Genomic DNA, 125,497 nt, shown 5'->3' with positions numbered 1-125,497 from the left:
ACTAGTATCAACCCCGTGCGTTGCACGGCCTATTGAATTTTCTTTATACAAAAGTGAAAATGTAAATTAAATAAATTGTGAGAAAAAGTAAAAATTATATAGTTTTTAAATAAAAACCAATGACATCAATTACGAAGCAATCTTGATTATGTTACTAATAATTTTTGGTAATGTTGATAAATTAAAATAGTTTTCCATATTGTCTTATGGATATTTTTACTAATGTTGAAATTTTAATCTTATACTTATGTTTGAATTAATTATATTGTTCATCAATCCATTTAACTACTAATTATATAACATTCAATAATTTCATTAATAAAAAACAATATCAGAATGCAACCAAGAAATTGAAGAAATCAATAAAAAATATAGTAGAATCCAGAATCATTTATGCTCATGCAGCTTTGGCCCGCCGCCCATCGGCCTCCATCTATCTCCAACAACCATCATCTTCTCCGCTCATCGTCTCCAACACTTTCATCGTCCTGCGTCTACACCATTTTCTCCATCAAACCAGTTTGCTCTCATATGTAGATAAGAACTTCAAACAAAAGTCAACTATAGACCCTTATTGCAATTTCGAGAAATATTTTCATTCGTGAACAATGCGAACACAACTTTGTGTTCTATAAAATTTCATAAAATACTTACCAATTTCAAAACCAAACTTGGCAAGGAGAATGCTTCCATAATTTCAACATTTGATTGATAAAGTTATGATAGTTTGTAGATAACTAAAAAAGATTAATTCAATTTTTATGGTTTCAACAAATATTAGTAACATAATAATCATACAAAAAGAATCCATAAAGTGGTTATTATAAAAAGATAATATTGATAAAAAGCAAGAACCATACTGAAAATAAATCTTTTTTGCAGAAAATCCAGTAATGCAATAGATTATAGGTGAAGGTAATGAGAAAGTGAGTAATAAGCCAGCGAATGACATCTACATATATATAGACAAAAAAAAATATAGAGAAATTATAGTGCGTTAAAATTTGCATTAAATTTTCCTTGATACAATTACTAATAATGTGTAATAAATTTGGCGGTTACAAAGTTATAAATTTCTAATTGGTATAGTCCCAATTACATAATTGATGGATATGTAGTGCTTATTATTGAGATTAAATCACAATTATTAAAAAATTGTAACTGCTAATATTTTATAAACCTTTATGAATGAAAACTTTCATGCCACATTTATCGCTCTAATTAGTGTAATCGCCTACTCTATGGATGAAATAGAATTAGTGTACGATTAAGATGAATTGATTCAAATGATAATAATAATTGGTGACTAAATTGTAACAGCCATATTAAATAATTGAATTAATATTTTATAGGTCAATCAAAATAGTATCTAATTTTACAAAATAATCCAAAACTTATAAATATTTATAAGTAAGGCCAAAACTCGCTTTTTATATATGTATAGATTTATAGATGTGCTTATTTTATTTATAATTTTGACTATTTTCTAATATTAATGTTATAGATATATAAGAAGCTAATAGGTGCAACTTTTGAAGAAAAGTCACCGCTGGATATTTATTTGGAGGAAGACCTAATGGTTGAAAATGTTGAGCTAGATTTACTCAAGTATTAGAGAGAAAATGCATCCCGCTTTGGAGAACTTTCTAGAATGGCTTGTAATGTGCTTAGCATACCTTTAACAACAGTAGCATTAGAATCTTCATTTAGTATTGGAGCGCATGTTTTGAATAAATACAGAAATAGGCTCCTTCCTGAAACAATGCAAGCTCTTATTTGTCTACGTAATTGGTTGCATGGATATTCTAACGGTAAGTTTTTCTTTCTGTTTTAAATCTTAAATTATCAAAAACTATATTAATGTATTTTTTTTGAATAGATGATGAAGACTATGAGCTCGATGCCGATGATCTGGTTGATGCTTCAAATGTTATTGATGTGGAAGAACGTCATTCAAATGCTTAGATTTTATTTCAACTGTACTTCTTTGTTTATCTGAATTTTTAAACATGTAATGACTTAAATCATGGTGGTATTTTTGACTATTTGTAGTACTTTAATATCTTGCTTTTAAGTTTGAACAGAGATTGGCATGAAAGTAATGCATATGAGGCTCACTTAGTAATTTTGACTATGCAAGTTTTTTGAAAGCATTTTGCCTGAATAACCCGATGGGTTAGCCCGAAACCCGAAGGGTTAAGGTTAGGGTTGAATTTTCTCAACCCGAAAAAATCATAACCCGAATGGCCTGACAACCCGAACGAATTGGCCCGATTGACATCCCTACTGACAATTGAATTTCTAAAACATGCTTTAAAGTTCTTGATTCTTTATCTATTAAAAGAATTAGTAAAGACTTTTGAGGTTAATGAGGGGATAATATCAATTGGAGAATCCAGTCAAAGATAGGACAAACATCAATTGGTGGATTTCAACCTCTACATCAAATGAAGAAAGCATGGATGGAGGTTTGTGCTTTTATCTCCACTTTATAGTATAAATGTTGTGGTTGAATTAATTTAAATTTAGAATAAGATTTCGTTATCGAAATTATTAAAGCATTGGGATATGGCTAACAGTTTCTTCATTATGTTTTACACAACTTTTCTTAAAATCGTGCCGAAAAGGAACGCCTCTATTACAGAGGAACGGAGAGAGTACAAATTTCCATTATTTGAAACAAAACCTTGTACAAATGAAGTAAATATGTAAAACCTGATGTAGCATTTTAGATATTTCAATGACGTTGCCATTGATTAAATTTGCCACTGATGATGAGATTTGCAATTAAACAAATCAAAGCATAAAGGACTCTCACCACGAGTTTGAGGCGGAATTATTCGAGGCTCACCTTTTCTGACGCTATCATTTCCACCACGTAATGACGTTGAAGCGCCAACCTTCATCATCTCTGTAAATTGTAATGCACAACACAACAATGATGGGAATAAAAAATTTCACACATCAACGTTGCTTGTGGATCAGTTTTAAGCACTGGTTCGAAAAAAAATTTGAATTAAAACCTTCAAAAGCATAACTGATTAGATTTTAAGTTGAACTTACCGGTTGTAGATGAGAGGCAATTGCGGTCGAACTTACCGGTGCTAGATGATGTGTTCGACCGCAATTGCCTCTCATCTACAACCATAAACATTGAATAAGTACTCCTATAAAGTTTTGCTCTCGAAAAATGACTACAAGAGTGGAAATAAACAAATACTTCATATACTCATTTTTTTATTTGTTAAGAGTGGAAATAAACAAATACCCCACGAGAAAAATGACTACAAGAGAAAGTCTCTCATATCATGTGCATGAGCCATGCCTTTGAAATTAAGATAGTTGCCTGATTTTTTTAGCATATATCCTGATTTTTAGCATATATACTGAATTTTTTTTCTTTGGCTTTTAAATCAAATTAATTCGTTTTAAATATATCAAACTAAAAAAGATGACTTTTAGAAGTATGACATTTCCAGACAAATGTATAGTTGTAAAAAAATATGCACCAAGTCAACTGGTGGTCACTTGTCTGATTGTTAGAAAAGTTTACTCATTGATTAAAATTGCCAAAAATATTTGCTCCCGAGTTTCTTATATAGCAAAAATGTAGAAGCATGTTAGTAAAGAGATAGGAAGTCAACTTTATTACAAATTCAGCCGTTAATTAACTAATAACTCCATTAAACTATAGCAAAAAATATACTCCTATTTCATTATCCATGGCTTTTTATTTTGAGAGGGCATGTTCATGGCTAAATTATTTACTTTACCTTGAAAATAAAATTAAACAATTACTGTATAATTATTGAAATGGCTGTGGAGATTCAATTTTCTATTTTAACCTCCAGCTCTATACAGCAGAATCCAGATTCAAGATTTTGTTCTAATTAGCGCCTAATCTAATTGAAACGGTATGCAAAAATACACTTTTGGCAGCACTAGTCCCCACCCTCCAGAATCACGTACAAACCATAAAGCATATCGTACTAACCGAAAGAAGCGCAGCCTCTCCTGGCGTTAGAGTTTTGTAACGGCCAATAATTATTTAATCATCACCCAAAATTGAATTCCCAACACTGGAGTGTAGAGAGAGACTGCCGATTCACTGTTAGCAATAGCTGATTCAAAGGAAGCTTCTCTCTCTCTCTCTCTCACACACACATACACACTCAAATCTCAGTTTGAATTAGATTCAGGACGGATTCGATTGCTTTTTGTTTGCGAAAATGGGCAGCAAAAGGGAAGAAGAGAGAAACGAGAAGATTATTAGGGGTCTCATGAAGCTGCCTCCTAATCGCCGATGCATTAACTGCAACAGCTTGGTATACTTTTTCTATTAATTTCTCGAGCTTCTGCTAATTCAATCATTAACGCTGTTAATTAATTGTGCGAATTAGATTGTTGTAATGTTTTAACTTCTATCATTGTGGGGCGCAGGGTCCTCAATATGTATGCACAAATTTTTGGACGTTTATCTGTACTACATGTAGTGGAATACAGTAAGTGATTTTCTTCTTTTTTTCATGCTTGGAAATTCTCCAGAATTTGTTTATTAGTAGTACTCATTTGTTATGATGCTTTTCATTTCATTTTATGGTCAATGATTATAAAGGGCAGCATATGGAAAGGGGCTGAGGGACACATTAATTTGATAATCATAAGATATGTTTAAGTAAAATTAAAGGCAACTAGATCATTGTGAAGTAGTAGGATATTTGATGCTAAGCTGTGCTTTTCTGATTTGCTTCTAGTTCTTCCACTGATAGGGTAGATTGAATTTTGGTGTTGGAACTATTATTCCTGCATATGCTTGACTATGGTTTCTGTTGCAGTCGTGAGTTCACGCACCGTGTTAAGTCAGTTTCAATGGCAAAGTTTACATTTCAAGAAGTGGATGCTCTTCAGAAAGGCGGTAATCAGGTAAAAGAACGTTCTTGAAGCTTCGTCTTGCTTCACGTAGATGATGGATTTTGTTGATCATAGATGAAACGTTGGTCTTGCAGCGTGCGAGGGATTTATTTTTGAAGGCCTGGGATCCTGAGACTGAGAGGAACAAACTTGTGGATAATAGGTTACAATTTTATCATCTTGTTAAATGAAAGAACTGCTTGTTTGAAGATTGGAATTTAACTTGTGCCTTTCTCTCTTTTAGCAATATTGATAAACTTCGCGGCTTTATAAAGGACGTATACATTGATAAAAAGTATTCCATGGACAAGTCTTCTGATAGGCCTCCAAGAGATCCACAGGTTGTATTTCTGGACCAAAAAGCTATATGATTTTTGACAACCATGTTTTCTGTTATTTTCTATTCTTTGTTAACTTTTCCTTTTAATTTTTGAAGACTTTTCCATGAATGTTGGCATGACGTTGATCTTACATTTAATAGAATTTAAGAAGCCAAGAAGATGAAATGAGGCGAGCAAGCTCATATCATTCGTACTCTCAAAGTCCGCCATATGATTTTCAATATGAAGAAAGGCGATACGGGAAACATGCACCTTCACTTACTAGAAAGCCTGGTTCAGATCGAGGACTTTATGAGGGAAAGCTTGCTGGATTTTTGAGTCCCAATCGTTTAAGTGACTATGCAAAGAATGACAGGTTTTCGAATGAGGGTTCTAATTCCAGAATGTCAGATTATACTGGTAATGGTGGAGTTGATCTTTTCAAATCTGATGTTTTATCTCCTAGTTCCCAGAATGAAACTTGGAGCCCATTTAGTGAATCAAATTCAAGAGAAGCTCCCTCGTTACATAAATCAGATGTAATCAACAGTAGATTTCATCCTCAGCCTCAGGTATTAGCAGTCTTTATCGCATCTGCATTTTGAACAAGTTGGTGCGCCAAAAATAATATCTTGACTGTTTTTTCTTTGAAAAGAAAGTTATTTGTTGAAATAGTATTATCGTATACTATACTTATGCAGGTCTGATTTAATTTTTTGTCTTTTTCAAAATACTTATTGTCAGGGAATATACCTTTCATATGGATTAAACAACAACATTTTATACCATATATGGTCTGATTTAATCGCAACAAAACATCTCTATAATGACTTTGGGTCAAGTAGTTCATATGCTTGTAATTTACTCCAGTGCATTCTCCTGTGCAGAGAACTGTATCCTTAGGAAGCTTTGGTTACTTTGATAGCAGTTCCACATCTTTCAAGTCAGTTGATTCTACGAGCTTTCCTGAAGTTGTGTCTGATCTTGGACATTCTGCTGAGGTTTCCCATGACAAATCTACACCTGGATCTTCAGTGTCCGGGGCCTTTGCTGGCTTGGACCTTTTTAAAACACCTTTTGCACAACAAAATGCCTCTTCAACACCTCCAACTGGTATTAATTCTCAATTGCCAGAGTCATTGTTGGCACAATCTTTTAACGACATCCAAGAGTCTTCCACTTCTGCAGTTCCATCATTCTCCGAGCAACAACCATCAGAAATTCTACAACCTTCACCACTAGACTTGTTCACCTCTCCATTCCAGCAACAATCTGTTGTGTCTAACAAGGAAGAGGCCTCTAATGTTGTGATGTCAAATGATGGAGGGTGGGCAACTTTTGATACGGCTCAGAACATTGAGCCTATTGGCACTGAAAATTCAGCTCCGGCTGCAGTGCCTTATTCTGATGGAAGTATTCTAGGAAACTTTAACCCATTTTCCACCGATGAAAGTTCCTCATTTCAAGCTTCAGCTGGCCACGAACCTTCTGCATCTACATTTACTTTTGAAACCACTGATGTTAGTATTATCTTACTACAATTGGCATTTAGTTATCCATTTTTTGCTTGAGAAATTTTAGAATTTGAAGACATCATTGGAGTTATTTATGGAAACTGCTTCAAATTAGTTTATCACAATAAAAAACATCTGAAGATATAATTTAGCTAAAATGTATCTTGCAGAATCCGTTTGATGCTGCGGCTGTTGCTGAAGGACATCCTACCCAAAATGTTATAGAAATTAACAAACAAACTGCTCTTCACTCTGCTTCTGATGCGGAGAAATTGCTTGGTGATGGTGGATATGAGGTTGCTACATGCCTTTTAAATCCTTGAAGAATTGTTTCTTCTCTTCAATATGTTTACTGACTTCCTTTTGTTTTAGTCTTTGAGTGATTATGGCAGGGTGACAACTTCGAGTGAGAGTGAACCACCATTATCCAGCTTATCATCAAATTTCGATATAACACTAAATGACTTCCCAATCGGTCCATCAGAGGTACTTTTGTTTCTTTCTTTGAGCTTAATAATCTTGTCTGGACACGTTGTGACTCGTTCGTGATATCTTCAATATATGATGGTCTGTATCTTACTGGTATAGGCTGGCGTGGGTTCACTTGCAACTGATCATAAATCCAGCAATCCATTTGATCTGCCTTATGATTCCGACGTAGAATCTACAAATATGGTATGTCTTGCTTAATTATGACACATATTCCTGGTATGAATGCACACAGTTAAAATTGTGAATCCACTAACTTTTGTGATACACTTTGTGCATGCTGTATGGCTTATTAGAGGCAGTTCATAAATTCTGAAATCGCCATTCTGTTCATGTATCTTGATCTATCCAATTTTCCTCAAATATATAGCTCTTAGTTTGTGTATTACAATGATGTGATGCTTTGTATCTAGTCTCAGTTGTGGAACATGAGCTCTTTGCAAGTAGCTCTGCCAAATCTCCAGATGGCAGCCACTTATGATGATGGAGTAAATCAATTATGGTTTCCCCAAAATCCAGTTCCCTCCTTCGTCCCTGGGGGAGTTTCGTTCGACTCATCCAGTGGTAATATTCACTCACCCCTGCTAAAAAAAATCCTAAAATGGAACTTTTTCCAGTCCTATTATATCCATCACTCCTTACTATTGTTTTTCTTGTGCAGGCTCTATGGGATATATAGCAGGGCAAGCACCAAACACCTCAATAACGTAAGCCCTCTTTATTCTTCATGCGGATTCCTGCTCACTTATTCCGTGTCAGCTACATTATGTAATTATATAGGAATCGGGTACATTTCACTTATGTTTTCCTTTGGTGTAGTATATCAAGAAAGATCCACAAACTTTAATTGATTGTCACTATTATTTTGTTTCTTAGAAATCCGGTCTCATTAGATGGCTCTTGTCTTGCAGGAGTATCCATACTCATGGTCCCGTTGCCTCCGTTGGTGGAAACCCTTTCGCCTAGACACAGAATCTCTTCATAGAAATGATAATATTGGCAAAACAAGAGATCACCTAGCTAGTTGTTTGCGCAGATTATCAATAGTTGTCTTTCCTATCAAGTTAATCTGCAGTAGAACTACAAAGAGGCGTGTGCTCTGTAATTGTAATTGCTTGCTTTGCTAACATGATTGTGATTCTTTTTTAATCTATTTTCCCACTTGTTGAGTGTAAGAATATTATAGACTTTCTCATTTAAGATGGCCGTATATTTGAATTAGAAAGATGAATATTTTTTTGTAAATATGAAAAGTAGATATCGTGATTACCATAAATTGAAAATGAAAGATTATTTTAATAAGAATAAAGAAAATAAGCAAATGGTAAATTTCCCAATAAAGTAGCTGTGTATACTAGTCTTCTTTCCAACACCTAGAGTGACAAAAAGCTCCAAAACCTCTGCATTTTTAATTCAATCCCTTCAAATCCGCCCCCAACTCGGCTCGCCCTCACCGATCCCGCCGACGCTCTCTCCGTCGCCGATCTCCGACACCGGAAATGGAGAGCGGAAGCGTTCTGGAAACTATCGGTCAAGAGATCATCGGCGTGATGGCGCCGGTCTCCGTATGCATGCTCCTCGTCGTCCTCCTCGTCTATACGGTCTACAATCCCTCCTCCGCCGCCGCCTCCGCCACCACCATCCGCACCGCCGCCAATTTGGTCTACATGGAGTCCCCCACCGATTCCACCGTGCAGAAGCTCGAGGGGGCAATCCTCAACGCCGTCGTCTTCGTCGTCATCATAACCCTAGTTACCTTCCTCCTAGTCCTCCTCTACTACTACCGCTTTAACAATTTCCTCATCTACTACACCCGCTTCTCCGTCTTCATGATCTTCTCCGCTATGGGCAGCTCCATCCTCATCTCCATCGTCCAGAGATTCAACATCCCCATCGATGCCGCTACATTCTACATTCTGTTGTTCAATTTCACCATATTGGGCACGATTTCCGTCTTCTCCGATGGGATTCCTATCATTGTGAAGCAAAGCACTATGGTGGTGTTGGGGATTATTGTGGCGGCGTGGTTTTCGCGGCTGCCTGAGTGGACGACGTGGATTGTGCTGGTGGCGCTGGCATTGTACGATTTGGCCGCCGTCTTGGCTCCAGGCGGGCCGCTGAAGCTATTGGTAGAGCTTGCATCTACCCGGGATGAGGAATTGCCGGCTTTGGTATACGAGTGTAGGCCAAATGTAGGGAGGAATTCTGGAGCTAGAGTTTCGAATTCGGGGTTTTTCGTAGCAGCAGGGGTTGGTATGAGTAGTGATAGCCATAATGGCTCAGTAGAGTTACAAGATTTATTGAGGAATGGGGATAGGGGCACTGCAATGGAGATTCTACAAGGAGAGGATTTGGTCATTCCCATTGATGAAGATGATAGGACTAGTGGGGGTGAGATTGAGGAAGTGAGAGAAGAAGCAGGGGAGATGGTACCGTTGATGGGAGATGGCGATTCAATTGAAAGGGGTAGTGGTAATTCTGGTCGAGTGGACAACAGTAGGTTGTCGCGAAGAAGTGAGAGAGAAGGGATTGAAATGGAGGACTTCAATCCGAGGGGGATAAAGCTTGGCATGGGGGATTTCATCTTCTACAGCGTGCTTGTGGGAAGGGCTGCAATGTATGATCTGATGACGGTGTATGCTTGTTATCTCGCAATCATATCAGGACTTGGATGCACGCTCATATTGCTGGCTGTCTGTCGTCAAGCATTGCCAGCACTTCCTATTTCGATTACTTTGGGTGTCATCTTTTACTTCTTGACCAGACTTTTCATGGAGCCATTTGTTGTTGGGGCTTCTACTAATTTGATGATGTTCTGATACTGTGAGCTACAACACTTTGCTGATTCTAGGGGCATGAGTAGCTTTTATGAATTCAATGCCTTTCACAGGGTGCTTCTGCCCCAATAGTTCTTGCAATTACAGGTCTGATCCATTCATTGATTCTGAAAATCTTTGTTGATAGCTTAATGATGTATGTCTTGAAAATGTAATCAGATACTAGATCAGTGAATATAGGTCATTGCTTACCAGCATAATTTTGTCTCTGTTATTTACTTAAATGTTGGTGATCTTATGGTGAATTCAAAGATTGAAATTGGACTCTAGGACTTGGGAACTGTAATTTGAGAATGCACAATACTTGTATGGAAAGTAGAGTAACACAAATTACTAACTAAAGATTTTGAGGCTTAAACTTATGCTATTACGCTGAGAAGGGCAACTCTAGGTTCACATCGAGTTCGAGCCCTTACACTTCTAAATTCTAATACACGATGTTTTAGTGAAGGATGTTTTCCTAGTTTAACATTTTAGATGCATTGCTTGCAAGTCACCTATGTTCACAACAAGTGATTCCTTTTTCTGTACTTTTAGCTGGTAACTGTATGTATCTGTAGAAAGAGCAACGAACATTAACATTCTGCTTCAAGAAACTGTAAAATCTTGATGGATGCATCATAAGGAACATAAGTGAAACCATTTATGCAAATAGAGAAATAGTGAGACCAAACTCCAAACAATATTTTATTGCCATAAAAAGCATATTACAAACAGCATAGTATCCTCTTACATTTTTGAATCAGTAAAATCCAAACCTCGATCTAAACAGAATATCCAAGACATTTTCAACGGAGATATACACTAGTGTAGAAACTATGCAGTTAGCCAAAAAAGGTGAGAAGTATGTGGTCACCAATGTCTCTTACTGCTGCGTTTCATTTCCTTGTGATTTATTTTCTTGCGATTTATCTTCATCGAGCTTGCTTGCATCACCAGCATGTTCAGTTTGTTTGGACTCGGATGAGGCATCCGAGGAAAATAATTGACCAACCTTAACATATTTCTCCATGAACTTGTATTCCCAGTCTTGGAGAACCTCCAGCTCTGAATCACTCAGGCCTTGAATATTCCCAGTAAGGTCTTTGGGGTCGAACGACATGAGAGCCAAGGCTCTGCTTGCATCCCTACCAGCAAACAGTGCATATGGGCCACCGGGTCCATAGAACATCCTGCATTTGAGAACAAAATAAAATTATTACCCTCAAATTCAGATTGTGTGGTATATTTGAGAACAACATAGCAAAATCCCTAAATTACCAAATTGGATCAGATTATGATATGACATAGCAATAGCATCAAGAATCCAGCATATAGACTTAATGAGTGATGCCTGTTAGTTTCTCTATATTCCTATCAAATTTCTATATTTTGATAACAAAAATCTTTTATGTGGAAGATGTAGCTAATTACCACATACAAGGCTTAATTAGAGAGCAATTCATAAGATTTCTCCACAATTCCAATCCACAAACCCCTATCTAAACAGTGGAATTCAACTTTAGAAAATCAAAATAGTACAGCTCAAGTGCAAGTCGGAAGAAAACTTTGGCAACCCCCAAATTTTCAAAAAAAAAAAAAGATTGAAAAAGATTGACCTAGAACGAGAGACGTCGTAGATCTGTCCTTTGATAGCCATGAGTAAGGGCTTGTTGGGATCGGAGCCATCGTATGCTCTCAAATCCTCCTCGGTGACATCGCCCATCTGCACCGGTTCGCGGAGGGCAATTTCGTTCGCCCTTTTGACGGCGGCGTAGTCATCCGCCGCCACAAACATGCCTGAAACCACTTTGTAAGTGACGTACATGAGTGCCAGTATAGTGAAGAACGCCGTCGGCGACAGCCCCGTGTAGCTGTTGATCGCCTCCGTTACCGTCTGCCACACTGCCGCCATGGTTGTGGTTGGTCAATTGTAGGTGCTTGGTTGGTGAAGTAACATTACTGACTTTTTTATACATAATCTCAAGGATATTAATTATTCTATTCAATTTCAAATGAATAACCGTAATTCTTGAAGTTAGGGTGTATCAGGTGGCGCCCCTCCCACTCGCCCTTCTCATGCCACGTCAGCACTAGCCCCTTTCATTCCACTGCTACATCATTAGCCCTTCCTACTGTACTAGCCATTCCCACTTGCCCTTCCCACAATTAAATTAATTCACAATTAAAATTCACGGAATTATAATTCGACACAAATAAGAACGGAAAATACGAATATTTCAATAAAAAAAAACATACATCATTCGAAAAAAAAAATTACATAGTAGATAGAAAAAAAAACAACCACATCAGTGTCCACCCCTCCGCGTCCAAACCTCTTCCATGATATCCTCCTGAAGTCGAATATGGACATTTTTTTGCCGCATGTCGGCAAATGCGCGCAACCGCTCAACCTCTCCATGAGGTACCCCATGTTCACATTCGCGGTGGCCACGCCGTGGCTTGGACCGACACCCGTGTCATCTTCGCTGGTCCACTGAGTCAGTTCGTCCCCTTCACTCTCGACAATCATGTTGTGCAAAATGATACACGCGTACATGATGTCGCCGATGTTGGGAATATACCACCTGTCGTGCCGGACCCCTCACCATCGCCCATCGACTCTGGAGCGCACCAAATGCGCGCTCAACATCCTTGCGCGCTGCCTCCTGCCGGGTCGCAAAGTAGGACTTCTTCGGCCCGACCGCATGCTTGATCGTCTTCACAAAGACGGGCCGGTTTGGGTATATCCCATCCGCCAAATAGTACCCCATGTTGTGCAATGGTTGCCGTTGGCGACGAAACTGATGGCGGGACCAACGCCATTGCACTGATCGTTGAACAGGGGCGACGACTGGAGGACGTTGATGTCGTTGTTCGACCCGGCCACTCCAAAATAAGCATGTCATATCCATAGCCGGTAGTCAGCTACAGCTTCAAGGATCAACGTGGGATGCTTGGCTTTGAAGCCGGAAGTGTGTATCCCCTTCCAGGCGGCGGGGCAGTTCCTCCACTCCCAATGCATACAATCGATGCTTGCCCAACATCCCAGTAGGAACCCGTGCATATTAATCAGCCGCTGGCAGTCTTCGGGGCTCGGACGCCGAAGATACTGATCCTCGAATATCGCTCTAACGCCCGCGCAAAACTCCAACGGACACTGGACGGCTGAAGACTCCCCAATGTGGAGGTACTCGTCGAACATGTCGATCGGGCCTCCGTACGCCAGTTACGATTGCGGCCGTACACTTCTGTATTGGTGTGTGTCCGGGTTTGCCAGCCGCATCCTCCCTGATCCTGAAAAACTCATACCTTCTCTCTAACGCACCAACGATATGCATAAACAGAGGACGGTGCATCCTAAAACGTCGGCGGAATAAGGCATCCCCAAAACGCGGCTCGGAGCAAAGTAGTCCTCATACAACCGCTGATGTGCAGCAATGTGGTCCCGGGGTACATGCCGTCGGCGATGGATTGGCCGAGGCACGGCCGCCGCCGCCTGCTGCCTCTGCCGGATCCGTCGATCAATCGCCGCTTGCACAGCGAGATCCAATTCATCATCGCTAAAGCCATCACTATCACTAGCGCCTCCGCCACTACCACCCGCACGACTACTCGCCATTAGAGAGAGAAACTTATCAACACAAGTGGTGTGAATGAAATGACGTTGGAGGAGCCCTATTTATAGAGTTTAAAAAAAAAAAATTAAAATGTTGGACGTCCGAGTGGGACGGGCGACCTTCGCCACAGTGGCGCCCGTCCCACTCGCCCGTCGACGGGAGGGGCGAGGCCATCGCAGGGGCACTCGGGACGGGCGTGGGCGCCCTTCCCGCCCACTATGGCGCCCGTCAGGTCGCCCGTCCCCGACGGGCGAACAGGAAGGGCGCCGTAGGAGACACCCTTATGTCATATGCGTAACATATAATTTATATTTTAATATAATTCATTATGCTGATTAATGTTCCATTTTTTTCCCCTTAAGTGCAAGGTAGACTTTCGCTAGACTAGTTATGAAAAATATTTATATCTGAATAATTATCTAAATATTATATTAGTTCTTACCAGCATGGTTCATATTGTTGGTATAGCTGGATTTTGTAACCATATCAAAATAAATTGGGTAGCTAGATTCATTTTTTCAACTTCAACAACTCTATATTAACTCTTTTACCTATCTCCATTGATCTCCGTGATATTCTTCGTTTACTACTTATGTTATGTCCATCTCGGTGTGTATAGTAATATTCTTGGTTTCAGTGCATATCCATAATTTTGATTTTGTGGGTATGATAAATAATTTATGGAGTACTAGTGTTGATATCATTTTCAGTAGTAGTAGTATATTGTTGATAAGTGGGAGTAATTTTGACCGCTGGAATTTAAATTTTTTATAAAAGAATCAGAAAAGTTCCAAAAAAATATCCCATAAATAAACTTTTTTCCACTTCTCCAAACATTTCCGTTTAGTATCATTTTTTCCATTTTTATTTTTTTAAATTATTTTATTCTCCAAATCATCCCAAAATCATTTTATAAATATCACATTCATCCAAAAAAAATATTTTACATCAAACTATCTCTAATTTTTCTCTGTATATTTTCATAACCAATTGTTTTGCATTTTTAGGATTTAAATTACATGAGTTTTAATTTTTAGGTCACGAGCAGAATCTTAGCTTGAGCCTACCTTCGCACACCTCCGTTACTCTTTAGGAGGCATCCGCCCCAGATAAACTACCCACCTCGCAGTGTCCAAAGAGCCAACTCACTAGCCTATCCAAGGAATTCTTCCATAAAAAATGAGTCATTTTGTCATTTTGGTACGTTCCATATTAATAGAGTCATTTCATTTTTTAGTAAAAGTCAATACATTTTTTCACACCTACTTTACTATCTCTTACTTTTTTCTCTTTTCATCTCTCTACCTTTTTCATTTTTCACTTTATTCTCTCTTTACTTAACTTACCTAACACAATTTTTCTTAATCTCCGTGTAAAAAAAAACGCCTCCATTACTATGGTAATGGAGGGAGTAAATTTTGTGTTTTAATGAAGTTTTATTATTAATAAAATATTTTATTAATTTTATTTTTAAATTAAAGAATAGTGTAGTGAGACCTATGAATTATTAAGGGATGAGATGGATTCTTGCAGGTGCGGTCTCTTATTCGAGAGATGGAATCAAAAAAATGGTTAAAACTAAAAAGTGGCCTGTGTCACATGAATAATTGGTTAAGGATGAACAAATTCCATGTCACTCGACCACATCATTAAAATAAGTTTTTATTTGTGAAGAAATAAAGAGGATTGAATAAGTCAACAATGATGGATTACTTTTTTAATTCGCTATTAAGGATCACATTTCCTTTTTGTACGAGTTTTAAGAAATGTTAAAAAAAATAGATGAAAAAAAGTTAGTAGAATATGAGTCTCAGTTGTATAGATTAGTTTTAAATGAATTATGAATGAAATAAGTTAATGGAACCATTTATAGTAAAGTGAATCGGGACTTCAGACGAACCGAAATAGAAAAATAGAACACCGCGAATTGAAGGAGTATTAGTTATTACTCTACTCTAGTTATGATGAAGTCTGACCGCGGCAATATTCGCACAACTTGTCAGCAGTATATTTGTATTACAACTCTGCATCTTTCTCGAATTCATTATAAATTAATCTATACTAGTACTATAAATTAATATATTCGACACAAATTGAAACTACCTATATTTTGCAATCGAATTAATGTTATTTGAAGGGTAAATTTGTATTAGTACATATAAATAAGGGAAAATTTGCATTTGTACATAACATATGTACATTTTGGTCTATTCTTGATCAGTTACTTCTAATGATTATCAGAAAATAATTAGGGAGGAACTGTAATTAAAGTATCAACAGGCCTCATGAACTGAGCCTCAATTTAATTCAAAAAAAAAATATCAACAGGTCTTATAATTATGGCCATACATACCCATGCCTTTAGCCTTATTATATATTCTATTCTTGATAGGCTAATAATTATTTGCCGTGTAAGGTCGTGTAAAGAATAAATATATTTGCAAATTAAATGCTGAATTGATCTGTAAAGTGGTTGTGGTCCTATGTTGTGGAAAACTGCCAGAATAAAACCCTTAATCCAAGAAAAAGTAATGATCATAATCATTCCTGATCCGCAATTAAAAAATAATTAATCCGTGAACTCAGCCTCACAGCACTTATGCTGAGCCCTCAAACTACAGCTGTCTAATTCTATTCATTCCATAATAATCACTTCAATCCATTGCATCAGATCAGATTTAGCTGCATAAATTTGACTTCATCTTTCAGAAATATGATCCACAAAATTGACTCTTTCACTGATTGATTTTTACTACAACACGAGATTTGAAGTTAGAATTCCACTTCCTCAAGTTACAGGTCATGTGAAATGATTTGAGGTTTTTCTTCTTTTTCATTGATGTTACTTTTTGAAAAACAGATTACAGACATATACATTCACTAGGAAGCCATTTGAATAAGTGAAAAGGGAAAATAGACAGCAAACAATTCTATTCAAGATTTCTGTTTTCCAAGTTGGTATTGATTAACAACTTCATAATCAGTCTCAGATTTCTGCGAGCCTTCTGGGATATCTTGTTTTGGATTTTCAGGTACTGTCTGATTTTTTAAATTCTCATATATAGTTCTTCAATATAAGTTCTTGACCGATGTGATTCTGATCTGATGATGGTGTTTTTGGCAGATTCAGCTTGATATATACTTTCCTTTTCTTTTCATTGGGTGGAAATAGAAGGAAAAAATGGGTGTTGAATTGTTGGAGATTGGAGTTAAAGTGAGGAAAGGTGCGATTTTTACAATCAGAGGATGCTTTAAAACAGTTTGCAGTCATCCATTTCTTGTGGGCATGCTGTGTTTCTTGATATATTTGTACAGATCATCTCCTTTGATTTTTCAATTATTGCTGTCTGCATCTCCTATCCTTGTGTGCACTGCTGTTTTGCTTGGAACCCTTTTAAGTTTCGGGCAACCAAATATACCCGAAATCGAAGTAGAGGAGAAGACAACTGTAGAGGCTCTGTCTATTAAGAGTCATGTTTTGGGTGATGCTACTGTCGTTGAGGAAAATGAGAGCCACTTTGTTGAGAGATTTGTTGAGAATGTTAGGGAGGATTTGAATGATACTGCCCCGTTGATTGAGGAAAGATCGCGGGGAAGTGAGGCGAGTGATGGTGAGGAGAGGGGAAGGAAGAGAGAGTTGGGTGAGTTGAGGTATAAGGAGAAAGGTGAGTGGATTGAAGAGAGGCTTATCAATGGGGATGCAAAGGTAAATGGTGCAGTTATTGAATCAGATGATGAGAAATCAGAAGCAGATTCTTTTGATTCCGAGAAGGTGAATGTGGATTCTCTGGATTCACCCCCTCTCTCTCCTTGGGCACGAGTCGAGGAGCGGGAGGAGGAAAAAGAGGAAGAATCAGTGAAGGAGCAAGATGAGGATGAGGAGGAGGGCTCGGATTCTGGATCTGATTGCGCTGAGAGCTCCTCTCCGGATGCCTCAATGGCTGACATAATCCCAATGCTTGATGAGCTCCATCCGTTGCTCGATGAGGAGGACGGCCCTCAAAATGCTCGTCTCTCCCGTGGTAGCTCAGATGTAGCATCGGAAAAGTCACTAAAATCGAGTCATCAGTCGGATGATGAGTCTGAAAATCATGAGCACTTGGAAGCTGCTGATGATGAAAATGAAGATGGTGAAGATGAAGAAGATGCACAAGGAGACAAGGACGAGGAGACGAAATCCGCCATTACATGGACAGAGCAGGACCAGAAGAATCTCATGGATCTTGGAAGCTCCGAGATAGAGAGAAACCAACGTTTGGAGAATCTGATTTTGAGGAGGAGAGCAAGGAAAAACACAAGCTCGAGCTTGTTTGCAGAGAGGAACTTGATAGACTTGGAGAGTACCGATCTCCCTTTTAACATTGCTCCCATTTCGACGAGACGACAGAATCCGTTTGATCTCCCTCAAGATTCTTATGACGATTCAGGACTGCCTCCCATTCCTGGTTCAGCTCCCTCTGTTATGTTACAAAGGCGGAACCCTTTCGACATTCCTTATGACTCAAGCGAGGAGAAGCCTGACCTTAAGGGAGATGTGTTTCAAGAGGAGTTCACATCCCAACCCAGAGAGCCATTTTTCCGCAGACACGAGAGCTTTAATGTCAGATCTTCGATGTTTGCACCTAAGAGGCAAGAATCCAGGATGAGGCCTTACTTTGTTCCCGAGCGAACAATCTCCGAAGAATCGAACAGTTCTCTGTTTCAGAGACAGTTGAGTGGACTTAGTGACTCGAAGGGGAGCTCCATACCTGAAACTGAATCAATCACTTCAGTTGAGGATATTGAGGACAAGAAGCTTCCAGAAACAGATTGTCTGCCAGAAAGAGAGGTTGAGGATATTGAGGACAAGAAGCTTCCAGAAACAGATTATCTGCCAGAAAGAGAGGTTGTGGAACAAGCAAGAGATGCCGATGAGGAGGAGGGCCCTTCTCGTGATCCAGAGCTGATTAGCCTACAGGAGGTAGACACTGAAGAGATGATCTCCAAGATGGAGAGTGTTGCCGAACATATCGGGCATGGAAGTCAATCTTCGGAAGACGGAGATAGTCTAGAGTTAGACCATGTCGAGAATAGAGAAGTGCAAGTTGGAGAATCTCAATTGGAGGTGGAGGATAAAACCTATTGCTACGAGCAAGGAAGTGCATCCCAATGCATGGAAGCTCAGGGTTTTGTACATGGTTCAACCATGGAAGCTGTTGAGTCAAGATACAATAGAGATTCAAGCTCCTCATCACTTTCAGAAGTGAGTGAGAGGGTCTTCATTGACACAGAAGGTGAAGGGCTATCAATGGTGGAGGGAAACAGAGATGTTGAAGAACCAAGCGTCTCGAACGAAACTTCTTTAGGAAGTACTGATCTGAATATCACAAGTGCATTGGCTATCGACATAACACAACGGGCACCTGTTTATGATTCTAGCCCCCGAGGACTCGGTCAGAATACATCATCTTCCTCCGTTTCTTGTGATGTGCTTCCCGTATCTGAAGGGAGTCGTAGGGAAATCGAGACAGACATCGAGATGTTGCCTGATTCGTCAATTTCCCAATTAGTAGCAGGTGAATCTATGCCAGTTGATTTCGTTGATATAAGAGATCATGAAAATGCAAACACTGATTTAAGGCGAAGTTCTTCATCCACGTCTTCTGCTTCGATGGAGGAACATCTCATGGAGAATCAAATATTGGATGAAGTTTCAGTGTCCACTGATGATAAAACTATTCATGGCCTAGTTGGAGTAACTGAGACACAACTTGAAGATCTGCCGAGAACAGAAAGTTCAATCTCCGTTGATTCCTCGGATGATATTCAACATGACACTGATGAAAATTTAATCTCTATGATTCCATCTGAAGGAAACACATCTCTCTTTTATGAGAGTGCTATCCAAGAGCCAGATTTCAACTATCTCAATGAAGTGCAAGTAAGTTATACTCTTATTTTTTTCATGAAAATTAGTTTCTTATGTGTATAGTTTTCTGGTTGAACTGAGATATGGAGAATTATAACATGCATATGTTGTCCAAAGAGTATCTTCCCTTCGAGGCATCATGTTTAAGGTGTTGATCATTGTTTAATTTGGTTCGTTCAATTTGGCTGGGCTTCACATTCTTTTTATTCCGTTTTTCCAATATTAATTTAACTATGCTCAGATTTAGAAATAAACCAACACTCTCTTGGATAAGAAAATGCAGGCATTGAACACCCAAGTTGAGTCATTTTCGGATGATCAAATTACACAAAATGATTTGAACATGCCTGAGGCCCAAGAGCTTGATCACTACATCAACTCTCCATCAAGTCCTAAATTTGTTTCTGTTCTGCCAAGTGCCATAGGGACAGATAGTTCTCGTTTTGATGAGCAGACAGTGGTGGAAGAAGCAGATGAGATTGTGGAAATTGATAAAGGGCTTTTGTGTGAGTTGGATAATGTTGGGGACTTTAGTATCAGACATTTGGGATCTGGAACGAGCGACTTTGAAAAGCGTGTAGATTCTGTTGGAGAAGAAACTTTGTCTTCAACACATCATGAGGTTCACACAGTTGAAGTGAACAAAATGGAAGGCATTCTTCTTTCAGAGGATTCAAGGGATGTTCATGAACTGGACGCAGAATGTAATTCAGAGATACTAACAAGTAGAGCTGAAACTATTGAGGTCTCAAAGGTCGTTGAAAATGACCATGGTTCTCTTCATCGGGAAACATCAGATGATGAGGAAACACTGTCCACAGAACATAAAATCATGCCTGCTAATTCGTCTGTGAATCACAGTCACAAAGATGCTTTTTCCGGGATACCTGAAATGGAAGTGCAATCTGTAGAAAATGTCAGTGTTGTTTCCACAAAGCCGGAGTTAGCATCTGTAGAAACTGAAGTCATGGTGGAAGTTGCTGAGATGTCCTGTCAAGGTCAACTTGATGCAGATACCAGTTCTGCGATGCCTGAAATCGAAGCTAGTTCCATTGAAGATATTGATCTAGCCTTCAAGCAAACCAGATCTAAAGAGCACGTTGTTTTGGATCCACCTCAAGCTGAGCTTCAGAATCATGAAGATACTGCTTCTGCAATATCTGAATCTAAATCATTATCCGCAGATGACACTGATGCTGCTCCTACTAAAACTGAATCCACATCTGTGGAAACTGAAACCATAGTAGGAGTTTCTCGGACATCCAGCTCTGAGATGACTGAAGTTGAAGCTAGTACAGTCAAAGATATTGAATTGTCATTCACGCAAATGAGTTCTGAGGAGCCTCGAGTTTTTGAGCCCATTGGTGCAGATACCCCTTCTCTGATTCCTGAACTTGAAGCTAGAAAAGTCAAAGAGGTTGATCTTGCCTCCAAGAAAATCAGTTCTGTGGAAATCGAGAAGCATGTTGTTCTAAAAGCTGAAGTTCACGATCGTAAAGATACACCGGAACAGGAAGTCCTATTGGCAGAAGATGTTCCCAAGCATACTGAATTGGCTTCTGTGGAAACTGAAGTCGTCATGGCAAGTGCTGATGTATCCACTCAAAATCGAGTCCATACAGCAGACACTCTTGAACTTACTGAAATTGAAGCTAGTAAAGTTGAAGAAATGGATCTGGAATTTGAGCAGATCATTTCCAAGGAAATTGAGAAACCGGTTGATTTAGAGTCAGTGGATATGAATTCTACTTCTGGGATGCCTGAAATCGAAGCTGGTTCAGTCGAAGCTATTCATCAGGCATTCCAGCATATCAGTTCCAACAAGATCAATGAACGTGATGTTGGGGAAACCATAACCGAGCATACAGCACCACCCAGGGATGCGAGTGAGCCAGTATCCACTAATGAGGCATCACAAATGGCTGATAGAAAAACAGCTTTAGCTGATTGCGCTCTGCCACTTGTTGAATCTAGAGAAACGCAAGAAGCCTCTTCTGAACTGCATGTTGCTGAAGTTTTTCCTTTGGAGGGTATGGCTCTGCCTTCAACTCAAGCGTCGGATGGTGAAACGAGAGAACAGCTAAAGCTAAAGTCGAATGATGAATCATTTGAAGTCAAGGTTGATGATAAGGTAGGACCCTCTGAGAACAAGTCTATCCTTAGCAGTGTCATTGAGGAGAAAGAGCCAAACCACGGCGATGAAGCAGTTAAAGACTTGCATTCTCCACCTTCTGGTAAAGGAAAAAGTAAACTCTCTAGAAGCTCAAGTTCCAGTTCCAGCTCCAGCTCAAGCTCCGACTCAAGCTCGGGAGATACCGACAGAGTATAGGAGGCCAGGTGGGGGAAAGGGAAGTGTTTCATCCGTGCTTGATATATGCAATTTTCGCTGCGCGATAAGATGGGGTTCTTTTGTCCTGCAGCATGACGGTTTCTTCAAGAATGAGTTATTTATTTGATTTCTTGAAGTTTTTGAGGTTTGGCGAGGTTTTTCCCTTTTGGTCTTTTCTTCTAAGTGTTTGTTGTGGGGGGACCGTTTTGAGTTGAAAATTTGTCTTGAACTATCTTAATCATGTAGTGTGTACTGTAAAATATGTCCAGACTTTAAAGATTGTTGATTATCTGAGGGGAAAGGGTTCGTTTCGTGACTAATTATGCAAATTGATTGTCTGCCTATTGTTGCTGCTAGCATCGATTTTTGGGCTTTATACCTTACTACTATATGGACTGAAAGAGATTCAAATACCATAATAAATTCCAATTACAGATATTCACCTACAATGGAAAATATAAACAAGCTTACAAGACTAGGCATCTTACAAAACACACTCCAACTAAAACATTTAAGAAGGAAAAGGCACCACTTAGGACAACGATATGTTATTGCAAACTTCTGTATCTCGTACCAGTTGATTAAGAGCAGTTTGTGTCGTAACTTGCAAGTCCCTGCAGCTCTGGACCTTCAAGTCGAGGATTGTTCTCAAAGCTGCAAACACAAAAGAGAAGTCACCAAATCTAAATGATGAAGAAAGTGAGAACGATCACAATTGCAACACCAAATTTTCCTCTTTTGATCTCCTAGACTGACATTTTACTAAGCCAATAAGATAAATATCAAATCTCAGTGCTTAACGTTACTGATTTGTTCAATCAGCAGAAGATCCTAAGTGTAGAGAATATTGAAGCCATTTGTCCATAATTCCAGACTCTCATTAGATGCAATATTATGGGAGTTTATAAACAGTTGAAGCTGCGATGATAATTAAGAAAGAGTAGGTGTACTGATATCATGTAAGTCAGGAAAGGGGGATGACACCAGATCATGTTATATTCAGCAATGAAGTTCAAAAGAATTAATACAATTAAACAGGCATAGATAAAACAAATAAAAAGCGTTGAAATTGATGTCCAAGACTCAAAGAACTTACTTGTTTAAAGGGATGTGCTCAAATGGACCATTGGAAGGTATTGTGCCACACAAATTGTTATTGGAGACATCTCTACAAAATCAAATGAAAATATCAGTAATGCTGTTGCACAATACAGCTAGAAACATACTAGAAGAACTAAGTATTAGTCAGATCAGCAACACTTACACAACTTTCAAGGTATGTATACCAGCAAGTGTCCTTGGGATTGGGCCATGTAGTTGATTATCATTAAGACGTCTGTGAGAGAGATGAAAAGGTTACATTTGTAATGAAATATTTGTAATGAAGTGTTAACTCTGAAAATTTACGATTGCATCACGTTGAGGGAAGAGAAGTAGTAGTAGTACTAAAATAAAGGGAAAATGTTAGCTTCGATTGAAATATTATTTGCACAAATACATGAACCACAGAACCAGTAAATGAAGTAAACATTGAATGAGCAGTGAGCACCACGAGTGTTTTGATTAAAAAGGTTAACAAAATCATCAAAAATGAAAAATATATATATCAATGTTAAGATAGTGAAGACTCACAGAAAGACAAGGGATTTCAGATTTCCCAGGGATGGAGGGATATTCCCTGAGATATTATTGTTATATAGATCCAAACTTATTAAACTCTTCAAATTACCCAGCTCGTCAGGAATAGCCCCTTGGATGTTATTTCTGTACAGTTCCCTATACGAAAAGGTCAGTAGTCATTAGGCTACAATAACAGAGACGGTAGGCTGCAAAGCAAATCTAATGATATTTTCATAGACATGGTTGTGAAGAAAGAAGGAAATACAACATAACCATGGATTATGGGCATGCAACTTTATGCAGAATTAAGAATAAAAGAAAAGGTGCATCTGTCAATTGGAAATAAAAGTGCTAATGTTACATGATACTCACAGATATTGGAGATATTCAAGTTTCCCGAGCTCAGGCACAAGATGACCAGACAAATTCGAGTTGCCAAGATCCCTATCCAGGTGATAACCAAGTGGAAATTTTAGGTCCACAATCATCAGAATGCATACAAAGAGAGTTCCAAATGTGATGGTGAGAGAGAGGAAAGTCAAATTACAAACAAAAAGAGAACAATATGTCACTGTCAGAGTGTCAGTCAACTTCAGTACCATGTAACTGGAATGAATGAATTAGCTCAAGTTGAGACTCTAATTCATCTCAATAACTCCAAAACACTTTATGAATAGTTTAGTGTCCTATGTTAAATTTTGTCAATCATTAGGATTCATCCAAGTATTGAAATATTTGAGATCCTTAACTCCAAATCCGCTGTGAAATCTTAACATGTACGACAAGAACAGAATTCGTTAGTAGTAGGAGTATTAGTTAGAACTATGTCAATAATCATATGATCACCTAAGCTTCCAGAGTAACCCTTTCTTCAACACACCAGTGACCCAACCACATCCCACTCAGAAGAGGTACACAGCATAGCCCCTAAATCTACGACAAAAATTATCTGCTCAACATGTGCTCTACCTTCACACCAAATACTACGTAAAACATGAGTGTTTTGTTTGCTCATCATTAGAAACATACAATCAAATAAAACATCACTGAATTCAATCAACAGAACTAGTATTCCTTGAGAAACAATTAGACAAGTTTAGAAAATCTTGTCACCATAAATCACACAAATTTTCTCATTCCCTCAAACAAGATAAACTTCATCATGCAAAACAAACAGGGGAAATACTAAGTAGGAGACGACCATATTGAAACCCCCAAAAAAAACAAACAAGCGGCGGAATTCACTTTCAAGCTAGGGCTCTTCAATAACAAACCCCAAAATTAAAAATTGAGTAAGTAAAGCATGAATTAAGTAAAACCGCAACAGCTTCCTCCAGTATTCAGTAAATGAAGAGGCAATCAACACAGAGCTACTAATCCAGTAAACACGTAGCAGAAAAAGGCGAAAATAAAGAAGAAAGTGATAGAGACATTTGATTTGATGAAATGAAAGAGAGAGATGGATAGATAGATACAGGCGAGTGACGCGGTTGTCCTGGTTGCAGGTGATGTGGAACCAGGTGCAGGGATTGACAAGGTTGGGATCCCAGCTCTGCAGCACGTTGTCCGGGTCGGTCAAGCTCCGGCGAAGTGAGTGTAGAGCGTCACCCTCCGAATTGCAATGAGCTTTCGGCAAAAGGAGCGAGGAAGACACAGCAGCTAAGGCCAGAAATACCAGTAAATCTCCTCTTCCGGCCATAGCTGTCGCCCTCGGTGTTCTGTTTCTTTCAATCTTCTTTGATGGATGCAAAATTGTAGTGGAGAATCCATTTTTTAAATTATTCGATCACTCATGCTCCACTGAGATTACAGATTTGACTTAGTCATGGGATATCAGCAAAATGATTTTAAAAAAATTAATCTAGCATTAAAATAGTCACCAAACTATGTCTTACAAGGAATTACAATTTCACAAAATTCATATAACAATTACAAGAATTGGTAATTTTTCAAATTCACACCAAACTTATGAGTTATGAATGAAACTAGTATTATCACCCGGGATATAAGATTTTCAAATAATGAAAATAAATTCATTTAAAAAGGAATAAAAAGAATATAATACTAATATTTATAGTTAAGAATATGTGTTGATTAAAATAAGTATCTATACTATTATAAAAAATTGAAAATACAATAAAAAATAACATAAAGGAAATTGTGTCTCTCTCAATCCACTCTAAATAAAACATTTCATATTTGATAAACGATTTTATACAATTTTAATTTCTAATATGAATGGAGTAAAATAAAATAATAAAATGATAAAGAGGAAATAAGCAACTAAGGATTAAAGAGTATGTGTTTCAATTTGACTATGATTTACAAATAAAGGATGCGTCTAAGGATAAAAAAAAAAGCATATAATTTAAATAAATAAATATTTCAATACATAACATAAGTATTCATACATAAAAATAAAAATTTTAAAAAGTAACCACGAACCATTAGTAATTAAATATAATTATAAATTATATAACTTGAATATTAAATATAAATAAATTTTATATAAATTAATAAACTGCTAAATAATTTTATATACTACTAAATAGTAATAAAAAATACTCCATCCGTCCCCGATTAAGAGTCACACTTTTCTATTTCGGTTTGTCCCCAATTAAGAGTCACACTTCATTTTTACCATAAATGGTAAGTAGATTCCACAATCCACTAACTCACTTCACTCACATTTTATTATAAAACTAATATAAAACAGTGGGTCTCATATTCCACTAACTTTTTCAATCAACTTTTCTTTAGATTTCTTAAAACCCGTACCCGGTCAAAGTGTGACTCTTATTCGGGGACGGGAAGGAATATTATTTATACATATAAATTTAAATACTTAAATTAAAATAAACTTAATATAAAAAATAACTATTACACAAAATCCAAAACTATCTTACCAAAAACAATAACTTAATAAGTTTCATGGTAGATAGAATGAAGAAGTTTATCAACATGTAGAATACAGTAATAATAAGGGAATACATATATCATAATTGTAATCCCTTTCGTCCCACCGAAATGTTTCATTTTTCTTTTTCGTTTATCTCAACCAAGATGGCCTACTACTAAAAATAGAAACACCTTTATCTATATTTTAATTCATCTTTCTCACTTTATTTTCTTCACTTAACACATTTATCTCTAATTAAGGTAGGACGTAGTAGTATTTATTTAATTAGTGACTAATTAAAATAATATACAATAAATTTGAGACTAAATAAAATACTACTTTCTCCTTCTACGAAAAATAGAATATATTTGTCATTTTTTTAGTTGTCCTCGAAAAATAGACCCAGTTTGAAAAAGGACCCCACATTTGCTACCTAACACAATTAAATACTACTAATAATATGGACCCAACATTCTACTAACACTATGTCTCTTACTTTTTTTCCTTCACTCTTACTCTATCAATTCCATATTAAAACCTATGTCACTCACAATGTGGTTTATTTTTTTTTGGACGAATGGAGTACATAGAAGACTAATAAAAATGTATTTTAAATATTTTAGCTAAGTAAATATAGGATGAAAATTGAAAAGATTTTATATTTGTGTTGTCATTTAGCTTATGAATTAATTTTTAAAGAAAAAGTATACAATAGTGAATAAAACTTCAATTTTGACCCAAGTAAAGGGAAATTATACTCTTTAGCTCAATTCCAATTTTAACTCAAATTAAAGACAAAAAACAGTATATAAATTTAATTACAAAGAAGAATTTAAAGTAAAAATATACAGGCCAAATAATATCAAATCTAATTTTTAAAACATAAATATAATGATACAGAAGTTCATAACACCCAAATCGGCGCCTGCACTCTCCCTCTCGCTCTTTCTCTCTCAATCACGTCGGCATGCCCACCAGCCTGCATCGCCGCCATGCCTTCCGCTCTGCCTCACCGCTCCTCCATCGCTCTTCCTCTGCCGGTCTCCTTGTCCATGCTCAGGCACTCCGACAATGAAGGAATGGAGGGAGCTTTGCTTCAAGGTGTAGATTGTAGAACTGCAGCAGATTATCCCGACACCAACTCGATCGCATTGTCTCCACATTCTCAAAAAGGAAGTAAAGAAATTGACGTCCGAATTCTTAAAATAAATTGTAATATGATTATAAAATCTCGGGAAATACTTTCATCTTTTTCATCTCTGTTGTCTCTTTCATATGCCTTGTTTTTTGGCATAATCTGTCAATTTTATATACTTTTTTGTCTTACCATTTTGCTTATACGCTTAAATATGTTGAATAAATTTCATCTTTCAGCTGGATTCTTCAGAAAGAGGCATGTAGTTTACTGAAGTAGAGAAATAGATTCATCTTCCCATCTGCTAAGAGAGTGACTGTTAGTGTTCAGATTTAATATAACATATGGTAACAAAACTAAAAAAAGATAAACAAATTGGAGAAAGATAACAAACTGTAGAAAAATGAATTAACATAACTAAGAAAGAAAGCATGAGAGAAAAGATCCAGAGAAAGAAAGCATGAAATCAATACATACAAAATAGATTATAATTCGCAATTGCTTGAACATCAATTATGGGAAAGGGTATTTATAGAGACAAGGCTTCGATTTTTGGCTCTAAGTTTTGAAAGTCGAATTAAAGTTGGACCAGTTCATCCACTTTTTCTACATGATTGATTCAAAATATGATTCTCCAGTATAAAGAATAAATGCATTATTACACAGTGGTCAAACAATAAAATTTTTACATTATTATACACCAATTTATTGAAGTATTCAATGGTTTTCGAGATATCTCAACAATGCACGATAATTTAGGAGCTGACAATTGTGAAAATTGCCTAAAAACTGAGAAAAAAATATATAATTTGTATTAACCAAATGTTTATTTGAGTTTATTGAAAGTCTTGTGTCATTTGGGGTTTATTGTCAGCCATGGTTACTTTACAACAGTTCATATGATTTGACCTATTAGCTAAAAAGTACTCTAGTTTTTAAGAATGGTTTTGCGCATTTTACACGTCTTTCAAACATCTTTTATTAACTTGAAATTGCTTTACATGTGCCAAAACAATGAGAGCATGTAATATATTTATATAAAATATGAGTCAAAAAGTTACTCCCTCCGTCCCAAGGTATTAGACCAACTTTCCTTTTTGGGATGTCCCAACACATTAGACTCATTTCCTTTTTTAGCAAAAAGCATCTATCTTATTTTATTCTCCACCTATTTTTTTCTCTCTTCTCTCCCCTACTTTTTCCCTCTCTCACACTTTACTCTCTCCACTTTAACTATTTAAATATCACTTCCTTAAATCATGTGCCCAAAAGAAGTGAGTCTAATACTCCGGGACGGAGGGAGTATGATATATGATAAATCCAAATTTTATTAAAGTTGGAGGGAAAAGTGAGCCAGTCAAAACTGTGGCTTTATATATGTATAGATATGATTCGTTTTTATTGATAATAAATAGGTCTATTTTAGTATTTTTAGGTTAGCTTTATAGTTAATCGATAAGTTAACATGTTGGGCTGCGTTTTATAATCGGGCAAATCCATGGCCCTGAAAATAATGTCATTTTTTCATATACAGAATCACATCAATTTGGTGTAAAGGGACATAATCAAATGCAAACTCTTAATACTATACAAACTTCAAATTATAATCTGGATTATTAGAAAATGTCAACAGACGACAAAATAGTGATAAAAGAAAATATCAACAATGGTTGATGTTGTATTGACACTGTGTTGACATTTTTTATTGCTACTATTTTGTCATCTGTATGTCTTACCCCGAGACATATACACATTCCCAGACCAATCATTTATCCTCTTTCTCACACACTCTCTAACCTAAGGTCATATTTGGTTGTCAGGATTCTATCTGGAAAAATAATCTAATATCTTAAATTTGAAATTCTTGTGTTTGTTTCAGTTTTTAATCAAACTGAGAAAGTAATCAAAATTCCAAGAACAATGAAAGTTAGTACCCTCTCTGTCCCATAATAGATGTCACACTTTTCTTTTTAGTTTGTCCCACAGAAGATGTCACATTTTCTTTTTTGGAATAAGCTCACTCTCACAATAATATAAATATACTATTTTCTCTCTCCACCTAACACACAAAACAACATCACCTAAAATTCCGTATCGATCTCCAAGTGTGTCTGTCATCTATTATGAGACGAGGGAGTACAACTTTTAAGGATTATGAATCTTAACTTTTCTTAGGTATTAGTTTTTTTTTAAAATAATTTAAAATTATAAATCAAACTTAATTTTAGTCTAATAAATAAATGTAACTAAAATTATCATAATATTTTATAATATTTCATAATAATAATTAATAATTTATTAAACAATTTAAATATAATTATAATATATAAATCATATAATAATAAATGATTATTATTTTATAAATTAATAATTAATCAATAAAGTTGTAGTGAAATTTTAATATACAAAATTTATTCAATTATAATTTCTATAAATATTATAATAATAACATTTATTATAATCATTACTATATGTAACTATAATTACAATTATATTATTATATTATCATTTATAATTAATAATTTATTAAAAAAATTATATTATTATTCCTTTCTTATAAATAAAAAATAATAAGTATATTTTTAGTTTGGTGTTTCAATCAAATATAAAATTTAAAATCTTGATATTTTTCGAACACAGGAAAGTAAGTTATTAGGAATCATATTCCCGGGATTCATTTTCCCATCCTTGCCAACTTTATTTTCCTGGTTGCTAGGATTCTGTTTGGGAAAGTAATCTGATTCCTTACATTTCAAATTCATGTGTTTGTTTCGGTTTTTAATTAAACTGGGAAAGTAATCAGAATCCCAGAACAAGGAAAGTTAGTACAACTTTCCAGGATTTAGAATCCTAGCTTTTCTTAGGTATTGTATTCTCTTTCCCAGTTTTAGGATTCTTACATATTTAATGCAATATATAATAATAATAATAATAATAATAATAATATAAATCATACTTAATTTCAGTATAATAAATAACTATAATTAAATTTTATCATAATTATAATTACATTATTATAATATTTATATATAATTGTTATTATCATAGTAGTAATTAATAAATTATTAAATAATTAAAATATAATTATAATATAAATGATATAATAATAATAATAATAATAATAATAATAATAATAAATAATAATTATTACTACTCCCTCCGTCCACAAAAAATAGCGCACATTTACCATTTTTGGTCGTTCAAAAAAAATAGAGTTCATTCATTTATAGAAAGTTTTCAACAAATAATAATCCTACACATCATTCCACTAACACTACTTTTCACTTACTTTTTCTCCTTCTCTCTTACTTTTTCACTTTACAAATTCTACAGTAAAACCCGTACCATAAACCAATTGCCCTATTTTTTTGGACGGAGAGAGTATTATTTTCTAAATTAATAATTAATCAATAAAATTATATTAAATTATAAAATTTATTTAGTTATAATATCCGTAAATATTATAATCATAATATTAATAATCATATTTATTATTATAACCATTTATGATTACAATACTTCATGTACCTATTATGATAATAATATTATTATATATTATGATAAATGATCCATATTTAAACTATCCATCGTAATAATAAATAATAATATAATTGTTATCATTTGTAATTAATAATTTATTTAAAATTTATAATATTTTTTATAAATAAATAATAATAAGTACTAGTATATTTTTAGTTTGGTATTTAAATGAAATATAAGATACAAAATCATGATATTTTTCAAACAATGGAAAGTAAAGTTATTAGGAATCATATTAACGGGATTCATTTTCCCATGAATCATTTTCTTTTCCAACTTTACTTTCCAATCAATCAAACATAAAAAATTTTGAAACCTTGAGATTAAATTGGTTTGTTTTTAGTTTTTGGAATTAAATTTGTATCACTTTCAGAATATGGGATCGGGACAGTGAACTTTTGATTGAAGAGGATTTATACCCTTTTCTCTAATTTGTTATTCTTTTATTATTGTTTTTCCTCACAAGATACATCAACTTAACCAACGAGAGATTACATATATGGACAAAAAAGAATAAGAAACAAATAAATGAACAGAAAAAGAAAAAAGAAGAAGAATAAAAATCTGAAATCTCTCATTAGAAAGTTTGGTTCTGATCCTATATGCTGAAAGATGTTCGAATTTCATCCCTAAAACAAAAAGGCCTACCAATTTAATCCAAAATCTGAAATCTCTTTCTCTAATTGTCCCCTTTCCCCACCCTCTCTCTTTCCATCACCACTCGTCTCTTCAGTCTCACTTTCCTTCTCACCCTCCCCTTCTCTTCCTTCACCACTTCACCTTTCTCAAGACTTTTACTGGACAAAGTCGAAAAGTACAGCATTAGTGGTAAGTTTCATGCCCGCTGTCTATACACTAGACAATTTTTTGATGATCTCTTGGCTGATTCTGGGGGCTGACTTGTTGGGATTGGGCTGTGATGATAATAATGCGAGCTTCATCTAGGTTATGATTGCAATTTATGAGTTAGGGTTTGATTTAGGGATTTTGTTGATAGAACTCTCTTGGCATACGAGTTAGGATTTCGATTTTGGCCGGTAATGGTTGTATGCGGGCGGTAGTGGTGCTTTTCATTGGTCGTCGCCGCTACCGTTTTGTGCTATGTGTATGTGAGGCAATGATGAACAAATGATATGACCATATTTGATCTTTTTCTTTGATTTCTATTTTTCGTTGGCTGCGCTTTCGCAATGACTCTTTTCCAGCTTGATTCTGGTTAGGGATGTCAATCGGGTCAGCCCAGCAGGTTTTGGGCCAACTGACTCAACTTTATTTTATCCAAATAATACCTGCAAGTGTACATGATTATTGCAGCAAATAGCAAGCAAGAGTATATCGTATGCCACATAGACAATTAAGTGTAAACCTAAGTACCTTGATCCAATTTCGACTACTATCCAGACGATCAATTTTGGTTTTGAAACTAATAGCTACCGAAAGCATATAAATTCAGAGATTGAAATAAACAATTAAACAAGATAACAAAGAAGCAAGTTGTAGAAACTGATGAAGAAATATGCAGAATTCAAGGATCTGATGCACAACTCATAGCCTAACCCAATTGAAACCAATTTATCATTTAAAGTCTCCAGAATTGTTGAATCAATCACAATTGTAGATTAAACCCCCTCCCGAGGTGAGAAATCCGTAGATTATGTGTAATAATTGAAGTTCTCTTCTAATTCTTAGACCTAACTCCTAACACTTTGATTAGATTAATGATCCCACTCAGAATCTCAATTCTCCCGAGTTCTATTGAATTAATGTGTGAATTATCCCTCTTTCAAGATTAATTATTTCACCTCCCGATTACTCTAAGAAACTCTAACATTACCAATTGGCGATCAAGCAATTGACAGGAAAAAGCACAGGAATAAACCAAACAATTACAAGAGCTAGATAAAAACGAAGTCAATTGGATTAAAACTATGAATCAATGCATCTTCACCAAGAATTCTACATAAAAGATGTTTAGCTACTCATGTTCAGATAGAAAACAAATAGAAATAAGGAAAAACAGTGGAAATCATGATGCGAATTGCAATTGGCGGAGGAATTGAAGCTTGAATCTTCAATCTTCTTCCAAGAGTTCTTCACAAAGAGAGAGCGTGTGTTTTGTCGCTTGTAGAGAATGCCTAGAATTGACCTAATTCTTCCTTCTTATTTCCTCTTCAAAAAATTGCGTTTCAGCTCTAAAAAACGCCAAAATGACGGACCCGGCCGGGTGGAATTAATCCACTGGAAATTCACCCGGCCGGGTGGGACTTCTTCGGTACTCTCTGGAGTCTCGCGGGCTTAATAATTACGCCACCCGGCCGGGTGGAATTATAGGGTAATAATTCACCCGGCCGCGTGAGATTTTCTAGACAGCGCAGTGTTCGTATAACGGCCATAACTTCTTCTACCTAACTTCGATTGAGGCATGCGAGATACCCACGCGAAGCTCTTTCGAAGACGAAGAGATTGATATGCATTAGGGGCTGATTGGACTTCAAAATCTCCAGTAAATATTGTCTCAAACCAAGGCTGCTGCACATCCACATATTTTGTACCTTTTTCTACACATTCTTAACAAAATGGTCAACATACCAACATAATAGAGAAGTAGATGTAAACACGCCTAATAATAGACGAAATATGCTCAAATTCATACAAAACCACCCTCTAAAACCATGTAAAATCCAAGTATGTCACCAACCCTATTGGGTTGTGGGTCAATCGGGTTGTATTTTTTTCGGCTTATGAAATTTGACCCTAACCCTAAAAGCTCGGGTTTCGGGCTAGTCCATTGGATTAATCGAGTTGGGACCGATAAAATTAACATGCAATCAATCCAATAAATAATGATGAAAATTAGTTATATTTATGAAATGTAAAACATTTAATTATGAAATTTTTTGATAATTTGAGATATATGCTTGAACTCAAACATAAACATGATCAAATATTAATATTTGAGATTTGTGCAAAATGAAATATAAATATATTTCAAGAAAATTTAAAGCATTTATTAGAAATTTTAAATATTTTTTAGTGAATTTAAAGTTACTAATTTATTTATTGATTATTATATTAATGAAAATTTAATATATAATTTGTATGTTTAATATAAAGTTGAAAGTTATTTTTGTAGTTATCTATACTACAAAAATAATCAATGGAGTTACGAATTAGGAGTCATAAATAGAACAATAGAATTTTTATCAGGCTTCGGGTTAGCCCATCGGGTTTTCGGGTTTGGCCCTAACAGGTTGCGGCTAATCGGGTTATAATTTTATCGGGCTATATATTTTCTACCCTAACCCTATAAATTTGGCGGGTTATTTGGGCCAGTCCACGAGTTGCGGGGTTGCGGGCTGCACTGACATCTCTACTCGTAGTAATGTGGTTTCTGTGTGTTGTTGTTTTTTAGGTATGTAATTCGTGAATAACTAAATCTGGTATGTAATTAGGGATGTCAATGTAACCCGGAACCCGCAGGCCAGCCCGAATAAGCTGACAAAAAATATCGGGTTAGAGTTGCAAATTCGCAGCCCGAATTTAAAATTGGGCCATTCGGGTCACCGGTTTATGCGGGCTAACCCGGTCAGGTTACGGGCGAACCCATCAGGTTGAAGATTATAATTAAAAAATAATATTAATACTAATAATTAAAAATCAGAATAATACTATAGTTCATTTACTGCTGGCGCTGCTAGGGTTTGTTAATTCTTACCAATTAAAATTTTCCAATTCAAGCGCAGCTTTCTTCTCTTTCCCGAGTCCTGAGCCTCACGACCCTCGTTCTCTTTCCCTCTTGAATTAGCTCCCAAAGGCCAAAATAGAAGGATTTTCACGCTGTCGCCACCATCGGGTCTCGGATCGGCCAACTAGAACTCGCCCATCTTTCCCATCTCTCGATTTTCACGCCAACACTGCCGCCAATCTCCACTCCACCGTCAGTTAGTTCATCTTGTTTAGTCTTGTTTTTAGAATCTTGTTTATTTTGCTTGACTGCAAAATAGGTAGAAGTGTAGAACCATAGAAGACACAAACACAACATTTTGATTTTTGAAATCAAAATCAAATCTTTCTAGTTAAAAGAGGAATACTTACATATGCATGATTCATGATTAAATGAAATAACTTGAATGCGAGTATCCCAATTTTTTTTTTTAACTGCCGGAGGTGAATTTACACAAGTTGAGCTTTTTTAGTGTTATAAACATTGGGTCATTCTTTTTTTTAAATACTCAAAACATAACCAAAAGATCTTTTGTACATTTTTTCCTTTTGAAGATTACCTTTTTTCTAAGATCTCAGAAAATATATTTTTTCTTGATTCATTCCAACATGAAAATCAATTCAACAAATTTTCACTTAATATTTGTGGTTTCTTCTTTCTTTTCCAAATGGGAATGTGGTTTTCATATTCGAACAGTTATATAACAATTGATATTATATTGATCTTGTTGTCATCTATTTTTTTACTTAAAGTGTATAATTGATATTATATTGATCTTGTTCTCTATGTTTCTGTTGTAGTTGATCGACATGGAAGAGTCATCTCCAAGTTTCGTTGAGAGAAATGATGATGATATACAGATTCTATATAATTCTAAGAGTAAGAAGATGAAAGCATCTGAAGTTTGGAATCGCTTTACGGAGGTGAATTTACACAAGTTGAGCTTTTAGTATAAACATCTGGTCATTCTTTTTTTTAATACTCAAAACATAACAAAAAAATCTTTTGTACATTTTTTTTCCTTTTGAGGATGACCTTTTTTCAAAGATTAGGAGCAGAAAATCTTTTTATTTTCATTCCACCATGAAAATCAATTCAACAAATTTTCATTTAATATTTGTGGTTTCTTCTTGCTTTTCCAAATAAAGATGTGGTTTTCCTATTCGAACAACTATATAACAATTAATATTATATTGATCTTGTTGTCATCGATTTTTTTACTTAAAGTGTACAATTGATATTATATTGATCTTGTTCTCTATGTTTATTTTGTAGTTGATCGACATGGAAGATTCATCTCCAAGTTTTGTTGAGGGAAATGATGATGATATACAGATTCTATATAATTCTAAAAGTAAGAAGATGAAAAGATCTGACGTTTGGAATCACTTTACGGAGGAAAAACAGCCCAATAAAGATGGAAAGCTATCGGTCAAGTGCAATCATTGTGATCAAGCATATACATATGAAGGTACAAAACATGGTACTTCAACTTTTAGTCATTATCTGAAAGTGTGTAAGAAAAAAACCAATGTTTGGAAATGTGAATTTTATGTTAGGTGATCATGATGGAAAGTTGAAGGCTAGGTCTAAGGTAATAGACCCAAAAATTTGTCGAGAGTGGATGACTAAGATAACAGTTGCACATGATCTTCCATTGAATTGGGTTGAATTTGAAGAGGTGAGAAGTTATCACTCGCATTTGAACTCGGATGTAGAATCTATCTCGAGAGATACTCTTGCCTCTGATGTGATGAATATGTATAAAATTGAAAAGGAGAAACTAAGGATTAGACTGAATAGTATTTCTGGGAGGTTGTGCTTAACTTCTGATGTTTGGACTGCATGCACTAATTCGGGTTACATTTGTTTAACTGCGCATTATGTAGACGAAGAATGGAAATTGAATAGCAAAATACTTGCCTTTTGTTCTATGCCTCTTCCGCATTCTGGACCCGAATTAGCTCAGAAGATTTTTGATATATTGGTAGATTGGAAGATAGAGAATAAAGTTTTTTCTTTAACTTTGGATAATGCGTGTGCCAATAATGTTGTGGTTCAAATTTTGAAGACAAGACTTCAAATACAAAACTCATTATTGTGCAAGGGTGAATATTTTCATGTTAGATGTTGTGCACATATCTTGAACCTTATAGTTCAAGAAGGTTTAAAAGTTGCTGGTGATGCTATAGAAAAGATTTGAGGAAGTGTTAAATATGTATAAGCATCAGAAGACATATTGATGATGTTTAAGGAATGTGCTCAAAAATATGGTGTTGAATTCACTTCTCCCCTTTGCTTGGATGTGTCTACTCGTTGGAAATCGACATACTTGATGCTTTGTAGTGGAATTAAATACCGACATGTTTTTGATATGTTTCGATTTGAAGATTTGAATTATAAGCAATGTCCAACAGAGGAAGAGTGGGAAAGAGGAGAAGTGATGTGTAGATTCTTAAAGCCATTTTACAATATCACTACATTGATTTCTGGCTCATCATACCCTACTTCCAATCTCTATTTTATGGAAATTTGGAAGATTACATCTTTATTGAATAGGATGTCCGAAAGTCAAGATGAAGTGGTTAGGTCTATGTCTCTTAAAATGAAACTGAAATTTGATAAATATTGGAAAGAGTATAGTAAAATACTTTCTATGGGAGCAGTGCTTGATCCGAGAATGAAGTTGAAAGTTTTGGAGTATTTTTATTTAAGAATTGATCCTCTTTCAAGCAAGGATAAAATTCTGAAGCTGAAGATGAAACTGTATACTCTTTATGATGAGTATAAGAAAAGGGGTGTTGGGAAATTTTTGTCTAAAGTTCCTCAAGCTAGTAGTGGCAGTTCTAGTTCTCAAGTTAGAGAATTTGAATGGCTACGATATTATAAGTTTCTTCCTCTTGCCCGAATCTGTAACCTTCATTAGCAGATTCATTTTCTGTGGTTTCCCTGATCAAACTAGAAGTTACCAAGGAACCATGCATAGCACTGAATAGGGAGCCGCCGAATACTGTATAAAGAAGAAGTAAGGAGGGAAGAAATGAATCATGCATTGAATTGGGATGAAGACGACCTTGCTGTAAGTTATTTTTCATTCAAATATTGCATGTATTTATAGTTGTGCTTATTTTATTTATGATTTTGACTATTTTCTAATATTAATGTTCTAGATATATAAGAATCTAATGGGTGCAACTTCTGAAGAAAAGTCACCGCTAGATATTTATTTGGAGGAAGGTCTAATGGATGAAAATGTTGAGCTTGATTTACTCAAGTATTGGAGAGAAAATGCATCCCGCTTTGGAGAACTTTCTAGAATGGCATGTGATGTGCTTAGCATTCCTATAACAACAGTAGCATCAGAACCTTCATTAAGTATTGGAGCGCATGTTTTGAATAAATACAGAAATAGGCTCCTGCATGAAACAGTGCAAGCTCGTATTTGTCTACATAATTGGTTGCATGGATATTCTAAGGGTAAGTTTTTCTTTTTGTTTTAATTATTAAATTATCAAAAACATTATTAATGTATTTTTTTTTTAATAGATGATGAAGACTATGAGCTCGATGCCAATGATCCGGTTGATGCTTCAAACGTTATTGATGTGGAACAACGTCATTCAAATGCTTAGATTTTATTTCAATTGTACTTCTTTATTTATCTGGATTCTTAACATGTAATGAGTTAAATCATGGTGGTTTTTTACTATTTGTAGTACTTTGATGTCTTGGTTTTAAGTTTGAACAGAGATTGGCATGTAAGTATTGCATATGAAGCTCACTTAGTAATTTTGACTATGCGAGTTTTTTGAAAGCATCTTGGCCTGAATAACCCGATGAGTTAGCCCGAAACCCGAAGGGTTAAGGTTAGGGTTGAATTTTCTCAGCCCGAAAAAATATAACCCGAATGGTCCGACAACCCAAACGGGTTGGTCCAATTGACATCCCTAATTCTGCCAAAGCTTCTATTTTTACATTTTATCATGATTATCAAACACATAAATAAATTACTAGTAGTAGTATATGTTTTCATATATTCACTACCAAATATTATTCTTATTAAATTATTTAGGCTTAATGAAGATAAGTTAGCATTTATCATATGAATCCTTACATTATTATTTGATGAGATAGTATTTACCTTTGGCAAGAAAGATTCGTTAAATAAAAATAGCATACTATAGTTAAATTACCTGATTACTAATTAAGCTGATTAGTAAATAACGCTGTCTTCAACTTTTGATTTCTACAAATAGGAGGCCATCTCGTTTTCGCAGAATCACCTGCGCTTTCATTTCAAAACCCACAAATCAAAGACAAGGGAAAAGGAAAACAAGGATCCTTTGATTTCTGTAGCGTTTACAGGCGGAGTAATGGCGGATCAGTTGACTGACGATCAGATCTCTGAGTTTAAGGAGGCTTTCAGCCTTTTCGACAAGGATGGCGATGGTGCGCATCTCCTCTTCTCCTTTCGCCCCTATTTTTCTGTGTTTTTTTGATTTTGTACATCCTAGCTCCTGTCGTCATTCGATTCATGCTGTGTGTTTTTGTAATTACTCATTAGTTTTCTTTTCGTCGTTTTCCCCCTGCGATTCTGATGTGGATTTGATTTTTTGCACACATCTGATTGGTTATTGTGTATTTCTGACTTTGTCGAACCTAAATTGTTGCTGCGAATTAGCTTAAATTGATTACGAATCTCCCGTCAAAATGGCGATTTTGAGGCTATTCAGGCATCGTTAATGCATTTTGATGGTTTTGTAGTTTCCTGTGTAAGCCCTAGGGCATTTGTGGTTTGTGAAATGCTATATTTTTGGTTTGAGAGTTAAACTTCTCTCGGTTTTTGATCTGTTAGGAGATTATGAATTTGTGATTTTGCTCTACCATATTATTCTTTTAGCTCAAATTAGATCTACCTGTTGAATTAGCTTGATGTCTTGGTTGTGGATTCCACTGTAGCTGTTGGTCTGCAGGGGCTGTGCAAGATCTAATATAGTATCCGTTGACGAATTCGTTGCTGAATGCTTAATGCTGAATGAACTGATCTTAATATAGAATCTGAATCTCTGAATTTAGAATTTGCTCATGTCCTCATTCTAGAGATGTCATAGTTACACTTTCACTGGACAGGTTGCATCACCACCAAGGAGCTTGGAACCGTTATGAGGTCCCTGGGGCAGAACCCCACCGAGGCTGAGCTCCAAGATATGATTAATGAGGTGGATGCGGATGGTAATGGAACCATTGACTTCCCTGAGTTCTTGAACCTCATGGCGAGGAAAATGAAGGATACTGACTCGGAGGAGGAGCTAAAAGAGGCGTTCCGTGTGTTTGACAAGGATCAGAATGGCTTCATCTCTGCTGCCGAACTGCGCCATGTGATGACTAATCTCGGGGAGAAGCTGACTGACGAGGAAGTCGATGAGATGATCAGGGAGGCTGATGTTGATGGTGATGGACAGATCAACTATGAAGAGTTCGTCAAGGTGATGATGGCCAAATGATCAGCTCGCCCTCTAGTGCCTGTGCAAGCTTCTGTGGGTCGAAAAAATTGAAAAAAAACATGGAAAAAAGAATGGATGAAGAGTTTGGCTGGCTAGTCTGATGGCTTTCTAGTTTAGTTTTCATCTTTCTTCTGTCTTTATGGTTTTGAGTTGTTGAATATTTGATGATCTGTTGTTGTCGTGACTATCCTTTCTGATATGTATTTGTGACTGCTTATTTTCAGCAATTCTCCTTACCATGATTGTCCAATTTTATCAATTTTGATTGGGGCTGATTCTCTCACTAGAGACCTTTGATCTGTTATTATTTTGATTAGATATATTTGTCAATAGATGAAAATTGTTAGTAATTGTAATCATATGCGTATGAGAGGCATTGCTCATGTTTCCATTTTAGTGGTTCGACTATGGAAGAAATTGGGTCTTCTATGGATAGATTTAGAAGTGTCGTTCGATTTTTTAGGTAGTCAATGTTGGATATTTTAAAAGAGTGTCGTGAACTGAAAAAATATCAAGTAAGAGCTTGTGGGGGAAAAGATTCTCGCTCATGGAATTCGATATATTTGATGTGGGAAGCTACAACAACTTAAGGTTTGATTTGCTAGACCCAATGTATAGAATTTCTCTAGGATTTTTTATGAGGTAATTTTATAAATTTTTTGGATATATATATGCTACCTCTTCTTCCCCGCCTCATTCTTTTTTTTTAATGTCTCACTCTAATTGACACAATTTCTAAAATAGAAAAATCATCTTCTTTATTTTATTCTTTTTCCACTCAACTCACAAAATAAATTATAGTATAAAATTCACAACAAATAGGAAAGAGTGGGACAAATGAAGTAAGTGCTGTTTTTTCATGAGATTTACAAAGCGCAAGAGTTGTTAAAAGCTTTTCTAGAAGATAGTGGCGATAAATTGGATAAAATTAACAAAGAAAATGAAAGAAAAGTTAGACAAATGCTAAGGGAATCCTAAGAAGATGAATAAGCTAATATCCATGGTTGTTGTTGATCATTAATACTACAAAGTAAAACGTGCAACAACACATACAATAATAGTCGGGTCAACTCATTTGCCAAAGAAGTTGTAGCTGAATTAGTTCTGTGGAATTACAACTGTGGGATCCATATATGAAACTTTTCACTTTAGGAGTGACAGTAATGATATACAGAAATTTCTTAACAAGGATGCCAAGATTGGTGGAATAAAATTTGACATTTTAGATTGGTGAAGAATAGTGAATATAAATACCATATATTCACAATTGGCCTGTGATATTCTAGCGGTACCCGTCCCACTTGTAGCATTAGAGTCATCATTTAGCATCGGAGGACGAGTACTCTCGATCCACTTAGGAGCTCATTGAGTATTTCGCTTGTAGTCAAGATTGACTTCACAAGCCCACTAATATATTACTAGTATGTTACGGACTCAATTCTCACATCGGTTGTGAGAACAACTGGTGTAGGGCATATAGACTAAATGAACTCTCTCTTATAACAAGCTAGTCTTTTGGGCTGAGTTCTCTTGTTTGGTCTGTATCAATTGGTGCTTTCATTGAGAGTTCAAACGGCTCGGAGTGGTGGCCGGGCAACGAACTCGTCGTGACCAACAAGTACGTTTGGGCCGACTCGGAGTGATGACCCACAGAGTGGTGGCCGTGCAAAGAATCCTTTGTGACCAACGAGGATGTTGGCCCTTAAAGGAGGGTCGAATGTTACGGACTCAGTTCTCACATCGGGTGGCCGTGCAAAGAATCCGCCGTGACCAACGAGGATGTTGGCCCTTAAAGGAGGGTTGAATGTTACGAACTCAGTTCTCACATCAGTTGTGATAACAACGGGTGTGGGGTATATAGACTAAATGAACCCTCTCTCCTAATAGACTAGTCTTTTGGGTCGAGTTCTCATGTTTGGTCTGTAATATTATTCGAATAATTTTTAAGATATCGAAAAAATAGAGGAGGAATTTGAAAGTTTAATGTTCTATTCATTTAAGTTTATTGTTATTATTTGATTTTATCTTACTTATATTAGTCATTTTGTGGGGTATATAGACTAAATGAACCCTCTCTCCTAATAGACTAGTCTTTTGGGTCGAGTTCTCATGTTTGGTCTGTAACATTATTCGAATAATTTTTAAGATATCGAAAAAATAGAGGAGGAATTTGAAAGTTTAATGTTCTATTCATTTAAGTTTATTGTTATTATTTGATTTTATCTTACTTATATTAGTCATTTTGTGTAGGTATAACAACTTTATTTGTCTCACAACTTTCAGTCTCAACAAATTAACCAATCTCCTTTATTTGTTGAAACATGGACAATATTGAAGAATTGAAAAAAAAATACAGTAGTATATTTTTAAGTGAATTTTAAAGTTTGAACCTATTTTAATTCATTGATTTTAAAGTTTGATTAATTCTATTTTTGTTGGCATTGATTGATGTGATATTTGTTGTGTTGGCTAATGAATGCTGATCATGTTATATGATTTTTTAGATTTTTAGATATTTGTTATATTAGATTTCAGTTTTGGTTTTCAGTTTTTTTTAATTATTTATGTAATTTTGGATTATCGCTTTGATTTATACATATCAATTTTTTGATTTTGATATTTCGATTAATTCGGTTCGATTAGTTATAATTTTAGAAAATTCAATTTTTAATTCTGCCCGATCCAAACAAAAATCTAACCGAAAGGCCTCGGAGTTTGCTGCCAAAATTGCAAGATTTCCGCGAGTTTGTTTTGGCTTGCCGTTTAATTAGAACTAGTATCACGCCTGTGCGATGCACAGAATAAAATATTTTAAAATATTAGTTTTAGATCGTAAATTAATTAAATAAAATTAGAAACAATATTATTATATTAAAAAGTGTAAACAAAATGACTATGAATTATACAACTACAACATATTCCCTCCGTTCCTTATAACTAAAAGAATAACTCTAATCTACAATCAGGGGCGGAGCCACCTTATAAGAAGGTGGGGCAAATGCCCCTCCTCAAATATGTTTGCATGTACTAATTTATTGTGCAATTTTGTAAAAATATTTGAATTTCCTTGTATTTGCCCCTTCTCAAATGCTCAAAATTTCCTCACATATAATTTTGCCCCCTTTCATTTTTAATCCTAGCTCCGCCCCTGTCTACAATTAACCAAACTAATAGTAATAATTTAAGGGGTTGTTTGGTTTGCATAATTGTATCCGAGATTAAATTTGTAGTGTGTTTGGTTCATGAGATTCAACCCCACAATTCAATCCTAGATGGATAATTATGGGATAGTTAGTCATAGCTAACCCCCTATGACTAAAATAATCTCACAACTCAATCTTAAATTGTATCTTGGTATTATTTTATCTTGGAAACCGAACACCACATAAATGTCAAAAAAGACTAAACCTGGACATGCAAATTAGACATGAATTGTTTCTCCTAAAATTTCAACATGTGAGAAGTATTTATAGAGATTTTTCTTTGTTTCATTATATTTTTTAACTTCCCTCAATCATCTTTCAAAACATTATTTTAATTGCAATATAGTGATCCTAAATATTAAAAACCCAAACCTTGAAGCGTAAATTCTAAACCCTTAACTTTAAAATATACTCATAATGATCAACAAATGATTCAAATATAAATCTGTATTCATATCTTATACTGGGTGAGCCTAATTGATAATCCTTGGGATATAGCTAAGGTTGTGATTGGGATCTCTATCAGTGAAAAGGCTTTTTAAATGTCAGGCTTTCAGAAAATTAGAAGAAAAATTATATAAGTAGTATTGATCTATGTAGTTAGTCACTTAAAAGTCTTAATGAGAAAAAAGAATCTAGACACCAAATATGATGATTTCTCAAAGGAAAGTAACGACTAAAACTTCAGTAAAATTGAGCAAACACCCATGCGATGCTCGGAAATTAATTTATTTTATATTAATTTAAATTTTAAAAATTAAGTAATATCTATATATTATGAAATAATATAAATAGATATGTGTGCAACAACAATTTAGCCTTATACAAAATAATGATAAAATAAGTATATTCACAAATAATATGACACACTATAAAAGTGAATTTATCAATATAACAATTGGTCATTAATAGAAGAGAGAAAATATAAATTGTAGTTTAATTTATTATCTAGTTCAGTACTTACAATTGTATACCGAGATTATCAAATTCATATTTTGTACTATTTATTTAATTTTTTACAATTAGATTATTACCACTAAAACCATATATTGTTAAATTTATAATAAGATATAAAGCCCTAACCCCTAAACCTTAAATTCTAAACTCATATCATAATAATTTTAAAAACCTTTTTAACGTCTATCAATCTTCTTTTAAAATATTTTCACTTCTTTCATTTATTTATCATAAGAATCTTTTGATTTCTCTCACTTATGACATGATTTTATAGCAATTATATGACTTTATGTTAATTTTTTCAAAACACTCCTAATTTAAATTTGTTAAAATTAAGTAATATCTACATGGCATAAAAATAATATAATTTAGCTTTGTACAATATAATAAGAGTAACAAATTGTTTAAATTTACAAATAATAGTCAATACCTTTAATTATTTGATAATAATCCTAAAATTAAACAAAAGTATGCATTATCAATTATTGAAAGTTTAGATTTATTATAAAAAAATATTTACATATACATATAAAGTAAATTTATAAACACAATAATAATCGTCAATCAATAAAATAGAGAAAATATAAATTATAATTTAATTTACTTATTTATTTAAGGAGTACAATAAATCACGTAACAATTGTAACATTTTTAAAATGTAATTTTTAAATAGTATGCATTATCAATTATTGAAAATTTAGATTTATTATAAAAAAATATTTACATATACATATAAAGTAAATTTATAAACACAATAATAATTGTCAATCAATAAAATAGAGAAATATAAATTATAATTTAATTTACTTATTTATTTAAGGAGTACAATAAATCACGTAACAATTGTAACATTTTTAAAATGTAATTTTTAAATAGCAGTACATTATTACAATAATCTAACTACATTCCTAATTCTGTTTTCTAATCTACAGCCCTCAGATCCTATCCACAATGGAATGCCTTGATTGTCAAAATTTTCGGTATTCTAACTATTACAATCGAAGAAAGAAAACAACAATAAGTGGAATGTAAAATTACAATGAAAATAATAAAACAAATAGAACTATGATTTAGAATATGAAATTACAAATGAAAATAATAAAACAAATAGAACTACTATAATTAGTCAAGTCGAGGACATTATTCTTTCAGCAAGACAAATTATGTCGCGGCTAGTATTCTTGAATTGACGCACTATTCTAAAGATAAAACGACTTTCCTAGCATATAGAAGCACCACAAACCCGCTAGGCACCGACGAAATTAATTGAGCTTCGAGAATCCAATAACCTAAAATATGTACCAAACTGTAAATGCTTTTGTTGGTGTGTAATTCATCTACGAATCTATAACTTTTATAGCCACATAATAAGGATATGAAAAGTCATGGAATTAATACACTATAAACCACAAAATTAAGATAAAGAATGTTACTTATATGAAATGAAAAGCCAAAAGTCTTCTCATGGCTATGATCACCCTCCCATACACACGCCATTATTCCCACATTTAATTGCTTTCTTAATTTCTTTGCATACTTGGTTAGATGTATTGTGACGTGGGAAATTGATGTATATAATTGTAACGTAATATTAGTGATGGATACGGAAACGGAATATATTATAGTGTCGGCTTGTATTTTCATTTATTTGTATAAATGAAAACTTTTGGTCTCTCTAATTACTACATAAATAAATAAAAACCTTTTCATTTTTCTAATTTTATTAAAAAAAATTATAATGGCAATCTTGTTATTTTCTCCAAAACTCCCCAAAACTCCCATTTTATATATGTATAGATAGATAGATAAATAGATTATTGTGGATTATCCAAATCAGTAAATTTACATACTAGTATTTTTAAGTAAATATATACCATAAATTATAAATTGGGAACGGTTTAAATTAATATTCACACACTATTTAGATATTCTATTAGTTATTTATCTAGTTTAAAATCTAGTACTGTAATTTACATTTTGTTTAACAAAATCAAATTTTTTGTATAGCATCATTCCACTTAATAAAATTAGCTCTTTTTTCATCATAGACATTATTCCAAGTATTAGATTATTTTAAAAGGAAAAATACAAAATTTGAAAGGCTGCAGCTGTATTGTAACGGTACAATCCAAAGAGTGGCAATATCACATTTTGGTGTGCCGATATCAATTCACCCATTCCTAATCCATACCCCTTATTTCGCCGAGTATATATCAAATCTCTCTCATCTGCTTCCTAAAATCTATTCCTCAATCACATACATACAAGGGAGGGATCGCTATCTGAAATCCTCTTCTTGCATCTGCCAAGTCTGATATTATATCTGTCTACCAAAGAAAGCGAAAGCATTGTGAAATTTAGTCTCTGTCGGTCCAAGGTATATTTTTTCGTTCTGGGTTTCTTATAACCCTCCAATTAAGTACTGCATTAGCTGCTGTTTGATGTTCTTGGGAATTTTGGTTCAGATCATATTGGATTAGGGCTTCTCGATTTATTTCAAGATTTTGTTATTTGTGTGGTATACTCGATTTTATAATTATTTTTCCGTGAATTTCCTGATTTATTATTGACTTTTTAGGTGGCTTCTTGAGTGATTCAATTTAGGGTTTATACTTTGCTTGCTCTGATTTCGATCCGAAAAATGGTCTTTCCCGTGTTCTCAAAGTTCTTTGCTTTGATGCGACGTTAATGCTTCTGAAATACTGGAATTTTTGGCACGATCTTTACTTCTAAAACCGATTTTCTCCTCATTTCTTTGTAATCCTCCTACTCGGGAAGTTGCACGATTGAATTGTGTGTTTTGTACTCTGAATTTTTGGCACGATCTTTACAGAATTAAAGAAGATTTCAGGGGCAAGGTCATTACACAACAGCTTGGCAGTGGAAATTTGAACATTATTATCACTTTAACTTTTTTATCCTTTATGCTTTTAGTTTTGGGAGTTTACATGCTTTGTGTGTTAGATCCTTAGTTGATTAGTAAAATCCTGCAGTGGATAAGGTGGGGGAGAAAATATGTGAAAATCAAATTTATGAGCATTGGTAGTTTTGGGCCAGAATTCAAAATAGGGAAACCTAGCTGACATGATCTGACTTTTCTAATTTTCTTCTTGTATTTCAAGCAATGATAAAAATTGTCAAGATTCGAGCCTATTCGCAACTAGCACATTTACTTTTATGATTGAAATGCTGACCTAGAATTGTCCTGACTCCTGACCAGTGGCCACCCATATTTTGTGGACTACCTGTAGTATTTGTGTTATTCCAAGTTTTTGTCGAATGGTGTTTTCTTTCATTAGAGTAAGCTTGTTGATTGATCCAAGATGCAATTATTTTTGCAGGATCCTGTTTGGGTTTAATTGTCCCATACTTGTATTGACTGTTAGTTTTGCAAAGCAGCTGCTAAGAATACATTTTGCGCTAGCACGGAACGAGCGATGGTAATTTTCTCTTCTTGTATGTTCTTGTTTACGTGCACAAGTAATGCGTAGGTTAATAGAGTATCTGAATCAAAATAACCTGTCATCTAGGCGACAAACGAGAACCTTCCTCCAAATGTCATTAAACAACTGGCAAAGGAGCTTAAGAATCTCGATGAAACCCCTCCAGAAGGCATTAAAGTTGGTGTAAATGATGACAACTTTTCAGTTATATTCGCTGACATTGAAGGCCCTGGTACCTTTTTTATTAAAATCTTACATCACGATTATTCTTGTTATTGATTGTTTGTAACCTTGCAGCTGGGACGCCGTATGAGAATGGCCTTTTCCGAATGAAGTTGATATTGTCACAGGATTTCCCACACACTCCTCCAAAAGGTCTGTTATCCCACACTTAATATGGATACCGGTTGGATTAGGTCGTTCCAAATTCATAACTTATTTGCATTCTCGTGTGTAATGTATGACCGCATATGAAGCAAGAGTGCATCTTTTGTTACTTCCATAGGCCTCAGTTTTAACCACATTCATTTCGTGAAACTATCTGTTTCTGCGTATGGTTGGAATTTATTTATGAGTGATATAGTGGATGACTGGATTAGCTTGTAATACAAAAGTTGAAATTAAGGGGTTCATACATCTGATTAATTTTTAGTTTTGGGGTTGGTACATGAATGCGAATATTCTAATTATTTTCGAGCTGTATCTTCTGTCAGGCTATTTCTTGACCAAGATTTTTCATCCTAATATATCATCCGTTGGTGAGATCTGTGTTAATGCATTGAAGAGAGACTGGAATCCCACCCTTGGCTTACGACATGTTTTAATCGTAAGTCCTGTTGGGTTTTCTATGTAGTATATTCGAATAATTGATAATATCCCCCAAGAGGCTTATGTTTCTCATTCGGTGTCTTGTTGCTGACCAGGTGATCAGATGCTTACTGATCGAACCATTTCCAGAATCGGCTCTAAATGAGCAGGCTGGCAAGATGCTGCTAGAAGATTATGACGAGTATGCCAGACATGCGAGGTGAGTTGTACTGTCACTGAAATATATACACGTGATTTATAATAAACATAAAAAGCTGTTTGATGATGATGAAATACCTAAAACATCAGGCTTTTCACTGGGATACATGCTGTAAAGCCAAAGTCAAAGCTGAAATCCGGAGCAATTTCCGAGCCACCAGCTGCGTTGAACGTGGACCAGACGAACACCTCGGCAAAGTGTGCTGATCAAAAGACTGCCATATCTGGTGGTGCTCCCCCGTTGCCCACCCCATTGGCCCCCAAAGCAGAGAACATGCAAGATCAGTCAGTAGCTATGCTGTCATCAACTGAGATAGTAGGAGTGAGTGGATCAGAAGCAGCTGCAGCTATGCTGAAGAAGGAGGCTGCGCTAATGAAGGTTCCGGCAGCAGGCAAGAAGAAGATAGATGCTAGAAAGAAAAGCTTGAAGAGATTATGAAACAGCCCTCTGTGTGTGTTTGGTTTCTTCTTTTTTTATCAATCTGTACTATAAAGATGGGAGCTTTTGGATAACATATACGTCCATGTTCCTTTTCTCCTTTGCCCCTTATTTCTTTTGATAATTTAAAAGATGAGTATCCAATTGGAGTATCTAAATGCTATAGATATATCGATATTTTTTGTTTACGAGGGTTTGATTTGTGCCTTAAAGAGAGTGTGTTTTATGTTTCAATTTAAAGATGCAATTTTGTTATTGTTTTGAAGTCTAAGTAAGAAATCAAGATATTCAAATCCAAGGCATTGTTTAAAATTACATGAAAAACTGCAGAGTATCTATCAGATTCATACGATGTTTCTTTCCCCTGTTTTATATCACAGCTATTATACAATGTTAAGCTGCACACATACTCTACTCTGCAGATCGAAATGAATTTAACACTCCATGAAATTTTGAAAAAAAAAAGCTAGTAAACAAGTTGTGGCTCAAACTCAGCAAAGTCCACTGAACCAGATTCAATGGGTTTCATGAGATATGCAGCAAGCAGCTCGTTAGCCAGAGCTGCAATGAGAGGGATCCTCTTTAGGTTCTTCACCAACGGGATGTCGTCCGTGTCCCCAACTGCAAGCAGCTTTGTGTTGATCTCCACCATCCTGTCCAATTTCCTCTTGAACTCCGGGTTCTCAACATCCAGCACAGCAGGGAAGATCCTTGCAGTTGTGCGGTTTGTCTGCACGAGCGACAACACAAGATATTGGATATATGAATCCACAAAATTACTTCAAAAAATAGATTTTTTACCTCAATTATAACATGCATATCGAATTCCTTTGTGTCGAGGCCAATGCCTTCATAGAAAGCACTTCTTTGGCAGTCATTAAGGTACATTGTCACATAAACCTGCAAATTTCAACATTAAAGAATGTAAGCAAACATGAGATGCACCATAAATCTTCAAAGAAACAACAAGCAAGAAGTAGGAATTACAGAGAGGCAGAAGAAGCGGGACCACAGCTTCGCCTTCCAGTCATTGAGGAACTGCGGCTGAGCCTTCATCAGCGCAGAGAAGAAATCACCGTGGCGATTCTCATCCTGGCACCAGTTCTCGAAGTACTTGAAGATGGGGTAGCATTGGTACTCGGGGTTCTCCTTGAGGTGGCGGTATATGGTGATGTACCTCCAGTATCCAATCTTCTCAGACAAGTATGTTGCATAGAAGATGAACTTAGGCTTGAAGAAAGTGTACTTTCTGGCCTTTGTAAGGAACCCCAAATCCAGAGCCAAATTGAAGTCAGACAATCCTTTATTCAGAAACCTGGTGACAAATTCCAATAAACCTTAGTTTCAGCAGCCTCTTGGCCAATCAAAAGGGAGTCAGTCGAACTTACCCTGCGTGGCGCGCTTCGTCTCTCGACATCAGAGAGAATATTTCAGCAACCACAGGGTTGGTTTTCTGCCAAAGCAATCAACAATGAGGCCATTCAATTTAGTAGAAAAACAAGACTAAAAACAAAAGTAAGCCTATTATCCTGTCTAAAACAATGCAGTTGATGAAATTACAGTTGATCAATCAAATCCATCAAAATGAAAATAGCTCACAGCCTTTCTGATTATCCCCAAATTAAGCATAGGCATGTAACACAAATAGACTAAAACAAGGCTTTAACTGAATTGTAACATTAATCAGCTCCAACATTAAGCAATATAACATACAAGTATAAACACAATTGAATCAATAAATTCACACAGAAAAATCAAGAAACACACACACACAGAGATACCTTAAGCCTGCGGCCGAGCTCCTTGTAGAGAAGGAAACCGGAGAACTCAGCAGTGCAAGAGCGCTCCAAGAATTCGACAAAGATTTGCCTCAACGGGCCCTGCATCTTGTCAGCAGCCTCCTTGAATTCCTTATTCCTGACGAAGTGAGTCTGGTTGAAGTCGGTCTTGAACTCCTGCAACAGAGCCTCAAACTCCGCCATGTTCAAGTTCTTGTTTATCTCCGTGTTGAAGAGCTGCTCCATTTCGTCAAAATCCGTGGTGTAGAACCTCGGCGTCAAAAGGGACTCCTTTATCTCTTGCTTTTGGGTCTTCTTCTTGCTGGCAGCAGTAGGCGGCGGCGGGGTGGCGGTCGACGACATGTTCACGCTAAAAAATCTCGTCTTGGGACGTCCCGAGCTGCCAAATTTCGGGATGGAGCTGCTGAATTTTGAAATGGGCTTTACTAGAGCCATTTCTGCTGCCATTCACCGCAGAATTTCAGCAGAAATTTCAAGTGTGAGATGTTTATTTTTGGTGGTATAGACGCTGGGGATATATAACTTGGATGATCTAATCTCATCCAATGACAATCTTGTAGTTGAATTGGAGCCTGACACGTGGATTTTCTTATTACCCATCTCAGTTCTAATTTATTCAATATTTATGTCTCCTACTTTCTCTCCATTATTTCCTGACCTCTACTTTATGTGGTCAGATGAAATATATTGCAGTTATTATTAACTCAACAATCCAAAACAGTGTATATATAATATATTAGCCTCCGAAGAGAATATATGTTTACAAAATACACAATTTTTTCTCAAAAGCAAAAACAACAAAAAGCATGCATATGAGCCAGTGCACTGCTTTGTACTGACATGATTTCTCCCTCATTCTGCTGCAAGATTGCTCTCAACAACATTGTTTGCGCTGTAAGGTTGAACACGTCGAAGAATCCAGCTACAGCGGTCGTCGTCTGTTTAGTTGCGATGTAGAGATATTGTGGCATCACAATTGTCCACATGGTTGGCCTCAGTTTCAAAGGCTAAGTTATTTGTTGACTCTGTCAGGTCTCCCTCAGCAGGAGTAACCAACGGGCTGCTGGAGTCGGATCTTTCGCTCCCTTCCTTGTGTTTCATGTGGTCTTCAATGTCATCGAATTCAAGATTGCGTAGAAGATCAGGTATCACAATGCCGTTGCTGTCAACAAAACTAGATCCCATCTCTATATCTATCTTTTCCTTCTTGCTAGTGATATCTCCCATGAAATTCTGGTCCATCATTTCCATGACCTCGGCCTCGTCTTCGATGACAATTGAGCGGAAATCATTCATAGAAGGTGGGATTCTAGAGAAGAACACTTCTTTGAAGTTGCTAATCATCCCTTTGTTGTAAGGATTCTCCTTCTTAACATACCGATACCTGAAGTTCTCATACGTCGTCTGCACACATGAGGCGTAGTAGAACAAATGAAGATAAGCACAGAGGATGTCTAGTCTCTCGAGACAGAGTTAAGATTCGAGTAAATGACCTATTACCTGGTTGGTGCTGATCAAGTAGAAGTGGAAGAATGTTAGACCGCCTACAAACCAAAAGGTAACGAAACAGTAGAGGATGAGAATATCTGACAAATAATCGGATGTCATTGCCTTCCACACGGTGCCTTTCCTGGTGACAATATTGCACCATGAAACAACAAAGATGTAGGCGCACAAGAGCGTCGATGTTGATATGAACATGTAGAAGAATCTATAATTACGCTGCACATACAAATGAAGAAGATGATAATCATGTTAGTTTCACAAGAAAATAATAATCAGAGTAAATGCACAAAAACCATATCACCATTTTGCTAAACGAATAGAAAAATACTCACTACACCAATGCATTGACCAACCCATGGACAATGATGATCGAATCTCTGAACACAGTTGTTGCAGATGGAGCAGTGTGATGCACGGGGAGGACGGTAGAGCAAACACGTGTCACAAAATTTCACCTTCACTGTGTGTCCATTTACAATAACATCCTTTGTTCGGGGAAGTCTCAGATGAGGAGTTCTACCATTCACCCACTCCATTGAAGGGGTGTTCATTTCGATTGCCTCATCACACTCAGGAGGCCTTTTGTTTCTAGGAACAATCCCAGGATCTCTACTAGATGCAAGGAAGAGAAAAAGTATATCCTGCAGAAGAAAAGGAGAAAGAAACAGTTCATTAATCTTTTCACTTTCGTTCAGAAAACAGTTAGTTTACAGAACTTAACATCCCAAAAAGCCCCTATCGATAATCCAAATCACCCAAAAATATAATCTCAAATAAAGTTTAGAAAAGCATAGGCTAGCTATCAACAATATTAGTTACTGCACCCGCCCCCAAGATGTTGCCTAGTGAGTCTCAATATGAGGTAAACCTTGTAATCATGTCATCACTTCATTATACCTCAACTGCAGATCTAACAAATACTAATGATTAAATGGCAATTTTATGACCTCAGCCTAAAACAGGAGAAAAAGGTAAGCACAGATAGGAAACGAACACATCCTAATGAGATAATTACACCATGGAAGCTAGTTAGGCTTGTAGAGAATGCAACAAAGAGTGAAGCACGTTTTTACAGAGCATTCATGTTATAAGCGGTGCAACTTCTAACATAGTAACGCATTCAATCACCTTAACTGCTAATGCTAGGCCACATCTTCCAGTTTTGATTCGTATCAATAGAATTTAGCAAATTTAAGGATAAGTACAGCTCAGGTGAGAATAAGCACAAGTTTAGGATTGCTTACCAACACAGTTAGTACTATAGCCACAACGAGCATAGCATACCACGGAACGGCATTTTTATTTTCTTTGAGCCGGTGCCTAGAGATGAGAAATAACTTTATACAAAATGCAATAGCTGGACCTGCAATCATGAATGTGGATAAGAACAAAGAAGCCACATCTGGTCCAAAAATCAATCTTCCTCCAAAGAAGAACCTCTGCAACATCAAAACCAAAATCTCCATATAAGTGCTTGATTTTACATAATTATGCCAAAAATGTCATAATAGGAATCAAATCTATAAGAGACAGACACACACAGAAATGCATAGCCCCTCACTAAACACATTCACATTAATTTCTGGATTATTCAAAAAATCAAATACATTTTATGGAATCCAGAATTATGAAGTCCAACTTGTGAGAATGTAAATTCAGAAGATAATACCCCAAAACACAAATCCAATAATTACATCATTGTACTCATACAACTGAGTCAAATTAAGTAAAAGAACCACAGTTCATCACATCAAATCATCAGCAAATGGGCTTCTCATTCATCTCCAAACAATCAATCAAAACGGCAAGAGGGCTTACATTACTTCCTCTCCAAACTTGATAGAGCCTCTTAGTTTCGGGTTTTCCGAGGTCCATGTCTTCGAAAAACCCAAAACCCCAATTCAGATTTTACCCTCAAAATTTGATAACGAAAGCTCCTCTCTTTCGTTATTTGACAGCAGCCCACATACGAAATGACATTAAAGATTGTAAAAATCGTGCCTTTTCACTGTCCCTGATCAATTGTTGCATGCACGAACATGTATTACAGAGAGTGGTGGGTGAATTTCAAGAATCGTTATATGGGGTTCGGCGAGAGAGAGAGAGAAGTAAGAAATGGGATGATCAAGAAATAGCTGCCATTTGCCCTCTCCACACGGAATTTTCTTAAGCCAAAGTTTGCTTGTTCTTCTCTGTCTCTATTCTGTGAGTTTATTCCGAAAAATACGATATTGCAAAACGTACTTAATTATTTTTACCGTTTAAATCAAAAATTAATTCAGTAAAAAACTTAATTATTGTGATTTGTGAGTACATTTTATTAGAGTCAAATGATTATCTTCTCACTCTAGAATAAGTAAAAATAATATTTTTATCTATCACGAATTAGTTTTTTTAAAACGAGTAAAAAAAGAGTGAGTAAAATAATAATGTGTAGACATCCAAAATAACCATATTAGATAGGTGATTTAATGACGAACAAAACGAATTAATATATAAAGAGGTAAGAACATTAAATAAAATATACTTTTATGATCAGCCATGGTGGTACAACTTTATATTTTTCTAATATCTTCGCAATTTGATTAACTACTCCTACTTAACTGTTTTTGCTGGTGGCGTATGTTTTAAATGAAAAACATGAATTGATTAAATATTACTCTCGTCCATTGAAACTGAAAGTGTGCGATAATTATCTTGTAGTGTGTCCTTTAATTCTTTTCTAAAACACTCTTTATTGGTAGTATAATTTATTTTCATGATATTCATGTTGAAATATAACATGCCCTTTCTGATGAACATTTTCTTCACAACCCAAATAGTAGTACTTCTATCTAATATTGTTAGAACCTTTTACTCTATTATTATTAACAATGTACATTAGTAATTTGTTTTGCATTTTTACAAGCGAACGTGCAGGCACAGCATTCATATTTAAAAATTATATATTTTATTTAAGTAGTACTTCCTCCGTCCACAAACAATAGATCTATTGTTGTTCGGCACGGGTTTTAATATAGAATTGGTAAAGTAAGAGAGATGAGGAGAAAAAGTGAGTAAAGTATGAGAGATGGAATAAAAAGTGGAAAAAGTATGAGAGATAAACTTTCTATTTTAAAAAAGTGATCTACTTTTTGTGGACGTCCCAAAATGGCAAAAGTGATTTATTTTTATGTGGACGGATGGAGTACGTGCGTGGAGAAAGTTACGTTCAAATTTAATGTAGAAAATTGGCTTGCTTTAAATATTTTTTCTTGCTTGTTAATGCTGATATACTTTTCTGCTACTTTAATCCCAATAGGTTGATTTCACTGTAAAAATGTACAGAATTTAGAATCAGGATGCCTATTTTATTGTGTGATACACATTTTGAGAAAGAGAGAATCAATCTTTATTGTTCATTATACAATTATTTTAAAATGAACAAATATAAGTAGTAAATTAGAAAAATACCTAGTGCAGTAATATTGTAAGTCAATATTGGCTTCGAAATCCATGTAACAATATATAGACTAATTATAAACACATTTGCATCTATAAAAGTTAAAAAGAAACAGTGCAACTTTGCAATAAACCAGCTAAGAAGGTGTCGTTGTTTGCATTTTTTCCCCAAACGGTGGCCATAAACATACCGTATTAGTTTTGTCAAATAACATTCTAGAATTTTTAATTTAAGATGCTGCAAATAATTACTTATTCTAATTAAATTTATATACTAACAAAAATTTAAATAAAACATATAAAAAAAGTAAATAAAAAACAAGAATACGAAAAAATACCAACAAGAATCAAACTAAATTACACTTTTGTTGAAAGTACAATTATACTCCTTGGACTCATGTAGACCCATTATCGCACAATTAAAATAACATAGTAGTTATAAACTATATATGTGTATGTAGCTATCTTTTAGAAGAATTAGGTCTCCCACGTTGTATTAATCAAACTAAAATTGACACCCTACAATTTTACTAAGATCCAGTTGTATAGATTCCAAGTTGGTATTCGTGTATGCTCGACCTCGATTTTCTATTCTTTAATCAATTTACAATATTATTTTTAATACTATCATCCTTGTAATATTCAAAACTGATTTCTTAATTATGAATTATTGGTTCCCTTATCAGCCAGCACGATGTTTGGAGCAAATATCTGTCAACATTCAACAAGACTACTAATTAAGATAAAACAATTAATGAAAAAAAAAATATACAAAGTCTGTTGTGGTAAAAGTGGTACAACTATAAACCGCAGAATACATACTTACATCTCTTTCCTGGTGTGACAAATGCAAACATAATTCCTAACCAAAACTGAACAAAGGAAAAATGAAAAATCTATGCAGCCACAAACAGTAAAAGAGGTGTCTTTACACATTTTATCCAATATTCTTCTCTGTCAATGCGGTTTAACCAAGTTTTGATCATACCTTATCTACCAAGTACTGCAGAAGATGTTCTCTCAGAGCTAAACTCAGACCGATCCTCGTCGGTGAAACTATCTCCTGTCGTGTATTTCTCGTCTTGATCGGATGGAAGGAAAAAGGGGTCAATAATCACTTTCCCTCCTTTCGGCTTCTTCAAACTCTCCTCGATTCCCTTGTAATCCAGATTCTGCAGAATGCCTGGGAACGGTTTCCCATCCTTGCCAATCACACCGAGTTCTAAGTCTAGCTTTCCATGTGTCCTCATGAAGTCCGCGCTGAACTTTCTAGATATGGATTGTACGTGGAAATCTGCTTCGTTCACCCATTCCCGGAAGTTGATCCGAGTAGCTACTGGCTTAGAGAAGAAGATTTCTTTGATGTTCTGGCCTATTCCCAGATTGTATGGATTCTCCTTTCTATCATAACGGTACCTGAAGTTCTCATACGTCGTCTGTTCAAATAAGAAGCTCGGATTAAATGGAGTACATTTCAAGAACAGAAACTACTAGTACATCAATAGCTCAATACAGGGATGGTACCACTAAATATGGCTGACCTGGTTGGTTGATACGAGATAGGAATGGAAGACGCTGAGGCCACCAACAAACCACACGGAGATGAAGCAGTAAACAATTAGACTAACTGAGACAGTGTCGTCTGACATGTTCCGCCACAAGGGACCTGGCTTCTCGAGAAGGTTCAACAAGGAAAACGTGAAAACGTATATGCACAAGACTGTTGATGTTGTCACGAAACAGAAGAAGGTCCTGTAGTTTCTCTGCATCCAAATCAAACAATGGGAGAGTCATGTAAATGTGTAGTCTATGATAAGCACAACGACACAGAGATGATCACGACGACAAATGATCAATGAAATGATGAACATGCTTACAACTCCAATACACTGGCCCACCCATGGACAGTGGTGATCAAACCTCTGGACACAATTGTTGCAGATTGAGCAATGGGAAGCGCGTGGCGGGCGATACAACAAACAAGTATCACAAAACTTGACTTTAACTGTGTGGCCATTCACAATAACATCCTTGGTTCTTGGTATCTTGAACGAGGGAGTCCCGCAGCTGGCCCAATCCAAGGATCTAACCGACTCTACCTCAAAATCAACCGGTGGCCGGTTGTTCCTAGGAACTATACCAGGATTTCTCGCAGCAGTCATGTAGAGAAACGACAAAGCCTGCAAAACGAGCCAAATGCAACGATAGGTGAGGAAACTTTGCAAACTGGAAGATCATCTTTTTTACTAGCAAATCAGGTTTAAGTTGCCCACCAAAAATGTGAGGATAAATCCTCCGGCCAATACAATACGCCCGTACAAGAAATCAAGCTCTGAGATCCTAAAAATCATCTTTATACAGAAAGTTAATGCCGGACCACCTATGAGAACCGTCGACAAGAGGACTGAGCCTGCATCAGGACCAAAGACCAATCTCCCGCCACATAAAAATTTCTGAATAAATTCCAAACAGAAACAGAGTTCAGTTCATACATTGTGCAACAGTGAAAGTTGATAAGCATTGCAAAGATTAAATTTTTAATAGCAACAAACCAAACAAGAAATCATATATCCCTTTCATGAAACCCCAATTCTAATTCAATATTTCTCCCACAGCAAAACTTCCATGAACAAAAACTATACAAAACAGAAAAATAATGAAACCCTAATTCTACATTGAAGATTTTACACCACAGCAAAACTTCCATGACTAAACCATGAATATGAAAAAGCACCCATCTTTGATTTACAAAACAAAAATGGGGAAGAAATATCATACATTTCGACCCCTCCAAACTTGATAGAGGCGTTTCTTTGCCGAGGGACGATCAGTGCATTTAGAGGGTGGAGCAAAATCAGAAAACTTTTGCCCACCCATCGAGAAAAATTGGTCACCTAATTTTTCCTATGAATGATTTTTTGTTAAATTTATCTGCAAAGAAAAAAACAAAAATGCCCTAAAATGGGTGAGAGAAAATCAAGATTTCTCAGACGGGCCAGCAGTTGGAGGCATGGAGAGGATGAAAAAAAATGTGTTTTTTAATTTAATTTTTTTTCTGGGTTATTTTGCCTCAACATTAGCCACTGGCCCCCTCTGCTCTACAACCCTATTTCTCTCTCAAGAGGCAAATGATTTCCTCGCGCTATGTCTCTCTGCTTCTCTTCCAAATCTCACTATTCTTGGAAGTTGCAAAACGGTTGGTTTTCATCTTCTCCCAATTTATGCGGATTTTTCGCGCGCGCTATAATTATTTTAAATTAATCGGAAATCAAAATGATTACTTTTTTTTATAGAAAACACAGTTGCTCAAATTATGATTTTTATAAAAAGATTGAAAATGAGTAAATTTGGATATGTTTTCAACTAGAGAAATATTATGACCCGTATGGGTAACATTTTAGTACTCCTTCCATCTATAATAGATGACATACTTGGAAAATGACACGAGATTTTAAAAAATGTTGTTTTTATGTGTTAGGGGAAAGCGAAAATAATATATTTATATTAATGTGAGCGAAAGTTTTTTCAGAAAAAAAAAATAAAAATGTGATAATCTTTTATGGGACAAACTAAAAAGGAAACTGTGACACCTATTATAGACGAAGTGACAATAAATAACCGAGGTCCTAGAGTCTGGTAATTGAAATGAGTATAATCTAAATCCCTTAACGAGGATCCATTGGAGGACGGAGGGAGTAGTATATAAGTAAGTATAATATTACTTTCAATATTTGAATAAGCTAGTGAATTATGAGTTTCAAAAATATATATTAGTTTTATAACAAAATATGAATTAAATATATTAGTATAATGTATAGCCTACTTACCCTTAATAGTAAACCATTAATATTAAAAGTGAAATATGACATTTTAAAATATGATTTAATATGATTATAATTGTGGAAGATATAAAGCGGTATTTTCACGTATAAAACATAAGCATGGATTTAGACGAACATACGAGTTTATTCAAACTGATTCCACATATAAAAGCTACACGGCCTCTATAAAACATAAGACAAGTAGAAAATCTGAGTAAAATTATGTCTCCTAAAACGATAAAAATTGCAGGATCAGACAAACATATGCAGTTCAGGCCTGGAGAATACATTGTTCTCTTCATCCTCGAGCACAGGATACGAAGCAACGAGCGCGTCTTGAGCACCGATGTAGAGTGAATTATAGATCTTCCAGTACACCTCTCTAACCTTTCTTGCTGGATGGAACAGCCCCTGCAGACAGTAGTTTAGCACAACGGCAGGACCCAATGCCACCCTCATGCCTTCGATGGCTTCCGTGACAGCATTGATGACGTGAGGCGACGTCTCAAAAATGTTAGGCCAGACATAGTTCAGCAGGTGGACCAGAGCATCCTCGCACCCCAGACCTGCAACTCCAAGAGCCATGTGCTTCACAGCTGAGGCTGCAGTTTGCCGATGAACCAGATCCCTATCCATGAGTGCATCCTCCAGCAAGGGAGTAACTGCATATATGTAGTCTTTTCCCATTTCGCCAATATATTCAAACAGGAAAGAAAGTGATTTCAGGACACCGTTCTGCACATTGAGCTCGGGGACACGGTATTCGTTCATCAATGCAGGAAGGACTGTGAATGGTGAGCATGTTTCTGCGACAATTGCTATGGCCACTGTTGTGCACACACGATTTTGACGTTCCTGAACCTTGAGGTTGTTCAGCAGTGTTGCAAGAACATCTTGTGGCCCAATGGCCTTAGCAATGTAACCGAAAGTGTTGACAGTTGCTCTACGAATACCCTTCTTGTGAGCTTTAAGCATCTCCAGGAGCTCGAAGCATATCCTCATCCACTCCCTTGCAGGAACAAATTCAGCTCCACGATCAGCAATTCTTCCAACAAGATCGATACAGTTCTCTTGGACTTTCTCATGACGATTCTTCAATATAGGAGTCAGCCGAGGAAGCAAATCTTTGATAGGTGGAGTCATCTTAGTCATACCAATAACATTGACGATAGCCTTGAGAGCACCCAATATTGAACCCAAAACCTCTGGATATTCCTCCCCTAGATACTCGTACAACACAACACCAAGATGGCCCATCAATTGTTCTTCTCCACACTGTTTCATAACCACAGCGATCCTAGATATAAGATCTGCTGCTTGTTGTCTCACTTTCGCACTCTTATTGTTAAGACGCCATTTAATGGTACCACATATCTGGGGAAGATATGGCTTCACTCTCTGGCCAAGGGAGTTCACAACAGCACCAAAACCGTTGAGCATAACATTGGCATCATCACTCGTTTGTTCTTGGAAGGCATAAAGAATACCATCAATTAATAGCTCTTCCAAGCGAGCATCAATATCGGATGCCCCCAAGTTGGCAACCACCTTCTCAATTGTCTCCATTACCATCCTTCTATAAGGCTCACTTTCATCTTTCAGGTCTTCAACAATCCTTCCAACTATATCAGCAACCCCAACTTTGTTAGCTATCTCAACCGTTGTCTCCACAAGTTGCTTATAATTTCTTCTATCCAAGGCCATCCTTCGAACCCAAAAATTGCGGAAGAACTCAGGAAGAATATCATTTCTAATGTATTCTGCCTCTACACCTTCTGTACTCACACACTGCTTCACCACTTTGAGCACAATCTTCTTCATTTCTTCATCTGGAGACTGGAACTCACGAATCAGAATAACCATAACTTCCTTTGTATAGTAGCTAGCATACATAGCATCCATGAGTGGTATGATGAAACCAATGGACTTAAGGAAAGCGGCAAGTACTTTCCCACGATGAGATCTGATGCCCTTCCATAGAGGCTTCAACACAGAGTCAAAACTTTCAATACCATATGGGGCAGCAGCCTCAGCAAGAGCAGCCAAAGACAGAGCAGTTATTGTTCTGACTTTCTGATTTTCATCATTAAGCCCATGCTCAATGATCTCAACAAGGGATCTCAAGTGGGGAAGAACTGCACACCCTATTAAAATAGCTATCTGCTGCACAATCTTGATACCAGTGTGCCGAGCTTGCCATGATTTCTTACTCTGACAGACAGCTTTCAAGAATGGTAATAGAGCAGGAATCCCAAGGGCAGACGCAACAACACTAAAAGCTCTTGCAGTGGTGTTTCTGACATACTCATCTATGTTATCAATATCTGGACGCATTGCAGCAATCATAGTGGCCAACCCAGCTGCCTTGCTCAGATTTGAGATGATCTCTCTACCTTCAACACGAGCATAGTAATCCTCATCAATCAACAAAGGCTCGATAACCACCAAAATTTTGTGGACATATGGACGAACCAGTTCATCCAACTTGTAAAGCACCCTGTCAATAACTTTCACCAACAAGTGTCTCTCTTGATCTTCCAAAGTGGGCTGCATGAGCAGCGGTAGAATACGGTTGAACATAGGCCCAGCACCAAATTCCCTTGCCTTATCTGTAAGCTGTCTCAGAGCAGTCTTTCTCTGTGGAGGAGTTCCATTTTTAACTTTTAGCAAGAGTTTCATGATCTTACGCTCCTTCTGCTCTTCAGGAGATAGCTCCTCCTCATTTTCTTCGTTCAGCAGCGAGCCAAAGTACTGATAATCTTCTGGTTTCATAAACGGCAAACCTCCTGGCAACTCTTTAGGCACATCAAATTGTTGTCCTCGGTTCTCTTCTGGAATGTTATAAAGAGGTGTCCCCATTGGTGTCGGGGTAGCAAGAAGCTTCCGTGCAGGAGTTCGGATAGGAACATAAGAGGCAGGGGGTTCCAAAATCTTGTACCCTTCTTCTGGAAACATTGAATCCAGCTCCTCATCAGTCAGTGGCCTATTTCTATCCTCAATGTCCTTCTCCCACCTTAACAAATTATACTGTTCAGGAGTCATTGCACCTCGCATAAGAGCATTTGGTGTGGGCGTAGCCATGTCAACAGCCCCAAATGGAGTGACACCAGGGGTATAAGCTGCAGCAGGTGTTGCACCAGGTGTAGCACTACCCATAGTGGCTGGAGTCTCATCCCACCTCGATCTCTGCCGTTTTGGGGTCGGAGTGGCTAGCCCTCCCAGCTTAGGTGTGGCATCCCAAGCCATTCCTGCAGGTGTTGCTCCAGGTGTAACACCTCCAGCAGGAGTTGATTCTGAATCATTAAGGCGCCCAGGGGTTGGAGTTTCATCCCATCTATTTTTCCTAGAGACCGAGGGTGTTGCTTCCCCAATCCTCCCAGGAGTTGGTGTTGCATCCCACCTCCCAATTCCAGGAGTTGAGTCGGGCATATCCCAGTCAGATGCTGCCTTAGATTTCTTTGCACCACCAGCATTCTCATCTTGGGACATATCCCATCTATTCCTCTTCTTTGGCTTCTCCACATCTTTCTCCTTCTCCTTGTTTTCCTCCTCTTCCTTCTTTCTTTTTGCTATCTCCCTCCTCACCTCCTCTTCCTTGCGTTTCAGTGCTTCTTCCTTCATCACATCACCATAAGTCCTCACTTCAGGACCAGGGGTCTTGTCCAGGAAAGGATCATTCCTCTCTGGAGATATAATCCTATTCAACCTCCTCCTCCTATAATCATCTTCACGGTCAATAATCTTGCCTGGCTGCTTGAACCCAGACATCTCATCCTCTTCCCCAGACCTCAGAGCCTCCTTAAAATACTGCTTTGGAGCAGTAAATGATGCCATCTTTCGAGCAATCTCATTCTCAGCCGGATCCGCATTATCATCATCCTCATTCACAGCTATAGATTGTTCATAGCCTTCAAACTTGTTCGAACTATAGAGATCAGTGTCAAAGGTTAAAGAAGTGAGAGCAGCAAGGTCCTTCTCCATCTTTTGCCTCTCTTCTTTCAACTTTTGAATCTCCGAACTGTCATCCATCTTTCCGATCCTAAATCTCCCCAACGCTGAAAATATAAAACCCTAGATTTGGAATCCTGTAGGAAATAAACCCAAATTATAAACCGGAAACCTCCTGATAATACTAGCTTCAGCCCCTATAACAAAAATAAACAGGAAAATTAAGTACTTGGATGACACAAATTCTAACCAGCAAAATCAAGGTTTAGCATAAAACGAAGAAATTAAGTCGAATTATTGCTCGCCGGAACGATTGAATGGAGATTTAAGGGTAAATCAAGTAAAGTAAAGCAGATATTAAAATCAAATTCTGACATGAATCGAATAATGCATAACCTAATGTTTATTGGAAAATATAGCGAACCTGATTTTGGGAGTGTTGGAGAAGAAGCGCGGTGCTGTTAGCAAAGGCGTTGTCTGCATCTATTAATACTCCTATTCCTATATATATCCGAATATCCAAATGGGCTTTATCCACTTAAGTTGGATTTCATCGGATCCATATATAAACCTGAATATATTCATTTAACTTATCGTTGATTTGGGCCTGGACTCGGCTCCAACTACACTTTGAGGTCCGATATCATTCCTTGCTTTGGGCTTACACTCTACTAACCAACTAATGCTAATTTATACACTCCTATAACCGAATGCTTATAAATAAATTCTTTATTAAAAAATATTAATGTACTACAGTTCAGTATTTGACTGAGCAACTTCATATTTCAATCAATCACTTATTTGAAATTAGAGTAAAATTTGATTACCTTTTCTATAATTTAATTCCAATTCCATTATATTGGCTACCAAATTCTAATTTGGTAACTCAAAAGAAACAAAATTTCTATTCCGATTTCCAACTGAAATCAAATTTCAATTTTAAAACAAACCAAATATCAAAATTTATTTGATTTTTGCAAGAAAATAAATTACTTAAATTCTTGATTCCTTTTAGACCAGGTTTGTTTGCCATTATTATGTCATGGAAAGTATTTCCTTTGATATTTAAATTCTGATATTTGTGTGATTTTAATCAAAGAAAATTATCAGAATTCTGAAAGCAAGTAAAATAGTACAATTTTCTAGGATTTTGATTCATCAAACTTCCTTAGGTATTCTTTTTCCAATTCTTATGATTCTTATATATTTAGGTATTGAATATAATTTTTATTATTTTACACAACTAGAACAACAACAACAACAACAACAATATTAATAATAATAATAATAATAATAATAATTACTGTAAAATATTAATATGTTTTGAATTATAAACCATACTTAATTATATTAATAATAATATCTATTATTATTATTTTACAATAAATTAATAACTAATTAATAAAGTATTGATAAATTTTAAAATTATGAATTATAACAATTATAGTACCAATAAATAACTATAATTTAATAGTAATTTTGTGTTTATTATTATATTTTATTCATTTATATATATTACTATTACTATTACTATTTTGATATAAATAAATAACTTATTAGGAAAATTAGAATCTAATTCTTTAAATTGTGCATTATAATAATATAATAAGATCTCAAACCATGCTAAATGGACAAATACATTCCTTAAAGGGCTGAAGGATAGAATAGTAAATATCGGGACTGAATGAAATTTATGAAATTTTTTTATTGAAATGGTGATTTTATAAATATGGAATACTAAAAATGTGCAAACCTCATATTCTGGATACTAGTTTTGTAGTTTGCTCTTGACAAAAGTATATCTAATATGTTATTGTAATATGAATTTTGAATTTGAATGTTAACCCATTTTGGACTTGTCCAAATTTAAGTGAATATACACCGCACTAGGCTTTTAAAAATCAATGCCACCACTAATCCGATTGTTGGATTGGGTCCAACAACCCTATCATTCACATATCTATTAAAAAAACTAAGAAATCGTTTTCTCAAACCATAATTCTTAACCTATTACTATATTAATTTAAATTGCATGCATGCTGTCATTTCTCAAAATCCATTTTTCCAAAACCAATTAAAATATCAATCAACGTAGCTTGTAGGCTTGTAGCTAGGAGTACTATTCTACGTCAAATTTGAAGCAAGTTGTGGAGGATTCTTTGAGGTGCATTTATGGGGACAATATATTTTGAGTTGCTTTCTAGATTGTTAATGTAGTGGGATGGTCAAAAATGAAAATTTCTAGGAAATCTTTTGAGAGAAGATAACACAATTAAGCTCTTGAATAATTCCAATTGGAAAGTAAAGGAAACTGATTCTATGATAATGGTTTTGGGTCATGAGTCTACTTACATTTATATGCTTTAGACCAAGTCTTAATATTGATTCTAACCTTTTTGGATGCATAGTGGGAGCAGTTTAATAGTCACTTTCTCATTATATAACTCTCTTTTAATTAACAAGTATTGGGTGTAGCATGGATGCAGAAAAAATCTACTACTAATGATTTTATAAGAATTTGAACACTTCCTCCTAACTCTATAATTACTCTACTACTATTCTAAAGTTGTTTTATGATACTTAGTAAATTACAAATTATACATTAATACATTTTTTTTCCTTTTCAAATACTTATAAACGACTTGCTATTGTGGTCGTGCAATGATTTAAATAAGCATTATGAGATGTGGACTTTTACTACGGTCAATGTAGACTTTATAGTATAACCAAAATATCGTATGATTGCAAAGAAAAATTATGTTTTACAATTCTTTGAACCAAACTATCGTGTGCCCTCAGCACTAACATCGACTTTGTATATGAGTTTTAGCAGGTTTACAGAAATCTTCAAATTTTGTTGTTTAACTTCTTATTGATTTGATTAAAAAACAAACGAACTATTATTAGTATTTTTAAAAATTAACTTAATCCATGATATGTAAATTCCATCGTTCAAAAACTCTGAAGGGTATGTATCTATAATGCTGGATTTTGGCTACCAAAATAGTCTAAGATTGATGAAAGTTGTTGTCACAAAACTCTAGATATGCTATGTATCGGAATTTGGATTTTTATACGGCATACCATTTGATAGGTATTTTCTGAAGCTTTCTAATTAATGGTATATTTGAATTTCAGATCAAACTCTAAAAGTTGATATTGGACAAATAAAAGATGAGCTCACGTCAAATTTTATAATGCAAAAAAGGTTCATCTTTTTTTGACAAAAAATGAGTTGGTGAAAAACCTAAATTTTGACAGGAGTATTAACTATTAATTTTTTTCAAACAATTAATTTATAAAATAGTCTTCGATTTTTGTTGAATATCTTTGAATTGTAAAGTTAAGCTCTACCATGATTGAATAATGAGCTCGGTATAAGATAAGCATGAGATCATCTGGAAAAGCACAGGAGGATGGAAACACATTAAAAGACTAGATCGAAAACTAATGGAGTAAATTGCAAAGACTTAAATCAAAGTCAATTGCACGTCATTGCTTACAGAATCCAAAGACTACTTGTTGCGGGTCATCAACTCACTTCTAGAATCTAGATACTACTATTCTAATTTAATTATTAATTTGTAATGTTTTATTTTTGTTACTTCTTAATCCATTTTTTTCATATGTCTGCAATTAAAATTTTCATATATTTTTCTCTATTTTAAATAAATGATCGTCACCCTTCAGCCTTCACTAATTTATTACATTAAAAATCATTATAATATAGATAATAAAAATGAAACTCATACATTTTACTAATTTTTTTTTATATATTTCCGTATATTTTGAAACTCACGAATTAATTTATCATTATATTTTCAACGAAAGGGAGGGGGAGAGTATATAATAATCCAAATTATTTACCTTCATCGACTCATTAGTTTAGAGTTTGAAATGCTGGTGGAAGCACAAAATCATTTTTGTCAAACTACTTTAAAATTTATAACATCGTATTTGTGTAATCTATGTTAAATGAGTTATATATTATATGTGCATGGTTTTTTTGTTATGGTTAAATAACATAAATTTAAAGTCCGCGCCACGGAGGATTCGAACCTGATCAACTCACACACACATATGTATATGGTTTTGTCCTTTGGTATTGATGGTTAACATATTTCGCGCATTGATAAATTGTGTCAACAAATTGAGTTGGATACTTAGAGATGTTTTTCCTCTAATCGATATATTATTAAGCATTTGAATCATTTCGAGTACTATTTATAGAGGTATTGATTATGAGTCACCTTGAGTGTGTATAAAAGTGTGCTTGAAGTTGTAACTAAAACTGGGTTGTGATCTGGATCTAAAATGAGATAATAAAATTGAATTAATTAGCTGTTAATTAATGGGCGGAACTTGTTAAGGAGTATGTCAAAGAAAAAGTATATGATAGATAAATTTTCAGGTTTCAAAAAAAAATTCAAAGAGGGCAATCACAATTTTTTGTATTAATTTAGTCAAACAAATAATTAACGTACGTATAATGATAATTTGTTGTATAAGGCGCATTCATGTCAATCTTGACTTAAAAGGGATTTTCGGTATTAATTAATTAGAATTTAGAATCAGTCCACGTAAAGTTACCTTTGCTTATTTATTTAAAGCGTACTGAGATAACAATCCTATTTTTTTATTTTTTTATTGATATTCTGAGCTTGTTGGGTAGTACGTATATTATAATAAGTTGTATTCCAATATTTAATTTCTTAAATTTTTTTGTCAAAAGTTTGTGTTTTTTTTTTCCAAGGAATTTTTATTCTCCCAGTTGCTAGTACTATAATGTTCTGGGATACAGAAACTTCAAACTTCAGAATCAGTTATTGACAAACTACATAAAAATTTATAATATTGTGATCTCTGGCTGAATGTAACAAAACAAGCTATAAGATGTTTACCAATTTTTTTATAAATACAAGACTCAAATCAAAAGATGGTGAGGAAGAGTTTAACAATAACACCCCAATTCCCAACAATACAATATTGAATTGTGAAGGTTTAAGAACCTCGAATAACTAATTACTTATTCTAACAACTGATGAAAAGAGACAGAAAACTGAAGTAGCTTATTAAAATTTTGTTTTATACTGCGCACTATTTCGTGAATAATGCCAAATATGTATATTTGCATAAGGTTTAATTAAACGTGCGATGTTTAAATCTTTAGTACTCCATGAATTAGAAACAATGGTATGATTTGATTTTTTATTGCGCTTTTGTTTTTCAAACCAATGCGAATGAGATCGTATATTTTTTACAATAATTTGTGTACCTTATAATAGGCACATGTTGCACACAATTAATATGTGCAGCCATGCCCAATAGTTGTGATTTCTTGGAGCGTGACAATTTGGACTACTTAGATATGTAACTAGGATCCAATAACGAACAAAGCGATCATGGAATTGTTGTGTACAATTATTTAAGAGAGTAAAGGCCAAATGTGGTCTCTAATATATAACTGTTTTATCAATTTGGTTCTTGACATTATCTTTTCGATTATTTGGTCCCTCACAAATAAACTCGGACCCGAATCGGTCCTCACTTAATAGAACCGTCAAAAAATAGACGATGACCGCTATTTGACTATATTAAATTATTAATGGTAATTAATTATACCTAATTATAATTCTTTTCCTATTAGCAAAATTGGAAAAAAGATAGTATCAGTTGCAAAATGAAATGAATAATTTGTAATTTAATAGGAATTAAGAATTATAATTAGATATAATTAATTATCATTAGTAATTTAATATAATCAAATTGCAATCACCGTCTATTTTTTTACGGTTCTGTTAAGTGAGGACCGATTCGGGTCCGAATTTATTTGTGAGGGATCAAATAATCAAAATGATAATGTTAAGGACCAAATTGATAAAACGACCATATATTAGGGACCACATTTGACCTTTACTCATTATTTAACTATCAAATTGACATTTTTTTTCATTTGATGGGAAAAAAATTTGATTTGAAAGAGAATAAAAACAAGTCAACAAGAAAGGACAAGACGGTACAATCAAGTACAGCACCCAGTGTTTGACCAATTGAGTCTTTCAACGAAACACTTCTCTATTAAAGAATGAAATCGGAAATTGCAAATATGTATAAATATATGAATAAATTGCAAAATATGTATAAATATATGAACGTTGCAAAATATGTATAAATAAGAATTTCCAATTTTAATAAAACAACTTATTATCGGTACAAGTAGGGATGTCAATTGGGCTAACCCGCTCGGGTTCGGGCCAACCCACTCGGGTTGTCGGACTATTTGGGTGCGGGTTATTCGAGTTGTGAATTTTTCAGGCTATAAATTTTCGGCCCTAGCCCTAAATCTTCGGGTTTCGAGCTAACCCACGGGCTATTCGGGCCAAAAGTGATCTTATGTGTTAATTTCTTTCCAATCCAATATTCTAACTTAAAAAAAATATAGATTGTAGCAAATAGTAAAGTGTTATCAAAGTGATAAAGAGTAATAAAATAATAACAATAGAAGATTGAAACAAAATACATAAACATATCAATAATTAGTAGAACACGTGGATCTGATTACAATTAAATGGAAATCATGCATTTAAAATGAGCTGAATGGCATTCTTAATTATATACCCACAAAAAAATTCTAAGTAGTTAAAAAAGATAGTATAGATAGTAGTATGTCAAAAATAAATTCTATGAAGTTGAATGATATTCTTCTACATCAATAACTTTTGAAGCTTCAACCGGATCATTCTCTTCGAGAGGAAAGACGTAATGCAGCATTTAATATGAGTAAATATTAATAGCATCTATATTCCATATAAGTATATACTTCATATAACCATATAAGTAATTACCATATATACTTCATATAAGTATATAACCCAAAATTTTAATTATATTTTTATTTTAAATGCTCAACCCTTGGGCTAACCCGCAACCCACCCGGGCTAGCCCGCATAATCCACTGACCCGAATGGGACAGTCCGTGTAGCCCTATTCTGTATCTGGGTTGCGATTTTTCGGCCCTAACCCTATAATTTTACCTGATTATTCGGGTCGACCTGTGAGTTTCGGGCTAGATTGACATCCCTAGGTACAAGGAAGGATCCAGCAAATGCGTAGCAGTAAACTCCAAAAATTAATTATCACTCCAACACTCATCCATATTTTTTCCAAACACTAATTAATTAATAACCTCAAATTTCAACTAAAATATCTTCCCAAATGAAAAAGAATTATTGAGTTTTCAATATGTCTACAATATATTTTCTTGAGAGAGGACAAGCATTACGCCATTTAAGCAACAACGTCCACGTACCTATTTTTTTTAAGTCTCAAATATTATAGGTGGGTGCATTAAAGTATTGCAGTGGTGTATATAAAATTGTGGAACGTCACATTACGTCCATTACAAATCTACATTAAATAGTGAACTCGTTAAAAACATATCTAATCCTCTACATCTTCCAGATTGGTACTCTATATTATTATCATTAATTGGGCGTTCGTTCGATTTAAAAAAATTATATAATTAAATAATGAATTATGTTTAATTAATGGGATTGAATTTTACAATTTGATCTTTTACGAATAATCGTACGATAATGAATTATAGCCACTTCCTCGTTTAAAATAATACTATCACAATTTAATAATAAAACAAATAATTATAATAACAAGTTATAGCCATAAAATCACGTCAATATTAATTTATTATAGCTCGTATACCTTTACTGATCGAGATAATTTGTGCGATTAAATAGTCAACATAAACAATTGATAATATGTGGAGTATATTCATTACACATATACTCAAGAAGCAGTAATTAAGTTGCTTTACCTAATCTAATCATCTGAACTAATACAATATATAGGTGAACAATTTAATCAATCATGATTAACTATGTGCAGTTGTCAACAATATTGCATGATAAAGATCTATTCTACGCTACAAAATACTTAATTACTTAATTAATCAATATATATATTTAATTTATTAAACTAACTCAAATAATCTTTCTCGAGATAACGCATCGACCAACCTACCACTTGTTGCTGCATCAAGACCCAAGTCAACCTAATGCTGTTACCAAACATACTATTTAAGTGTATTTATTGACTAAAGTGTCGTTCAATTTTTTTATTTACAACAATTTGGAATTTTCATTTGTTGGGAATTAATTTGTTTGGTCGTCGATATGAGCTTGTGAAGATATAATGAAGAATCGATTCTTTTTCAAGAATAATGAGAATAATTCGTTTTTCATCGTAGCCCATAAATAGTTGCAGATGAAAAGCATATATATTAATACCCCATTACATGATTAAATATGCACCCATATGACTGGCGATTGCTATATAAAGTTTGCTTGCACTTTAACTAATTTAGGCATGTGAGATGTCATTCACTGAAATAATGTTTGTATCATATGATAAATTAAGTCGCCTCGTGTGTTTCATTCGTTCTTTCTTTTTTTTCCATTTTCAAAAAATACTTCACTTTTTTATCAAAATACATTTGACACCCATTTAAGAATATCTATCCTTAAACCAATTTTTCTTTATTACTACTCCCTTCGTCCCGCTTTAGCAGTCCCATTGACATTTCTGCACTCGTTTTGTAAAAATGATAATAAATAGTAAAAGTGGAAAAATAATAAAGTAAAAAAGAGAATAATGTAGAGAAGAGTCTTATCTACATTATTCTCTTTTTTACTTTATTATTTCTCCACTTTTACTATTTATTATTATTTTTACAAAACGAGTGCAGAAAAGTAAATGGGACTGCTAAAACAGGACATTTATTATTAAAATTGATTGTAAGATTCATATAAAAATATCTATCCTTCAACAATTTTTTTACTTGTCACTCACCAAAAGCTTATTTAAGTTAGGCATATAATAAGTTTCAAAAATTGATTACTACTCCACATATTTTTACTTTTAACATCTAGTTTGAGCTCTAGTAGGAGTATATTATTGATCATATTTCATCTTGAATGGTTTCTTGATTATTTTGTCTTCCAAACAAGATTTATACGTATTAGAAATGAATTAGTCACCTCTTAAAAGGCTTTATAAGAGGGAAGATTATCATACATATGTAGTATTAGAAATGAACCAAGTCACTCCTTAAAAGACTTTATAAGAGAGATGGTTATCATACTTTAATAGATGAGCTACAATCATCACCGAGTCGATGTGATAAGATTTAGGAGTTTTAACATGCCCTCTCGCGTGTGGGCGAAATCACACATAAGAATTTTATCACGTGGATATGCAAGGAAAGAGATAAGAGGGCTACAAATCAAGTCCAGGGACTAAGATGTGACCACCCGATCATGTAGCTCAGGAAAGAGCATGCCACCTAATCGGGTAGAGCTAGTTGGGAGTCCATGGCAAACCACCCAGCCAAAATGGTTTGTTGCAAGATCCCCGACGTACCGATCAGATAGGGGTTGCGGGAGGAAACGACCTCTACTTGAGTGGGTGCAATGTTGCACATTAACTATACTTGACGTATGCTTGTGTTTTTTTTGAATGAAGGTTTCATGATCTTATATACTTCTTACACCTCTTTCTTTCCTCATTTCTTCCCTTGTTGATTTAATTGTTTTATTAGATATCGAAATTTACAAAAGAGGGAGTATGTCTTACTCCATATAAGTAAAATATGGATGTAATCATTCAGAATCACATCATTTGGTATTTGTCTGATCTTTTCAGTGTTAGTATGTTTTCAACTAAAAATGGCATTAGATTTGTTCAGCTACCAAACGACGTGAATCGAAGAAAAAAAACATTGGTGTTGATGAATTGTAAATTACAAACAACTAGACATAGGCGAGAGACGTAATTAAGTGAAAAAACGTAAGTTGGAAATTAAAAAACAGAGTTACAAGACAAGTTGATCTCCCTTTACTCCCCCAACCACAGATATTAACAGATCCCTCTCCCTCAAACCTCTCTAACTTGGAAACACATAAACAGAAGCAAAATTACATTTCACTCCCCAATTACTACATAACCTTCCACGACTCCAGCGTCGGGAAGCTGCAAAACGACTCCAACCCAATCGCCGCCGCGCTCGGCCCCCCATCCATGTACGGCGCCGGCGCCGCGGCGGCTGACCCATCCAGCAAGGCCGGCCCGAACGCCCTCTGCGGCTCCGGCTTCAGCACCGCCAGCTGGCCGCTGAACCGCACCCCGGTCACCTGCTGCACCATCTGCCGGAAGTTGGCCGGATCCGCCGCGATGAAAGTCGTCGTGGCGCGCTTCGACGCGCGCGACTTCCGCTTCGAGACCCTCCCGCACGGCGGCAGGCTCCGCCGCTGCTTCGACACGGCAGCGTCGTTCTCGGAGGCGGTCGTCGGCGGAGAGGGCTTGGCGAAGGCGTCGCCGTCGGATGAGGTGGCGGAGATCGATTTCTGGAGAGCCTTTGTTAGGGTATCGGTTTCCTTGGTGAAGATGTCGGCGATCCAGGAATCGCCGAATGTGGGGCGGAACATCCATGGCTGCTCCATCGCCATCAAATTATCGGATGCCATTTTTGAAAAAACAACTTGATTTGAGCACCAAATAGGTTTCAATTATGGTATGAAACAACTGGATTTGAAAATTAAGCGGCGAGAAGAGGAAGATTGGGTTAGTTTGAGGGGAAAATTTGTGTGAATTTAGGGGGAGAGAGTGAAGAGAGATGGCGGAAGGAATTACAGAGGAGAGGGGATGGGAGGAGAGTAATAAATAGGGCGGTGAAGGGAGGGTGGAAGCGCGTTACTCGGGACACGCGGCAGCTACAGATGTACGGATGGTTAACCCTGGTTTAGTAAAGCGGGATATTTGTCTGCTGCTAATTACACTCTAATTTTACTGCCTGCGCTGCTTCACTTAGCTGATTCCTTGGCTTCACTCGTGCTCCTGCTTTTTGTTTGCTTGATTTTGGGCATATTATCTAATGCTAAACGGATTACATATATCCCCAACGACTTCAAATTAGTATTCTCATGTCTTAATTAAGTTTGAGTCAAGATGTTTACACAAAAAATTAAGAAATTATGTTGAAAATCAGAATAGAATAATAAAGTAGGAAGGATAAAAATAGAGTAAAGTAGGTGTGGAATAAAGTAAGAGTGATTAGATATTTTATTTTTTTATCAAAATATAAAAGACTCAACTTAATTGAAACATTCAAAAATGAATACAACTCAACTTAGTTGGGACGGAGAGAATAGTTCGAATTGTAATTGAAGATCAAAGAAGATATTCTCTTTGTCCCATTGAAGATGATTCTTTTTATTTATTTATTCTAATCAAGATGACTCATTACTAAAATGAAAACACTCTTATGTCTAACTTTTATGTTTATTTTATTTCTTTTCTCTTATTTTACTCTTTCTAGTAACTAATATATAAAATAAAACTATATAAAATCTTGTGTTGCCAAGAAACGGAGTATATTTCTTGGGACGGAGAGGGAGTATAATGTTCTTTTAGTTAGAGGATGTATGAACCCCATTAATCTAATTCGCTGAAAGGTTAAGAATGTTTGTTTGGATTAGTTGCATTGAAGGGAATGGAAGTGCAAGATAATATTGTTAGGATTTGTTGCAATAATATAACTACGACAAACTTGGATAAAATTAAACCCAAGATTTCTCACTAAAGAAATTACCTTGATCATTTATCGATGTTTGCATTATAAAAAAATGATATCAATGATATTAGTATAGTCTAATCTTACATTAGCCAAGTGTGGGTCCCAATGTGGTTAAGGCCCATGTGGTGTCTCCATATTGTAATCCATTTATTTCTCCGCGTGGGTCCTAAAGAATCTTTTTGAATTTATTTCAATACTTGCGTTTTTAGCCGTGAATTTAATAAAAATCATTTTCTGCTTTTCATCCATCATCAGTATGGGTATATATTTTTGTTTGAATTTGAGGATAAGATTTGATAAATCATCCGAGTTACCCTTGATAAGTAGTATGAAACTCTTATTATTTACTTTTCTTAAAATCAAGATTCAATATATTACATGTAAATAATTAATAAGGTGTATATATTGAAATACTAACGGAGTAGTATTTGACATCCAATTAATTATAGGGATGAATAAGATTTGTGATTCTATTTTTCAAAAGGTTTCTTGATTAAATCGTAATCGTGAGTATATGTAGATAAATTTTATGAGCAATTTAATTTTTGGATTGAAAGAAGAATAATCGACAATGAGCAACTTTCTAGAAGGAAAATAGGGGTGATTTATAATTTTCAAAATCAAAAGGATGAAGGCGCCAGCAGTGACGTAATGGTGATTGGGGCGTGACGTATGGAGAAAATTAGGATTGACTTGATAGTTTTGATGCTTACACAGTAAGCTTGTTTTAATATCCCAATACACGGACAGGCTTGTATCCCAAGACTCTTCCACCTTAGCCGGCTCGGCTCACTCGGCTTATTGTCTTTTTCATTTGTAGAATAAACTTTTATTTCTTTTAGTATCCTTTTTGTATTTTCAGCTATACAGCAAATAGGATTACCAATTATATAATCATTCAATTCCGTAACAAAAAATTGTCTCAACAAAAAAATAAATAAAAAATACTACTATATGTTACCATACGAATTCATGTCTCTAACCTGGAAATTGATGACTTCAACACAGAAACACTTTTGTAACAAATAAATATTCAGATTGTTTATATTCAGTTGACCAGCCACATAAATTTTTGGTTCAGTCCATACTCAAGTGAATTACTTATATAACCAGTAAACACTCGTCTGTGTATACTTATTTTTAGAAATTGTATAATTTAATTAGCCAGAGCAGACTACATTTACCTCCATCTTTAAGTTCTCTCAGCACATAAATGCAAAACGAATCATTCAAACTATTGATTAAAATTATGTTCCTCCATCCTAATATAATTGAGACATTTCATTTGAGTACAAGAATTTAAAAAAAATAACATTTAGTAAATTAAATAAAGGTAAGATAAAGTACTATGAGATAAAAAAAAATTAGTTTAAGAGACTGCTAAAAATCTAATGATTAATAAAATGAGAATAACGAGCTACACGAGTGGATTTGAAACAAATAAAGCATGATACTTATACTTTAGTAGTGATAATTATATAGTATAGTAGTAGTATATTAAGAAGGTTAGAAGAAAATGACAGTATTCCAGACTTTTCGATTCACATCTCCTGAATTAATTTAAAAATCACACGCAACATATGATCAAACTGCATCACACGTCACTACTCAATCAGTAAACATTTAAAAATATCAATATATCTAATGCAACAAATATATTAATAATATCCGAACTCGTAATCTCTCGCTAATCGCCTATAATCTCTCACACTCCAATAGTTATATATGTCCCACAAAACATGCTTTCATTTCATATTTCACAAAATTATGCTTATAATTCTTTGTTATCGAAACTCAGCTTTTTTATACATTGAAAATCAAAAAGTAAATTGAATAGAGTTTATACATCACTTTGAATTTTTATTCAACGCCCGTATGATATTTTACACTATTCACTAGTACTCAAAATCATACTCTAGCTCTCTCAAAATTAACTAAAGAACAAGAGTAACATTATTTGACAGTTGTAATCCTATGTACGTATATCATCATTAAATTCTCACGAAAATCATACTACGACTTTAGGGGACGATGAATCTGTAAATTGATCATCATGGCATTTGGAATGATTCGGGTTGTTATTGATTATTTGAAACAAGAATAAAATAAAATGAATAAAAAAACCGTTCAACATTAGAAATAGATAGTTTTCATCAATTATTTAAAATTCTGCGATTTTACCTAACGTAAATTAAAGATGCTAGTAAATATATCCAAAACAATACTTAATTAAATTCATGTATTAATGTCCTACTCCTATCTATAAACAGAGAGTTCTTTCTACCGATCACCTTAATCCCGAGCTATGTGATCATTGTTTGCTGCTTAATTAATTGGATATGCCTCATTAGTCATTAATCAACATACTCCATATGATAAGCATGGACCACTATTGACATGACATATAATTGCTACTCCAAAATAATTATAATTCTAACTTATGTTTTTTTTCAATTTATGAGAGATCAGTAGCGCTTGTGATGCACAAATAAAAATAATAACGGGTTTACTTTACGACTTATTTGGTCACATCATATCTACTTTTGAGAAAACCGCATGACCTACTTGATTAATACTAAAAATATTCTCATACTCAACTAAAATTGTTTAATAAAATGTCAATCAATTATAAAACGGTTTAAAAATAGCCACAAACTTGACATTTTGGCTGCTGAAAACAATCAATAGATACTTCAGACTAGATAAATAGTATTAGGGCGTGTACACTTTGAAATAATTGGACAATTCTTAGTCTAATTAGGCCAATTCTTATGTTCGCCTTCCAGTAATTAATTATTGGGGGACTTACAATTAAGTTGGAGTACGTACTATTCATGCCAATTTAGGAAGAATTGAAATCTTGCAGGTAAGATTTGGTTGTGCATTGAAAAGTGGACCAAGAAATGGACTTGGTTTTACACATTTGCCCCACTTTTTCACCCTTTCACCTTTCCATATTTACACTTGAAGGAATAAATTTGTCAAGCCATAATTCTATTAAGTCAAAGTCTTTATTTTATGGAGGATAATATTTGGATCAATTCTTGGGCCAATTCTAGTATACTAAACAAGGGGAAACATAATTATATATGTGACCAGTTATGGCTCAGTTCTTGGAATAATCACTTCTTCCAAATCTTAGAAATGGAATTAGTTCTAAGTGAACACCCCTTCCTTAAATTAAAATTGAAATTGAAATTTACTAAATCTTGTGGCTATAATAACTAAACCAATTTAATATTGTAAAAGAACGTACAGTCATACTAAACTACTACACTTACTAGTATTAACTACTAAATCAAATGTACAATATTCACACGTAACACATTGGAATGATAAGAGAAACGTTGTCAAAAAATAATAAAAATGAGAAACAATACTGCGTAATAGTAATAGTAATAGTTTTGCAGCGAAACGCGTTTTCTGAGTAAGGCTTGTTTGTTTGTCTGTGTTGAACAACACCTTTGGCTGTCTGTTTGCTATCTGCTGCTCAAATCTTTCTAAAATAAGTATGAAAGCGTTCGTCACAATAACTTTGTCTGCATCATAACTATGCAGCAGTTTATTTTGACCAAATCAAACAAATTTTATATTTGTTGCACGCTCTGCACAGATTCACTTTTCATTTTTTACTCTTTTGGATAATCATATGTAATGTTTATGTGACTGATCATCAATCACAACTTTATAAATTTCAATCCATGAAAGCATTGTATTTTCAAATTTCAATTACCATTTGAGAAAAATATTCATGGTTCAAGTGCAGTCAGTGAACACATTGATAAAACCTACTTACTGTATGTGATTCAAGTAAATCTTGCTTTTTTTTCCCTTTCAATTTCGGCCCTCTAAACAGCGAAAGAGTGCAAATAAAAAAGGTGAAAAAGGTAATAATGGATATAAAGCAAATATTGTAATAATATGATGCATGGGATTTGATAAGAAAGGAATCGATTAAAAGGGATAAAAGATTAAAGCAGAATACAAATTGCATTAAAAGACCTTATTTTAATTTTCTTTTTCAAACTTTTTGGAACATTCTGAAACGATATTACATTTATCGGGATCGGTGTTGATTATTATTTTGTCTTCACTTTTACTAAAACATACTGTACTCACTATTTAAGACTAATTATGATAACACGTTTGTTAGGCTTTATTAAGTTCATTTGGCAATAAAGGAAAACCAATAGTGTGCTTTTTATCTATATTTTGTTTGATGAAAAAAAAAAAGTTGAAAAATACGAACATTTATAACTTTACACGGAGTGGCTGTCCCGCCCCAAGCCTTATGTAGTCGTCGTTAAGATAAAATAATTATTCATACGCGACTGAATTCTACTACACAGTATTAGGATAAATCAATTGGCGTTATATTTGTCTAATTACACATTTTCACATATACCTAATTTTTGGTATGCGTAGTCAAATGATAACTTTAATAACTCATCAACTTAAATAAAAAAAAAAATGTAACACAATGACATAAATATATCAACCATATCTTTGTGTTCGACATTTGTATATTTATATTTAAAATCTCAACACAAAGACATAGTTAACTGATAGGGATGTCAATTGTGCTAATCCGCTCGAGTTCAGACTAATCCACTCGGGTTGTCAGGCTATTTGGGTGCGGGTTATTCGGGCTGTGAATTTTAAGGATTATAAATTTTCGGCCCTAACCCTAAGTCTTCGGGTTTCGAGCTAACCCACCGGCTGTTCGGGTCAATAGTAATCTTATATGTTACTTTCAATCCAATCCAATATTCTAAATTATTAAAAAGCAGATTGTCGCAAATAGTAAAGTATTATCAAAGTGATCAGGAGAAAGAAAATAATAACAATTAAAATTGAAATAAAATAGATAAACATATTGTTTAATTAATAGCACACATGAATCTGACTACAATTAACTAGAGATCATGCATTTCATATAAGCCTAATTTTCAATTTGAGAGAGAAGACATAATTACTATATATTATTCACATCAATGTTGTATTTAATATTGATATTACCAAATATACTTCATATAAGAATATAATCCAAAATTTTAATTATATTTTTATATTAAATGCTCAACCCGTGGGCTAACCCGCAACCCACTCGGACCAACCCGCATAATCCGCCGACCCAAACGGGTTAGCCCGTGTAACCCGCTTCTGAATATGGGTTGCGATTTTTCGGCCCTAACCCTATTATTTTACCGGGTAATTCGGATCGACCCTTGAGTTTCGGGCTATATTGGCATCTCTACGTTGACATATACATGTCATTGTGCATGTTGATATCTTTTACCCACTGAATTAACGAGTTATCAAAGTTATTATATTGAGTTGGTTATTATCTTAACACAACCCACCAATTACATGTATTCGGTACCACTTGAACACGGAAATAAGTTTTGCACAATTTTTATTTTTAAAACGTTTTCACCACACATTACATTATCACTAAGACCACTCTAATAACCTTATTTTCTTCTCTCTTATATTTTATTAATTTTATATTAAAACTCAAGTTACCGCTAAAATATTACTATCACTAAGAAATGGAGTAGTAGTAGTACTAGTTTATTTGTTGGAATGGAATGAAAATGTAGTCCATTTGAATCCCAAATACGCAAAGCCTGTAACTTAAAGCCCAATTGTTGGCCCAATTCACACCTTACTATTGGAAAATCTGAACCAAATTCCAAAACACACTGCAATTGGACTTCCGGCGAATTTGGAAAATGAGCGGCGCCGTCGATCTCTGCCTCAGAAATACACGCCGTATGCTATGGAGGAACGGGAGATCCTACTGTACTCACCACGGCTCTAGAGTCAAAATTTTTGACCGCAATCTCAAGCGCAAACAAGTTCGGACCTACAATTTCCTCTTTCAATTTTACTTGCTAATCGACATGCTACATTGGATTTTACTTCACCTAATTCTATTCAAATAATGCTCAATGTACAGCGCGATAGAGCCGCGTGGTTATTGCGCCCCGGGGATTCTTTGGTGGATGCAGTAGCTGAGAATTTGCTGGATCGGCTGGAGGTGATTTTTTTCAAATCAACTTTTACTTTGTATGACTTATAATTCTCAGTTTGACCACACTGATTCTAACACTATTTGAGGATCGTAGTGTTTTTTTAAGCTGAAAATTAATGCAAGTATTATAGACATTTGCTTGCACACTGCTCCAGAAATATCCGTTTCCTGTATCCATTTTTGGCCAAACGGACATAGGATATTTTTGACAAAAAGTAGATAGTTTGAGCTTTAACTATAGTTTGGGATATTTTTGATAAAGCATGTACAGTTTAAGGTTTAAAGTAAAATTTACCCTATATTTAAATAGTTTGGGGGTAACATTCTTGAAATGTGTTGTGTCGTGCTGTGAAGCTAGCTGACATTCTGAGAGAAAATGCAACCTCTAAACTTAGAATTCCTGGTAATGAGTTGTATGAAGTTTGAACCTTAGGCTTGAAGTGGCTACTGGGTTAATGTTAACAATAAGTTCTATAATGGATGATGGCCTTATCTTTATGATTCTGCATTGGCATTTACTCATTGATGTAGTTTAAGCTTTCTTGAATGTGTTGAACCAACCGTGATGAGTTCAACTACTAGTTTCATGATCTTGCATGTAAAAACGTGCTCTTTTTCTACAGACCTTTTGATTAGTAGCTATATCTCCTAATTTATCGGATTTTGGAATAGAACTATGATTCTGAATTGGTTTCTTGTACACAATAATGTGCTATGTCTTCAAAAGATTCTTGTCTGTCTTTGTGTTGGACTTTCCCAATGTATGGTTTCTTGATCTGTGATTATGTACTGTTCGAAGGTGCTGGTGCTCCTGCATATTCTTTACATATCTTGAATGGTAATAGTTTGGGAGATTTCCTGAAAGTTCCATATTGGTTTTCTATCTGTTGCTGTAGGACTGTAAAAAGACATTTCCTTCAGCATTATGTATGGGTGGTTCTCTGGAAGCAATTAGGCGGTTGTTGAACGGACGTGGTGAGAGTTAAATTTTGTTAGTCTTGTTCATTTCTTTTTAGTTCGAGTTTGTGAATGTATAATCTGCATTACCAGTGGCACTTCTCAACTTAAAACTTGGAGTTAGGGGAGTTCAGTGTCTCAAGTTAAAATTTTAGCTTGACTTTTTCAAAGAACAGAGGAATGTTTCTATTCTTTCAGGTGGTATTGAAAAGCTTACGATGATGGATGCTTCAGTTGATATGGTGAAATTATGTGAGCAGGCTGAACAAAATTCACCTAACAAAAATGTTGAAACATCTTTCATTGTTGCTGATGAAGAATATTTGCCTGTGAAGGAAAGGTATGCATGATGGTCTATTTTCTTTGCATCTTATAACTCTTACCTTTACAAATCATCGTAAAAAAATTCATAACTAGCTCAATACATTTTAATGATTATTTAGTTCCCTGGACCTGGTTATTAGTTGCTTGGGCCTTCATTGGACAAATGATCTCCCAGGTGCCATGATACAGGTAATGGATGTGCATCAGTAATCTAAGTTATTGTGGTCATCATGAGTTCTAAGGCCATCTCCAACCATTTACACCAAACTCAAATTCAATTTTGAGTATATGTCACACCAAAAAGTAATATTTATTAAACCATTTGCACCAAACTCAACACCATTTTTGAGTATTTGCCTCACAAAATTTTTGCAATAGCTACAGTACACACCCATATTTGGTGTTGTTACGTAGAAAAACGCGAAACTGGGTTTGAGGTTGCAATATGATTGGAGAATTTTTCTGAACCAAAAATGAGATATGAGTGTATGATTGGAGATGATCTAATGAACTTCTCTAATTTACTTATTTTCTTTTAATTTTCATCAAAATGACAACCATTTGCTTAATTCTACTTGTTGCAGAGTAAATTGTCTCTTAAGCCCGATGGCCTATTTCTAGGAGCTATTCTTGGTGGAGAGACTTTAAGGTTACATCTTCGAGCTGTTTGTATGCGTTGGAGCTCTTTGTGTTTAGTGAAAGGCTTTAGTTTTTTTTTTCCCTTTCAGAGAGCTGAGAATAGCATGCACTGTGGCTCAAATGGAACGTGAAGGAGGAATCAGTCCTCGGTTGTCACCTTTGGCCCAGGTACCTTAGCCAATCTCATGCTATTTAGATTGTTCTAGTTGTTTTTTTTGTTCTCACAACTCACAAGTCTTGATATTGATAACAGGTTCAACAATCCAGAAATATATGATGTCTTGTAAAACTTCATGAACATTAACATGTCTTTCTAAGTATATTTCATATTTGGTGCTGTTTAATCCAGCTCATAGTTTACATTTGTGGATCTTTCTTCATGAACAACACAAACAAAATGATACTCCATCTGTCCACTAAGGTGGTGTTTGGTTTCCTAGATAAAATAGTACCAAGATATAATCTAGGATTGAGTTGTGAGATTATTTTAGTTGGAGGGGGTTGGCCATGACTAATTATCACATGATTATCCATCTAGGATTGAGTTGTGCGATTTAATCTCATGAACCAAACACACTACATATTTAATCCTGAGATACAATCTTGCGAAGCGAACAACCCTAAGAGTGTTAAAGAATTGCTTTATTAGGCGTCCACATATGATGTGCAACTTTTTGACCACCTGTCCTTATAATTTACCCTCATAATCCTTATACCAAAAAAAAAAATTACCAATGGCCACCATTTGAACCTATTATTGTCCTTGATGGGGACACTTTTTCCTAACCAAATATCTACCCAACATTTTACTAGAATTCATGTCATCATCAATGTTCACCATCTTGGTGGACAGAGGGAGTAATATAAATTTTTACTGTCTTGTGATTTAAAAGCATTCTTAATTTGATTTTATAGGTACGTGATGCAGGAAATCTTTTAACTAGGGCAGGATTCACTCTTCCTGGAGTTGATGTAGATGAATATACTGTGAGATATAACAGCGGTATGTGATATGTTTGATGGTTTCGTGATCTAGCTTCTTCTGTTGCTTGAGAGTAACTACTTTAGACAGTCAAATATATCCACTAATGACTAAACTTACTTTGACTTACTTGAAAATTCCGCTCTCTTGTGAACTCCCCAGTTTGTTCTTCGGTTTATCGTTCATTAGTTGATAGCAGATCTTGGAATCTGACTGTATTTATGTAAAGATCTAGTATGGTCGTGGGATATTGTAGCAAAGTAGTGATGTGAATTGTAAATATTTTTATAATTTGAGTTTATCTTTGGACATACATAATTTGCTGCTTACTCATTTGTTCAAGGTAGCTCTGGAGTTGATAGAACATCTTCGAACTATGGGTGAAACTAATGCTCTGTTACAAAGGAACATAGTAAGACCTATTCACTGTTAAACGTTTTCTGAGAATTGGGTGATATTCTTCTTTAATGTCTTTAAGAAGGATACGTTTAGCTTCAAGATATGCCTTCGTCGTCACTCTAATATTTCATCTGAAATTAAACTGAATCAGAGTCTAAAGAGGGATACTGCATTGGCAACAGCAGCCATTTACGAATCGATGTTTGGTACAGAAGATGGCACTATCCCAGCAACATTCCAGGTAACTTCAAACTGTAAATTATATAACTCATGCTACCAAAACGGCATTGAGCCAGATGAGTTCACTACTGTGTTTATATATTACTTGAGCACCACAGTTATCCCCTTCCTGCACTCATGCTAGTTTGCAGGGTTTTACGGGAAAACTCTCTCCCTCTTTTCATGGGCTTGATTGCGTAACTCATTTCAGGTCATATTTATGACTGGGTGGAGGGAGCACCCATCACAGCAAAGAGCTAAGAAGAGAGGTTCTGCCACAGTATCTTTCAAGGACATCCACAAGGAGTTTGGTGGAGGTACGTAGCGGGTCGACCAAGGAAGTTTTGTTTGAGAAGAAGAAAGCTTGTTCGAGGTTTTAGGGTTTGGGCTCCCCCTTTCCTTTTAGGGTTAATTGGGCTAAGGATTTCACAGAAGAAGAAAAATAAGAAGAAAAAGAACGAAAAACGAGGACTTGGGATAATTGAACTAACTATTTCTTCAGTGTATGGACTATGGAATTCTTTCCTTTGATGTAGTACTAAATTGATTATCATGTGCTAATAGTGAGTAGGATAGTATATACTGGGTTTATCCTATGCATTTGGAGGGTTGTAAGCATAACGTGATGGGCCATTTGCTATGTTGTAATTGTATCATCATTAATTTGTTGTAATGAATTTATTTGTATCATCATTTGGAGGGTTGTACGCGCTTAACGTGATGATCCATCTGTTATATTGCATTTGGAGATTTCCTATTTCACATTTTATGTTTGGATTTCTTAAAAATCTAATGGGAAAATGGAAGTTTCTATACATCTGTAATAAAGAAAAGGTTCTGTTTGTGCCATCCGCATGCCTTCTTGCACTTATTCACTTTTGTGGGATTCTTTTCTTCATGATTATTCTTAAGGTAAATTCATTATAAGATTATTTAGTTTTTATATTTTGCTATAATTTCTTTGTGGTTCTCATTCTTTTGAAAAAGATTAATGGAATGCGAGTTCTAGCTTTTATCTTTAGAAGCTTTTGAAATGATACAAGTTTTAATTCACAATTGATAAAAGAGAGAGAGAAAGAAAATTAATAGTGAAGAATGAGTTCCACCTTATTAAAGAGAATATAACTTTCTAAAATTGCTAGTAAAATTCTAATTTGAAGGGACAGAGCAAATAGAAATAATTATCATTTTTAAATGATAGGGTTTTATAATCAAATACAATAAAGTTAAAGGAATATGTGATTCATTACCAAAGTAATTAAAAACAAATAAGACAATTATTTATGGAAAGACAAAAATGATAAATTGGGACGTATAATGAGGAATTAATAAATTGAGAGTAACTTTTCAACTTCAGTCTAGGACTAACTTTAGTCGGGAAGTAGAAAAATTGATAATTTAAGTAAAGCGATGTTGTTTTATGAATAAGAATATGATGTAATTTCCCTCACGAAACGATGTAGAATTCCCATATGGACTTCAAAATGGTTTTACAATTGGATAGCAGGAAGAAATTGTTGTTGATTCTGTGAGTCCTAAGATTATGATTTGGGGGATTGTTGGCATACATGTCGTCCCCTGTATGTGACCTTAAACATAGTCGCATCATCCAACCTTTGTATCTGCTTTCTAGCCGGACAGGAGGCACTACTTTTTAAACTGCATCTGTAATACTCTCTGCGTATCAAATATTATTTCATTAGATTTATAATATGACTATTGATGTCAATAAACAAGCAATATCACTTGACTGGGATTTACTAATTCACCTCCCACCACAACAACAAGTAGTAGTATATGTTCCACTTGAATAAATACGAGATTTTATGCAGTGTTACTATAAGACAACAAGAGTGATTTGGTAAAAATTTATCACCTTGGATATTTGGCACCAAGGATATGTTTTTGGCCGTACTTCCTCCAACTATATCCATCGTCGGGTAGTAGTGATGAGTCTCCAGATACCGGAACCATGCTAGTTTTCCTACAAAGCCAAGCCAAGCCAAGCCAAGTGTGGTTAAGAAGAATAAATTACGTACTCCTATGATTTGTGGTTGACAAATCAATCACACCTTTTGAGACTTGCAGTTGCAGGAGCAGGAGGATCTGGTAACGATGATATCCCTGAGTGACATTGTTGCTGTGGAGCACGGCCAGTCAGAATGAATAGAGCCTCTTCATGAGAAGACAACATTTTGTCCAAAACTCCATTGTTATTAGAATTAGAAGACTCTTTAAGCTGTTTCACTTGCTCCATCCCTTTGCTGATCTCACTAACTAGTGAATTCAACAACTCAGCACCTTCACTTTCCATCCTATCACAATATCCAATCCTTAAACCAAGTTACAAATTTCATTTGAACGCAAACACTTTAATGCAAAATTGGTAACTAACAGAAAAATAAAATGATTGGAGTGGGAGAATAAGGTCCAACGAGAAAAAACTTGTCAAAAATACAAGTATGATAATTTTGTGGAACGCTCTAAAGTGAAAAAAGAAGACTATCATTTACGAACGGATAGAGTATATATTTATTTACAAATACTACTTCAACAAGAAAAGAAAGGAAACAAAATAGGCTGTTTGAATTTCTATATTTACCATTTTACCCATCTTTCAGTTCAGCAGATCAGTCAAATATAACACAGTTATAAGATTTGAAAGAATCACACAAATTGAACTCGGCATAAGCAAAGCAAGATGGGCAAAACATGGATCCAAAACGGAAAATCTTTAAACATTTAATGAAATCGAAGATATAGCTAGTGGTGAGATCGAAGATGAAGAACCTGAGAAATTCGAGAAGAAAATTATTGAAAACTGCTACTCAATCAATGGAGATAAGGAACTGTTAATCTTGAAGTCAATATAATGTCCGGTTCTGCTTGATTGCTTCCATTATTATTAACGTTTAAACGGATAAAAATGATTTATTTATATATTTTTTTTTCTTTAATAAAATGCTACTCATTCCCGACTAACAATAATATACTACTCCCTCCGTCCCAACTAAATTGAATCACTTTTTTTTTACACTCGTTTTGAAAAAATCATAATAAATAATTAAAGTGAAGTAAAGTAAAAGCGAGAATAATGTAGGACTCTTCTCTACATTATTCTTGCTTTTACTTTACTATATATCTTCTTTATCTATTTATTACTACCTTCGTCCCCCAAAATTTGCTACACTTTGACCCAACACGGGTTTTAAGAAATGTAATGGAAAGTGAGTTGAAAAAGTTGGTGGGATGTGGTTCCTACTTTTAAAGTATTAGTTTTATAATAAAATGTGAGTAGGAATGAGTTAGTGGAATATGTGGTTCACTACCAAAAATGATAAAAGTGAAGTGTATCAAATTTTCAGGGACGGACCAAAATTTTCAGGGACAGAGGTAGTACGATTTTTTCAAAACGAGTGAAAAAAAAGTGACTCAACTTTTTTGAGACAGAAAGAGTACTTGATATAATCCGATCTCGAAAATTGGGTACATAGAAGGCTATAATACCCGATTTTATCTCAATTCTAAAAAATTCAGCGATCAATCCTCACCAAGGTGTGAATCTTATTTGGTATGTCCTATCAACAGATTTTTGACTAATGGAAATACATATATTCATAAGAGCATCCACAATGGAGGATGTCCCACCGGACGTCCGCGGGGGACGTTTGCCATTAGGCGAGGGAGGGGCAGATGCGGACGTCCGCTGCGGACACCGCAGATCCATGGCATTCCGGCGACGTCCGTCGTGACGTTGTCACGACGGACGTTCCGGCGAACGTCCCGATTTTTGATTTTTTTTAAACTCTATATATACAACTCGTTGCAAGGGGCGTCTCCCCCTTGATTCCCTGACTCGCTGACCGGGCATCAAGACCTCAGTTCGGCTAGCGGCAAACTATAGAGATTCAAGGCATAACATGTACTTTTGTTTGAATCGTTTTTTGGTTTGAGATGGTTCTTTTTTTGGTGAATTATGCACTTTTTTAAATTTAAATATGTATGTTTTTTTTTCAAAAATTAAAATCGTTGCATTTTCTCCGTATTCGTGTCGAAATTTTTATTGTGGATGTCCGTCATTGTGCAGTGAGATGTCCTTATGATATGACAGTGAAGTGTGATGATTCTTATGACGTGGCATGAGGTGTTTTTGGAAAGTCCGCTGGGACATCTGCGTCACTGTGGATGCTGTAATTCCAATTAGATATATGAAATATGGAACCCTCTAAATTATATGGAAAGCTTCTACCATTCCATGTATAATGCATTACACTACTATATATTTTAATATTTAACCAATTTTCATGATTATAGTCGAGACCTTCTTAAACATAAATACAGAATAAGATCACGTCACCCATTTAAGATTTTAGATGATTACATTTTTTTTCTCTTTATTTATGTATATAAAAAAATCTAGATAAATAAAACATATAATTATAACGGCAAGTTTATTAGTGTAAAATACTTATAAATTAAATTAAAAATATAAATAATTCTGAAATGTATAAATTAAATTAATTATATGACTAATTATATAGTGTAGTTTTTGTTTAATATTTTTGTTGCACGTTGACTGTATGAATATTATATACAAGTGCTATGTTAAATTATAAAAATAATTAAATAATAAGATGATCTAAAAACTAATATTAATACATTTTATCCTTTTCAATATATCATAAAATAGTTCCATAAACAAAAATTCCATAAATAATATTTAAATTTAAAATTATAAAAAATTAAAATTATTGTAACAAAAGTGATAGTGATCCCCGATTAAAAACTTTAATCTTATCAAAGTTAATTGACATCTCCATGATTTAATAATAAAATAAAACAAATAATGTTCTAATATAAAGCTACCATTTTTTTTATATTTACGTATAAAATGACTGACAATAATTATGATGATGATTAATTATTTAAATAAATAGAATAATGAATATCTCTTTCATATATAGTGTATTTATTATACATGGAATTTGAAGAAACTTTCCATATAATTTAATGTTTCCATTATTTATATTTCCATTTGTCAAATATCTATTAGTAGGAAATACCAAATAGAACTGACACCTTGGTGATGATTGACCACTGATTTTTTTCTCGTGACAAGAGGCGTATGGTACCTCCTTTCTACAATCTTCGGATTTTATTCTTAATTCGCAAAAGGAATAAATTGAACTTCCAACAAAAGCATAGTAGCAGGACCGTAAATATCATGTCGTGATTTTACTCGAATTATTTATACTAAATTCAAACTTAAAAGATTAAGATTAGTCCTCCAATTCCATAAAAATAGTCTCATTTTTCCATTTTGTTATGTCTCACAAAATTAGCCATTTTCTATATTTGGTAAGTTTTCTATCTTAGAGATGAACCACATTCTCCTTAATAATATTTCAATTACCTTTTCTTTCTATGTCTCGTCTACTCTAGTAATTTTGCATTAAAACCCGTGTTGTTCTCAAAGTTTCTATTTTTATGACGGAGAGAATAGTACATTATTTATCGACCTATTTCTTTTACTCGTGAAATTAGAAAAAGTAATTTGAGATTGTTTTATTATAAACACAAAAATAAATATATTTTATTCAAAAATCCAATATATGATGTATTTTCGAGAACCATTAAAACTCTATTGTCTCTTTCATTTTTGACTATAACTACTAATGCAACAGCAATAAAAAAAGTTCACAAAGTTTAATTAAAGATATGGAACTTACCCGAAGTGGAGGAGCTGAGATAGGATGGAAGCAATGTATATCTTTTTACTTACTAGTTACTACTATGAGCAAATATAATTGAACTTTCCAAAAAGTACCCATTTGGTCTTCTATTGTCTTGTTCAGTCAGAATTCAAAAATGCATGTTTTTTTCTACATGACATGTTACTGATGTTATTCTACAAAGCAGCCACTAACTGCAAACAAATATTTTTAAGTACCAAAAAAATCTCAGGGTCTGTCTTAAATTGTTTCATTCCAAATACAACTAAAACAGAAATGCTAATAAAAGAAGAAAAAAAAAAGGCAAGTACTCATGAGTCATGAGCATGAAGAAGACAGCACACCAGAAATAGAATAAAGCAATCTCTTTTCTTAGTCAAAATTCCCAAAGAGAAAAAAAGAAAGGGGTAAAAGATTATAAATAAAAAAAAAGAAAAACAGAAAATGGGTTGGTTGAAATGAGGAAGAAGCCCATTGCATGTGCAGCCCAATCCCACAATAGAAGCAACAGAAAAAGACATTATTTATAATTAGAAAAATACAGAAGTCATGTGGCATGTGTGTGTAATTATCGTTACAATAAAGAAACACAAATACACCGCTAAGCTATAAAACACACACACACAGTTGCTTTTGCAGTCTTTTCCTGCATATCTCCAATCTCAAGCATAAGCTTTTAATGTGTATGCATATATTTTATATCTTACTTTACAGATAATGCAATGTTATCGCCTCCATTTTGTATAGGATTCATTCATCTGGATCACAGCCTCTCACATTCAAGGTGCTTTTTTCCTTGATTTTGTTGCTTCATTTCCTCATTTTTGTGTAACTAGATTTGTAGGATTCAGTATTTTTTTAGATAATGCATCTATTTCCTTTGATTTGTAGGAGCTTGATATTCTTTTGTTTGCGAATCTCAATCAATGCATTGCGAAATTAAATGACACGATCGCTTTTCTTTTCATTGATCTAATGTCGGTGCTGTATTATGCCTTAATCATTTGGTGAAATTCAACGCTTTTTAGCTTGCCTAAATTAAATGCAAATTACTGAAGTGAGTGGATTGATTTATAGTTTTGTTTTGTAGTAGCAGTTGAAGAGTGATTGAGAATGAAAGGAGGATTGATTTTTTGTTGATCGTTTATGGCCTTGTTTTACCAGATTCATTCATTTTTGTATAATACCTTAGCTTGGGAAGGAGCAAAGATGTCGAGTCATTGGTGTTATAATTGCCAGGAACCTGTTTCTCTCACTGGCCCCAATCTGGTTTGTGCCAACTGTGAAAGAGGCTTCGTTCAAGAGCTCGATGATGCAATTAGTACGAACACCTCTAGGCCGGGGTATATGGAAGCCCTCTCGAATTTCCTCAGGCAGCAAAGGTCGGAGGCGATTGATGGCAATTCACTTCTCGTGTTTAGTGGAGACACGCCGGTTAGAATGCCTGGCATTTTGGAGTTTCTCAATGAGACTCTTGGTTTCAGACGGGAAACCGGGGGTGACTATATTGTAGGACCGGGAGTCGAGGAGTTTCTCCAACATGTGACGCAGAGTGATCAACGCGTGCCTCCCCCGGCCTCAAGATCCTCCATTGATGCCTTACCAACCATCAAGATTTTGAAGAAGCATGTTCGTGCTGACTCGACCTGTGCTGTTTGCAGAGAAGATTTCCAACTGGGATCCCCGGTGAGGAAGTTACCGTGCAAGCATTTGTACCACTCGGATTGTATAGTGCCATGGTTAGAGCAACGAGCTTCGTGTCCAGTCTGTCGCCAGGAGCTGATCACTCAGCAACTAGGCAACAACGACTGCAATAGTCACAACTTGTGGGGCCAAATCCGAAGAAGCAGAAGGTGGAGCAGGAGATGGAGTCGGAGAGAGGAAACACCAGCAGCAGCAGCAGCAGCAGAAGCAGAGAGTCAGGGAACGCGAAGGAGGAGGAGGTGGTCTTTCTTGTGGCCTTTTCGTTCATCTCGGTCCAATTCTAACCGTGGTGAGACAGTCGAACCAATCCCAGTTCCATACTATGAACATAACCAGCATGAAGACTACTCGTACTGGCCTTTTGAATATTGATCTTTATCAATAACAAAACAACAAATCCTGCTGTCCCTTGTGATCCTAGTATTCATCATCCATGTGATAGAATAAATGTGTGGACATGTTCAATCTTCATCATTGTTATTTATTCATCTGCATATTGCCTTTTTGCATTATTATCACTTCCATTTATTTTCATATTTCCATTACAGCAAAATGTAGAGTTGGGGACACGACAGTTTTATCATGGTTCAAATCTAGAAATTAGAATAAAATATTTAGCATAGGACCAGCTGAGAGTGAATTGTTGAAGAAAGAACGCTAGGAGGTAAACGCCTATTCAAAATAGCAGTATAGTAGAAGAGGTATAAAAATTTACAAGGTCAGCCAACCACCGCTGTTCGTGGGAGTAGATATTTATACCATAGCAGGACTCCTCATTGGCACCATAGCAGCAACTGATGGTAGCGACTGAGCAGGATCACGTGCGCCAGTGATAAGTTTCTTAAAATAATTCGAAAGACGGTCAATATCCTTGCACATTCGATTACATAAACTAAATCCCTGCGGATAGAGACCTATGAACTCATGCTGAGGATTAGAATCATGTACTATGTAAGTCAAGATGAATAGGCCAGGATGCTCATGAGATATTCCAAAGCAATATACACTTTTACTAGGATCCTCAGCCTTTTCAATTCTGAGGAGCTCTTCAATTTCACTTCTGGTACCCGTCCGGAACTTCCGGTGATTCAGCATGGACTTCAAATGAGCTACCAGTGGATCCACATAACGATCCATTACCTGCAAGAAGGGTTAATCAAACTTGTGTGCTTACAAGGAAAGACAATATCAATCTGGAAATGGCGTATAAACATATTTTATTCAGTTTACACAACATCATAGACAATGATCAGTCAGTCTCCAAAATAGCAGCTCTTGTAAATCACCTCATCAAGATCTTCAAATGTATCCTTTCTGATTTTCAGTGTTTTCCCTATTCGAAGCAAGCTGGTGATATCCCCATGCTCTTTTCCACCTTCTTCAATGAGAGTGTTAGCGTATACCCCATCATAAACTTTCATCGTCAATGTCAAAATTGATAGTCCACGAGAACTAGGACGTATGACACTTTCACCAGGATCCTTGTCAGCCAAAAACTGATGAGAGGAATCAAAGGGTGTCAGAACTCAAAAGACATAGAAGCATTGAAGGAAGAGTTAGTAGCAATGCAGTAGGCTATTACTACTACAAAGTATTGTAAATGCATTTTTGGCACAATAATCACAATTTGGACGCAATAGAATGAAGCCTCACCAGTTACGAATTACACTTCACATGCGAATGTACCTTAGATTAAGAGGTGATGATCACACCAAATCAAATCTAATAAAAAATGATTATGCACTCCAAATTCCCAATAAATATCAGAACACATAAGCAGACCCACAAATGAATCACGAAAGACTACAACAGAGGATTACAACAAACCTTTATCGCTGCATCAGGCGTTATATTTTGGAAGTGTGGATGAACGATCATCCTCGGCTTGAAACACTTCTTAGCAAGCTCCTTCTCCTTGCGAGCTTTTTCCTGCACAGTTTGCAAAGTGCTGCGTTCTTCATGATAGTAAGGATCTGTCATTCTGTGACTCTGATATCGGTTACTCCTCATATCACTTCCTCTACAAGTTAAAACCACCTGATAGCGGTTCTTCTGAATTGATTTAATTCTGCAAGTCAAAATATCACCATCGCGCAGCTTATTGCTTAAATCATGGATATTCCTCCAATCATCCATATAATCCTCCTTACTGAGGATGCCAGTTAATCCAGATTCAAGGACACAACTTGCTCTCTGAGCTTGTACGTTTCGAACCGTGGCCTGCACAATTCTTCCTTCAGAGAGTGTCTCTTCAGTCTCACCGGTCATCATGTGAAACAGCTCATCCTGACATGGTTCTGCAAATGGACTACGACGATCCTGAAAGCCTTCCATCAATTCCAATCTAATATCGTTAAGGGTTTCTTTCTTGTTCAGATGATTTTTCTGTACAGCATATTCATGAACATCTACAGCTCTCAGTAAATGTGGTTTTTCCCTGACATGCTCGATTGCCATTTCCAGGACATCGTCGTCATCATTTGCATCATCATTCCCATCCTCCAGATAAATATCCTTGGCCAAATCTTGTGCGAGAATGTATGATTCCGGATGAACTCTGGTGTCATCTAACAGATCAATAAATTGACTACTACTGGAAGTCAATCCGCTACGTCGCACTCGGAGGAAGCCAACTGCATTAATAAAAACTTTTTTTCCAAGCCCATGAGATTGCAACAGGTCTTTCCTAGTGAAGATGGCACCTGCTCTTACTAGGGACCTCTGGAGAGAAGCTGCTTTTCTGGGACCAAGCCCAGAAATAAATTGTAGAGGGGCAAATAACCATTCATGACTGGCGGCCAGATTAATATCAAGGCCCACCTGGTTAGTTACATCAACCATCACTTGTTCAACCATTCCATACTTCTCATCAGGAGTAAGAAAGTTGTCCAAAGGATTAAGCTTCCAAGATAATATCTCTTTACCCGGCCCACACAATGTGGCAACCATTGCTAAAGGGTTCTGAAGATGACGTCCAAGACCCACAGCACGTCTAATGATACCTGAAATTGGGGGGGGGATAAATAAGCTGGAAAAAAAAACAATACAGAGAAACTGGCATAGTACTATGGAGGCAGCACGATCTACATGAAGTGTGGCAAAAGGGACAAGTTACCATGCAAAAGAATTCAATATACCTTCTTGTGAAGGAAGCTGATCAACTGAGATGCGTGAATTTTCATACAGATGCGGAAGAGATTCATCGCAAAAGACAACATTCAGATTATCCATCTCATAGCCAACATCTCGAGGATTATCTTCCACCATCTTGAACATTATCTGATGACAGAATGGGCAATAATATATAGAGTCACCTCAGATACTTTTCAGAGGTAATGAGAAAGGAATTCAAAATAACAGGAAAAGAGATTTACTTTAGACAACTATGTGATAATAAGAACCAAATAATTAATGCAACTGTGTACCTCATATATTCTATCCTTCAACCGTGTACAAGACAAATTAGTAGCTCCTAAAACTACAATATGTGGTTGATGGTCCATCATAAACTTTCGCACTCTCTGCTGATCATTTCTTTTACGTTGCTGTTCATTGCCACTTTGGCCGTGAATGCTGATGGAACCGGCATGCAATACATCCAAAACTTCTCCAGATGAATCCAACATCACAAAGGTTGTCGCTGGCTTTCCAGGGCCCCAACAGCAAGCCATAACCCTGGGTGCAGTTTCTTCATCAGAACTGACATCATTTTCTTTCCGTTGGTATGGTGCAACAGATACTTTATCCCACAATAGCCTCCCATAATCTGAGAGTAGCCATGATTTTGCTCTACTTGTCAGCAGTGATCTTGCTTCTTTTTCCATTGAAGAAAGAAGATAATTGTTTAATGCATCATTAAGAATCAGTTTCCTTTGCTCATTCCATAACTGCGCAGATTTACTTACACCATCACTCAAATAATAATCATTCGAGTCGCTTATTAACTTATCAAGGACTACTTCAGGCAGCTTTATAGAAACTTGCAAAAGCTTCTCCTCCTCAGCTTTCTGAATCAAAAGCCATTGAGCATCCTCAAATCTGTTAAGTGGTTTGTCCCTCAACCACTTAATTCCATAAAACTGGTGAAAAGAATCAATAGCTGTGTTTCCATCAGGTGTAGGACTAGCTGACACTACTGCGTTGTCCATAAAGATACTGCGGACATGTTTCCGAACACAGGGTTCAAAGCTAATCTCAACTGCAGCCTGTTTTATCAAGAGAAGTTAAAGAATACAGTTTAAACTATATAAAATCCATCCCTGCATAAAACAATTACTACCAAATAATAAAATCTCTCCATACCATGTGCCTTGCACCTTTCAACACTGCTTGAGGTGTCTCAAACATTGTACAGGTGAAATTAGAAGCCATTTCCGCTGGTGTTTCCTTAACATCCTCCAATTCATCCATTCTCTGGAAAGAACAAAGCCCACTTGATCAAACCATAAATGAAGGGCTTAACAAATAAAATTCCTACCATTTTCTCCAGAGATATCTGCAAACCAAATTGCTCAGAGCTGTAACCAAATTTGCTTGCAACCTCCCACAGCCCAGCTTTGCTACAACTGCTGTAATGTGATTTTCTCTTTGGTCTTTTAAACTGCCCTTCATCTAGGACAGCTTCCCCTGTAGGGAAATGCAAATTAAATTTTGAGTCTACATCATCCACTTCTCTCTCTGAATCAACAGCTTCGAGCGACTTAGTGATTGATTGAAAGAGATGTTCATTTAATCTTAGGCGTGTCTCATCGTACACTCTTCTTTTCTCTTCTTCAAACCGCTTAGTGTAGTATGACTGAAGAGCAATTTTTCTTTTCAGAAGAAGAAGCCACTTCTGATCCAAGTCCTGAATTGCCCAAAGAACCTGCAGCACAATGACAATACTACTTTTAGTGTCTCCATAAAGTCGCAAGCTGGTCCTCTATCTATAAAGTATTGAAAGTCAAATGCACAAATTACAAACAAAATTTTCTAACATGAAATTATCTTAGCTACTTCATAGGTTTTCATAAATAACCAAGCACAATAGTGACAAGCAAACATATCGATGAAAGGGAACAAGACTTTTGGACTTAAAACAGTTACCTACCACTAAGCCATGCTTAAGAGGAGATAGAAGAACAAGGAATAAGCAATTGATATGAAATGTGCACCTGGTGCCACTTCAGTGCAGGCTTTTGGTTAATATCATTTTCAATACCAGCTTCAGGTTCAGTTGGATCCTTTAAAAGGCTTAATATTTCCTCTTTCCTGTACATGGCAATGAATGGGACCTACAATATGGATATAAATAGGTCAGCAAACAAATAGGAGACTTATCCTGCATTGTAGTCATTTAATATGATATGAAGTAATTAACGATATTAACAAATTTTCTTACAAAAACATACATCTAACTTCTGAACGTGAATCAACTCCAAGAATCTAGCTATATGCCGCTTCATCTCATCATGAATACCACTCCTGTTGAAAAAAGGTAGCACACCACTGATAAGTTGATTGCATATCCACTCGGTCTCCATTTTGACACTAAACTCATCTGTTGGGGGGTGGCCTGTACTTCCTTCAGATATCTACATAGAAAGGTATGAATTTACAACCATAAAAATAGCATATGATCATATGCCACAAGATACTCAGTATACCTGTATTCTTTCAGGAATATCGATTTCCCGAATTTGATCATCCTTTTCTGTCATGTACTTTTCAGAAAGTACACTAGGATCAAACTGATCTTCAAGACTCCTTTCGCTAGTTTCACCAAAGCTGTCCCTCACATCTATCTTCCGCAGCCTAAGCAGGTCTTCAACATCACCAAAAATTTCATGTGCTTCCTGGAGTGCGGATGAAGAAATCCCTGGGCGCTGTCTGCTTTTCTTTGGTTTCTTTCTCCTGCAAACAGATGTGAAATGTTCATTTACAGATAACAACATAAATTCTAAATCCACATATACAAATATAGGGTCTGTGGACATACCTCACAGGGGCTCCATGCTCATCAACATCTTCTTCGTCAACAATAAAATCAGCCATCTCATCCTCCTCGCCAATGTCTGCATCCTCTTCTTCTTCAAGCTGTCCATCCTCCTCTGCAATATCCTCAAGAGGTTGCCCTATGATAGTTGAGAAAACCCAAGGTCAAGGATGATCCTGTAGTTCTAAAAGCTCATTGAAGGAAATACTTGCACTGGTAATTTTTACCATAATCATCACCAACAAAGCTATGCTTGAGCTTCTCCTCACCAGTACGCCTAGCATTCCCACTTCCATTAAATTCTTCTTCATCTGAAAACCTGGACGGATCTTCTTGTGCATCCTGTCTAGCCTTTTTCAGTCTCTTAAACTTCTTACTCTCCTGATAATTAATAAAAAAAACTCAAAATCCAGAGTAAAATCCAAGATTTCCTGCAGTCAAAAATTGAAGGCATAAATGCTGAAAGACTATAAAAAGGATAAAAGATGATGAACTGACAAGCTTTGGACGATTGACAGATATATTGCTTTCCTGGAGGAGTTCGTAATCATCCTCATCAAGCATGAATTGATCCCTATGTTCAATCAATTGATTATCATGAGAACAAAAATAAGCTGTCTTTGTCTGTAATGGTGAAAAGTTTTATATCTACAATCTACCAAATAAAAAAGGCCTCGTTATTAAGAATAAAAGTAAAAACCTTTTCTTTCGTTTCCTTTTCTTCTGCTCCTCATCACTATCAACTTGATCTTCTTCCTCATCCTCTCCTTCCTCGATATCGTCCACTATAAATCCATCCTTTTCATATTCATCCCGTACTTCCTCTGATAAAAAATTGAGGAGTTCCAACAGATATCCACCAATAAGCACATCAGTCTAAACGATAAATAATTGAAAGATAAAACATTAGGTGACCGAGATGTACTATATCTCTAGTCTGCTTAAGGTAAGTACTCCAAGAACACATACATGATTTCTATCCAAATCCAGATCATGATTTATATCCCCCAACCCCCAAAAAGATGAAGTTTACTTTTTAATTGCATGCACTAGAACCCTCGTCGTGCTTCAGCCAAATTGTTTTTGATCCAATTTTAGTAACGAAACTCACTCAAAACAGGGAGTATGTTTTTTTTCTAGAAGCTTTCGGGAATATGAGAGAACGAAAATTGGCGTACCATCGTCTTCTTCATCGTCATCGTTACGATCACCACCTCGGTCTCCATAAGGCACCTCGTCTCTTTCTTCTTCTTCGACTCCGATCTCATCTGCAAATAGTGATTAACACGGAAGGACCCCCAATTAGCTCCACATATCAAGCACACCCGAAATTTCGACAAAATACATACAATTGAGGAAAATCGTACCTTCATCGTCGGAGATCACATTTTTTCCGGCCATTGAGGTGAAATCGCAAAAACTGCTTCAGGAATGAGGCGAAACCCTAGAGGCGTGGTTAAAATTTTACGCACAATTTTAACGCGAGCGTTAGAAAAATGGCGGAGGCAAACCGCGGAAAGCCGGAAACCCTCCGATTTCGTTCCAGCAACACACAGTCACACACCAATTGTGCGTTTGCATGCGACCTGTGTTCTTATAATCATTCAATTTCAATTGAATACGAATCTGATTTTTTATTTTCTACTATGATTTTACAAATCATGTCATAAATTTATTTTCTATTTTTAAATTTAGAAAATTAGATTTTATAAATATAAAGCCGAGTAAACATGTTCAAGCATTTTATCCTGCTGAGAAATTATGGAGTATTACTATACGGAATTTAAAATTTAAAAATATACTACTCCTACATAACAATTATTTTACAACCACAATATAAAATTCAACAAATTTCGAAATGATGAGACTGTAAATATAAATATAAAATAATGAAGCATGCAACAAAATATTAATTTATAAATTTTGAAAAACTTATTTTAAATAACATTAACAAAAGAATTATTGATATTGACATCACTAAAATTTCTTTGACATTCAATCCATCCACTCGCATAATTTAAACAAAAACGTTCGAATTAATAGTTACGCTAATGACAAGATATGTGTATCGTACAAATTTACAAAATATATTCGTTATAACAATCAACCATAATTAACTATATTATCAAATATATGTTCTATATAAAAGTTATAAAAGAAATTATTAAAAATCATGCGATATAGCACTTTATAGTCTACAAACACATTAATACAAATAAGTTCGATTATTCAAATCTCAATATTTTCCCATCGATTCTTACTCATATTTAATTTTATTTTTCTAATAATCAGATTTACCAACTTAACAATGATTCAATAATGCAAAATCAAAACTAATATAGATAAGAGATAACAACTTGCAATAAAAAAGACAATCTAACGAATTATTCACAAACTCTCCTAAGTTCTCACCTGTATTTTTAATCAAAATTAGAGAAAACAAAAATAATTTATTAATCATATAACATGTGCAAAAGGCAGGAGAACTAGCCATAATCAATTTACAAACATATAGTTCATGACATCATTAGTTCTCATGTATGTTGGGTTATGATCTTTATGGAATTTTTCAAGTAAGATTTCTTCTTTTTCCACAATATCATAAATCATAAATGAAATAAAATCTAGAGTGAACTTCAAAAATAGTCCCTGGATTATGGGTGTATCTTGAAAATGGTCTCTGGACTTTAAAAATATCACCAATAGTTCCTGGACTAAGGGTTAATATAAAAAACGGTCCTTTTGCACTGTTTCGAGAGAAAATGTCCTTTTGAGGGGTTTTGGGGGTTTGGGCAATTTGGTCTTTTTACACTTTTAACATTTTAAATCTGATATTATTTCAGTTATGTACTAAATCTGATATTATTTCAAAATTATCATTCTTCTTCCCTTTTGTCATCCTTCACTTTGTTTCTTTATTTCAATATTATATTTAATTTTACAAAATTAAATTTTAAATTTCAGTTTTTAAATGTCAATAATTTTTTTAATTATAATAATTAATAAATAACAAAAATTAATAGTCATAATCAATATTTGATAGTGTCTAATATTTAATCAATAAGATATGACAACGTCTTAGTTTTAATCAATATTTTATAGCTTTAATCATAAATAGATCATATAACACGATTTATTTTGAAATAAATATGCATCTAATGTAAGACAAATATAATTTGCGTTTATTAATTTGAAAATAATCAAAATGACTAGAAAATTTCAACAAAAATACTCCTATATAAAATTTTTAGTCAACTTTATAATATTCAATCATAAGTAATTATAACAACCGAACGAAGGCTAAATAGAATAAATAACTCTTATTTTTCCATCATGATTAATATTATTTTTCTGTACTTCTTCAATTCAGCTGAATATTATATTAAATAACAAATATCAATAGTTTTAACCAATATTTATAGTGTCCATGAATTAATAGTTTTAATTAAAAAAAATTATTGATATTTAAAAATCAAAATTTAAAATTTAATTTTATAAATTAAATCTAATATTGAAATAAAGAAACAAAGTGAAGGATGACAAAAGGGAAGAAGAATGATAAGTTTGAAATAATATCAGATTTAGTACATAACTGAAATAATATCAGATTTAAAATGTTAAAAGTGTAAAAAGACCAGATTGCCCAAACCCTCCAAAACCCCTCAAAAGGACATTTTCGTCTCGAAACAGTGCAAAAAGATCATTTTTGATATTAACCCTTAGTCCAGGGACTACTGGTGATATTTTTAAAGTCCATGGACTATTTTCAAGATACACCTATAGTCCAGGGACCATTTTTGAAGTTCACTAACATCTACATGTTTGACTCTATCATTAAAATTTTGATTTTCTGCAAACTGTGAAGGTCAATTAATTATCAAAATACATAATATAATAATTTTGAAAATCTATATATCTATCTATCTATCTATCCATATATAAAAGGCGAGTTTGGCCTTAATTTGAATATGTATAAGTTTTGGGAGAGATTTTAAATATTTATGAATCTTAGACAAAATTTTAAATATTTTTAAAAACATATAAATCATATTTGGAGCTAAGAACGTGTAGTAACTTTTATTAATACTTCCTTCGTCCCTAAAATATTGTCCCACTTTAACATGGCACGGGTTTTAAGAAATGTAATGACAAGTGAGTTGAAAAATTTAATGGAATGTGAGTCCTACTTTTATATATTAGTTTTATAATAAAATGTGAGTATGAGTGAGTTAATGTAATATGAGATCCACTACTAAAAATGATAAAAAGTGAACAAATTTTTGGGACGGACGGAAATGAAAAAATGGGACAAAGTTTCAGGGACGGAGGAAGTAGTTAATAGATGGATATTGTGCCATTAATAAAACAATGTAACAGCTGATTCTATATTAAATTACCTTAATTTTGCATCTAATTCAATTAACTTCCATTTTGGACCAATCAAAGTACTTTAATTTAGTGATAATTGTTAATAAAATCACCTTCCATTCATGAACTTAATGAACCATATGTTAATAACTGAAATTAGACCATTGTAAAATCAACTTAAACCTTTCCCTATGCAATTAGTTTCATGTACTTAATGGCAAACGTTAATATTGAGAAGACTTTTGGAACCTTTGGTTTTTATTTAAATTTGGTGAGGTTAAAAAGTTATATTAAATTTTATTTTTTTTCTTGGTCTATAAATATATGACATGTTGTAGTTATGATTGCATTCACTCAATATGTTATTTTCTATTTTTATTACATTTGTCGTTGAATTTCTATGGTTCCATCTTCTAAATAAACTCCATTCTATGATTTTTATAAACGTGATTGAATAGTTTTGATAATAGATGTCAATTGGGCCGGCCCATCGGGTTTTGGGCCAACTCTACTCTGATTGCGGGTCAATTGGGTGCAGGCTTGCCGGGTTGTGATTTCTTTCAGGTTGTAAAAGTTCGGCCCTAACCCTAAAAGCTCGGGTTTCGGGCTAGCCCGACGGGTTAATCGGGTTGCTACCGATAAGGTTAAGGCTCGAACAATCCAATAAATCATGATGAAAATTAGTTATATTTATAAAATATAAAATATTTAATTATGATAAATTTGATATATATGCTTAAACTCAATCATAAAATACTACTCCCTCCGTCCTAGAAAGATTGTCTCAGTTCATTTTCTGCACTTGTTTTGCCATAATAATAATGAATAGGTAAAGTTGAAAGAGATTAAAATAAAAGAAAGAATAATGTAGTTAAGACTATTCACTACATTATTCTTTCTTTTACTTTACTTTCTTTCTATTTTAACTATTTATTATTATTTTTGTGAAACGAGTGTGTAAAAGGAAATGAGACAATCTTTCTGGGACCGAGGGAGTAATATTTGTGATATTTCGTGAAATTTTAATGCATGTTAAAAATTTAAATATTCTTTTAGTGAGATTAATTTATTTAACAATTATTATATTAATAAAAATTCAATATATAATTTATATATTTACCATAAAATTGAAAGTTATCTTTTTTTAGTTATCTATGTCATAAAATTAGTCAACGAAGTGTCGAATTAGGAGTAAAAAATTGAAAAATATAAATTTTACCGGGTTATCGGGCCAGCCCATCGGGTTTTCGGGTCTGACCCTAACGGGTTGCGGGTTAATCGGGTGCGGGCTTATCGGGTTTTATTTTTATCGGACTAGAAATTTCTGACCCTAACCCTATAAATTTAGTGGCTATTCGGGCCAGCCCACGGATTGCGGGCTACATTAACATCCCTAGTTTTGATTAATTCTCATTGTTTATATAACTCTAGGAATTATATACATTACGTAAATTGTGGTGTTGGAAGCAATTATTTATGCATAAACATTTTATGTAAGTATGAGATTTGTGGTTTATTTCGGGAATTGATATTGAGTTGTTAATGTCTCCTTCATTTCTATTATAGATCTAAATATAAAAAAAAATAATATGTCTTCTGAGATAATGAAATTTGATGTCGAATCGTCAGTTGATCGAAAATAAGGAAGAAATGGATTGAGGTGTAGGCTGGGTGATGTGAATCAAATTGTAGTCCTTTATTGCATTAACTTAACGCACTTTTTAAGGTGAAAAACAGACTCATTTTGATATATTGTAAGACAAAAGACCAAGCTATAGGAAAAGGCGGAGAAAGAAAACATGGTCCGAATTTGAACAGTAATCAGCCCTTCAAGATCAATTTCAAATGCTTCTTAAAGACCATCATTGCATTCATCTTTGAAAGAGCTTCGCGTGGATACCTCGCACGCCTTAATTGGAGCCCGGTAGAAGAAGATACGGCTGTTTTACGAAGACTGCGCAATGCAGTGCAAAACGCGCGACTGTTTCGAGAGTTAGACAAAACGCCCCATCGGGCGTTTTGCACTGTGCAGATCGCCCGACCAGGCAAATGGTCCTGGGCCTGTTTTTAAGCCATAACTATTTAAATAGCTAGTGCACGAATTCCAAATCATCTTTTGGCGGCTGGAGACGATTTTTAGAGAGAGAAAGAGGCTTGGAGTCCATTTTTTGGAGTAAGAAGAAGAAACTTGAGGCTAATTCTTCCCCAATCTTGCCTATATGGTACCATTTACAAGTTTTCTTGTATTGTTGCCCACTATGAGTGGCTAGATTTTAGGGATTACTCCTAGTTAGTTAGGGAAGCTTGTAAATATGAATATATGATTGTGTTTTGATTGATTTCCGTATTTTGGCTCTTGTCTATGTGTTTATTTCTATCCGTGTTGGGTTTTCTAGCAAACTTAATCCGGTAAAGGCCTAAACTTCAATGTCTCTTTAACTTGGAGTAGGGAGCTAACATAGATAAGGAACCCTAGGCTAAAGCTGATCAGGGGATAGTCCGGGGTGGATCTTATGTGTTGAACATTCGTAGAAGTCAATCCCGAGCTTACTATGCGACTGTAGGAGTGAGGGGTTGGTGAGTAGAGCGCCTAGGCGACGTGATCAGCTTATCTTAGGTGTAAAATTCCACGATCAGTGATCAACTGCATGAGAGCGTAAAATCAACACGATCCCGTTAAATATTGGAAAGTAATTAGACTTTAGGATTCATGTGAACATGTAACAGCCCGCCCTCCTAGGGTACAATAAATGCGGCGGCTGCTACCCAAAACCGACTCCAAAGAAGTAAACATAGGCTAGGGTTTCATTTAATGAGTGCTGACCAGAAGAAATGAAGGAATATCAGAGTATTTTATGCGACAACTTAACCTAGAAGTTCAAAGGAAGATAGATATCATAAATGATGGTCAAAAACCTTAAGAGTACGACATAGTATCCAAGACAAAATCACAAGAAAAGGGCTAAGGCCACAACCGAAAGTAAGATGCAAATATTCCAAAAAGAAATTCTCTAGAGTATCAAAAATTCAGCAGAAAACGACCAAGAGAAAAACATAGCTATGTATGGTGACACAACTACACTTAGAGTTCAACACATCCATATTAATTAATTAAGCTGCTCAACACCCGCCACCGCTCGTCATCATTCAACCTGCACATAAGGAAAACACATGCATGGCTGAGTATTTTGAAATACTCAGTGAGCTTATTGCCAAAACATTTTATAAGTTATGCCACCCTTACCAAGTGAACTCGAGTTTTAAGCAATTATAAGAGAATATCACGAGTATCACAAAATATATTTTCCATAGACTGGCCAGTCAAAATAACTCCCCATTTTCCTCAACATAATCCACAATCACAATCATTCCATGGTGCGACGAAAGTGTGGCCACACTTTTCGCCCACGAGACCGGCCGACTAGCAAGGACGGCTCCCGATCCCCTCGTGTACACAGCCTGGTAGGGCTTGCGGCCCATACTCCGACCAGAATTCGTATAAACATATCCATAGCCATATAGCCCAATGGAGCGAACTCACAAACTAGGCATCAGGCACACAATATCACAATAAAACAGACATAGGCATGGCATAACAATTAAACCACCCTTATATCACTAATCAATACTTTTGACAAAATAAAAGAGAGTTTTAAGAGTAAAGCCCACCTCGATTGCTTAGTTTTCAAGTAGTTTCGCTTTTCCGTTATCCGGCTTCGCAACCAAAGTTTCACCTTTTAATCACATAGGCACATATCACAAATTAGGTTCATTACTAGTCTTACTCATGCATGTCTTATTACTTTTCCCTCCTCCCAACGATTCATCTTATCATTACTAATTAACCAAGATCATGTTTATCACACAAGATTATTTAGCCATCAAACACACACTACACAACACAACAACACCCACACACGGCACACACATACACACGCCTCACACACACACACGGCACACATACATACACATGTCCCCACATCCCTTTTTATCCCTCTTTCACTCAACCAAGATGCATGAGGGCTCAAGAAGACCGATTGATCGGTTAGAAGAAGAAAAAGAAGAAGTAGAAGAAGAATAAGAAGGACTCATAAACAAAATACCTTTTTAGCGAAAAACAATCGGTAGAAACAAAGTAGAGACTTGGTTCTTCAATATCCTCGGATTAAACTTCAATTTCTTCTCAAAAGATGAAGGATTAATGGAGTAAAGTAGAAGAAAATTGAGAGAGCATGGAAAAGATGAGAGGGGCGAAAATATGGTGTAGGGGGCGAAAATTATGATGGCTAGGGTTAGGTTTTTGGCTCCTTATTTATAGAGTCCAAATAGAATCTTTGGTAATTAAAATAGAATATTTGGTAAGATCTCATTCTACACAATAAAATAATATTGTGAAGTAGGGAAGAAGAATTAACAAAAATAGACTAGGTATCAAGCATGGCAATTTTCGAAAACTAGGCTTCTAGGATAGCCAAGATTTTGTTTTGATATATTTTACGGAGTAGAATAAAATATCACGGAGCAAAATAAAATAAAAATTCTCCCATTCTTGGAGTCAAAAGTGGCGCCTCTATGCCTTTTAAATAAGGCATGGATTTTTAATTATTGACTAGAATAGAGTAAGGCAAGATCTCTTGAGGTATGGAAAGATTTGGTAGACTAATTAAATTCTAGGTATGGAAGGAAATCAAGTAAGGAGTCAAATAAAATAAAATAATTCCTTCCTTCCCAAAAATGGTGATTTTCGAAAATCACTAGTAAAATGAGGGGGCTCGATTTTTCCATCTTTAAACAAGGAAATAATTGGCTCTTGGAATTTAGTTTGGATAAATATCCCAAGGATTAAATAAATTTCGGAAGAAATAGAATTCCTCTTCAAAGGGGGTCTAGGGTTCGAAAATTACAAGAATTAGGGTGACAAGTATTTATGGAAATTTTCTCTAATATTCTCACTCACCCTTAAACAAATAATTGCCACATAATCTCATAACTTAATATATCACATGCCACATCATTTAAATCAAATAGTTTGACTTTTCAAACTTTCAACACAAACCCTAAACTCAAATCGACCATAACATCTCATGAATGCATTCTCGATTCCACATCATCAACAATTAATTCTAGGGCTAAAAAATTAGGGTTCTAAATTCCGGGATGTTACAGAACAAGCAACCCAAAACAAGCTAGGAGTAGTCTTCCCTCTTTATCGTGATTCCCTTGTATTTTTCCTTCTCGTTTCGTCCTTCACTCGCCTCTAGATCAAAAAAACCCAAAATTAAACTATTTTACTGCTTTTTAGTTAGGTTTACTAGTTTTAGCAATTAATCTCCTCCCTGTGGGTTCGACACCTTTTATACTGCATTGCACGTCTGTATACTTGCAGAGGTAGTATTTTTTAGGGATTTATTACTTGCTTTGTGTACTTATATTGCACCCTAAAAATCACAACACTGGGGCGAAAGTAGCTACTGAGATAAAGAAATGAAGAGATAAATGAAGAAGCAAATGTGACAATGTGTTTATGTTTGGTTAAGGTTTCTTTTGTTTATTTAATTTGTAACTATTTTTATGCTTAGAGTTTTAAGTGTTGGGCTTTGTTTCATAATGAGTAATTTTCATCCATAATGATTGCAAGCAATATATTTTTTTTAAAAAAACATGAGAGAGATTGTGTGATGTTTTAAAAATATTGAATTTGTATATACGTGGTTTAATGGTACTTGTGATTGGACGGACTATCAATATTGCTTACAATTTTTTTTTTCAAAACATATCAACTACTTGTGATTGGACAGACTACCAATATTGCTTACAATTTTTTTTTTCAAAACATATGAACTATTGTCATCATATAAACTTAGGGTTAATTCTTTTTTGATTCTAGGGTGTTATTTATATTCTTTTTGAGTATTGCGTCTTTTTTTAAATTGCAAGTTTGAAGCAATGCATGTTGGTCATGCGTCGTCTGTTATTGAAACGCATTAGAGTCATGCGTTTTAGCGGAAGGCGCATAAAAGACATGCGTCTTTTAATTTTTTTACTCCCTCCGTCCCTGAAAATTTGTCACTTATTTCCTTTTTCGACCGTCCCTAAAAATTTGTCACCTTTCACTTTTACCATTTTTCGTAGTAGACGCCACATTCCACTAACTTATTCTCACTCACATTTTATTTTAAAACTAATATATAAAAGTAGGACCCGCATGCCACTAACTTTTTCAACCCACTTTCTATTATATTTCTTAAAATCCGTGTCGGGTCAAATGGTGCCAAATTTTAACGGACGGAGGGAGTATTTTTTTTATTGGAAGACGCATGACCCTCATATGTCTCTAGGTAAAACGCATGAGTGTCATGCGTCTCTATTTTAAACAAAATGACGAGAAGTAGAGGCAGAACCATTATGCGCGAGAGAAAGAGTGAAAAGGGGCAGCGGCGATTTTGAGCGATTTCTTCCGATTCTCGGCGATTTCAATCGATTTTCCACTATGTTACGGTTAGTTTTCCTCAATCTTTCAATTTCCCCCCTTCGTCATTGTTTATATGTATATTTTGTGTAGGCTTTTGGTCATTTTGTAAATTAGGGTTTATGAAGAAATTGTTCAATCATTCTGATGATTTGCTGTTTTGTTAATTGTAACAGATTTTTATTAATGATATGCAAACAATTGATTCTATATGTTTATGAAATTCATCCAATTATTGAAGTTGTGAAATTCATCTAATCAGTTAAAGATGATTGTTGAATCTTGAGAGTTTTTGTTCACTTTTCAAGAATCTCATGTTGTTTGTTAAGTCTTTTGTCTCCAACTTCTAAAGTGGAAAAAGAGGGGCTTTGATGTTGTTGTTTTCTTGTGAAATTATGGTTCGTAAGAATTATATAATTGTCATTTATTGTTAGAGTGCTTGTGAAATTTAAGGTTTTTGTAGGAATTATGCTAAAAAGATATTGTTCAGGTGCTTGTTTGAGTACAAATTGAGGGTATTGAAATTGATTGATTGGTTGTGTTATGTATATTATTGTGTTGGATTAACTTGAATATGATGTTTGTAATTATTGTTTTTGTGAATATCTTGTAGGATTAGATGACAACTTCAAGTTCTAGAGGACAATTGTTATATGGACCTGAAGATCCATCAGTTCTATATCTTTAGAAAAAACACATATCAAATAAACTACTGACGGATGACACAACACATCTTTTCAAAGTTCGCCGGATGGAAAGTAAGATATGGGATGTGGATATTCATGCCGATGTGAGGCATTGGCTTAACATGTTTGGTTTTCGAGGTGTGGGATATTCAAAGCTCATATGTTCAACCCTCGTAGATGATCTAACACCATAATCAACAACGGGGGGGATTTCTAAATTTCCCACAGGCGAATACTCAAGAAATAATTCAATATGACGAGTAGAATTTTTTAGCCTCATTGAACATAAACATCACACTTTCATCACTATCAACCCCAGTACATATATAACTCATATCGGTACCAAAGAGACAATGTCTCCATGATATTTCAATGGAGTGTGGATTCATATCTATTCTTATCTTATACATATCATTGCAACTAATTCAGAGAATGAAACACATGAATTCAATACGATGGAGCCTCTCGCACGATGTGGATATAACCAATACCTACTTGAGGAAGTTGAACTATTCTACCACCCCAATACAAACTCACAAATACTTGCATGATTTCTGCATAAAAATATATACAAAATAACAACAATTAGAGACAATTTTTTTCTATAATCCCTAATTTAGTAAATTTAATATAATTTTATTAGAAACCCTAATATTATGGCATAAACAACGAATAAGTGAGAAATGTTGAAAGATTGAACAAAACTTACCGAAAGAAAGGGGAAATCGCCGAGAAATCGCGTTGCCCCTTTTTCTCTCTTCTCACTTCACGCTGAAATGAGCTTCTGCCTCTGTTTCTCGTCGTAATGTTTAAACAAGAGACGTATGATAGTCATGCGTTTTACTTAGAGACGCATGAGGGTCATGCGTCTTTGAATAAAATAAAAAAAATTAGAGAGACGCATGAGAGTTACGCGTCTTAGGCTAAAACACATGTGTATCACGCGTTTCATTAATCGGCTACGCATGACCATCATACGTCTCTCCTAAAGATGAAATTTAAGAAAAGCCCAGAACACTTATGGAATGTAAATAATGCCCTAGAATAAAAAAAAAAAAATAACCCTATAAACTTATTTATGTCCTGCATATTTAGCTATTCTACATATATATTTTAAAGACTTTAATATTGATGATTATTTGTGCATTAATTTTTTGGTGTGAATGATATTGAAAGGTTTATGTTAGTAGTAGTATAAAGTTATGATAATTGTTTTATGGTAGAGATAAAGAAAGTGGTTATTAATAATTTTATAAATATATGTGTATGCACTTTGGTTGATTTATAAAGTTGTTTAATTTTATGCTTTGGGATTGTACTAAATTATTTGCATGTTGTGATTTCTAACTCTCGTATACTATAGTTGTATCTGATTTTAAATTAATTTCAAAATATTAAATTTATTCGTACATCGTACGAACGTGACACTAATGTTTTTAAAAACCAAGTTTAGAAGTAATATCTTTTAGCTAATTGACTTTAATGACTATATATTATGATTATATTGTAGACAAATTAACAATATATTGCAGCTGTGTTCCAACTAATACAAGAACCACACAAACAATTCCTTTTTGCCTCTGTCATTAGTATAATTTGATTAAACATATATAACCACACAAATCAATTCCACTTTTACGTATGTTTAATGTGGAACACAATATTGGACATATATCTACTTAGACAAGAAATTGTGTAAATTATAGCTAGTTTAGTACTAAGTAATAACCATAAAATAAATTACTGATCCCATGACATTGGAATATGGAACAATTTTAATTTTTGCACTTGAGTATCAGTTTTAGGACTTCGTTCTTTACTAAGAATAAAATGGGCCGATAGAGAATTGTGTAAAGTTGTTGAGGATTTTGTCGATATAGTCTTAGTTTTAGGACATTGTTCTTTCCTAAGAATGTCATGGAATAAACGTGATCCATGATATTGACATAATTAATTTATTTTAGAGTTCTAAAATGCAGTAACTTTGATTAAAAACAAAAAAAGGTGATTTAAGAGTGTAATGAAATGAAGAGATACAAACATGTCCATAAACAGAAAACTGCCGAGCGAAAACATCGGAGGTCTCTAGCTTTAGGAAAAGGAAAAAAAGGTTGGGTTATATATAATGGAAAAATAAACAAATCCTATATGAAAACGTAAAAGAATTTGTTGTAATTTCCGGTAGGAGGTTTTTTTCGGTGACGGAATAATCCGCTCTCGCGCTCTCCCGTTGCCGTTGCCGTTGCCGTTGCATCACCCTGAATGCCTCACAAGTGTTCAGGGTACATACACCATATTCTATGTTTTGCTTTCCTTTGTGTAATTGATTTTTTTGATAGATTTCCCATTTTTTGGAAAATTTGCTTGACTGTTTTGTTTGATCAATTGTCACCAATTTCGATGCGATGATCCTTTTTTATGTGACCAATTGTATTATTTTTGATTCATTATCATGTTGTGAGTGTAAATCTCCTTCTAGCTAATCCGTATATAACAATAACATTTTTGTTGGAAATAACATATTGTATCTGAATTTAATCACAGCTTTCTTCTTTTCTGGTTGCTTTTTGTTATATAAAAGCGATGTTTACACTTTGGTGAATGGAAGAAGATGAACATTCTAATAGCATGTATTTATTGAAGAAAGGATTGTTTCAGATTGTTTTTCATTTTCATAATGTGCAGTCCATTTGGCGAGTCTTGAGCAGAGGAGCGAGGGAGGGTCTAATGTATGTATCTATCTTGGATGCATTGCAATTAAGTTTTGTTTGTCATTAAAAGTTAGTGTTTGTTTATAATGAATGCTTTCAATTTATGTAGGTGTACGGAGATTAGCACCATGGTTCTAATTGTTGAACTTTGCAACTATTTCTGTGCAAATGTCAAGTAAGCTCCATCCCATAATGGTATCATACTAATCATCAATACCTAGAGATTAAGAAATTGATTCATTTTAGTCATACATAACTACAAGCATTGTATACCTATTGAAGTTGAATGTGATACTATTTCTTTATTTTCCAGAAATGTGATGCCTAATCTCCCAGGACAGACTAACGCAAAATAAATCACTTAAGAAGAAGCCCTTAGCATGTATAATAGCATACACACGTCTCTTCAAGATGGCTGTAGCCGTTGATCATGGTCATGGATTCAAGCCATTTACAAGAACACCAAGATGCAGACTCCAGTCTTTCACTCAACTTGACTACAAGATGCTCGACTTCAATAACGACCGATCCTTGGACTTGTCCAATATTCACAAGAGCTTCTCCACTCCGTGCCTATCTAATTCTTCGTCAGCTAGAGATGACCTGCATGACGCCAATTCAAAGATCGAGATCATCATAGGCCATGCTGCACCAAGGGTACGGGCTATGGTTGTGGAAGTTGCCATAGCCATGGCCTCTGGTGTCAAACCTGAGCCAACATCGAGTGGGCTTGGAGGCGCATACTTCCTACGCGCTCAAAATGGCGACACCATAGCTGTTGCAAAACCTATAGATGAGGAGCCTCTTGCATTCAACAACCCAAAAGGCTTGGGTGGCCGCTTGCTAGGCCAGCCTGGCATGAAAAGCTCCATTAGGATAGGTGAAACCGGCTTGCGTGAGTCAGCTGCTTATGTCCTTGACCACGACGGCTTTGCAGGTGTCCCACCAACAGCATTAGTAAAATTTTCCCATGTCAAGTTCAATATAAACAACCCTGCTTCAGACTCAACCCCAATTCACAAGATTGCATCCCTCCAACGTTATGTAAAGCACGATTCAGACGCAGGGGATTTGGGGCCTTCAAGCTTCTCGGTCACACGTGTGCACCACATAGGTATACTGGATGTGAGGCTCATGAATCTTGACAGGCACGCAGGGAACATCCTTGTAAGGAATGGACAAGCGAGGCCATCAGAGCTGATCCCCATAGATCATGGCTTCTGCTTACCCGAAGCACTTGATGATCCATATTTTGAGTGGCTGCACTGGCCACAAGCCTCCATACCTTTCTCCGAGGCTGAACTTGACTACATAACTAGGCTTGATCCCTACAAAGATGCTGAGACACTGAGAAGTGAGGTTCCTTCAATTGGGGAGTCATCCATTCGTGTTCTTGTGCTTTGCACCATTTTTTTGAAGCAAGCAGCTGCATACGGGCTGTGTCTTGCTGAAATAGGTGAGATGATGACCAGAGGCTTCAACGGAAGAGACGAAAATTGGAGCACACTAGAGAACCTATGCATAAATGCTAAGGCAAGATTGAACAAACCACTAATTGATGATAGAGTTATTTCCACACTCAAATGTGATGATCACAAGCAGCCTGAACAAGAACAAGTTGAAGAAAAAGATGGTGATAAAATGTTCCGTTTTGATGACAAGCTCAAGGGTTTCCTCGACCAAGCATCAAACATCCCTGAAACTTCCACAAAAGATAATCATCCATCAATGGTGGTAAAGTTTGCTAATCCGCCAGAGATGCCTCTAAGTAACACACTCTTGGACAACTGTGGCAAGAACAACGTTGATAGTAGTCCATCAACAACAGGAGGTAACTTGATGAGGAGTGTGAGTTGCTCGGTGCCAAACTACAACCGTGATGGACAATGCATCTGTATAGGAGAAATGGAGGATGAAGAGTGGCAGACGTTCTTGGGGATCTTTCAGAAGCTTTTGCCCAAGGCTTTCGAGGAGAGGAAGTCAATGGACCTGCCCAAGCACAGGGTGGGATTGTCATGTCAGTTTTGAGCCGCATTTTAACTACTATGTGTACAATGTACTAACGATGCCATGAGACCATACATTTATAGGACGTAGATAGGATATCAGTTAGGAGAGGGGAAGGAGATGACTGAGAACATGTCATCCTTTTTCCCTTTTGGACTATGTAGATGATATGTATTGTTTTCTCTTCATTTTCTACAATTTCCTACTCTCTGCTATTTGCTATCTTCCTTATAAACTTCATTTTTTTTGACACAAAGACTCTACTACTTTAAACTTCATCCTCTAAATTTCGAATTTTCTGTGATATTTTTTTCGTCGATTTAGAGTTTGATAGTTTATTGTGTACGCAATATTAAAAATTAGAGTATGGTTAATTAATTAGAATATCCAAGGTTCAAATTCGTAGTGGAGTGAGTAGAGTTGTAAAGCCTACATCTACAAAAAGAATATCTGAAATTAAGAGCTATATATTGATACTTAGTATACCATGCATAAGTAAATTTTGTTAATTATCCGATGATCATATCCTAGCAACTATAACATGCATTTCATCATCAAATAGTATATCTTAACACGTATTAGCATCATTTTCATCCTTAAACAAGCTTGGATCTAACATGCAATATCAAGATTTATATTCTTGCAGTTAGCCAAAACTAAATTTATACACACATTGCGGTAATGTATAAGTATGCAACACATTAACGAAAAGACTTGAATGATTAAGATTCAAGACTTTAAACTTGCTAACCTAAGATAGCTACTCTTTTTCTTCCTTTCTTCTTTGATACTCCCTCCGTCCCCTATTAAGAGTCACACTTTTCCATTTCGGTCCGTCCCCAATTAAGAGTCACACTTCATTTTTACCATAAATGGTAAGTAGGTCCCACATTCCACTAACTCAATTCACTCATATTTTATTATAAAACCAATATAAAAAATGGGTCTCACATTCCACTAACTTTTTCAACCAACTTTTCTTTACATTTCTTAAAACTCGTGCCCGGTCAAAGTGTGACTCCTAATGGGGGACGGAGGGAGTACATTTCTTGAAAATTTAGAGTGGAAATAGATGAAACTGTGGCGTGGAAGATGGGGGGAAAAAAATTTCTCCTATTTTTTTTTTTTTATCATAGCCATGTTGGGATAAGTTAGTAATTTGGTTATTTATTTTGGTTTGTATGGTTAGTGAAATTGTTCATCGGGAAAAATATCAGAGCATCTCATAGTACACACTCTTGCTCATTTTTCACCTTTTATGGTAATATACCAAGTTTGCCTCTCATCAACTCTAACTTAATCGGAATTATTTTTTGAAAGAGAAATAAATATACTCAAATTCTTATATTTAGATTTAGAAACAAAAATTTGAAGAGAAACAGGATATAAATAAGCACATTTGCATACAAACATGAAACAACCGTATAGAAAATTGTATTCTTGCCTTTCTTCTGTAGAACTTCTTTATACTGATGGTACTAAAATTGGAGCTAAATATAAAACTAATAAAAAAAAGTAATGAAATTAATTATACAAGCCAAATCTCCGGTAACTGAATATGAAATTTGAATTATTTTTAAAGGGGAAATATCAGTATACGACACTTGAACCCTAATTCTCAATTAGTACTCCCTATAAAAGAAAGCTATCGTCGCCATTCCAAATCCCCAAATCCAAAGCAAATCGAAAAAAGGAAGCTCCACATTCCAACAATGGCGGTCACCATCACAGCGAACACCATGCGCGTTAACACACACCAAACCTACAACGTCCGATTCTTCGAGGAGGAGATCTACACGACGGTCACCGCCAATTCCACGGTGGTCACCAACTGGATCGACGACATCAAGTACCTGTACCACCTCCCCGACGTGATCGTCGGGCTGGACGTGGAGTGGCGCCCAAGCTACTCCTCTCAGCAGAACCCCGCCGCCACGCTGCAGCTCTGCGTCCGCGATCGGTGCCTGGTGTACCAGATTCTGCACTCCGATTGCATCCCCGATTCGCTGGCGACGTTTCTGTCGGACGAGTACTGCTACATCGAATTCGTCGGCGTAGGAATCAAGCAGGATCTGGAGAAGCTGCAGAGAGAGTACGGGATCGGCGGCGGCGCGCGGTATGTGGATCTGCGGGGGCTGGCGGCGGAGGCGTACGGGAACAGGAGGCAGGGGCTGGAGAGAGCGAGCTTGAAGACGTTGGCGAGTGTTGTGATGGGGAAGGAGGCGGAGAAGCCGGATGCGGTGAGGATGAGCCGGTGGGACCAGCCGCGGCTCACGGCGGAGCAGGTCAAGTATGCGTGTGTGGATGCGTATTTGTCGTTTGAGATTGGGAGGCTTCTCGGTCTTGGTCACTTTGACCACTTTGGTTACTATTAACTCATCCTTCCTTCTTAATTACTACTGCTATTATCTCTGTTGCTTGCTTTTCTCAGTTCTTCAACATTGGTAGATCCAACGCTGCTAGTTCGTATTTCTAGGTTTTGATATGCAATTATCATATTTTGTGAAATTACGAGTATGTTTTAAGTTGTGAGATGCTTTTGTAATGGTTTGAATTTATAGATAGACATGATCTTGTTGAATTAAATAGGATGATCTCTGCGTAGAAAGTAGAAACGACTTTGAAAATCGAAATGCAGTTGAAAGGAATATACCAAAATGGAAAATCTTGCACTCAAATTTTCTGCAGTATTATTCGCTACAGACGCCAACTGTAGCACTGGCCACTTTAGCACCGTACAACTCAGCCATGCAGAGCCTTCACCATTTAGTTAATTACACTTTTATTTTGAAACACAAACATAGATACCAAAAATATCAATATATCTATAACGAGAAATGAGATACCAAATGTGTCTTATTTTTATCCAGTATATATATTCTCTCTATCCAAATGAAAATAATCCAGCTTTTTCTAGTTTTATTTCAACATAACACTGGAAACAACAAAGTGTTTTAAAAATTGTTCTAACACTAATGGAATAAAGAGGGTATAATAAAAGCGAAATAAAATATCTAACTATAGGCATGTAAAAAAAGAAATGTAGGAGTAGTATGAAACATTTAATAGTGAACGCTAAGAAGTATTTTCTATAAATATAATACAGTATATTATTCCGTACGTCAACGACAATAGTCACATTTTTCGATTTTAGACTGTAAACAAAAATTAGTGACTTTATATACAGTACTAATTTGGTAAATTTTTATCTATCATAAAATGAGCTTCGATTCATTCCCTTTTAAAAATATTTAAATCATTTCATCTCAATTTCTCTTTTTCATTTCACCGGTTTAGCATGTGCAAGCATAGAAACTAAGTACTTCCCTCTGTTCGGGAATAGAAGTTTCGTTTTCCATTTTAGTCCGTTCGCGAATAAGTGTTATGCTCCTACTAACCTTAATGGAGTAAGTATATATGTTAATCACTATATAAACAAATACTCCTATATTATTAGTTAATCTTGTAAAAAGACCTTGCCGATCACACCATTCCAACAAATAATTTATTCCCAGAAATGGCAGGTTCATATTTTTGGCACTAAACAGTACATACAATATAAATAAATGAAGTGAATATGCCAAAATAAAAAATCTGTGTCAATTATAGTCTGATATGAACTGTGTACTGTCAAACTTATCATGCAGAGTCTCCACCAAGAGTTCGTTACTATAGTTATTTAATGTTATGATTTTCCGCTTAACATTTGTATGAAAATACAAAAAAAAAAATATTTTCGTTCCATGGTAGTCGAGTCATTTCATTTTCTACACTTGTTTTAGAAAAATGATACTATCTCCGTCCCCAAAATTTTGACACATTTTGATTCGGCACGGGTTTTAAGAAATGTAATGGAAAGTGAGTTGAAAAGTTGGTGGGATGTGGGTCCTACTTTTAAAGTATTAGTTTTATAATAAAATGTGAGTGAGAATGAGTTAGTGGAATATGGGGTCCACTACAAAAAATGGTAAAAAGTGAAGTGTGTCAAATTTTCAGGGACGGACCAAAATAGTAAACTGTGTCAAAATTTGAGGGACGGAGGTAGTAATAAATAGTTAAAATGGAGAAAAAATAAAGTAAGAGAGAGAATAATGCAACGAACAGTCTTATCTACATTATCCTCTCTCTTACTGTACTATATCTTTACTTTAACTATTTATTATCATTTTATTAAAACGAGTGCGGAAAAAGAAATGACTCAACTACCGCGGAACAGAGGGAGTACCTCCGATCCCACAATAAAAGTCACATTTTACCATTTCAGGTGGTTCCCCAATAAAAGTCACGTTTTACTTTGACCATAAATAGTAAGTAGGCTCCACATTCTACTAACTTATTTTACTCATAATATACTAATTTCAATAACATTTTTTAACGTATTAGAATCAAATTAGTATATAAATTAAAACGAATAGCTTAATGTGTGTCAAACGAGACTGGTGCCCACAGAAGGTATGTAGCATATCATTTCTCTTTTCATAGGAGTATAATAGTATATCATTGGCTTTACTTAGTATTGCAATCAAATTTTATGGTATATTTATTGAAATAGTACTCTCTCCGTTTCTAAATAAATAAAGACATTTTGGAAAAACAGATGCTTCCTTAGGGCATTCACAATGGGGTGGAGGATGCGACACCCTAAGCCCCGCCCTATGCTCCGCCACATCAGCATTTTATCTTCCACCCCTTCCACCTGCAATGGAGCGGACTATAGCCCGCCCTAAGCATTATAATTATTTTGAATATTTAAACACTACAAAAATTGAAAGAAACAACTTCATTTCATTGAAAGTTCAAATTACAGTATATCAATTAAGTAGCAAGAATAAAAATATATTTTTTATGTTTGGAAATTCATTAATTCTATTTTTTTATATTTGCAAATATATCCATTAGCAAGAATAAAAATATAAAAACACCACAAATTAAAGGCATATCCTATTGTCGGTACTTATTTTTTATTTTTTATGTTTTATGATTGCAAATATGAAAATCTTCGAAATTCATTATTGAATTTAGAGAGAAATTGAGATGGGGAAGAGAGTGGAGTAAAAGGTGTAAAATAAAGTAAAAAAATGGTGATATATATAGAAGAAAATACCAAAAAAAATAAAAATAAAAAATGTGTGCATCGTCTGGCCTATCTTTCGTACCCCCCACAATGGGGTGGAGGATAGGCCGGACGATGCATCCTCCGTGCCATAGTCCGCGGACGATCTATCCTCCGTGGAGGATAATGTGTGCTTAGTCCGTGGTGCTGCAGTGGCGAACTAAGGGGCAGAAGATGCATCGTCCGTCGCATCCTCCGCCCCATTGTGGATGCTCTTAGAGAAGGGGACCGGCCGTGCATATGGGGGAGGACTTTTCCGTGATGTTTCTGGACAGTGGAGAGAAGGGTTTGTCACAAACATCGGAGTATGTTCTATTCTTCTCGCTGAAATTTGATATATTTTTCATGGTTTAGAAATTGCAAAAACGTTGGGAATAAGAATGTTGGAGGTAGAGAACGATAATCTTGTAGCTGTCGCTATGATTACAGGGAAATTTGAGGTGAATGTCAGCTGTCGTGCGATAGTAGGAAAGATTAGTAGCTTATTGCTAGAGTTTGATTCGGCATCAGTGAGACATGTGCATTGAGAAGGAAATTTTGCTGCAGATTTCTTGTCACACCATGCTTACAATTTCGAGAGAGGAGTGTCTGTTCTTGAACAGCCGCCTAAAGGCCTTGCTATTTGGTTATTACATGATAGGTTAGGAATTTCTTATGATCGGTAATATGTAGCCTCGTTCGGGCATTGCCTGCTTTCATGACAAAAAAAAATACTTACATCCACTTTTTATCTCTTCAACTGAACACATTAAACCAACAATTCCTAAAATCTTATGCCGACTAAGAAATACTCCTCCGTCCCATTAGAAATGAAATGTTTTCCTTTTTTCGTTTGTCCCATTAAAAATGAAACGTTTCTAAAAATTGAATTTTTCATCTAGCTTACTTTACTCTTTTTTCATTAACCCACGAAACAACACTACATAAAATCACGTGTCGAAAATCAAATATTGCATATTTAATGGGACGGAGGGAGTATTACATTTGCACAAAAATGGAAAAATAATTCTACTCCTATTTTTATAGAATTAATTAACTAGGTATCAAATGAAACATAAGATACATTTATAATTTCATATTAGTACTACTAGTCTACTACCACTATTGATCACTCAAACAAATTTGCAAATTATAATTTCTACTAATAATTCTTGAGTAGATTTATCAGTAACGAAGCGCCGAAATTGTTCCTACCATAAATCAATTCAGATGGCCATCCACTGCCACTGCGAGCAGCCCTCCGCCTCTTATAATGTCGCCTTCTCCGGCGACGTCGTTTATACCACCGTCACGCGCGACCCCGCCGCCGTCTCCCAGTGGATCCGCGACGTGAGCTCCCTCTACGGCCATCGCCTCACCGTCGGCCTCGACATCGAGTGGCGCCCAAACTACAACCGCGGCGAACAGAACCCCGCCGCCACACTCCAGCTTTGCGTCGGCCGCTGCTGCCTCATCTACCAGCTCATCCACTCGCCCTACTTCCCCGTCCACCTCATTCAATTTCTCTCCTACTCCGACCACAATTTCGCCGGAATTGGAGTCAAATCCGATGTCAGAAAACTAGAGCGGGATCACAGAATCGGATACGGTGCGAAGACGGTTGATTTGGGGAAATTGGCGGCGGAGGTGTATAAAATGAAGGAGCTGAAGAACGCCGGATTGAAGAATATGGCGCGATTTGTGCTTGGGAAAGAGATGGAGAAGCCGAAATCAGTGACCAGAAGCCGATGGGATAACCGGCGCCTCACGGCGGATCAAGTCCACTATGCTTGCATTGACGCCTATGTAAGTTTTGAGATTGGTAGGGTTTTGACTGCTGCTCTTGTTAGGTCATGATTTCAATTCAAGCCTTGTGATTTGAATTTTATAATAATGCAAAATCTAAATCATTTTGGAGCCAAATTTATAATGTGATTGAGATATGGTTAATGGAAATGAGACAATTATTCAAGGGTGACCAAAAATGGCAAATTGAGACCATTAATGACGGACAACTGGAGTTATTTACAATGCGACATAGCTAGACAGCAACGGCACAGCTTTCCCACTTGCCGTAGGTCGAACTGAAGCTACCTCCTCCGGTATGGTCCGCGAGCTCGTGAAATACTTCCCGAGCACATAAGTGCCAGGCTTCAGCCACGTCTTTAACCGACATGGGCTGAGGGAGATTTCTGAGGGATAAAATCAAATTCGACTTCGCCTTCATCCACATATATCTGCCTTCTTCTCCATCACTGCAAACCAAAATCAATAGAGGCATCAATTTATCAATCTTATCTTATCTCATCTCCTATCTTCCAACTTTACATAGATTGGATCAGTATCTCACCAGGAGCCAGAAGGATCCTTCTCCATTACACAAGGAGACGAAGTCGGATAATCAGCAGAAACAAGCATATCAAGAAGCAGGGTAGGAAACTGTCAAATTGAATAAGAAAATCAGCACACAGTAGTTTGGGTGAAGAGTTTGAGAAATTTTTAAATCATTACCATAAATTTTGAGGTATTCGAGATCTTCATGTTCCCTGATAATCCAACCGGTATATACGAGCATCTGATGAGTGTACCTTCATCTGATCCTAGCCTAGAAACACCCTCTGGAATCATCACATCCACCACCACCTCAATAAGCTTCTTGTTAATCTCTTTGATCTCTTCCAGTAACTGATAGTTAGTCTGTCACAATCATCAAAAATATTGATGTGAAAGAGGGCTGTGTTATGATATACATACAGCAGCATAGGTTATTAGTTACCTCGGTTTTCAGTCTCTTTATACTACCCATTGCATAGAGCTCGGTGTCCATTCTAAAATCATCCGAAGCCAGGGCGTCCAGTTCACGCTTCATCCCTGACTTCATGTCACCTTCGTCACAACAGCTGACTATGTCATCAGCCAAGTCGTAGAATATTATTTTTTTAGCTTTACCTCGGGCAAAGTTTCCCGCCACCCTATCAGTTAAAGTGGTGACGGCATTGATATCCCTGACAGTAGCATTCAGCGCTTTGGATGACACCGACTTCACCTTCAATGTATAAGCGACGCAAATTTTAGTAACGTAATTTGACAGTGATCAAACATACTTATACTATACGAATTTAAGACAGATTGAACTCACCACTTCAATCAAGCGCTTCAGCGGATCTCCTTTAGCCTTTAATGGCTGCTTGGCACCGGAAGAAAGAGATTCCCTGTGCAAGCAAGACTTTGTTGATTTTTGTGTGTCCGTCACAAGTTGGTTACGGTTTGTGTCTTGCAAAGGGGGCTGAGATGCCGCAACGGGATTCTTGGCTAATTTGCTACTTTCTTCAAGCAATGGACTCATCACACAATCTGCCGGCACAGAAGACGGAGTCAAGGGGGTCATCGGAGTCAAGGGAGACGGAAGAGCAGATGGAGAGGCAGAAGATAATGATGGTGTTGCTGATTTGGAAAACTTGGAAGATAATTCCTTAATCTCAAACTGTGGGGAAGATTGTTGTGAATTTTGGGGAGACATTGCATACGGAGAGGAACTTGGTGGTAGTACAGAAGACCATTTTTGGTTGAATCCTACAAAACGTCTCAATTTTGTATCCTCGTTTCTTTTTTGTAGCATCTGCGGCTTATTTTTCTCATTAATCAACTGCTGCAGAGGCTGCTTCATTTTCTGCCTCTTCATAGCTTGATCTTGTTGGTTATTCTGCAGAGGAGGCATCGTGAGAGGCACCTGAGCCATAGGACTCATGGAGTAGTCCAATGAGTTAAACATATTCCTTGTTGAGGTGACAGGCTGATGCTGTGAAGCACCCAAATTATTGTATTGAGAAACTCCACTCGATGGATGGAGCAACATTCTAAGAGCCCTCGCATCGAATGCTGCTTGAGAGGCTCCTTTCCTTGCGGTTGGAGCCACGCTTCCCTGTGGGGCCCATGGCTGCATAGGTCTCATGAGATTATACTGGTAGGAGTTCATGTTCGATGAAGCATCTACCTTGTGTACTCCTGCTGATGAGCCTACGTTTAATGAACTCAACGAGCTTTGTGGCAAGCATGGAGTCCCTCCTGGCCTTATCAGAGACTGGTGTAAACTATTGAAATGAAGTGGGTTTTCTCTTTGCTGAATCTGAGGTGCTTCCATATGATTACCAGATGGCTCGACATGATGAGTCTGCTTCGAGTACAGAGGATTCCTCGGTTGAAGCTGAGAAACATATCTCATTACCTCATTCAGCATCTGAGTTATTCTTTCCCTCTTCATGTGTAAGAGATCTGGTTTAGAAATGTTGAGAAGTCTGATTTTCCTTTCAATAACACATCTGTTCTTTTCCCATTTGTTTACCATCTCAGCATCGGTTGCCTAACAAAGAAGTCATTTGAGGCGACATCAGTAAACATTCTCGAATGAAAAAAATGTAAAGTTAGCATTGACATTTTACCGCGGTTTATAAAGTGGATACCTGACGTTTCAGTTCTTGCATTTTGTGGTGTAACATGAGAAATTGAGATAGATACATGTCCTTGAGCTGAATAATCTGTGGAAGATTTCAAAGCAGTTACTGATAATGTAGAATTCAACAAAGTCGAAGTAAGTTTGTATATGTTATGAAATTACCTTCTGATATGCAGAATTAAACCATTCCATGTCGACTTGAGAAGTTGATTCTGATGCTGAATAAGGAGACAACTTCATCTCATTAGACAGATACATTCAAATGATGCAGAAATGCACCTTGTACCTTAAATCAATGACACAAACCATGCTAGGGCCTTTTTTTTATTACAGAGTTTTTTTTTTTGGAAGAACGCTATATTGAACTGAAAGAAAACACCCCAAAAACAGGAAAGTTAATGAAATTGCAATAGCTGTTAGAATTAAATGTAAAGACCAAAGAAAGCATCCCCATTAGTTTAACATAAGTCATATGTCGCTTTCTTTCATGAATCACAACCTATATTATATACACAATCAACCATGTCCTTACAACAAGATTCAGACATACCATGCAAAGCACCAAGAGGTGTCTGATTTTGCGGCTTAAGTTGATCTGCCATGGGCATTGTTAGATTCTGAGACATGTAAAGAGAAGGCATCTGTAATCTGGAATGTGCACGTTCAAGAACCATGCCACTTTTTGGTTCCAAGAACTTGTGCAATGGCTCCTGTTCGCTTTTTTCCATCAGGTGAGTTGAATTGAATCCAGCTGATGTATGCTGAAATAGAACAGCTGTAAATACATATTAAAATACTTTTGAACAAAATAGAGAGCTACATTGTACCAAAAAAAAAGACCTGCATTAGCTGATGTTGTTGATTCAGATTTCTCGGGTAAGCTTGAGAATCCACAGATAATTGAGAAGTATTTGGTCTCTCAGCTTTGACTGATGCAGCAGAAACCTATTAGTGGTTTCGAATTGAAGCTCGGAAAGAAAGTGAACGAAAAATCAAACTGGATATGACAAACAACAAAGTGAACGAATTGACTTGGTGTTAGCTATCAACAAATTTGTGTATTTTCGATGACAAACAACAAAGCAATAAATGACAATTAAATTTTCATGTATTTTCGATGTTACCTGATGTGTGCTCCTGTTGCTGCCACATGCTGCTGGTAATGGCAAAACGAAAACGAAATTA

General features: G+C 35.4%; 20 protein-coding genes and 1 long non-coding RNA gene across 33 annotated transcripts; 10 read left to right on the top strand and 11 right to left on the bottom strand.

Annotated features, from left to right (window-relative positions):
- Window positions 1-4,065: 4,065 nt before the first annotated feature.
- On the top strand, window positions 4,066-8,395 carry LOC125196234 (probable ADP-ribosylation factor GTPase-activating protein AGD14). Of its 4 annotated transcripts, none has more exons than XM_048094665.1 (14): window positions 4,067-4,325; window positions 4,441-4,502; window positions 4,836-4,923; window positions 5,007-5,074; window positions 5,156-5,252; window positions 5,393-5,607; window positions 5,698-5,803; window positions 6,119-6,751; window positions 6,916-7,041; window positions 7,118-7,231; window positions 7,334-7,420; window positions 7,648-7,798; window positions 7,896-7,941; window positions 8,146-8,395. In XM_048094665.1, the coding sequence occupies exons 1-14, from the start codon at window positions 4,230-4,232 to the stop codon at window positions 8,198-8,200; spliced, it is 1,944 nt and encodes a 647-aa protein (XP_047950622.1). In that variant the 5' UTR covers window positions 4,067-4,229; the 3' UTR covers window positions 8,201-8,395. The 4 variants fall into 4 exon arrangements, with proteins under 4 accessions (XP_047950620.1, XP_047950622.1, XP_047950621.1 ...); XM_048094664.1 differs by having other exon boundaries at window positions 5,393-5,803; window positions 6,119-6,344; window positions 6,420-6,751; XM_048094663.1 differs by having other exon boundaries at window positions 4,066-4,325; window positions 5,393-5,803; window positions 7,654-7,798.
- A 204-nt stretch (window positions 8,396-8,599) lies between these two features.
- On the top strand, window positions 8,600-10,295 carry LOC125192737 (presenilin-like protein At1g08700). The gene has a single exon (XM_048090368.1). The coding sequence runs from the start codon at window positions 8,734-8,736 to the stop codon at window positions 10,051-10,053; it is 1,320 nt and encodes a 439-aa protein (XP_047946325.1). The 5' UTR covers window positions 8,600-8,733; the 3' UTR covers window positions 10,054-10,295.
- Window positions 10,296-10,734: 439 nt separating this feature from the next.
- LOC125192049 (membrane steroid-binding protein 2-like) lies at window positions 10,735-12,022 on the bottom strand. Its single transcript, XM_048089502.1, has 2 exons — window positions 11,670-12,022; window positions 10,735-11,243 (listed from the first exon to the last, which is right to left on the bottom strand). The coding sequence occupies exons 1-2, from the start codon at window positions 11,963-11,965 to the stop codon at window positions 10,937-10,939; spliced, it is 603 nt and encodes a 200-aa protein (XP_047945459.1). The 5' UTR covers window positions 11,966-12,022; the 3' UTR covers window positions 10,735-10,936.
- Window positions 12,023-16,271: 4,249 nt separating this feature from the next.
- Window positions 16,272-22,227, top strand: LOC125196483. Of its 3 annotated transcripts, none has more exons than XM_048095015.1 (3): window positions 16,272-16,702; window positions 16,801-19,590; window positions 19,853-22,227. In XM_048095015.1, the coding sequence occupies exons 2-3, from the start codon at window positions 16,852-16,854 to the stop codon at window positions 21,905-21,907; spliced, it is 4,794 nt and encodes a 1,597-aa protein (XP_047950972.1). In that variant the 5' UTR covers window positions 16,272-16,702; window positions 16,801-16,851; the 3' UTR covers window positions 21,908-22,227. The 3 variants fall into 3 exon arrangements, with proteins under 3 accessions (XP_047950972.1, XP_047950971.1, XP_047950973.1); XM_048095014.1 differs by having other exon boundaries at window positions 16,273-16,702; window positions 16,795-19,590; XM_048095016.1 differs by having other exon boundaries at window positions 16,274-16,702; window positions 16,795-19,590; window positions 19,862-22,227.
- A 71-nt stretch (window positions 22,228-22,298) lies between these two features.
- LOC125196485 (leucine-rich repeat protein 1-like) lies at window positions 22,299-25,285 on the bottom strand. Its single transcript, XM_048095017.1, has 6 exons — window positions 25,003-25,285; window positions 23,900-23,971; window positions 23,540-23,683; window positions 23,172-23,243; window positions 23,004-23,075; window positions 22,299-22,561 (listed from the first exon to the last, which is right to left on the bottom strand). Exons 1-6 carry the CDS (start codon window positions 25,224-25,226, stop codon window positions 22,489-22,491), a joined length of 657 nt encoding a protein of 218 aa, XP_047950974.1. The 5' UTR covers window positions 25,227-25,285; the 3' UTR covers window positions 22,299-22,488.
- Window positions 25,286-39,060: 13,775 nt separating this feature from the next.
- On the top strand, window positions 39,061-40,552 carry LOC125194241 (calmodulin-7). The gene is made up of 2 exons (XM_048092358.1): window positions 39,061-39,274; window positions 39,956-40,552. The coding sequence occupies exons 1-2, from the start codon at window positions 39,199-39,201 to the stop codon at window positions 40,327-40,329; spliced, it is 450 nt and encodes a 149-aa protein (XP_047948315.1). The 5' UTR covers window positions 39,061-39,198; the 3' UTR covers window positions 40,330-40,552.
- A 6,162-nt stretch (window positions 40,553-46,714) lies between these two features.
- Window positions 46,715-49,494, top strand: LOC125194240 (ubiquitin-conjugating enzyme E2 22-like). 2 transcript variants are annotated; one of them, XM_048092356.1, is made up of 7 exons: window positions 46,715-46,866; window positions 47,831-47,929; window positions 48,020-48,164; window positions 48,230-48,307; window positions 48,646-48,758; window positions 48,856-48,959; window positions 49,049-49,494. In XM_048092356.1, the coding sequence occupies exons 2-7, from the start codon at window positions 47,927-47,929 to the stop codon at window positions 49,395-49,397; spliced, it is 792 nt and encodes a 263-aa protein (XP_047948313.1). In that variant the 5' UTR covers window positions 46,715-46,866; window positions 47,831-47,926; the 3' UTR covers window positions 49,398-49,494. The 2 variants fall into 2 exon arrangements, with proteins under 2 accessions (XP_047948313.1, XP_047948314.1); XM_048092357.1 differs by lacking the exon at window positions 46,715-46,866 and adding an exon at window positions 46,988-47,007.
- A 175-nt stretch (window positions 49,495-49,669) lies between these two features.
- On the bottom strand, window positions 49,670-51,689 carry LOC125194239 (magnesium-protoporphyrin IX monomethyl ester [oxidative] cyclase, chloroplastic-like). The gene is made up of 5 exons (XM_048092355.1): window positions 51,179-51,689; window positions 50,786-50,850; window positions 50,385-50,712; window positions 50,199-50,297; window positions 49,670-50,127 (listed from the first exon to the last, which is right to left on the bottom strand). The coding sequence occupies exons 1-5, from the start codon at window positions 51,641-51,643 to the stop codon at window positions 49,864-49,866; spliced, it is 1,221 nt and encodes a 406-aa protein (XP_047948312.1). The 5' UTR covers window positions 51,644-51,689; the 3' UTR covers window positions 49,670-49,863.
- A 216-nt stretch (window positions 51,690-51,905) lies between these two features.
- LOC125192790 (probable protein S-acyltransferase 4) lies at window positions 51,906-54,867 on the bottom strand. 2 transcript variants are annotated; one of them, XM_048090442.1, is made up of 5 exons: window positions 54,521-54,867; window positions 53,947-54,141; window positions 53,035-53,343; window positions 52,697-52,918; window positions 51,906-52,600 (listed from the first exon to the last, which is right to left on the bottom strand). In XM_048090442.1, exons 1-5 carry the CDS (start codon window positions 54,575-54,577, stop codon window positions 52,139-52,141), a joined length of 1,245 nt encoding a protein of 414 aa, XP_047946399.1. In that variant the 5' UTR covers window positions 54,578-54,867; the 3' UTR covers window positions 51,906-52,138. The 2 variants fall into 2 exon arrangements, with proteins under 2 accessions (XP_047946399.1, XP_047946400.1); XM_048090443.1 differs by having other exon boundaries at window positions 53,056-53,343.
- A 2,033-nt stretch (window positions 54,868-56,900) lies between these two features.
- Window positions 56,901-59,252, bottom strand: LOC125196892 (probable protein S-acyltransferase 1). Of its 2 annotated transcripts, XM_048095552.1 has the most exons (6): window positions 58,922-59,252; window positions 58,417-58,596; window positions 58,021-58,323; window positions 57,685-57,906; window positions 57,132-57,579; window positions 57,010-57,039 (listed from the first exon to the last, which is right to left on the bottom strand). In XM_048095552.1, the coding sequence occupies exons 1-5, from the start codon at window positions 59,018-59,020 to the stop codon at window positions 57,133-57,135; spliced, it is 1,251 nt and encodes a 416-aa protein (XP_047951509.1). In that variant the 5' UTR covers window positions 59,021-59,252; the 3' UTR covers window positions 57,010-57,039; window position 57,132. The 2 variants fall into 2 exon arrangements, with proteins under 2 accessions (XP_047951508.1, XP_047951509.1); XM_048095551.1 differs by having other exon boundaries at window positions 56,901-57,579.
- An 810-nt stretch (window positions 59,253-60,062) lies between these two features.
- Window positions 60,063-64,384, bottom strand: LOC125192187 (splicing factor 3B subunit 1-like). 2 transcript variants are annotated; one of them, XM_048089703.1, is made up of 2 exons: window positions 64,337-64,384; window positions 60,063-64,049 (listed from the first exon to the last, which is right to left on the bottom strand). In XM_048089703.1, exon 2 carries the CDS (start codon window positions 63,991-63,993, stop codon window positions 60,217-60,219), a length of 3,777 nt encoding a protein of 1,258 aa, XP_047945660.1. In that variant the 5' UTR covers window positions 63,994-64,049; window positions 64,337-64,384; the 3' UTR covers window positions 60,063-60,216. The 2 variants fall into 2 exon arrangements, with proteins under 2 accessions (XP_047945660.1, XP_047945659.1); XM_048089702.1 differs by having other exon boundaries at window positions 60,063-64,109; window positions 64,337-64,379.
- Window positions 64,385-73,759: 9,375 nt separating this feature from the next.
- LOC125196749 (calmodulin-binding protein 25-like) lies at window positions 73,760-74,628 on the bottom strand. The gene has a single exon (XM_048095361.1). The coding sequence runs from the start codon at window positions 74,448-74,450 to the stop codon at window positions 73,923-73,925; it is 528 nt and encodes a 175-aa protein (XP_047951318.1). The 5' UTR covers window positions 74,451-74,628; the 3' UTR covers window positions 73,760-73,922.
- A 6,646-nt stretch (window positions 74,629-81,274) lies between these two features.
- LOC125192767 (putative methyltransferase At1g22800, mitochondrial) lies at window positions 81,275-85,832 on the top strand. Its single transcript, XM_048090409.1, has 11 exons — window positions 81,275-81,420; window positions 81,522-81,602; window positions 82,493-82,571; window positions 82,752-82,893; window positions 82,997-83,066; window positions 83,462-83,526; window positions 83,606-83,684; window positions 84,432-84,519; window positions 84,846-84,910; window positions 85,049-85,138; window positions 85,328-85,832. Exons 1-11 carry the CDS (start codon window positions 81,295-81,297, stop codon window positions 85,439-85,441), a joined length of 999 nt encoding a protein of 332 aa, XP_047946366.1. The 5' UTR covers window positions 81,275-81,294; the 3' UTR covers window positions 85,442-85,832.
- On the bottom strand, window positions 83,554-84,519 carry LOC125192768. The gene is made up of 2 exons (XR_007171468.1): window positions 84,436-84,519; window positions 83,554-83,688 (listed from the first exon to the last, which is right to left on the bottom strand). It is a non-coding gene; the product is annotated as an uncharacterized LOC125192768 (long non-coding RNA).
- A 666-nt stretch (window positions 85,833-86,498) lies between the features above and the next one.
- On the bottom strand, window positions 86,499-88,012 carry LOC125196916 (probable WRKY transcription factor 41). 2 transcript variants are annotated; one of them, XM_048095581.1, is made up of 4 exons: window positions 87,907-88,012; window positions 87,189-87,431; window positions 86,993-87,100; window positions 86,499-86,793 (listed from the first exon to the last, which is right to left on the bottom strand). In XM_048095581.1, the coding sequence occupies exons 2-4, from the start codon at window positions 87,428-87,430 to the stop codon at window positions 86,658-86,660; spliced, it is 486 nt and encodes a 161-aa protein (XP_047951538.1). In that variant the 5' UTR covers window position 87,431; window positions 87,907-88,012; the 3' UTR covers window positions 86,499-86,657. The 2 variants fall into 2 exon arrangements, with proteins under 2 accessions (XP_047951538.1, XP_047951537.1); XM_048095580.1 differs by lacking the exon at window positions 87,907-88,012 and adding an exon at window positions 87,719-87,893.
- A 3,443-nt stretch (window positions 88,013-91,455) lies between these two features.
- LOC125194202 (probable E3 ubiquitin-protein ligase RHC1A) lies at window positions 91,456-93,064 on the top strand. Of its 2 annotated transcripts, none has more exons than XM_048092287.1 (2): window positions 91,456-91,632; window positions 92,013-93,064. In XM_048092287.1, the coding sequence occupies exon 2, from the start codon at window positions 92,058-92,060 to the stop codon at window positions 92,922-92,924; it is 867 nt and encodes a 288-aa protein (XP_047948244.1). In that variant the 5' UTR covers window positions 91,456-91,632; window positions 92,013-92,057; the 3' UTR covers window positions 92,925-93,064. The 2 variants fall into 2 exon arrangements, with proteins under 2 accessions (XP_047948244.1, XP_047948243.1); XM_048092286.1 differs by having other exon boundaries at window positions 91,939-93,064.
- Window positions 93,065-93,135: 71 nt separating this feature from the next.
- On the bottom strand, window positions 93,136-100,118 carry LOC125194201 (transcription elongation factor SPT6 homolog). The gene is made up of 16 exons (XM_048092285.1): window positions 99,894-100,118; window positions 99,705-99,794; window positions 99,227-99,350; window positions 99,025-99,100; window positions 98,754-98,907; window positions 98,530-98,665; window positions 98,198-98,444; window positions 97,943-98,125; window positions 97,706-97,825; window positions 97,030-97,416; window positions 96,855-96,965; window positions 95,978-96,757; window positions 95,690-95,831; window positions 94,380-95,554; window positions 93,839-94,048; window positions 93,136-93,692 (listed from the first exon to the last, which is right to left on the bottom strand). The coding sequence occupies exons 1-16, from the start codon at window positions 99,925-99,927 to the stop codon at window positions 93,306-93,308; spliced, it is 4,356 nt and encodes a 1,451-aa protein (XP_047948242.1). The 5' UTR covers window positions 99,928-100,118; the 3' UTR covers window positions 93,136-93,305.
- Window positions 100,119-112,213: 12,095 nt separating this feature from the next.
- On the top strand, window positions 112,214-114,934 carry LOC125191616 (phosphatidylinositol 4-kinase gamma 8-like). The gene is made up of 4 exons (XM_048089009.1): window positions 112,214-112,331; window positions 112,735-112,778; window positions 112,870-112,935; window positions 113,074-114,934. Exon 4 carries the CDS (start codon window positions 113,172-113,174, stop codon window positions 114,786-114,788), a length of 1,617 nt encoding a protein of 538 aa, XP_047944966.1. The 5' UTR covers window positions 112,214-112,331; window positions 112,735-112,778; window positions 112,870-112,935; window positions 113,074-113,171; the 3' UTR covers window positions 114,789-114,934.
- A 1,518-nt stretch (window positions 114,935-116,452) lies between these two features.
- LOC125192118 (Werner Syndrome-like exonuclease) lies at window positions 116,453-117,275 on the top strand. The gene has a single exon (XM_048089579.1). The coding sequence runs from the start codon at window positions 116,480-116,482 to the stop codon at window positions 117,140-117,142; it is 663 nt and encodes a 220-aa protein (XP_047945536.1). The 5' UTR covers window positions 116,453-116,479; the 3' UTR covers window positions 117,143-117,275.
- A 3,633-nt stretch (window positions 117,276-120,908) lies between these two features.
- On the bottom strand, window positions 120,909-125,200 carry LOC125192940 (mediator of RNA polymerase II transcription subunit 15a-like). Of its 2 annotated transcripts, XM_048090617.1 has the most exons (10): window positions 125,153-125,200; window positions 124,863-125,073; window positions 124,475-124,530; window positions 124,320-124,394; window positions 123,854-124,219; window positions 122,999-123,796; window positions 122,636-122,905; window positions 122,371-122,556; window positions 122,210-122,298; window positions 120,909-122,114 (listed from the first exon to the last, which is right to left on the bottom strand). In XM_048090617.1, exons 1-10 carry the CDS (start codon window positions 125,156-125,158, stop codon window positions 121,901-121,903), a joined length of 2,271 nt encoding a protein of 756 aa, XP_047946574.1. In that variant the 5' UTR covers window positions 125,159-125,200; the 3' UTR covers window positions 120,909-121,900. The 2 variants fall into 2 exon arrangements, with proteins under 2 accessions (XP_047946574.1, XP_047946573.1); XM_048090616.1 differs by having other exon boundaries at window positions 122,999-124,219.
- Window positions 121,090-121,782, top strand: LOC125192941 (Werner syndrome ATP-dependent helicase-like). The gene has a single exon (XM_048090618.1). The coding sequence runs from the start codon at window positions 121,090-121,092 to the stop codon at window positions 121,714-121,716; it is 627 nt and encodes a 208-aa protein (XP_047946575.1). The 3' UTR covers window positions 121,717-121,782.
- Window positions 125,201-125,497: the final 297 nt, after the last annotated feature.

Source organism: Salvia hispanica, chromosome 6 (assembly GCF_023119035.1).
Source record: "Salvia hispanica cultivar TCC Black 2014 chromosome 6, UniMelb_Shisp_WGS_1.0, whole genome shotgun sequence".
Lineage (NCBI taxonomy): Eukaryota > Viridiplantae > Streptophyta > Magnoliopsida > Lamiales > Lamiaceae > Salvia > Salvia hispanica.
Note: the sequence above shows the minus strand (reverse complement) of the source record. Positions and strands in the feature narration are given on the sequence as shown.

Bases quoted from the DNA above. Each gene is read 5' to 3' on its own strand.
- LOC125192790 (XM_048090442.1), bottom strand. From the start codon at position 54,577: ATGGACCTCGGAAAACCCGAAACTAAGAGGCTCTATCAAGTTTGGAGA. The intron at 53,344-53,946 runs GTAAGCAATCCT...TTTCTTCTGCAG, and splicing joins CTATAGTACTAACTGTGTTG to GATATACTTTTTCTCTTCCT. The intron at 52,919-53,034 runs GTGAGTATTTTT...TTGTATGTGCAG, and splicing joins TTGGTCAATGCATTGGTGTA to CGTAATTATAGATTCTTCTA.
- LOC125194201 (XM_048092285.1), bottom strand. From the start codon at position 99,927: ATGGCCGGAAAAAATGTGATCTCCGACGATGAAG. The intron at 99,795-99,893 runs GTACGATTTTCC...CACTATTTGCAG, and splicing joins TGTGATCTCCGACGATGAAG to ATGAGATCGGAGTCGAAGAA. The intron at 98,908-99,024 runs GTCAGTTCATCA...ATTAATTATCAG, and splicing joins CTGTCAATCGTCCAAAGCTT to GAGAGTAAGAAGTTTAAGAG.
- LOC125192941 (XM_048090618.1), top strand. From the start codon at position 121,090: ATGGCCATCCACTGCCACTGCGAGCAGCCCTCCGCCTCTTATAATGTC.
- LOC125192737 (XM_048090368.1), top strand. From the start codon at position 8,734: ATGGAGAGCGGAAGCGTTCTGGAAACTATCGGTCAAGAGATCATCGGC.
- LOC125196234 (XM_048094662.1), top strand. From the start codon at position 4,230: ATGGGCAGCAAAAGGGAAGAAGAGAGAAACGAGAAGATTATTAGGGGT. The intron at 5,804-6,118 runs GTATTAGCAGTC...TCTCCTGTGCAG, and splicing joins GATTTCATCCTCAGCCTCAG to AGAACTGTATCCTTAGGAAG. The intron at 6,752-6,915 runs GTTAGTATTATC...TGTATCTTGCAG, and splicing joins TTACTTTTGAAACCACTGAT to AATCCGTTTGATGCTGCGGC.
- LOC125194202 (XM_048092286.1), top strand. From the start codon at position 91,995: ATGGCCTTGTTTTACCAGATTCATTCATTTTTGTATAATACCTTAGCT.
- LOC125192118 (XM_048089579.1), top strand. From the start codon at position 116,480: ATGGCGGTCACCATCACAGCGAACACCATGCGCGTTAACACACACCAA.
- LOC125191616 (XM_048089009.1), top strand. From the start codon at position 113,172: ATGGCTGTAGCCGTTGATCATGGTCATGGATTCAAGCCATTTACAAGA.
- LOC125196483 (XM_048095015.1), top strand. From the start codon at position 16,852: ATGGGTGTTGAATTGTTGGAGATTGGAGTTAAAGTGAGGAAAGGTGCG. The intron at 19,591-19,852 runs GTAAGTTATACT...CTCTTGGATAAG, and splicing joins ACTATCTCAATGAAGTGCAA to AAAATGCAGGCATTGAACAC.
- LOC125196892 (XM_048095551.1), bottom strand. From the start codon at position 59,020: ATGGGTGGGCAAAAGTTTTCTGATTTTGCTCCACCCTCTAAATGCACT. The intron at 58,324-58,416 runs GTGGGCAACTTA...CTCGTTTTGCAG, and splicing joins GATTTATCCTCACATTTTTG to GCTTTGTCGTTTCTCTACAT. The intron at 57,580-57,684 runs GTCAGCCATATT...TTATTTGAACAG, and splicing joins ATCTCGTATCAACCAACCAG to ACGACGTATGAGAACTTCAG.
- LOC125196485 (XM_048095017.1), bottom strand. From the start codon at position 25,226: ATGGCCGGAAGAGGAGATTTACTGGTATTTCTGGCCTTAGCTGCTGTG. The intron at 23,684-23,899 runs GTGAGTATCATG...CTTTTCGTATAG, and splicing joins CTTGAATATCTCCAATATCT to GGAACTGTACAGAAATAACA. The intron at 23,244-23,539 runs GTGAGTCTTCAC...TCTCTCTCACAG, and splicing joins CTGAAATCCCTTGTCTTTCT to ACGTCTTAATGATAATCAAC.
- LOC125196749 (XM_048095361.1), bottom strand. From the start codon at position 74,450: ATGGCATCCGATAATTTGATGGCGATGGAGCAGCCATGGATGTTCCGC.
- LOC125192940 (XM_048090616.1), bottom strand. The intron at 122,906-122,998 runs GTGAGTTCAATC...TATACATTGAAG, and splicing joins TGAAGCGCTTGATTGAAGTG to GTGAAGTCGGTGTCATCCAA. The intron at 122,557-122,635 runs GTAACTAATAAC...TGATTGTGACAG, and splicing joins TAAAGAGACTGAAAACCGAG to ACTAACTATCAGTTACTGGA.
- LOC125194240 (XM_048092356.1), top strand. The intron at 48,165-48,229 runs GTACCTTTTTTA...GTAACCTTGCAG, and splicing joins CGCTGACATTGAAGGCCCTG to CTGGGACGCCGTATGAGAAT. The intron at 48,960-49,048 runs GTGAGTTGTACT...CTAAAACATCAG, and splicing joins GAGTATGCCAGACATGCGAG to GCTTTTCACTGGGATACATG.
- LOC125192187 (XM_048089703.1), bottom strand. From the start codon at position 63,993: ATGGATGACAGTTCGGAGATTCAAAAGTTGAAAGAAGAGAGGCAAAAG.
- LOC125192767 (XM_048090409.1), top strand. From the start codon at position 81,295: ATGAGCGGCGCCGTCGATCTCTGCCTCAGAAATACACGCCGTATGCTA. The intron at 82,572-82,751 runs GTGAGAGTTAAA...CTATTCTTTCAG, and splicing joins GCGGTTGTTGAACGGACGTG to GTGGTATTGAAAAGCTTACG. The intron at 83,527-83,605 runs GTTACATCTTCG...TTTCCCTTTCAG, and splicing joins CTTGGTGGAGAGACTTTAAG to AGAGCTGAGAATAGCATGCA.
- LOC125194241 (XM_048092358.1), top strand. From the start codon at position 39,199: ATGGCGGATCAGTTGACTGACGATCAGATCTCTGAGTTTAAGGAGGCT. The intron at 39,275-39,955 runs GTGCGCATCTCC...TTCACTGGACAG, and splicing joins TTTCGACAAGGATGGCGATG to GTTGCATCACCACCAAGGAG.
- LOC125196916 (XM_048095581.1), bottom strand. From the start codon at position 87,430: ATGGAAAGTGAAGGTGCTGAGTTGTTGAATTCACTAGTTAGTGAGATC. The intron at 87,101-87,188 runs GTGTGATTGATT...TTGGCTTTGTAG, and splicing joins GCAACTGCAAGTCTCAAAAG to GAAAACTAGCATGGTTCCGG. The intron at 86,794-86,992 runs GTGATAAATTTT...TTTGATACGCAG, and splicing joins CTTGGTGCCAAATATCCAAG to AGAGTATTACAGATGCAGTT.
- LOC125192049 (XM_048089502.1), bottom strand. From the start codon at position 11,965: ATGGCGGCAGTGTGGCAGACGGTAACGGAGGCGATCAACAGCTACACG. The intron at 11,244-11,669 runs GTCAATCTTTTT...TCTCAAATGCAG, and splicing joins TACGACGTCTCTCGTTCTAG to GATGTTCTATGGACCCGGTG.
- LOC125194239 (XM_048092355.1), bottom strand. From the start codon at position 51,643: ATGGCAGCAGAAATGGCTCTAGTAAAGCCCATTTCAAAATTCAGCAGC. The intron at 50,713-50,785 runs GTAAGTTCGACT...ATTTGTCACCAG, and splicing joins GACGAAGCGCGCCACGCAGG to GTTTCTGAATAAAGGATTGT. The intron at 50,128-50,198 runs GTAAAAAATCTA...TCGCTCGTGCAG, and splicing joins ATATGCATGTTATAATTGAG to ACAAACCGCACAACTGCAAG.